Below are 116,687 nucleotides of genomic sequence, written 5' to 3'. Positions count from 1 at the left end.
TGTATGGATGTGAGAGTTGGACTATAAAGGAAACTGAGTACCAAAGAATTGATGCTTTTAAACTGGTGTTGGAGAAGCCTCTTGAGAGCCCCTTGGACTGCAAGGAGATCCAACCAGTCCATCCTAAAGGAAATCAGTCCTGAATACTCATCAGAAGGACTAATGCTGAAGTTGAAGCTCCAATATTTTGGCCACCTGGTGGGAAGAGCTGACTCAGTGTAAAAGTCTCTGATGCTGGGAAAGATTGAAGGCAAGAGGAGGAGTGGGTGGCTGAGGATGAGATGGTTGGATGGCATCACCGACTCAATACACATGCATTTGAACAAACTCCAGGGTTTGGTGAGAGACAGGGAAGCCTGCTGTGTTGCTGTCCTTGGATCGCTACTGAACTGAAGAAACTGGGGAACAGTTTCCTACAACCAGAAAGCTCCATAGGGCCTACAACCAGCCCATCTTTCTCTGCTCTGAGTCACCTTGTAGAACAAGCCACAGTCAGTGAATCCAAGGAGGGCACAGGACAAAGCTGACTGCAGGATACTTTGACCGCCTGATATCCCCTCACCTTTTCATCTGGGCCCTACATCGTCTCTACTTGTGACACCTATTATTCTCTGAAAACCAAGAAGTTCGTCCCTTGTGAAGACACTTCGCTTTCCCTCACCCCAGCACACCCGCGGGACAATCTGATTTGAGTCAGAGAACAAAAGGGAACGAATTCAACTCTAGACCGCGGTTTCCAGCCAAGGACACAATGGTGAAGAGGGTCAGGCTCTGCGGATTGAGCTGATCCAGGAGGAAAAGCAGCCGGTCCTCGAGCCGCTATCAGGGGAGGTCCCGAGTCAGGTCAAGATCAGGGAGTAGATGGACCCGCCCATCACCAGCTGAGAACCAAGTGGCCCCTGCTTCGCAAGTTAACAGGTTCAGAAAGAGAGCTTGACCTCTCACCACACCTGGATTCCAGGTCTTCCCTCACGACCTGCGGAGCCTACCTTGTCCAGTTCTTGGATGACGCTGAACCTCTGATCCAGGGGTTGGGCGGGCGTCGTTGCGCTTTGTCACACCTTCGGGGGCAGGGGATGGATTCGTCCCCTCGGCGCGCTCCACTCGCCGGCTCCGAAGCCCTGTGCCTACCATTTCTGCTGCAGGGAGCCGTGTGTCTGTGGTCCCTCGGGCGTCCGCTGTGCGTCCACCCGGACGGGGAGAGGACCACCTCACCCTCATCCCGTCCACGTGGGACATCAGCATGCCGGACGCGACAGCAAACGATGAATCCGCTCCTCTGTCTGGACGTGGGAGGTGAAAACTAGGACCTGCAGGGGTGGAAAGCAAGGCGAAATCTCGAGAAACGCCCTGATCTAAAGCCCTTTTCAAGTCCGCCTCTTTGGGAACTCAGGCCTCTAGCGCGCCCGAGGTGCTGTCGCGCTCACACTCTCGACCGCACTCGGAGTCCACGCGGAACCAGGAGGAGCCCTGCGGCCTGGGGGCCGGTGCGCATGCGGCCCGCGCCTGCCTCGGGGTCTGAGCCCCGGAACCTCAGACGCGAAGGCAACGCCGCACTGAGAAAAGGAGGAAAGCCGCTGCTGGAGGAAAAGGCACATGCATTCCCCAAACTGAGAAGCTCTACTGCTGAAGGAAACCAGAGACAGACAGACACACAGACAACCTTGCATTAAAACCTTTCAGCGAAAAGAAACTCTGCCTGCTGTGAACAGCGAAAAGAAAATCTGCCTGCTGTGAGGTAAATACGAAGACCCTTGAAGACACCGGCTTTCTGAAAAACAAAACAAAACAAAACAAAACGCCTTTACCTCTCTTAAATTCGCGCTCCACGACCTGTTGAACAGCAAAATTATAAAAGGAAAACAAGAGGCGTTTCACACATTGTAAAATGTAAAACTAAGCGGTCCTTCAAAAAGAATCTCAAGTTTGGAATGAAGACGGTCAGATCTGCGTGGACCGCGCCTGGCTCCTCTGTGGCTTTATGCTGGGCCTGGGAGGCAAAGGAATTCAACCAATGACCCGAGCCTCAGTCTTTGCGGCGGTTCCTGCTAAACGTGAAAGCGTGATGCAAGTCTGGACTGAAACTAGAGGACTAGCATCAGCCAGAGACAGGAATCTGAGGAACCCCCGGTGCTAGGCGGCGCCAGAGAAGCGCTGCTGTGAAAGGCCTGCGAGAGAGGAGCGCACGGGTCAGGCCGGGCAGAGGGGAGGGCGGGTCCTTTGTTTCCCGAGTGGGATTGGAAGCATCGAGCCAGGTCCCCGCTGGTGCCATGAAAGGGACTCCAAGGCACTGGATCTGCCTCTGGAAGGGCTGTGTCCACCTTGACGGACGTGGGGCCACCTGGGGCTCAGACGCATCTTACTCCCCCCGCTCCTGAGGCTTCTGAGAACTGGGGAGTCAGGGGAGGCGACCTCTGCTCTTGGGCGCAAAGCTGGCACACAGGGACCTCGCCCCGGGAGAGGCAAGGAACCCTAAATCAGGCCCTTTCAGGAACTGCAGATCCTTGCCTGACGGATTGCCTGTGTTTTCAGAGTCCTCTTCCTTTGAAAATTTGAAGGTCAGGTGTGTTCAAACATGCAGTTCTTGAATATGCCACTAGATACACATGGTCGTGTGGTTTCCGTAGTGTAGTGGTTATCACGGTCGCCTAACACGCGAAAGGTCCCCGGTTCGAAACCGGGCGGAAACAACGTCACTATCCTCCAAAGTTTTAGATTCATATTTTAAATACAAAATAGAGGTCTGCCGCGTGGAATGAGGCTTGCAGCTTCAGCTTCAGCATCAGTCCTCCCAAAGAATATTCAGGGTTGATTTCCTTTAGGACTGACTGGTTTCATCTCTCCTTGACCTGCATACAGGTTTTTCTGGAGGCAGGTAAGATGGTCTGCTATTCCCACCTCTTGAAGAATTTTCCATATTTTGTTGTGCTCCACACAGTCAAAGGCTTTAGTGGAGTCAATGAAGCAGAAATAGATGTCTTTCTGGAATTCTCTTGCTTTTTCTATGATGCAATGGAGGAAAAATGCAGGGTAAAAAGGAGGAAATGGATAGAACCAAATTAATTGGAGAAATATATGGAAAAAGTTAAATAGAGAGTGATACAAACAATGGAGGAAATTTCCTTGGTAAAAGGCATTTACAGGGTGATGATGATGAGCCTACTCTTTCATGCATTCTAGGATTCCCAGTCAACCTGCTTTCCTCCAGAGATCCTCTCTGAGGATCAGAGACTACCTGGAATTAAGTCCTTGTCTGTCTGTGTGTGTGTGTGTGTGTACACAAGACACGGAGGAGTAGGGTAGTAGTGGAGCATGGGAGAGGATGCATAGGCCAGAAACAATCATACATCATTTACATTCTAAAAGAGTGAGACACGTCCCTGGGTGGGCTCAAGCCACGAACTTTTCGGTTAACAGACGAATGAGCTAACCCATTGCTCCCCAAAGTCAGTTGGGAGGAGAGTTTAACCCTCACTCGCACAGAAAGCAAGCACACTTACGGAACTGGGCGGAGCCGCCTGTGTTTCGCAGAATGGCTTTTCCACTTCCGAGCCTCGGACAACCTGAGAGATGGAGTCCACTCAGCCTGTTCGTTCCCGTCGGGAAGCCAGGTGGTTCCGAGGGCAGAAGGTCTCCTGAGCGTCCTCGCCGCCGCAGATGTCAGCGCCCAAGAGAAGCCGCGAGCTTGAGCCGAGGGGCCCCAGAAAGAAGCTGATGGCTCCCGGTTTGATCCGCCTTCGTCCGACCATTTGCGCTTCTGGACATCGGTTTAGTAGATGGGGTGCGTGTGGCTGCAGCTGGAAAGAGATCAGTTTGTTGTGATCCACACAATGTAAGGCTTTAGCTGTCTTTTGAGGACGGGAAATGAAAGATGTGAAGAGGGCGAATAGATCCGAGGAAGGCCAAGGGCAGGAGAGAACAGAGAATGAGCCAGAGGGAGAAAGGGACTTCACGAGAGAGGAGCGGGCTGCTATCGCGGCGGGGCCGTCGCTGGGTTGGGGAGATCACAGCGCCTGACTCTGGCGCAGCTCCCACGCTTTCCTGAGGTGTCCGGGAATCCCCTTCACCCCAAATCGCAAAGCTGCTGGCCTTGCATTTGTTCTGGCAGTTTCCTTTGCTGGTTGTAAAATTCTGGGTCTTGTATCATGTATAGGAATGTTTTCCACCGTAAAACCTTTTTTTTTTAATTGCGGGATTTTTAAAGCAAGGAATTGGACTACCGTTCCCCTTTTGATGAGCTGATCAGATGAACTAGTAAACTGGCAGATCCCACTAGCCCAGGAGGTTACTGTTGGTCAGACAGGATTCCTTCACTCTCTCTTGAAAGTTCCACTGCCACTGAAAGATATCAGTAACTTAAACCCACACCCAGACTTCATGCAGTGCAGTGCCAAAATGTAAGAGCTTACACTCAATGGTGACATGCAAAGTGCCATGTGCTGAGGCACCGTCTACAAGTTTTACATGGATGTACTCACTTTATCCTTTCAACATGCTTCTAGCATATCATCATCCTCATTTCACATATGAGAAATCTGAGACATGGAAGGTTAAATAACTTGTCTAGTCACTCAGTCAGTGAGTGGGATCTGAAAGCAGCAATTTGAACTGGAAGCCTGCCTGGCTCCACAGGTTATGGTGCTAGTCAAAGGGGAACAGAAATGGTAAAAATGTTTGGCAAGAGATTGAAGCCTGCATGTTTCTTTGACAAAACACCAAGGAGGAGTCATGTAACACAAATAAAACTGCAGTATCCTCATGACCCACTTGCCTGGCAAACACCTTTCTTATTGCAAGAGCTGCTCCCCTTGAATCCCCAACTTATACACACCTTCTGCAAGAACTAGATTTTTCCTCCCCTTTATCCTTTCCTCTCACCTTTCCAATACCTCTTTCACAGCTCTTCTGTTCTTTCACTTCCAGGTCATTCATTTTTTTTTTTTTAATTTAAAAACCTTAAATATATCTAAAGAAGTAAATAAGCAGTCATCCGTAGTTCCACCTCCTAGAATGGCCTGCTGTTAACATCTTTGCACATTTTCCTTCAAATCTATTTTTACATTATTCTAAGTAGCAAAAGCGCATGGGTTCATGCTAAATCGTTTCAGTCCTGTCTGACTCTTTGGGACCCAATGACTGTAGCCTGCCAGGCTCCTCTGACCATGAGAGGATTCCAGGTAAGAATATGGAGTGGATGGCCATACCCTCCTCCAGGGAATCTTCCTGAACCAGGGATAGATCCCATATCTCTTGTGTCTCTTGCATTGGCAGGTGGGTTCTTTACCATTAGTATCACTTGGGAAGCCCCTAAACTCTATGTGTTATTTTACAAAATTCAAATGATGCAGAAAATACAAATATGTAAAATTCTGAAACATCTTAAATTCAAAAGTAACTTCTGTTAATGTAAGTAAATGAAATGGCAACCCACTGCAGTATTCTTGCCTGGAAAATCCCATAAAGAGAGGAGCCTGGTGGGCTACAGTCCATGGTGTCCCACAGAGTTGGATATGACTGAGCATGCATGACTGAACACAGACTGTGGGATCTTAGTTCTACAAACCCTGGCCCACAGCTGTGAAAGCACCAAGTTCTAACCACTAGACTGCCAGGGATTTCTTATCACATCCTAAGATGTCAGTTACCTGGGTGTAAACTTCATCGAAGCACTTCATTGCATGTATACTTGAAAACAGCAAGAGACTAGATCATAAATGTTCTCATCACAAAAAAGAAATGAGAATTATGTGATGGGATGGAGGTGCTAGTAAACGCTCTGGTGGGAATCATTTTGCCATATATAACTATCCAATCAACGTGCTCAACTCACACAGTGTTATGTCAATTATGTCTCAAAAAAGTTGGAGAAAACAATTTTTGAAAACAAGAAAGAAACCTGTGTTACTTCTTCGGAATCCATCAAAAGCCAAGGGGGACACGCTCCAGTGCCGCAAGTTCAAGTGCAATACAGCTGGGGAGGAGGAAGGACTGCTTACTCACTGGTCACCTGCCCAAGGTTGTCTGCTTTGGCTCCAGCAGCTGGTGGGAACTAGACTGGCCTTCACCAGCGCCAGGAGGACTGGGTCCCTGCAGGCTCCCACTTCATCCTCATGAGGTGTTTCGATGAGGAAATCACCAAGGATTTCTTCTTTTCCCCTAATCTATTACCACTTCTCACTGTGTCTCTTCAAGACCATTGTTGGGTGCTGACTGGACAGGGCTTGAAGGAGATGCTGCCCTTCCCCTACTGGTCTCTTCTGGCCCGGAGGTTACTGCCCGCGGGATCAGAGCCAGGGGGCCGGGAGGGCACCGGCTCTCTCAGAACAAAAGTCGCCGCGTGCACCCAGGTGCGCCGCTCACCTGCGCCTCGCCGGCTCGCGGCGTGCTGAATCCACGCTATCGGCTGCAGCGTCTCCCGCGGTGCCACGCCTGCATGAGGGCTCTGGACCCCGCGGCAGGGGCCATGCTGAGGTGGCCCGGCCCTGCCCCCGACCCTGGAGGACAGGCAAGGAGAGGCCAATCTTGACCGACTTGGCCAAGAGAGTTCTCAACCTCGGCCCAGCCCCGCGTACTCGACGTTAAAAGACTCAAACCCTAAAGTTTCAAAGGAGGGAAACTCTCAAGTTGAATCCATCTCCCGACCTTTATGAGGAAAGTTGAAGGAGGAAATCAGACCAAGAAAAAGATTATGTGCATCAAAATGCATAACTAACCAAAGAAAAATAGGATTTTCTGACAAGTTGGAAGTGTGATGTGAAAGACTGGTGTCAAAGAGAAGTGTGTTTGGTCTGAGCCAACAGAGCATCAGGTAAGGTGGGAAGACACCCTTGCCACAGGGGTGGAAGGGGAAAGACCCAGAGTTTCTTTTGGAACCCTGGGATCTTCCCAGAAAGCATAATCCATTGATGCTGTCCCATTTCCCACCTCTGTGGTCCTTAGAGATATTTGGGATCCCAGGTCTCACCTGGGGGTCTCCATTCCAACTCCTTTTTTTGGAAGACAAATGCCAGTGGTTTGCATCACTCTGATGCTTGCTTTTCAACTATCAAGGTCCTGAAAGCATCTGGACCTCGCTAATGGAAGGAGTACCTGACCAGTTGCAGTTCACAGAGGAGCCTGAAATTTTGGCTTGGGGGAAGAGTGGGGGGAGTGGAGAGCAGATTCTGGGGGATCCTGAGGTCTAACTGCCTGGGGGCCCACAGGGACCTCGCTCTGGGAGAGGTGAGGAACTCTCAGTCAGGGCCTTTCAGGAACCCCAGATCCTTACTTGAGGGATCACTTGGGCTTCCTTTGAAAATTTGAAGGCCAGCGGGTGTCCAAACATGCATTCCTTGAGCATATCACTAGGCACTGGCTGCCATGTGGTTTCCGTAGTGTAGTGGTTATCACGTTCGCCTAACACGCGAAAGGTCCCCGGTTCGAAACCGGGCGGAAACAACGTCACTTTACTGCAAACTTTTAGATTCATATTTTAAACAAAAATGGGGGCCTGCCGCAGGGAGTGAGACTTGGTGCTTCAGCTTCACCATCAGTTCTCCCAAGGAATATTCAGGGTTGATTTCCTTCAGGACTGACTGGTTTCATCTCTCCTTGACCTGCATACAGGTTTTTCAGGAAGCAGGGAAGGAGGTCTGGTATTCCCATCTCTTGAAGAATTTTCCACAGTTTGTTGTGATCCACACAGTCAAAGGCTTTAGAGTAGTTCATGAATCAGAAACAGATGGCTTTCAGGAATTCTCTGGCTTCTTCTATGATCCAGTGGATGGAAAACGGAGGAAAAGAATAGAGCCAAATTAATTGGAAAAGTATATGGAAACGGTTAAATAGAGGCTACTACAAACAGTGGAAGAAACTTCATTAGTAAAATGAGTTTACAGGGGAGATGGTGACCTGCTTTCCCCCGAGATTCCGGACGTAGGTCCTCCTGTGTGTGTGTGTACTGGAGCTCAGGAGAGGATGCACAGGATTAGAAACAATCGTGTATCATTTACATTTTAAGAGTGAGACCTCTCCCTGAGTGGGCTCGAGCCAGGAACTTTTCGGTTAACAGCCGAACTCCGTAACAGATTGCGCCACAGAGACACGAGGAGAGCTTACTTCTCACTCCGACAGAAAGCAAGCATGCTTTCGGAGCTAGCCGGAGCCACCTGTGTCTCTCAGAGTAGCGTTTTCCCCTCCGAGCCTCGGACAACCTGAGAGATGGAGTCCACTCAGGGTGCTCACTCCCGCGGGGAAGCCGTGCGATTCCGAGGGCAGAAGGCCCCCGAAGTGTCCCCGCCGCAGATGCCAGCGGCCAGGAGACGTCCCCAGCTTGATCCAAGGGGCGCCCGAAGGAAGCTGATGGCTCCTGGTTTGCTCCGCCTTCATCCGACCGTTTGCGCTTCTGGACATCGGTTTAGTAGATGAGGTGCGTGTGGCTGCAGCTGGAGAGATCACGTCCAACGAGAGGAAACGTGAAAAGGAGCGAGAGCAGGCAAAAGCATGGATGAGACAATGAGACCTCCCCTGGGAAGCCTGTGAAGAGGCTCAGACAGATCGTGAGGGATAAAAGATAATTTTATTAAGTAGCAGAAAAATGTGTTGTGCTGTTCAGTCTCTCAGTCCTCTCGGACGTTTTGCGACCCCATGGACTGCAGCACGGAAGGCTTCCCTGTCCATCACCAACTCCCGGAGCTAGCTCAAACTCATGCCCATTGAGTCGGTGATGCCATCCAACCATCTCATCCTCTGTCACCTTCTTCTCCTCCTGCCTTCAATCTTTCTCACCAGCAAAGGTCTTTTCCAATGAGTCAGCTCTTCTCATCAGGTGGCCAAAGTACTGGAGCTTCAGCTTCAGCATCAGTCCTTCCAGTGAATATTCAGGACTGATTTCCTTGAGGATTGACTGGTTTGATCTCCTTGAAGTCCAAGGGACTCTCAAGAGTCTTCTCCAACACCACAGTTCAAACGCATCCATTCTTCCATGCTCAACCTTCTTTGTGGTTCAGCTCTCACATCCACACATGACTACTGGAAAAACCGTAGCGTTGACTATATGGACCTTTGTTGGCAAAGTAATGTCTCTGCTTTTTAATATGCTGTCTAGGTTGGTCATAGCTTTTCTTCCAGGGAGCAAGTGTCTTTTAATTTCATGGCTGCAGTCACCATCTGCAGTGATTTTGGAGCCCTGGAAATAAAGTCTGTCACTGTTTCCATTGCTTCCCCATCTATTTGCCATGAAGTGAGGGGACCGGATGTCACGCTCTTAGTTTTTTGAATGCTGAGTGTTAAGCCAGCTTTTTCATTCTCCTCTTTCACCTTCATCAAGAGGCTCTTTAGTTCCTCTTTGCTTTTTGCCAAAGGGTGGTGTCATCTGCACATCTGAGGTTCTTGATATTTCTCCCTGCAGTCTTGATTCCAGCTTGTGCTTCATCCAGCCTGGCATTTCGCACGATGTATTCTGCATACAAGTTAAATAAGCAGGGTGACAATATACAGCCTTGACGTACTCCTTTCCGATTTCGAACCAGTCCATTGATCCCTGTCTGGTTCTAACTGTTGCTTCTTGAGCTCCATACAGGTTTCTCTGGAGACAGTTAAGGAGGTCTGGTATTCCCATCTCTTGAAGAATTTTCCACGGTTTGTTGTGATCCACACAGTCAAAGCCTTTAGTGTTAGTCAATGAAGCAGAAATAGATGTTTTTCTGGAATTGTCTTGGTTTTTCTATGATCCAAAAGATGTTGGCAATTTGCAGTCTGGTTCCTCTGCCTTTTCTAAATCCAGCTTGAACATCTGGAAGTTCTCGGTTCACATACTGTTGAAGCCTGGCTTGGAGAATTTTGAGCATTACACTGCTAGCATGAGAAATTAGTGCAACTGTGCAGTGGTTTGAACGTTCTTTGGCACTGCCTTTCTTTGGGACTGGAATGAAAACTGACCTTTTCCAGTCCTGTGGCCACTGCTGAGTTTTCCAAATTTGCTGGCAAACGAGGGCAGCAATTCAACAGCATCATCTTTTAGGATTTGAAATAGCTCAGCTGGAATTCTACCACCGCCACTAGCTTTGTTTGCAGTGATGCTTCGCAAGTCCCTGTGTTGACTTCGCACTCTAAGATTCTGGCTCTAGCTGAGTGATCACCCCATCCTGGTGATCTGTGTCATGAAGATCTTTTTTGGATAGTTCTTCTGTGTATTCTTGCCACTTCTTCTTAATATCTCTTGCTTCTGTTTCTGTCCTTTATTGTGCCCATCTTTGCATGAAATGTTCCCTTGGTATCTCTGATGTTTTTGAAGAGATCTCTAGTCTTTCCCATTTTAATTGTTTTGCTCTATTTCTTTGCACTGTTCACTTGGGAAGGCTTTCTTATCTCTCCTTGCTATTCTCTGGAACTCTGCATTCATTTGGGTATATCTTTCCTTTTCTCTGCCTTTTGCTTCTCTTCTTTTCTCAGCTATTTATAAGGCCTCTTCAGACAACCATTATGAGCATTTTTCTTTTCTTTTTCTTGGGGATGGTTTTGATCAAGGCCTCCTGTACAATGTTGCAAACCTCCATCCATAGTTCTCCAGGCACTCTGTCTATCAGATCTAATCCCTTGAATCTGTCACTTCCACTGTATAATCAGTCGTAAGGGATTTGATTTAGCTCATACCTGAATGGCCTAGTGGTTTTCCCTACTTTCTTCAACTTAAGTCTGACTTTGGCAATAGAACTTCTCCATCTTTGGGCTGCAAAGAATAGAACCAGCGTGATTTTGGTATTGACCATCTAGTGATGTCCATGTATAGAATCGTCTCTTGTGTTGTTTGAAGAGAGTGTTTATGACCGGCGCATTCTCTTGGCAAAACTCGGAGGGAGAATCAGAGACGAGCATGAAAGAGAGAAAAGCTCAAACTTCTGTTGGTGTCCACAAATAAAACAGCAAAAACCGTGTGAGTATATTTATGTGGGACAGTTAGCTTATGCCACGTTGTGTATTGGAACTGTAGAGTGTAAGTGCTGCATTGTAGCAGCAGCAACCTTGGTTCAGAATCCAGGCTAAGGCAAGGTAGTGTCTATAGCCTGTCTTGCCATTTGCCTTTTTCCTTTTATTTAGTTTGACGTATAGTTCATTTTCAATGTTGTGTTTGTTTCAGGTGTATGACAAAGTGATTCAGTTATACACACATATACATCTAGTTTTGGTTCAGATTATCTTTCCTTTCAGATTATTACAAAATGTTGAGTATAGGTCCCTGGCTATACCCTAGGTGCTGGTTGGTTATCTGCTTTCTGCACAGTAGTAGTGTGTATATGTTAATCCCACACTTCTGATTTATCCCTCCCCCTTTCCCCTTTAGTAACCATAATGTTGTTTTCTATGTCGGTGGGTTTATTTCTGTTTTGTACATATGTTCATTTGTATCAGTTTTAGTTTTGTGTTTTAGATTTCTCATATAAGCGATGTCGTATGAGGTTTGTCTTTCTCTGCCTGGCTTACTTCACTAGGATGACAATCTCTTGGTCCATTCATGTTGCTGTAATTGGCATCACTTCATTCTTTTTTATTTATTTATTTTTTTGGTTGAGTAATATTTTATCCATTTACTTTTAATTCCAGCACCAGCTATGCCCCCTAGCAGTGGTGGGAGAGCAGAATTTGCCACTGGCCCAGGAGCAAAATGCAGCAAGAAGAGGAGCAAATCCCACAGCGCACAAACCTGCCAGTCAAAGCAAAACCTAGAACAAGTGCTTGTCTCACTGTTGAGCAGGACACATCCCCAAAGTTTAAATAGTTTACACTAACAAAGTAACAGGGTCATTGTTGTTGTTGTTTTCTGGTTAAGATATTTCTAATATCAGTGAGGTTTTTCTTACACTAAAGGAGAAGACATATTTAAGAGGTTTACAATAAAATGCAAACTAGTCATCATGGTCTAGACCAGCTCCTTTCCATCCACCATCCACTGATTTTTACAGAAACAGTAAGTCATTGAACTACAGGCACAGTTTGTTGAACTTTTGCACACATAATCGGCACCCAGCTCAAGGTGTAGAAAATTTCCCCCACCCTTGAAATGTCACTTGAGCCACTTTCTAGGCAATTCCTACGCTAGATCGCTTATTTCATTGCCATTCTGAGGTCCACCGCAATAGTGTACTGCTGCCTGCTCTTGAAATTCAAATGAAGGAAGCTACATTTTTGGAACTGACTTTGCTTTCATGCAACATTTTGTTCATTAAACAAACACATTCATAGTGTTATGCCTATTTCATTACTTTTGGTATTATTGGAGTAATTTTGTTAGGGTGTTTTTTGTGTTAACTGGTGTTCTTGGTGAATATTCCATACCAATTGTTTGTATAGTGTGCATTCATAGAAGTACTACAATTGCTGGGTCATGACGTAGGTACAAGATTAACTTTATTAGAAACTGCCAACAGTCTTCTAGAATGATTCTGAACTGACTACTACAGGTGCAATTGCTCCACATTTGTCGGCATTTAGTGTATGAATTTTTTCAAAAGCAGTCATGCTGGAGGCTGTGTAATGATATCTCCTTATAAGTATGACATTTATTTCCCGAATGAGTAAATATGTCAAGAGTATTTTCTTACAGCCTTTGGTCATTAAAATATTACCTTTGTGATCCCTGGCTTAGGCTTCACAGGAAAAGGGAACCAGGTGCTGTGGTCCGTCGCTGAGGTGTAGATGGATTTTCCTAAGTGTCTCTCAGAGACAGAGACCCAGGCTCAGGGTATTCCCAGTGTCGACAGGTTTAGATCCGATGACTGGCCCAGCAATAGTGGATATGCCCAGCCTCCCAGGCTTTTACTGTCTCCACCCACTTTCAGTTGAGCAAGTACAGAACATGTTTTAAAATATTCTCTTTCAACCTATTCATTCACATTCGTTTCCCTGAGTACTCTGAAGGCCAATTCATCTCACTACCGTAAAGGGAAAACTGTTACCAGCAGCATAAGCAGATGGTTCATGTAAAAATCAGCTTCAGAATATCAATAGGATGGTGGTCCAGGGAAATGCCCTGACTCTCCAGCTGCTGCTGATTGGAATCCCCGTTTGCCTCTACCAGGTAGTGGGCGGGCACCCATTTCCCTTGGAAGCTCGCTCAGAAGACCTGTTAGGACAAATGTTATGTCCACTGTAGGGCAAGAGGTGAGCAAGGGAGCGGGGCTGGTGGATGGGGGCCAAGGGTGTGGACGAAGCCTGCAGAGGCGGCGGTAGCTGAGGCAGCAACAGTGGCTGTGCGTGTATGTGGTTCCGGAAGAGCTGATGAAAGGCGGTGAGTCCGGTGGGTGAGAGTGTGTGCTCTGCCTGTGTGGGGAGGAGCGGGAGGATTGGGAGATCTTTGCTAGAATTACTTGGCAGGGAGTGATTTGGTAAGGGTGGGAGAGGGGAGGAGGGGGACCCTGAGTGAAAGATGGTGGCCCGAGGGGTCCATGCTTATAGTTAGCTGGCAGCAGAGATACGGTGATCTTGAAGGTGCTTTCTCCAATGGAACGCCTTGTCCGTTGTCTTCCCGGCGTTCTGACCTCTGTGATTTCCCTGCTAGGGTGAAACTGACTTCAGAATTTCTGCTTGATAATCCCTATATAGTAAAATGTCTATACTCATTCAGGTGAACTGAGCAAAGGACAAACTCAAGAGTTCAAAGTAGCAGGGGATGGATAGGCATTACCTGGAAAACGTGTCAAAGGGCTTCATCCATGTATCAAAGTGTATCTTCCATACCTGGCTGATAAAATATTTTGTACGTCTTAAAAAAATGTTTTTGGTACGTCTTGATCTTGGTGATTATTTCACATCAAATAGCTGTTCATTAATGATCTGGGCATCTTATCCTGTGAATACACCTTAATAATTTTCTTCCTGGATAGAATGGGCGGTCACATGTTGGAGAACCCAGCGTAGACTATTACCGTGTTGAAGAAAAAGAAGTCAGACGCCACGTGTAACACGGAGGTCATGCCGTGACTCGGATTCGAACCGAGGTTGCTGCGGCCACAACGCAGAGTACTAACCACTATACGATCACGGCGCGCCACACACCAAGCGATGAGAACGGTCTTTAATATCTGTCCTTTGACGTAAAATGATTCCGATCGTTGCGCTGCTTTGTTTTTGGAAACTGCAGGTATTCGTTTTCTCTCTTTCATGCTCGATCATCGGTTTCCCCGCTCTTTCTCTCTATTCTGATACATTATGACAAAAGGAAACAAAATCAAACAAGACACCAATTCTCATCTCCCCGGATGCGGCACGTTCCTTCTGGGAAGTCTGGCTGTCCTCGTCCCTACCTCGCCGGCTTCTTTTCCAGCTCTTCGCGCTCGTCCCTTTGGATCCACCTTCCCCATTAGCTGGTTCCGGCTCCCGCCCCACCGACCGCGGCCGAGCCGAGGGAGGGCAAAACCAGCGGTGCAGACGGTCGGGTGAAGGCGGAGCAAAGAACCGAAAGAACCAGTACGGAGCCCACCCGGTGTCCAACTTCCCCTCTGGCCCCCTCGGCTCCGGCCCGGGGCGTCTCTGGCGCGTTTCTGCCCTCGGAAATGTGTGTGGCTCCACCGGTCGTGGAAGCGGATAATTACCCATCGATGGGGATGAGAAGTATCTTACTCGAGCGTGTCTCTGTGGCGCTATCTATTAGTGCCTTTGGCTGTTCACGGAAAGGTTGGTTGTTCTAAACACACCTTAGGAAAGCCTTCCTTGAAACACTGAAAAGCTGTGTGGCTCTTTCTACGCTGCGCAACCTTTCCGGGAAAGGCGAAAGGGCTCCTCTACTGCTACCCTCCTGTCCGGCGTCTTTGATGCACAGGAGGTTGGCTAGGTCACTGGGAGTCCAGAATTTCCTGAAGCAGTGAAACCAGTAACCATATTTCTTTACGCTTCTCCTTTACTGAGCATGTAACAAATCCACTGTTCTGTTTTTTAATCAGTTACATATTTCTATAGAGATTTATATTAAAAATCTTTTACTTTCCCCATACGGATACCATCTCTCTTTTCCTTCCTCCCTGTGCGTACATCCAGATTTCCACGTGGTGCTGCTCTTCCTGGAGGATTCCTTTAGCATTCCTTGTATAGGGGGTCTGCTGATGATGAAGTCTTTCAGCATTTGTATGTCTGTAATGGTCATTATTCACCTTCATATTGAAGGACTTTAAAGGTGGGTAGTGAATAGAATTCCACCTTGACTTTTTTGGCTTCTGTCCTTTGAAGAGGCTGCTCCACTGTCTTATAACTTCCATGCTTCTCTCGCCTCCTCTCTGTCTTTTTAGTCTTTATTAAATTTGTTACAATATGAATTCTGTTTCTTGTTTTTATTTTTTTTATCATTATTTTTTGCCATGAGGCCTATTGGGTCTTAGCTCTGCAACCAGGGATCCAGCTCACACCAAGAAGGCCAAGTCTTAACCACTGGACCACATGGGAAATCCTCATCTCTATGCTTCTGATGAAATCTGACGTGTGTACTTTTGTTTCTGTATGTATCTGGTCTTTTTCCTCTGGTCCCTCGGGGACTGTATGCTTTGTCAATGGCTTTGAGCACTTTAATTACGATGCGACCAGATGTGTTTTTTCTGTGCTGTTGTGCTCATTCATTTTGTTCATTTGGCTCCTTGGATCAGTGGGTTTATGATCTTTACCATGATTGGAATTATCTGACATTATTCCTCCAAAGACTGTTTCTCGTGCCTGGGTATTTTGGGGAGCATCAGTCACCCATGTATCAGGTCTTTCAATGATGTGCTACCATTCAATGGGCAGTGCTAAAGAACGTTCAAAGTACTGGACATTTGTGCTCACTTCCCATGCTAGTAAGGTTATGCTCAAAATCCTTCAAGCTAGGCTTCAGCATTCAACTTGAATTGGGAAATTCCAGATGTACAAGCTGGGTTTAGAAAAGGCAGAGGAAGCAGAGATCGAATTGCAAACAGTTGCTGGATCATAGACAAAGCAAGGGAATTCCAGAAAAAAACATCTACTTCTGTTTCTTTCACTTCACTAAAGCCTTTGACTGTGTGGATCATAACAAACTGTGGAACACTCTAAAAGAGATGAGAATACCAGACCATCTTACCTGTCTCCTGAGAAACCTGTATGCAGGTCAACAAGCAACAGTTAGAACCTTATACGGATCAATTGACTGGCTCAAAATTGAGAAAGGAGTACAACTAGGCTGTTTACTGTCTCCCTGTTTATTTAACTTGTATGCAGAGCACATCAGGGGAAATGCCAGGCTGGATGAGTTACAGGCTGGATGAGTTACAAGCTGGAATCAAGGTTGCTGGGAGAAATACCAGCAACCTCAGGTATGCAGATGACACCGCTCTAGTGGCTGAAAGCAAAGAGGAACTCAAGAGCCTCTTGATGAGAGTGAGAGAGGAGAGTGAAAAAGCCAGCTTAAAACTCAATATTAAAAAAACTAAGATCATGGCCCCCAGCCCCATCACTTCATGGCAAATAGAAGGGGGAAATGTGGGAGCAGTGACAAATTTTCTGTGCTTGGGCTCTAAAATCACTGTGGATGGTGACTGCAGTCACAAAATTAGACGACACTTGCTTCTTGGAAGGAAAGCTATGACAAACCTAGACAGTGTATCAAAAAGCAAAGACATCACTTTGCCCACAAAGGTCCATAGAGTCAAAGCTGTGATCTTTCTTGTAGTCATGTACCAATGCGAGAGTCGGACGATAAACAAGGCAGAATGCTGAAGGACTGATGCTTTTGACCTGCGGTGCTAGAGAAGACTCTTGAACGTCCCTTGGATGCTGAGGAGATCAGACCAGTCAATCCTAAAGGAAATCAACCCTGAAAACTCATTGGAAGGATGATGCTGAAACTCCAATATTTTGGCCACCCGATGAGAAGGGTAGACTCCTTGGAGAAGTCCCTGATGCTGGGAAAGTTTGAAGGCAGAAGGAGAAAAGGGAAACAGAGGATGAGATGGTTGGATGGCATCACCGATTCAATGAACACAAACTTGGGCAAACCCTGAGAGATACTGAGGGACTGGGAGGCCTGGAGTGCTGCAGTCAATGGAGTCACAAAGAGTCAAACACAGGTTAGCAACTGAAAAACAACGACTATTCAATGACACTATGTTCATTAAAAGCATTTTATTTTGACAGTGAGTTTCCATTTGGATATTGTGAGCAGTTTTTCATCGCTTTGTGTTCCATAATCTTGTTTTTGTTGTTTTCTGCCATGTCTAATCTGCTCTTCAATCTGGTGAATTTATTGCATTGGATGTTATAGTTTTCAGCTCTAAAGCTGGATTTTTTTTTTTTTTGCCATTTTTGTATGTTCTATGTTTCTAATTAGCATGTTGGACATATGTATGCCATCATGATAACTGTTAAAGTCTTCTCTGTGGATTTTCACATTGTGTCCCTTCTGGTTCAATTTCATTGACTCATTCATTCATTCGTCTCCTCCTTACCTGTCGTTTTCCTGCCTCTTTGCATGACTGGCATCCTTTGATTGGAGGCCAGGCATTGTCAGCGTTTCCCATTTGGGGCACTGGCTATTTTGGTATTCCTACGAATCTTCTTGAGTTTTATCTGGGGTACATTTGAGTGACTTGTAAATGGTTTGATCCCTTTGGATCTTCCTTTCATGAGTTTTTAGGTAGGTCAGTCTAGAGCTGCTTATTCCCAATAGTGTAACAAGAGTTTTCTGAATGTTCTTCCCAATGGCCCATGAGTGAGGAGTAGTCCAGTCTGTCTGAGGGGATGGAATACAATTGCTTGTCCCATGTGAGCACCAGGCATTGCACCAGGATCTTTTTAAAAGGTTCTTTCCTTGGCCTCAGGCACTTTCTTCATAAGGATATCCCGATCATTACTCTGCTGAGTACTTGAGGGAGACCCTTTCATATCCCAGCATTCTCTCTCTCTCCCACTCTCTCTCATCACTGGACCTTTCTTCATGTTTCTTTCTTTTATTATTAACTTTTATTGAAGTATAGCTATTTTTACGATGTTGTGATAATAGCAAAGTGAATCAGCTGTACATATATCCCCTCTTTTTTTTGGATTTCCTTCTCATTTAGGTAACCACAGAGCGCCCAGTATTTCCCTATACCATAGAGTAGGTTCCCATTTGTTATTTACTGTATACATAGCATCAATAGCGTATATAGGCAAATCCTTAACTTTCCAGTTCCCCCCTTGATATCCATACCTTTTTTTTCTACATCTGTGTCTCTACTTCTGCTTTGCAAATAAGAATCACTGGATCTTTGTCCTGTGAACTCCAGCTGCCTTGCTTTCCACCAACACTCAGCTTCTTGAGTCCAGTGGATTGACCTCAAATCCTCCTCTTTGGTGCCCAGCCTGGGAACTCACTGAAAGCAGGAAGCTGGGCCCATGGCAAGACTCATCTTGTTTGTTTGTCACCTCTCAGGGCTTGCTGTCTTTTGCTGCCTGATTTCCAGTGTCTTAGAAGCTAGTATTTCATGGTTTGTTTTGTTTGTTTGTTTGTTTTTTGGCTTTTTGTTCCTTTGAGAGTGGGACAAAGGGGGAGAGTGAGATTTAGGAAGGAGGGTTAATCTGATTTCTGTCACTGCACCTTTCCTAGAAACTGAAGGCATCTCTTTATGTTCTTAGTTTTCCCTAAAGAGATGTGCTAATTTATATTCCAATGTATTTTGCCAACTCAAGGAAAGAGTCTTTTTCTTCACGGTCTTGCCATCACAAGAAATTGTCAACACACCTGTCTGTTACTCTAACAAAGGGATTTGTGCCCTACTGACTCAACTTAGTGGCAGGTACAATGAAAAGACAATGTGTACATTTCCCAGAGACTGCACATATTCAGCAGCTAAGCTTCCAAGCTGATTGGAAAGTATTCTAATAATTGTAACTGTTTTCAGTGGTGACCAAGTCATTGAGTCTAGACAAGACCAGCCAGAATGACTCTGGAGAGCCTCTTGCAGAGCAGCTTATGGATTACAGGAGTTAAAAAAAAAAAAAAAAAAGCCCACTGGTCCCAGATATTTACCCTCTTCCCTTCCCTTTATGATTTGCATTTTGGCTTTGGTTGGATGCACACAATCTAATGTGGGGTCTCCCTCCAACATACGGGTACATTTGCAAGCCCGAGACCCTCTCTGTATGATATCTCGGCAGGACATGGCTACATCCAGAAACATTATCTCATTTGAGAAAAATTGTTGCAAGCTACAGAATTCTGCACCGGTAATACATCTTGTACAAACCTGGATCCTTAGAGTTCTTGGTTCCCCTTCCACCGATTCCTCAGTTGAAGCTCAGGAGGAAACAAGAGCTCTTTGGATTTTCCATACTCAGTCGAGGATGTCGCTGGGTTCTAGGACATTTCTCTCTGCCCCTCTCTCACCCTCTTGGAGTGTGTGCCCTTCTGTCTCTCTCTGTCCCTTATACTCTAGGCTGCTGTGGATCTTACCCACTTTCTATCCTCCTCATCAGTTTTCCGCAAATGTGCATTAGGAGTCCTTCAGTCAGCAAGCACTTACTAGGTGCTCACCAGATACCAGGCCCTTCTCCAGGAAAACTGCTGTATCAGGAGCAAAGTCAAGGTCCCACTCCTTGGTGCATTCACACCAGGAGGCATCAAAAATAAGAATCTCACTCACACATACACACACAGATACAAATAAAAATCACAGCAGGAGAACAACCTGTCATGTTCTCAGGTTCATCTGCCTGCCAGTGCCTAAGGACCCCAGCAGTGAGTAAAAAAAGAATTACATAGCACATGGAAAAATGGTGACTTGAGATCTAGAAGGCAGGTAACTAAGAACCAGGAATTTTTAAAAAATAAATGAGTACTTCATGTAAACAACAGGTCCTTACTTCTCAGCTTAGAGAGTCCATGTGTTGGATGGACTCAAGTGACATTGTGGCTACATTCAGGAATATCTCCTAAAGGTACCCACACGTTCTCTTAAGCTGTTAACCTATAGCCCCTCAATATATAATTTATAAAAAATATGTGCAGCATTATATTTAAACAGTGTTTTGTTATTTCTACCTTAAATAAATAGAAATTCTCCAGGAAAAGATTATACATTAATTCAACCGATTTAATATCAGTCAAAGAACTTAACGATAGATCTTAAAATTGTAAATTGAGCTGAATCGTGGCAGATAAATGCTACTTAGAAGCACATATTAGATGATAGCTAAAAACATTGACCCCAAATTGAAAGGGGAATAATTAAGTCACTATGATTTCGAGACTCAAAAGACTTACTCCTGATTTAAAAGATATTATATGGTATATTTAATTTACTAGGACACATAATTTTAAACTTTACGAATAATAATAAATCTGAAAGTCACCATGAAGGAGTTTTTAGACTAAAATTATTAAAGCAGTGTGGTGCATACAAGGAGTCATCTCTGGGAGCATGACAGGACAAACATTTTCTATGTACTTATACATCAAGTATTAGAATTCTCTAGCGTGTTAAAAGTATTCGAGAGTCATCCTTATTATCAACTTGAATTTTATTCTTGTTTGTAGCATGGAGAGCACTAATTTCTCTAAAGCTAACCCTTTTTTTTATTCCTGAGTTACATTTCAGCAAAACAAAGTGAAAGGAAAAAAAAAAAACAAAACACCCACGTGGTTGCTATTCACTGAGATAGAAAAGGTGGTTCAGAACTCCCCTTTGGAGAGAGGCTGAATGACATACATGTGGGAAAGCAGGGTGCCTCTGTGCTTGAATTCAGAATGGACCTGGGACTGGGTCAAGGCCAGAACACAAGACTAAGCATTCTTGTCCTAGGGGAGCCACCCAACCGACAGCACCCACACAGCAGTTCTGGGAAGCTTTTGAGAATATTCCCCTCTCTTTGTAGCATTTCCCATCTGGTTCTCCATCCTCCAACCACACGGAAGGATTCTTCCCCTCTGTGTCCTGACAGTACACGTTATGCTCCCTGCAGGGCACGGGGAGCCAGGCAGGAGCCAAGGGGACAGCTGCACTGCCTCGATGGGTTTCTAGCAAAGGAGCGTGGAAATCCCATGGACAGAGGAGCCTGGTGGGCTAGAGTCCGAGGGGTCGCAAAGAGTTGGACGAGACTGAGCCGGTGAGCACGAGCACCAGGCGGTTCCACCACTCCGACGGATCCAAAGCACACCTGAGTGCCCGCCAGAGCAACCCGCAGGAGGCCAGAGGGCAGAGGGCAGCCGGCGCCGCGGAGGGCGGAGGATGAAAGCCTAGACCGTCCTACAAGCACAGGGCCTGACTGGCATGCACTTGAGAAAGACCTGAATAAACCTGCCTCTAGGATACCCTTGCAAACGTCTTCCCTACAGTGGCATTGGTGGTTCAGTGGTAGAATTCTCGCCTCCCACGCGGGAGACCCGGGTTCGATTCCCGGCCAATGCATTGTGGTTGTGTTTTTTCGGTCCTCCCTGGTTCCATACAGGAGACCTGGGCTGGGAGATTCCCCTGGAGAAGGAAATGGCAACCTACTCCAGTATTCTTGCCTGGAGTAATCGGCCCAAGGGATGGCAAAAAGTCCAAAAGGACTGAGCGACTAACACACATATCCCTTCTATACATCCTACAGAGAGCGGATTCCAGCTGCCTGAAGGGCCAAGAGGGCCCTCTTCCGGACGGTAAAGCTGTTCGCTGGCCTTGGAAGACAGGTCCCACAGAAGTTAGCTTTGAGAGGGACGCCAAAGGAAAGGAACAATCCCGAGATATCCGCACGTTACTATCAAGTGATGTCATAACTCTTATCGAAAGAAAGAATGTGGTGTTAACTGGGCACTTAGGTACAGAATATAGGATGTTTCTATTCCTACAAACTTTTGGTATCTTACAAAAGCTTTTGGTTTGGGATTTTAATGAATTTTTGGAACGGAAGCCTCACGTTCTCTTTGAATGGAAATTCTGTTAAGTAAGAGTCTGGGTTTACCATGCCAGGAGAAAAGAGTGGAGGCCAGAGCTGGCCAGCCCAGGCTGTCCATGGCATCTCAGCTCCAACAGCCAGCCTGAGGTCCAGGACCCCGAGGCCTGCACTCAGCGGCATTTAGAAACTCTGTGCAGAAATGTTCCGCACTGGACCTTTAAGCAAAATACAGTCCGGATCTGGGCAGGAAGAGAGAGACTCGTGTGCGTGCAGACGCTGGAAGAAAGAAAGTTTTCCCTGACCGGGAATCGAACCCGGGCCGCGGCGGTGAAAGCGCCGAATCCTAGCCACTAGACCACCAGGGAGCTGTAGGCAAATAGGCTTGTTTAGCCTCTGCAGGTGGAAGGTGAGTGGAAGATGACCCTTCGGAAAGTCAGCGAGCTGGAAAGGCAACGTCGCAGCGGCCCAGGGCTGTGTGCAGCTGTGCAAGGCTCCCAGCCCTGCCCTCGCGGCTCATCGCCCTTCACCTCTCCTTTCCTGGGCGTCGCTTTTGCTCTGGGGCAAGGACACAAAGTAGCGGACTGGGTCCCTCCTGGTCTAGCGGTAGCGCTGCGTGCTGCCGAGCCCAGGTCTTGCTCTCTTTGTGAACCTCGGTTTTCTCTGTCTTCAGGCTCGGTGATGAGTGGCGGGTGATGAGCGGATCCGTCCACCTCCAGATCTCCTAGCGCTGAATTAAGAGACTTGCAGGTGGTCACCAACTCTTCCTCCAGCTGCGTCCCCTGCCGCACCCCGTGCCTTTCGCGCCTGGTGGTTTTGCCAATGAGAAGGCACATCTCCGGGGGAGAAAAAGAAAGAGGAAGCCTGTTTCCGCCCGGTTTCGAACCGGGGACCTTTCGCGTGTGAGGCGAACGTGATAACCACTACACTACGGAAACGAGACAACCCCTATTCCTGAACACCGTATCCCTGAAATCCCGAGGTCCCGCCACCGCGAACCACACCACCAACTCTTATGACTCAAAGAGGAACCTTGGAGCCCCAGGCTCTCTCAGGCACGGAGACGGCGGCTCCCGAGGGCCCTGCTTTAGGGTTCCCCCTCTGCCCTGAAGTGAGGCCCCTCGGGCCCCCACAGGTGGCCTTCGGGGCCCCGCACCCAACGCAGAATCCTCAGATCCTCAGCTGCGCACCCTGAGTTCAGGGGTCGCCCCCGCCGACTCCCCGGCTCCCGGCAGCCGCAGGAGGCGGGGACGGTGGGTGCGCCCGAGGCCCAGGTGACCCCGAAACCCAGCGGTGTGGAAGCCGCCCCTCCCGCGCTGCGGACCCGCGCCTCGGTGGTCCTCTTCTCGGCGCCGGCGATCAGCGCTCCGTGCTCTCAGGAATGACCGACGCTTCCAATCCACCCGGGACGCGCCCTCGCTGCTGTTCCTTTGCACCTGACTCCTGTGCTCTTTCTCTGAAAGTCCGTTGGGCGCATCACTTCTCCGGTGTCCTCCTGGCAAAAGGGAGTCTCTTTGGTGTTGCCTAAAATGGCACCCCCCACCGTCCCTGGGTGGGCTCGAACCACCAACCTTTCGGTTAACAGCCGAACGCGCTAACCGATTGCGCCACAGAGACAGCGGTACAGGATTCTTTTGGACTGTCTCTGGAGAAGACCTACTTAACGCATTCCCAGGGTGAGTGTTCTGTCCCCCAGAGAAACGGTGCCATTTTCCTGCCCCCTACCCGCCACGGATGCCAGCGCCCCGGGAGAAACCGCCATGCAGGCCTCGAACCTTCCGGGCTTGAACCGAAATAGATCCAAGGACAGCTGAACACCCGGTGGGCTCCCATGATGGCTCTTCCCGTTTCCTCGCCTACACCCAACAAATGAGTTTGCCCACCCTGGCAAAGGCCTCCGGGGCCGAGGTTGGGCTTCGGCTTCCTGCGTCCACCAGGCGGTTTCCACCAGAGTGGGCTTCCCCGGGGGCTCAGACCGTAAGAATCCGCCTGCAATGCAGGACACCCGGGGTCAATCCGTGGTTTGGGAAGATCCCCTGGAGGAGGGCATGCGACCCACTCCAGTATTCTTGCCTGGAGAATCCCCATGGGCCGAGAAACCTGGCGGGCTAAGTCCATGGGGTCGCAAAGAGTCGGACAGGACTTCGCGACTAAGCACATTGGTCGCGGGGATGGTCGCCCTGTGTCAGCACGCCCAGGACAGAGCCTGGCACTCGCTGGGACGCTCCAGGACTTGGATGAATACATTGCCGTCTTTAGCCCTTCCTCCCATGAAGACCCCGAGAATGGAAATACGGAATAGTTTTCGAAGTGAACAGTCCTGTTTTATTTTATTTTTTAATTTTTTAAATGTAAATTTATGTATTTTAATTGGAGGTTAATTGCTTTACAATATTGTATTGGTTTTGCCACACATCAACATGAATCTGCCACAGGTATACACGTGTTCCCCATCTTGAACCCCCCTCCCACCTCCCTCCCCATACCATCCCTCTGGGTCCTCTCAGCGGGCCAGCCCCAAGCATCCAGTATCATGCATTGAACCTGGACTGGCGATTCGTTTCATATATGATATTATACATGTTTCAATGCCATTCTCCCAAATCATCCCACCCTCTCCCTCTCCCACAGAGTCCAAAGGACTGTTCTATGCATCTGTGTCTCTTTTGCTATCTCGCATACAGGGTGATCGTTACCATCTTTCTAAATTCCATATATATGTGTTAGTATACTGTATTGGTGTTTTTCTTTCTGGCTTACTTCACTCTGTATAATCAGCTCCAGTTTCATCCACCACTTTAGAACTGATTCAAATGTATTCTTTTTAATGGCTGAGTAATACTCCATTGTGTATATATACCACGGCTTTCTTATCCATTCATCTGCTGATGGACATCTAGGTTGCTGCCATGTCCTGGCTATTATAAACAGTGCTGCGATGAACACTGGGGTACACGTGTCTCTTTCACTCCTGGTTTCCTCGGTGTGTATGCCCAGCAGTGGCATTGCTGGGTCATAAGGCAGTTCTATTTCCAGTTTTTAAAGGAATCTCCACACTGTTCTCCATAGCGCCTGTACTAGTTTGCATCCCCACCAACAGTGTAAGAGGGTTTCCTTTTCTCCACACCCTCTCCAGCATTTATTGCTTGTAGACTTTTGGATCGCAGCCATTCTGACTGGCCTGAAATGGTACCTCATTGTGGTTTTGATTTGCATTTCTCTGATAATGAGTGATGGTGAGCATCTTTTCACGTGTATGTCTTCTTGGGAGAAATGTCTGTTTAGTTCTTTGGCCCATTTTTTTTGATTGGGTCGTTTATTTTTCTGGAATTGAGCTGCAGGAGTTGCTTGTATATTTTTGAGATTAGTTGTTTGTCAGTTGCTTCATTTGCTATTATTTTCTCCCATTCTGAAGGCTGTCTTTTCACCTTGCTTAGAGTTTCCTTTGTTGTGCAGAAGCTTTTAAGTTTAATTAGGTCCCATTTGTTTATTTTTGCTTTCATTTCCAATATTCTGGGAGGTGGGTCATAGAGGATCCTGCTGTGATTTATGTCGGAGAGTGTTTTGCCTATGTTCTCCTCTAGGAGTTTTATAGTTTCTGGTCTTACGTTTAGATCTTTAATCCATTTTGAGTTTACTTTTGTGTATGGTGTTGGAAAGTGTTCTAGTTTCATTCTTTTGCAAGTGGGTTGACAGTTTTCCCAGCACCACTTGTTAAAGAGATTGTCTTTAATCCGTTGTATATTCTTGCCTCCTTTGTCAAAGAGAAGGTGTCCATAGGTGCATGGATTTATCTCTGGGCTTTCTATTTTGTTCCATTGATCTATATTTCTGTCTTTGTGCCAGTACCATACTGTCTTGATGACTGTGGCTTTGTAGTGGAGCCTGAAGTCAGGCAGGTTGATTCCTCCAGTTCCGTTCTTCTTTCCCAAGATTGCTTTGGCTAGTCGAGGTTTTTTTTGTATTTCCATACAAACTGTGAAATTATTTGTTCTAGCTCTGTGGAAAAGTACCATTGGTAGCTTGATAGGGATTGCATTGAATCTATAAATTGCTTTGGGTAGTATACTCGTTTTCACTATATTGATTCTTCCAATCCATGAACATGGTATATTTCTCCATCTATTAGTGTCCTCTTTGATTTCTTTCACCAGTGTTTTACAGTTTCCTATATATAGGTCTTTAGTTTCTTTAGGTAGATATATTCCGAAGTATCTTATTCTTTTCATTGCAAAGGTGAATGGAATTGTTTCCTTAATTTCTCTTTCTATTTTCTCATTATTAGTGCATAGGAATGAAAGGGATTTCTGTGTGTTGATTTTATATCCTGCAACATTACTATATCCATTGATTAGCTCTAGTAATTTTCTGGTGGAGTCTTTAGGGTTTTCTGTGGAGAGGATCATGTCATCTGCAAACAGTGAGAGTTTTGCTTCTTCGTTTCCAATTTGGATTCCCTTTATTTCTTTTCCTGCTCTGATTGCTGTGGCCAAAACTTCCAAAACTGTGTTGAATAGTAATGGTGAAAGTGGGCACCCTTGTCTCGTTCCTGACTTTAGGGGAAATGCTTTCAGTTTTTCACCATTGAGGATAAGGTTTGGCATGGGTTTGTCAAAAATGGGCTTGTCATATGTAGCTTGTATTATGTTGAGGTACGTTCCTTCTATTCCTGCTTTCTGGAGAGTTTTTATCATAAATGGATGTTGAATTTTGTCAAAGGCTTTCTCTGCATCTATTGAGATAATCATACAGCTTTTATTTTTCAATTTGTTAATGTGGTGTATTACATTGATTGGTTTGCGGATATTGAAGAATCCTCGCATCCCTGGGATAAAGCCCACTTGGTTGTGGTGTATGATCTTTCTAATGTGTTGTTGGATTCTGATTGCTAGAATCTTGTTAAGGATTTTTGTATCTATGTTCATCAGTGATATTGGCCTGCAGTTTTCTTTTTTTGTGGTATCTTTGTCAGGTTTTGGTATTAGGGTGATGGTGGCCTCATAGAATGAGTTTGGAAGTTTACCTTCCTCTGCAATTTTCTGGAAGAGTTTGAGTAGGTTTTAAATGCCTTTATCCCGGTTTTTGGATTTCGCAGCACCCCATTGGGTGGGCAACGGAAAGGTCTCCAGAGCACTGCCTGCCGGGTGGAGCGCCCAGCTGGGTAGGCTGCGTTCTGTGGGGTCCACCTGGGAGCGGGAAAGGGTGAAAACCAAGCGGGGAAGGCGGGTTTGTGGGGAGGTCATTGAGACCTCCCAGGAGACTTGGGCCAGGATCCCTAGAGGTGAACATTGCTTCAGTCCGGTAGTAGAGTGGGGAAGGAGGGAGAGGGCTGGCAGACCCAAGAATGAAGGAGGCAAAAGGAGAGGGGAGGAAGGAGAGAATAAAAGAATTTGTGCTTCTACCCTTCCCTCCTCCCTCTCTTGCCTTCTCGCCTCTTCTTGGTCTTCTTCCCATCCCTACAGCTGAGAAATCTTGACACACCCACTTTTGAGAAGAAAGACCCAACTAAGCTGTGCTCAGGTGCACAAATTCTGGGTTGTAAAAATAGATCTGTCCTTATGTGCGCTTAGGGGCTTCCCTGCTGGTTTGGACGGTAGAGCATCCGTCTGCAATGCGGGAGACCCAGGTTTGATCCCTGCGTCGGGAAGATCTCCTGGAGAAGGAAATGGCAACCCACTCCAGTATTCTTGCCTGGAAAATTCCATGGATGGAGGAGCCTGGTGGGCTACGGTCCATGGGGTCCCAGAGAGTCACACAGGGCTGAGCGACTTCACTTTATGTGGCCTTAGACAAATTAGAGAAAACTTCTTGTGCTTCCCTTCTTGCTGCTGTAAAAATGGGAGCAAGGAGAGCATTTTACTTCAGTCTGTTGTTGTCAGGTGTGCCTGTGTTTAGAAACCACTGGATCTAATGTCAAAAGCAGAGAAATCATAAATATTGTCATTATCCTCAGAATCTTTTGACAAACCCTTACCCTTATTTATTTCACCTTGAATTAGCTTGCTGCTTCTAGATTTTGTGTAAACAGAATCAAGACAAAGTTTCCCATGATTGCTCTTGCAGTTTGCTCTGCTGTAGCTCGGCCGCCCTTCATCGCCAGGTCTCTGCTTGCAGGTCAGGGACCGATGTGCAGGCTGGAGGAAATGGGAAGAAAACGCATCTCCACCCATCCCAGTTCTAACCTCACCTGATTCTGTCCTTGCCCCTTGTGAGAGCCCGGTTCTCCGGGTTTCCTGGCCATTCTGTGATCTCTCAACATACTTTCCAGGGATTTCTTTTTTTTCTTTTCTTTTCTTTCTTTTCTTTTTTTTTTTTTTTTGAGTCACACCAATGACTTTTACTTAGTGGAAGAAGGGTTGGTGAAGATGTGTGGGTGGCTCTTTAAATCTCCCTCTTTACATTTTGAAGAATAACTTTATTCTATTAAAATACCTTTTATTCTTTCTATTCCCCTAAAAGGGCAACAGAGCAGAGGAGCAGAGCACCTCTGAAAAGCAGATGGGGTATGATGCAAGCTGTCTTGGGGAGCAGCTGAATCAACCACCCACCTGAGTCACTCAGCATCTGCAGACTCTCTTACAGGTACCGTTCCTGGGTCTGTTGAATTGGGGCTCAAAAAACAGCAGCGTCGGTAGTCGTGGTGTGGAAGCAAAGGGTTATTTGAGCGCTTTTTCAGACAGGGTGGGCAGGTACGCTTCTCCACGCTCTTCCTTCCTAGAGCTCCTTTTTTCCTCCACTTTCTTGCAAGACCTCACTTCCAGAAACTGGCGTTCTCTCTCATTTCTCTCCTTTCTGCTCTCAGGTCCCAAAGAGATGGAACGTTTGGTTCTAAAGCACAGTTGCTGTTCAAAGGAGTCTGAAAATGACTGAATTTTGGAATGGGATCTTCCTTTTGATTCCAATGGCTCCTTGAATGACCCATCCCCTGAGCACTGTCTGTGATTCTGAACATCGAAATCCCTGGTCCTCATAAGAATACCTTCTAGGATGGCTGGCAGATGACATCATTCTGGGAAGCACAGGAAGTGGGCAGGGCAGGGAGCTTTTCCTGTAACTGGCGTCTTGTGATCCACGGTGGGCCCGGAGTCCTCGCTCGTCCTCCTCTATCCATCCGTGACGCCAGAAGCTGCTCATCCATTTGGCAAAAGACACATCATCATCATCATCATCATCATCTTTGTGCTCCATGTAAAGGTGCTTCAGAATATCCAAGGCCTGTCCCTAAATAGGTCTTGGAGGAAGTACCTGGCATGCCTTGAGGGGTCCCATGGGTAGGTCAAGGCAGAGTGCAGATGGAGAGGAGCAGGGCAGGAAAGATGGGAACTCTGGGTCTTCTCATTTCTACCCACTCATTTCGATGTCATTGCTCTCGTAATTGGTGCAGAAGGTGAGTCGCAGGGACCCGGTTCAAGCTGTTTCAACTGGAGCCAACCTAGATTTCCACCGAGTCTGGTTTCTGCCATCTGCCGTTGCCCTCAATAACCTCAAATTCTTCCAAACTAAAATCTGGCGATGGTAGAGCTAAGAAGACTGGTGATATCGGGCTGTCTTCAGCTTTTGGCTCTTTCCTCCCACATTTTGAAAAGTCCCTCCAACCCGATGGTTCCCCAGGACACACGCACAGACAGCCGAGCTAATGGCCGCAGGGCTCTAAGCAGCGCCAACGTGGTGGTAACGAGAAAACCCAGGGATTTCTTTTCTTCCTGTATCAGTCAGAGTCCATTTCAGGTCCTTGTACCCATAAACCTTGACCCTTCTTCAAGTTCTCCTGGTGAAGCCCTTTGTGCTGTTCTTTACCACTCAACATCTTGAGTTTCCAAGAAGTTTCATCCTCTCACCCTGGAGCTGTGAACTTCCTCCTCATAACAAGAGCCTCCCACCTCCCCTTTGCCTCCTTCCTCCTTGAGTCAATCTCTGTCCAGTCTCTGGGGACAAAATACATCTCCAGGCAACACTGGGCTTCTTTCTGACTCTTTTTTGGCCGGCTAAAAACAGGTGCTATCTTTTTCTGTTCTGTGTATCGGATTAGGGAAGAAACAGTTTTAGGATACTATGCAGAAGTAAAGATGATTACTCTGAGCCATGATAGGATTTATATCTATTCTACATGTAAATATTTAGTCTGGTGGTATTTTGTGTTTGTAAATACTGTCTATACTTAAGACAACTCGGATGTGCATCCTCTATGATTCAGCAATCAGTGCTCTTGGGTGCCTTGATATTTGTACGCCTTTTTTTAAACTGCAATTTCTGGGTTTGATATGTTAAGAAATGGGGGAGAAACTGACTTGACCGACCTGACCAAAGAGTCTGTGACTGCCTAAGTGTCAGAGCCCTGTCTCGTGTCCTCCACCACATGCGGTTGATCTTCAGTCACCCCAGGTGAGTATGGGGCTTTCCTGGTGGGCCAGCAGGTAAAAAGAATCTGCCTGCAACACAGCAGACCCGGGTTAAATCTCTGATTTCGGAAGATCCCCTGGAGAAGGGAATGGCCACCCACTCCAGTATTCTTGCCCGGAGAATCTCTTGGACAGTGGAGCCTGGCGGGCTACAGTCTGTGGGGTCGCAAAGAGTTGGACACGACTGAGCGACATTGACTTCACTTTTAGGTGAGTATAGCTGGTTTGTCTGACTGTTCTATGTAAATAGTTATTCTTACTTACATGGTAACTCTAACAAATAGACACTTGTTGTGAGAACAACTTACCCCTCTCCAAATCAGAAATATATGAAGAAGAAGAGTCCTCCTGCCTCCATTCCCACTCCGCCGGTGACACACTTTGTATGTTACACGTAACAGGTGGTGGCCGCTTAGGAGTGTAATCAGCGCTGTGAGAAAACTAAGGGCCCAGGAAACCCCGCCTCCTGCCCTGACAACCATCTGCCCCCTCTGGGCTATGGGAAAAGGGTGAAGGCAAAGAAAAGGAAAATAACACTCTTATTTGCAGAAATTTTACCTCAGGGTGGGACACTCTGGTTAACCTAGGCAGACTCTGCGGTTGGTGATGGAGAGCTAAGGGGGTCCTCCCTGGAACAAAACCCAAAGTGGATTTCACCTCATTTTCTGAGGTGAGAGTGAGCTGAGTCGATCAAAGGAGAGGAGCAGAGAGAAAGCGAGAGGGATGAGCACCCACGGGAGTCAACCGTATTGGAGTCTCCTCAGGGCCTTAGAAGAACTGCCCTGAGCTTAGGGGTGGGACGTATGGAGGCTAAAGAAGCGTATCCCGTTCTCTGGCGATGGAAGCCAGGTGGCTCCTGAGGGGGTTCCATGGTGTAATGGTGAGCACTCTGGACTCTGAATCCAGCGATCCGAGTTCAAATCTCGGTGGGACCTTTCTGCCTAGTTAGAAGAAGGACACTTTTTACGCCCCTAATAGGACCCGCCGGAGGTCTCCCGCGACCCTCAGCGGCGTGGTTCACACGGACACGGCGGACAGGTGTGGGACCGACCTGGGGCGTCCGCGCTGGACCCGGGCGGCTCTGCCCATCTCTGCCCTTCAAGCCCCGGCCAGGGGCGCAGCGGCCCAGCCAGTGCCGCCCCCTCGTCGGGTCCCCTGGGCCTCTGGAGTGAAAGGCAGAGGCTGAGCCCTCGGAGTCCTGCCCCGCGAGGGGGCTTCGCACCGCACGCCTTGTCCCTGTGAGTAAATGGTGCCGGGGAGGGCCTGCGATGTCGCTGACCAGCCAGGATGGCAGCTTTCCGGTCCAGGGTTCCAGACCTGAATGGGCAGAAGCGTGTTTTAGTCAGGTTCTCTATTATTCTGAATTGTTATTGACCCTATCCCAGTTTATTTTGATTTTATTCAGAGTTTCTCGCTCCTAAGTCCCCGCTGGGCACGCAAAGCCGCTGTTCCGCCAAGATTTGAACCTTGACTCCTGGAAATCTCCTCCTTTGGTCCCAAGCTCAGCCCGAAAGAGGAGCGCGCGTCGCGGATTCCGGCGTCCGAGGAGACCCCAGGTCCCTGACCCACGGCCGCCCGGCCAGGCTGCTCGGGGGCCGAAGGGGAGACGAGCCGCTCGGAGTCCGCACCCCCGGCCGGGCCCGCTTCGTCCTGCCGGGACTCTCCTCCACCGAGAAGACACCCCGCTTGTGTCCTCTACTGCTCGGGAGAAAAACACGGATGAGGCCCGTGATGGCCCTGAATAGCTAGTTTAGGTGCTCCCTTCGCCGTTCTAAGGAGCGTCTCTCCGACGCTTGTAATTTGGGACTTTCAGCGGTTACAAAGGACTCAATGACGCAGCTGTCTTTGGAGGATGGAAAAAGAAAGGGGTGCGCGCGTGCTCTGTGCTCAGTCGTGTCCGACTCTTTGCAACCCCATGGACTGTAGCCCGCCAGGCTCCCCTGTCCATGGGATTCTCCAGGCAAGAATACTGGAGTGGGTTGCCATTTCCTCCTCCAAAGAAAGGTGTGAGGCCGGCGAAAAGATCGCCGGAAGGTCAAGAGCAGGAGAGAACAGAGGATGAACCCGAAGGGAGACAGGGACTGGCAGGGAGAGAAGCGAGCGGGTACCCTGGCGGGGCGGTCCCTGGGTTGGGGCGACTCACAGCGCCTGACGCTGGAGCAGCTGCCACCCTTTCCTGAAGTGTCCGGGAACCCAGTTCACCCCAGATCGCAAAGCTGCTGGCCTGGCAATTGTTCTGGCAAAGTTCCGTTTGCGGTTCCGTGCGGAGTCGTGAGGTGGGCTGTGTGGGCCTGCAAGTGAGTGGAAGTCCTGGCGGCTGCCTTGGAGATGACTGGCAGGCAGGGAACCACACACACCCCACTTTCCCCTTTTCAGGCCGGTCTGCAGCATCTGGGGTGGGAACCTGGAAAATCGGAGCATCAATATTTATTTAGAGATAAGGAGATAAACAGCCAGTCGGTTTCCTGATCTTAAAGCGTTTGTTCTTTGAAGAAAAGAAATGTGGGATGGGATCAGGGTCTGCTTTTTCCCATAACAAATTTGGGGCATATGTACCTGTATATAATATATAAGTACACATTATATGAGTAAAGCTCACTGCTTGTGTTTCCAAATTAAATGTTTGTATAATTATATGTACCACTCATAAAATTCTGGGTCTTGTGTCATGTGTAGGAATGTTTTCCACTGTAAAACCATAAATTTGGGGGCGGCGGGCATTCTCGAAGCAAGCAATCGGCCCATTATTCCCCCTTTGATGGGCTGATCACATGAGCTAGTAGACGGGCAGACGCTCTCAGTCCAGGAGGTCACGGCTTTCGTCTCTCTAGGAAGGTTCATAGTCACTGAGAAGTGTCAGTAACAAATAAAATCACACCCAATCTTTATGCAGTGTTGCTCCCAAAATGCAAGAGCTTACACCCAGTGAAGACATGCAAAGTGCCCAGGCATGGTCTACAAGTTTTAAATGGGTTTACTCACTTAATCCTTTCAAAAGGCTTGCATCATGTCATCATCCTCATTTCACATATGAGGAACCTGAGACATAGAAAGGTTAAGTAACTTGTCAAGTCAGTCAGTGAGTGGGATTTGAAAGCAAGAATTTGAACTGAAGCCTTCCTGGCTCCACAGGATATCCTACCAGTCAAAGAGGAACACAAACCGTAAAAACGCTTGACAAGAAATTAAAGTCCGTATATTTCTTTTGAAAAAACACGCAAGAGGAGTCACGTAACAGGCATTCAGTTCAGTCGCTCAGTCGTGTCCAACTCTTTGCGACCCCATGGGCTGCAGCACCCCAGGCTTCCCTGTCCATCACCAACTCCTGGAGCCTGCTCAAACTCAAGTCCATCCCGTCGGTGATCCAACCATCCAACCATCTCCTCCTCTGCCGTCCTCTTCTCCTCCCGCCTTCAATCTTTCCCAGCGTCAGGGGCTTTTCCAGCGAGTCAGTTCTTCGCATCGGGTGGCCAAAGTATTGGAGCTTCAGCTTCAGCACCAGTCCTTCCAAAGAATATTTGGGGCTGATCTCCTTTACGATTGACTGGTTGGGTCTCCTTGCAGTCCAAGGGACTCTCAAGAGTCTTCTCCAACACCACAGTTCAAAAGCTTCAATTCTTTGGCGCTCTGCTTTCTTGATGGTCCAACTCTCACACCCATAAACGACTACTGGAAAAACCATAGCTTTGACTAGACAAAGCTATTTGTTGGCCACTGCTGAGTGTTCCAAATTTGCCGGCAGGATGAGTGTAGCACTTTCACAGCATCATCTTTTAGGATTTGAAATAGCTCAGCTGGAATTCCATCACCTCCACTAGCTTAGTTCGTAGTGATGCTTCCTAAGGCCCACTTGACTTCAGTGATCACACTGAAGGCTCTAGGTCAGTGATCACACCATCGTGGTTATCTGGGTCATGAAGAACTCTTTTGTATAGTTCTTCTGTGTATTCTTGCCAGAATACAGGACCGTTTCTGTCCTTTATTGTGTCCGTCCTCGCATGAAAGGTTCCCTTGGTACCTCTAATTGTCTTGAAGAGATCTCTAGTCTTTCCTATTCTATTGTTTCTTTCCCTCTATTTGTTTGCATTGTTCACTGAGGAAGGCTTTCTTATCTCTCCTTGCTATTCTTTGGAACTCTGCATTCAGATGGGTATATCTTTCCTTTTCTCCTTTGCCTTTCGCTTCCTTTCTTTTCTCAGCTGTTTGTAAGGCCTCCTCAGACAACCATTTTGCCTTTCTGCATTTCTTTTTCTTGGCGATGGTTTTGATCACTGCCTCCTACGAACCTCCGCCCACACTTCTTCAGGCACTCTGTCTAAATATATGTATGTCAGAAAATAAGCTGTCACCCGTAGTCCCAACCCCCGGAATTAACTACTGTTCTTCTAAGTTTTCGCAAAACATATATATGCTTAGTTTATAAAATTCAAATGCTGCAGAAAATACAAATATGTAAAATTTTGAGACATCTTAAATTCAAAAATAACTTCTGTTAAGGTAGTTACATATTGACAGAGTCATTTCGGTATATCAACAGAGAGGGAAAAAATACATCGTAGCTCAGTTGGTAAAGAATCTGCCTGCAATGCAGGACACCCGGGTTTGATTCCTGGGTCGGGAAGATCCCCTGGAGAAGGAAATGGCAACCCTCTCCAGTATTCTTGCTTGGAGAATCCCATGGACAGAGGAGCCTGGCAGGCTACAGTCCATGGGGTCACAAGAATCGGACACGACTTAGTGACTAAACCACCACCATACTTTTACAAAATAGAGCTCTTATAGATTCTATTTTTATTTTTAAGCATTCAACTTGATAGTGCATAAATTTAATGGAAGAAAAATAAAGAAATTGTTGAACTTTCAATTAAATTGTTTACACGAGAGATGCTTTTCTGAAAGGATTCCCTAAGGCTTATAATAATAATTTAATTAAGACATTAAATTTGGGAATGATTCTTCTCATTACTTTTAAAAATCAAATGTCTTAAGGTATAATTTGAAAATAATACAACGCATCCATTTCAAGTTTGATGGCTTTTGGCAAACGAACGTAGCCATGGAACCACTATCCTGTTCAAGGAAAAAGAATATCTCCGGAACTCCAGACGGTCCTCTGTGCCCCTTTGCAGTCAGTCCCCCTACCGCCGCTCCCTGATGCAGGTCATCAGTGATATCGGGCCTGTCTCTGTGGATCGATTTTTCAGTTCTCGAAATTCACATAAATGGAACCCCAGAGCATGTACTTTTTCCCTCACTCAGCATGATGCGTTTGAGAGTTACCCATACCGTTGCCATGTATCAGGTATTTGTACCACTTTAGCGAGGAGTACTATTCCTTTGAATGAATATGTCACAATCCTATATATCTATTCACCTCATGATGGACATTTGAAATGTTTTCAATTTGGGGACTATTACGAACAAAGCTGCTACAAGCAAGTCCCTTTTGTGGGCTTATGCTTTACAAATTCCATTTACATTTTTTAAATTCTTTAATACGAATTTACTTTGAATGGATGTTACATTCACAAAGACAATTTATTGAAGAGTTACAAGCTCACCTTTGATTGTTTCCTATCAGGACATACGTAATATAAGCCACAGGTGTATTTCTGATTATCCCATTTAATCTACACAACAACTTTATGAAGTACTTTATGACTATTATTTTCACATGACACTTGCAAATTGGCCTAGCAAACGGGGGAGTCGGCCCAAGGTCAAACCGGAAGGCCAGTGGTGGCAACAGGACTGAAAAGGAGGCCCCACCCCGCACCCCCCAGAAGCTGCGTTCCTAACTGCAGACCCACTCCCAGTGTCTTCCTAATAACCTCGGTGTGTCTGCTGACAGGCCTGGAAACCAATATCCAAGCCGGTCTTCCTCACGGTGTTATTTACTGATCAGCTTCTTTGGGTCAGAAACTCCTCCATCAGGGGTCCAGAGCCTTACAGCGTGCACAACCTTGAGGGTGAGGAAATCTGTTAAAAAATCCTAAAACCGGTTTTCTCATCAGTAAGCCACTAAAAATTAACCTTGGTCTTGGTGCAGATAGTTCCTATTTGAGCAAAGCAATCTCCCGCTGTTGGGGAGACAGAGTAGGATGTTCTACTTTCACTTTCAATGACCTAGATCCTCCATCTGCATCCTGTGTGCTTTCCGGTTAGTTTTCTTTGGACCTACCCTTAAGCATCACCCCACTCCCAGGCCCACTGCCAGCACCTCCTCCGATCTCAGAGGCTTCTTGGGGCTGAGCGGATCTACGAGTGCCATCCCCGAGGCAGCCACGAGGGGGAGGACAGCCCTTCCCGCCATGGGCCTGCCTTTTCTGTTTGGCCCAGTGGTTTCTATTTGCCAGGAGGACTTTGTGAATCAGAAGTGAGCACAACACATCCTGAGAAAGGGGTTGTCGAATAGCCCACAAAACGGCCCACAACTCGGCCTGGGGTTTTCTTCTAATCTGTAGCTCAATGTTTTCACACAGGAAGAAAAGGAAAACTACTTTTGACCGAAAGAAAAGAAAAAACAAAACAAAACAAAACAAAACACGTTAGGTACGATTTCTACTGCCATTTAAGGAGAAGGGATGTTAAGGAGGTTTCCTAGTTTGCCAACTACTGAAGCATTGTCAGGTGCACAATCGAGGCTGAAACAGAGGTACTGCTTTCTGACTGGGAAGGTAACAGGAGAAGGCCTAGAGAGAAAAGGCGGTTTATGCCAGCAAATTTGGAAAACTCAGCAGTGGCCACAGGACTGGAAAAGGTCAGTTTTCATTCCAATCCCAAAGAAAGGCAATGCCAAAGAATGCTCAAACTACCGCACAATTGCACTCATCTCACACGCTAGTAAAGTAATGCTCAAAATTCTCCAAGCTAGGCTTCAGTAATACGTGAACCGTGAACTTCCTGATGTTCAAGCTGGTTTTAGAAAAGGCAGAGGAACCAGAGATCAAATTGCCAACATCCGCTGGATCATCGAAAAAGCAAGAGAGTTCCAGAAAAACATCTACTTCTGCTTTATGGACTATGCCAAAGCTTTTGACTGTGTGGATCACAATAAACTGTGGAAAATTCTGAAAGAGATGGGAATACCAGACCACCTAACCTGCCTCTTGAGAAATCTGTATGCAGGCCAGGAAGCAACAGTTAGAACTGGACATGGAACAACAGACTGGTTCCAAATAGGAAAAGGAGTACGTCAAGGCTGTATATTGTCACCCTGCTTGTTGAACTTCTATGCAGAGTACATCATGAGAAACGCCGGACTGGAAGAAACACAAGCTGGAATCAAGATTGCCGGGAGAAATATCAATAACCTCAGATATGCAGATGACACCACCCTTATGGCAGAAAGTGAAGAGGAGCTAAAAAGCCTCTTGATGAAAGTAAAAGAGGAGAGTGAAAAAGCTGGCTTAAAGTTCAACATTCAGAAAACGAAGATCATGACATCCGGTCCCCATCACTCCGTGGGAAATAGATGGAGAAACAGTGGAAACAGTGTCAGACTTTATTTGGGGGGGCTCCAAAATCACTGCAGATGGTGATTGCAGCCATGAAATTAAAAGACGCTTACTCCTTGGAAGAAAAGTTATGACCAACCTAGATAGCATATTCAAAAGCAGAGACATTACTTTGCCCACTAAGGTCCGTCTAGTCAAGGCTACCGTTTTTCCAGTGGTCATGTATGGATGTGAGAGTTGGACTGTGAACAAGGCTGAGCGCTGAAGAATTGATGCTTTTGAACTGCGGTGTTGGAGAAGACTCTTGAGAGTCCCTCGGACTGCAAGGAGATCCAACCGGTCCATTCTGAAGGAGATCAACCCTGGGATTTCTTTGGAAGGAATGATGCTAAAGCTGAAGCTCCAGTACTTTGGCCACCTCATGCGAAGAGCTGACTCATTGGAAAAGACTCTGATGCTGGGAGGGATTGGGGGCAGGAGGAGAAGGGGACGACCGAGGATGAGATGGCTGGATGGCATCACGGACTCGATGGACGCGAGTCTGAGTGAACTCCGGGAGTTGGTGATGGACAGGGAGGCCTGGCAGCTGCGATTCATGGGGTCGCAAAGAGTCGGACACGACTGAGCGACTGAGCTGACTGAAGAGAGAACTGGATCCAGAAATGCGAAGAGGCCTGCCTGGGGTGGGAAGGGGTGAGTGGGAGGATAGTATCTAAGCAGTATCTCCAGCGATGACTAAGGCGTGTAATAAGCAAGGCAGCTGACCGCGCAAGAAATGAAGCCTCTGACAGCAAGACACTGGTAGGAAAATGGCTAGTGGCAACCTCTGACAAGACAGGCCGACGACGACGAGAAGTCCGTCACGGGGCGCCTTCTGCCTTCTCAGCCGACTTGGTGTGTCTGGCCCAGGAAAGGGCCTCTCTGGTTGAACCGGATCCTGCGCCCCAGGCAAGGCCTTCTCTCTCGCACAAAGTTTCCACGAAGAGCTCGAGACAGCGTTCATGAGCGAGTCTGCCACGAAATCGGTAAGGAAACGTTCCGTGACTTTCCTAGAGAGACAACAGCACCCCCAGAACCAATGGCTGCAGTTTACTGGAAGTCGAGCCCACCAACAGACCCACGGCATTTCCCTCCACGCTGTTTCGGGTGGTCACGTACAGCAACACTCCCGCAGCTTATACCACCGCCGACTTTTCTGCCTTTCTACAGAGAAACCAGGGGAAAGCGCGAACGCAGTCCCCCACTACCACAAATTATGCAGTCGAGTTTCCCACATTTGGGGAAATCGCAGGGGTCAGCACATCCGGAGTGCAATGGATAAGCCTCGCCCTGGGAAAACCACCTTCGTGATCATGGTATCTCCCCTGCCAGGTAAGTATGAGTTCCTTGCCTGCCGCCCCACCACAACCTCATACGCCCTGCACTGTACACACACGCTCACTTTCCTCCCCGCATCCCCGAGCCTTCTTGGACCTTCCACACAAAGGATCCACGCACTTTCAAGCAAAAACTCCTCAGTTCTCTCCCACGCCACGGGAGACCATGTCGTGTTTAAGTGCCAGATGACGGACCAGCAGCCCCTGCGCTCGGATATCTACATACGACACGCCCCGTCCGTGACGTCACGGGAACCCGCGCTGCCCTCCAGCCCACGCCCCGCCCTAGTCCCCGCCTCCCTCCTCCCACGCCGTCCGGCCCAGCCAACCCGGCGGAGGGCGCCCTCTGGGGGACGTGACGTCCGCCTCCCGCTCCTGGGCGCGCGCGGCTGCCTGCCTCTTTTGTCCTGCCCAGTCCCGGTCTGGCGATCGGCTGAAGCCTGTGCACCTTTTTTCAAATAACAGCGTTCAATGGGGAGAACGGAACATTTAGCAGTCCAGGGGAAACCGGTTCCTTTCAAATCCAGTTGTCTTTGTGATGTAGTATTGTGTGTATGTCTAGTAAAACGCACTAAGCGTCGCGACTGGCCGTGAACTTCTGTTCTTCAGAATTCAATGTCACTGACTGAGAATTTCACTTATGTTTGGTTCAAACATTTTTTATTAGTATTCCTAAATGCCTTAGTTTATTCAGTAATCGATGTCTCAGTATCTTATTTTCTTTTTTGAAACTACCTAATTAACTTCCATCAGTTAAGTCTCAGCACAACTCTAGGACTTTACCAAATATCTGGAAAGATCATTTGAAGCAGACATCTCTAAACCATAATTTTTTTTAAGAGCTTACCCAAAGCTCTTATCTCTTTTACATTTACTTTAAGCTTTCATCATATCAAGTTATTTTCCTCGCAAAAGATATAACAGGGTCTTATTTATTAAACCTAGGTACAATAAAGTTCAAAATTGGGAAAGGAGTATGTCAAGGCTGTAAAATATTGCCTCCCTGCGTATTTAACTTATATGCAGAGTACATCATGCAAAGTGCCAGGCTGGATGCCTCCCAAGATGGAGTCAAGATTGCCCAGAGAAACATCAACAACCTCAGATATGCAGATGATACCACTCTGATGGCAGAAAGCAAAGAGGAACTAAAGAGCCTCTTGATGAAAGGGAAAGAGGAGAGCGAAAAAGTTGGCTTAAAGCTCAACATTCCCAAAACTAAGATCGTGGCATCTGGTCCCATCACTTCATGGCAAATAGATGGGGAAAAAGTGGAAACCATGGCAGATTTTATTTTCCTGTGCTCCGAAATCACTGCGGACGGTGACTGAGAGCCAGAAGAATCGACGGTTTCGATTTGTGGGTGCTGGGTAAGACTCTTGAGAGTCCTTGGGACAGCAAGGAAATCCAACCAGTCAATCCTAAAGGAAATCAACTCTGAGATTAACCAAACTATGCAGATGACAACACCCTTATGGCAGAAAGCGAAGAAGCGCTGAAGAGCCGCTTGATGAAAGTGAAAGAGGAGGGTGAAAAAGTTGGCTTAAAACTCAACATTCAGAAAACTAAGATCATGGCATCTGGCCCCATCCCGTCATGGGAAATAGATGGGGAAACAGTGACAGACTATTTTTTTTTGGGGGGGGGGGGGTCCAAAATCCCTGCAGATGGTGACTGCAGCCATGACTTTAAAAGATGCTTAGTCCTTGGAAGGAAAGTTATGACCAACCTAGATAGCATATTGAAAAGCAGAGATATTACTTTGCCAACAAAGGTCTGACTAGTCAAGGCTATGGTTTTTCCAGTGGTCATGTATGGATGTGAGAGTTGGACCATCAAGAAAGCTGAGCGCCAAAGAAACGATGCTTTTGAACTGTGGTGTTGGAGGAGACTCTTGAGAGTCCCTTGGACTGCAAGGAGATCCAACCAGTCCATCCTGAAGGAGACCAGCCCTGGGTGTTCTTTGGAAGGACTGACGCTGAGGCTGAAACTCCAATACGTTGGCCACCTCGTGTGAAGTGTTGACTCACTGGAAAAGACCCTGATGCTGGGAGGGATTAGGGGCAGGAGGAGAAGAGGACGACAGAGGATGAGATGGCTGGATGGCATCTCTGACTCAATGCACGTGAACTCTGGGAGTTGGTGATGGACAGGGAGGCCTGGTGTGCTAAAGTCCATTGGCCTGCAAAGAGTCGGACACCACTGAGTGACTGAACCAACAAAGATATACACACTCAAGTAGAACGAACTTTAATGCTGACATTAACAAAAATATAGGCTCAATTATAATGGCTTCTTTGCAGGGGCAACCTCTGCTCCCCTGTCAGGTCAACAGTTAAGGAAGCCCTTCCAAAGTTAACCTGGTTCCTTCCATATCTAGGCCCTTTAACGGCTATTGTTGTTCTCCTTTTTAGTCCTTGTTTAACACTGTTGTGGAATCCGGAGTCGCAAAACACACCTCAGGGGACACTCAAGACATTGTAGTACAGTTTACTACGCCAGTGGGTCCAAGGGCAATTGGTTCCCAGCAAGGACCCTGATGTTTCTGAGAAGCCCAGTTTTATACCCCCCACTACATGACTGGTTACATGTTAGCCACCTCTTTGTTGTGTATGATTGAGTTTTACAACAAGTAGGTGTTAGAAGAACAAACAAGGTTAAACGGGGGGAACAATGGTTATACATCGAGGGGGGTGGATATCTCCATGGTTAATCGAACAGGGGCAGCCTGACCTCAACTACAGTCTCCGTTTGTCATCTGTAGGGAGGGAAGTCTCCAGGAGACCTGGTTTTCACTAGCAACGGTTTCCTCACTCTTTCGGGCAGGGTTCAGGCACAGTTCACATCCAGTCTTTAAGATGGATAACAGGCTTCAAGATGAAGTAAGTCTCTCCTGCTTTCCTCACACTGGCCCAAACATTCCTCCCTTTTGATGCTCATCTTATCTTTAATGGTGGGCATCAATCATGGGTAAGTATTGCACACGGGGACTATGTGACTTCGGCAGGACTGTCAGTCTGGAGGTTACACATCGAATTATACACTGGAGAATACAAGACCCCCAAATTAATAATACAATGATTAACAAAATAATTACAAAAAGATTCTCCACCAATCAACTTTGATTCAAGAAATTACCGATGTCTAAAAAGAAAGATTATCATTAGATGTAGCTTTTACCTGGTTTTTCATGTCGTCTAGAATGGCTGATATATTGTCAGATAAATCAGGGATATATGGAACAACATTCAGTTTTAATTATAGCACGTGTCCCTCCTTGGGCGGCTGTAAGTACGTCTAAAGCCATCCGATTTTGAATCACTGCCTTTCTCATTTGTATTCGTTCTTCATGTAAAGCTTGGATTGCCTTTGCTTTGTCCAGAAGGGCCTGTTTCGTGAAGTTAGTTAGAGCTTTTATTTTAATCTCACAGACCTTGCGCATCCTGCATGTAAATAAGGGAAATTTACTGGGGCTTGTTGTAAGGATGGCTTAATATTTCCATGACCAAAGGCAAACTCCAATAGCTTTGTGTGCAGATGCAAGCTACCAATGTGCCAAGAATAACCCGTCTCCCAAGGAGTCCCGCGCCTCCCAGAATACAATTATAGGGGACCCTATAATTAAAGGGTTTAATTTAAACATCTAGAAGTAGACTTCACTGAGGTAAATCCATGCTGAGGATGCAGATATTTGCTGATGATGGTATGTACTTTTACGGGATGGGTAGAAGCTTACTCCACCAAGACTGAAAAAGCAAACGAAGTGGCCTGATTCTTACTGAGAGGCATTATTTCTAGGTTTGGATTTCCTCTGAGTATAGAATCAGATAATGAGCCTGCATTTGTGGCTGAATTACTCCAACTGGTCTGCAAAGCAGTAAATATTAAATGGAAACTATATACAGCATAAAGGCTACAAAGCTCAAGAATGGTTGAGAGAATGAACTGGACCATCAAGGTGACTTTGGCAAAATGGGTGCAAGAAACTGGCACCCCCCTGGATGGACTTGTTGCCATTAATGTTAAAGAGCATCAGCATGACACCCGCCCCCACCCCTGCCGCCCCGGTTGCACAGGTATTCCCCTTATGAGATAATGTTCGGGAGGGCCCCCCCCCCACTTATTCGAGAAGCAAAGGGAAATTCATTACAAAGAGGAGGGATGGAGGTGTTACGGTGTTGAGGTCCTTTAATGGACCAGAACCTAATGGTCCGAAGTCAACCGATAAGAAAGTAAAGGTGAGAGAAAGAGGCTGATATTCCTTGGTTTACGCAGAAAGCCAATAAAGTCCCTGGCACGGAGCTTGCTCTGTTCACGGAGGCCTCAGGTGCCCTCTCGATTGGGTGAAGGTGCAGAGTGCCTTCTCGAGAGGGTCTTAGAAGCAGGAAAGTGAACTCAGAGAGCCTCTGCGCTCCAGGGGATCAGCCTGAAAAAAAGAGCGAGGGAGAGAGAGAGAAAGAAAGACACGGGGACCAGAGCTCTGATGGAGCAAAGTTGTTTTATTCAACATTGTGTAGGTATTTATACTGTCTTACAGGATTGCTATTTTCAGCAGAGATAAAATCAAAATTTACACGTTATCAAGAAAAGATGAGGTTATCCAAATGAAAGAGAGAGGGTTGTAAATAATCACTTTTACCATATGGTTCATAGGAAGGAAGAGGGTACTTATCACCCTATAGAAAAACTAATGAAGGAAATGCCTGGATTCCTCAGATCTGGGAGAGGCTTGCCTCTCCTCTTAATTCCTGAATATTCAGGAACTAATAAGGAACAGAGAATTCCTGACAGATCCAAAACGGCACACAGGAAGCCTCCTGTTAAATGCTTCCTGACATTGGGGCAACTGGAACAGTTGGGGAAGGTAATCCATGACATCACCCCTTATGTTCAAAAAGAAAGAATTCCTTTTTCCTTAGGTACTACTGTACATCCATACTCACCAGGAGACTTAGTATGGGTAAAGGATGGGAAACGGCAGACATTATCCCCCACCTGGAAAGGGCCATACACTATTGTGCTATGCAATAGCAGTTCAGGTTGCGGGTATTACTCCCTAGATTCACCACACCCGGCTCAAGACAGCAGCAGAGGAAAAGGGACCCTCCTTCCTGACCCGAAGGAACCACTGAAGACCCGTTTCGTTTTCCATGAGCAACCACAGAGTCAGGGTGGAGCTGCTGTGAATAATTCTGCTGTTCCTGATTGGCATGATGACCTTACCTGGACTGCAAAATCAGGATAATGTGTTCCTGTCCCGGGCCCACTTATATACAAACTTCCATAATACTTCTACTTAGGTTTCTGGGGCCATGCCTTTATCAGTAATGGACGGACTTCCTTGGTGGGTGTCTCCCCTAGGCAGAAGGGACTTTAGCTCCCTTTGCTCATTTTTGACACAGCAAAAAGAGTCGTTTGCTTCCTTGGTAACACACAACCTGTTGCTTCTTACTTGGTGTAGCCTGGATTTTAACCAAATTGATCAAGGGCATGGGATAACATCTGAGGTAAATGCAAGCCTTACAAAAGTAACCAAAGCCTATACCTTTTAGATAAAAAAATAAAAAGAATGAGAACTCAATGGCCAGTAAGAAGGGCCAACCCATCAGGTAATTTGAACAATTTTACCACATATGGGATGAATATGTTGGATGACACCAGAAAAAGTTCAACCTATCGTCCCTGCCCCATCTGTTGGGAACAAAAGGAACAATAAGTTGGGTTTGGTGACCGTCCCATGGATCCAAAAGAATTAAAATATGTGGAATACTTGTCCTCTGAGCAATGTGAACAAATATTCAGTTCAGTTCAGTTCAGTTCAGTCGTTCAGTCGTGTCCGACTCTCTTCCACCCCATGAATCACAGCATGCCAGGCCTCCCTGTCCATCACCAACTCCCAGAGTTCACGTGCATTGAGTCAGAGATGCCATCCAGCCATCTCATCCTCTGTCGTCCTCTTCTCCTCCTGCCCCTAATCCCTCCCAGCATCAGGGTCTTTTCCAGTGAGTCAACACTTCACACGAGGTGGCCAACGTATTGGAGTTTCAGCCTCAGCGTCAGTCCTTCCAAAGAACACCCAGGGCTGGTCTCCTTCAGGATGGACTGGTTGGATCTCCTTGCAGTCCAAGGGACTCTCAAGAGTCTCCTCCAACACCACAGTTCAAAAGCATCGTTTCTTTGGCGCTCAGCTTTCTTGATGGTCCAACTCTCACATCCATACATGACCACTGGAAAAACCATAGCCTTGACTAGTCAGACCTTTGTTGGCAAAGTAATATCTCTGCTTTTCAATATGCTATCTAGGTTGGTCATAACTTTCCTTCCAAGGACTAAGCATCTTTTAAAGTCATGGCTGCAGTCACCATCTGCAGGGATTTTGGACCCCCCCCCCCCAAAAAAAAATAGTCTGTCACTGTTTCCCCATCTATTTCCCATGACGGGATGGGGCCAGATGCCATGATCTTAGTTTTCTGAATGTTGAGTTTTAAGCCAACTTTTTCACCCTCCTCTTTCACTTTCATCAAGCGGCTCTTCAGCGCTTCTTCGCTTTCTGCCATAAGGGTGTTGTCATCTGCATAGTTTGGTTAATCTCAGAGTTGATTTCCTTTAGGATTGACTGGTTGGATTTCCTTGCTGTCCCAAGGACTCTCAAGAGTCTTACCCAGCACCCACAAATCGAAACCGTCGATTCTTCTGGCTCTCAGTCACCGTCCGCAGTGATTTCGGAGCACAGGAAAATAAAATCTGCCATGGTTTCCACTTTTTCCCCATCTATTTGCCATGAAGTGATGGGACCAGATGCCACGATCTTAGTTTTGGGAATGTTGAGCTTTAAGCCAACTTTTTCGCTCTCCTCTTTCCCTTTCATCAAGAGGCTCTTTAGTTCCTCTTTGCTTTCTGCCATCAGAGTGGTATCATCTGCATATCTGAGGTTGTTGATGTTTCTCTGGGCAATCTTGACTCCATCTTGGGAGGCATCCAGCCTGGCACTTTGCATGATGTACTCTGCATATAAGTTAAATACGCAGGGAGGCAATATTTTACAGCCTTGACATACTCCTTTCCCAATTTTGAACTTTATTGTACCTAGGTTTAATAAATAAGACCCTGTTATATCTTTTGCGAGGAAAATAACTTGATATGATGAAAGCTTAAAGTAAATGTAAAAGAGATAAGAGCTTTGGGTAAGCTCTTAAAAAAAATTATGGTTTAGAGATGTCTGCTTCAAATGATCTTTCCAGATATTTGGTAAAGTCCTAGAGTTGTGCTGAGACTTAACTGATGGAAGTTAATTAGGTAGTTTCAAAAAAGAAAATAAGATACTGAGACATCGATTACTGAATAAACTAAGGCATTTAGGAATACTAATAAAAAATGTTTGAACCAAACATAAGTGAAATTCTCAGTCAGTGACATTGAATTCTGAAGAACAGAAGTTCACGGCCAGTCGCGACGCTTAGTGCGTTTTACTAGACATACACACAATACTACATCACAAAGACAACTGGATTTGAAAGGAACCGGTTTCCCCTGGACTGCTAAATGTTCCGTTCTCCCCATTGAACGCTGTTATTTGAAAAAAGGTGCACAGGCTTCAGCCGATCGCCAGACCGGGACTGGGCAGGACAAAAGAGGCAGGCAGCCGCGCGCGCCCAGGAGCGGGAGGCGGACGTCACGTCCCCCAGAGGGCGCCCTCCGCCGGGTTGGCTGGGCCGGACGGCGTGGGAGGAGGGAGGCGGGGACTAGGGCGGGGCGTGGGCTGGAGGGCAGCGCGGGTTCCCGTGACGTCACGGACGGGGCGTGTCGTATGTAGATATCCGAGCGCAGGGGCTGCTGGTCCGTCATCTGGCACTTAAACACGACATGGTCTCCCGTGGCGTGGGAGAGAACTGAGGAGTTTTTGCTTGAAAGTGCGTGGATCCTTTGTGTGGAAGGTCCAAGAAGGCTCGGGGATGCGGGGAGGAAAGTGAGCGTGTGTGTACAGTGCAGGGCGTATGAGGTTGTGGTGGGGCGGCAGGCAAGGAACTCATACTTACCTGGCAGGGGAGATACCATGATCACGAAGGTGGTTTTCCCAGGGCGAGGCTTATCCATTGCACTCCGGATGTGCTGACCCCTGCGATTTCCCCAAATGTGGGAAACTCGACTGCATAATTTGTGGTAGTGGGGGACTGCGTTCGCGCTTTCCCCTGGTTTCTCTGTAGAAAGGCAGAAAAGTCGGCGGTGGTATAAGCTGCGGGAGTGTTGCTGTACGTGACCACCCGAAACAGCGTGGAGGGAAATGCCGTGGGTCTGTTGGTGGGCTCGACTTCCAGTAAACTGCAGCCATTGGTTCTGGGGGTGCTGTTGTCTCTCTAGGAAAGTCACGGAACGTTTCCTTACCGATTTCGTGGCAGACTCGCTCATGAACGCTGTCTCGAGCTCTTCGTGGAAACTTTGTGCGAGAGAGAAGGCCTTGCCTGGGGCGCAGGATCCGGTTCAACCAGAGAGGCCCTTTCCTGGGCCAGACACACCAAGTCGGCTGAGAAGGCAGAAGGCGCCCCGTGACGGACTTCTCGTCGTCGTCGGCCTGTCTTGTCAGAGGTTGCCACTAGCCATTTTCCTACCAGTGTCTTGCTGTCAGAGGCTTCATTTCTTGCGCGGTCAGCTGCCTTGCTTATTACACGCCTTAGTCATCGCTGGAGATACTGCTTAGATACTATCCTCCCACTCACCCCTTCCCACCCCAGGCAGGCCTCTTCGCATTTCTGGATCCAGTTCTCTCTTCAGTCAGCTCAGTCGCTCAGTCGTGTCCGACTCTTTGCGACCCCATGAATCGCAGCTGCCAGGCCTCCCTGTCCATCACCAACTCCCGGAGTTCACTCAGACTCGCGTCCATCGAGTCCGTGATGCCATCCAGCCATCTCATCCTCGGTCGTCCCCTTCTCCTCCTGCCCCCAATCCCTCCCAGCATCAGAGTCTTTTCCAATGAGTCAGCTCTTCGCATGAGGTGGCCAAAGTACTGGAGCTTCAGCTTTAGCATCATTCCTTCCAAAGAAATCCCAGGGTTGATCTCCTTCAGAATGGACCGGTTGGATCTCCTTGCAGTCCGAGGGACTCTCAAGAGTCTTCTCCAACACCGCAGTTCAAAAGCATCAATTCTTCAGCGCTCAGCCTTGTTCACAGTCCAACTCTCACATCCATACATGACCACTGGAAAAACGGTAGCCTTGACTAGACGGACCTTAGTGGGCAAAGTAATGTCTCTGCTTTTGAATATGCTATCTAGGTTGGTCATAACTTTTCTTCCAAGGAGTAAGCGTCTTTTAATTTCATGGCTGCAATCACCATCTGCAGTGATTTTGGAGCCCCCCCAAATAAAGTCTGACACTGTTTCCACTGTTTCTCCATCTATTTCCCACGGAGTGATGGGGACCGGATGTCATGATCTTCGTTTTCTGAATGTTGAACTTTAAGCCAGCTTTTTCACTCTCCTCTTTTACTTTCATCAAGAGGCTTTTTAGCTCCTCTTCACTTTCTGCCATAAGGGTGGTGTCATCTGCATATCTGAGGTTATTGATATTTCTCCCGGCAATCTTGATTCCAGCTTGTGTTTCTTCCAGTCCGGCGTTTCTCATGATGTACTCTGCATAGAAGTTCAACAAGCAGGGTGACAATATACAGCCTTGACGTACTCCTTTTCCTATTTGGAACCAGTCTGTTGTTCCATGTCCAGTTCTAACTGTTGCTTCCTGGCCTGCATACAGATTTCTCAAGAGGCAGGTTAGGTGGTCTGGTATTCCCATCTCTTTCAGAATTTTCCACAGTTTATTGTGATCCACACAGTCAAAAGCTTTGGCATAGTCCATAAAGCAGAAGTAGATGTTTTTCTGGAACTCTCTTGCTTTTTCGATGATCCAGCGGATGTTGGCAATTTGATCTCTGGTTCCTCTGCCTTTTCTAAAACCAGCTTGAACATCAGGAAGTTCACGGTTCACGTATTACTGAAGCCTAGCTTGGAGAATTTTGAGCATTACTTTACTAGCGTGTGAGATGAGTGCAATTGTGCGGTAGTTTGAGCATTCTTTGGCATTGCCTTTCTTTGGGATTGGAATGAAAACTGACCTTTTCCAGTCCTGTGGCCACTGCTGAGTTTTCCAAATTTGCTGGCATAAACCGCCTTTTCTCTCTAGGCCTTCTCCTGTTACCTTCCCAGTCAGAAAGCAGTACCTCTGTTTCAGCCTCGATTGTGCACCTGACAATGCTTCAGTAGTTGGCAAACTAGGAAACCTCCTTAACATCCCTTCTCCTTAAATGGCAGTAGAAATCGTACCTAACGTGTTTTGTTTTGTTTTGTTTTGTTTTTTCTTTTCTTTCGGTCAAAAGTAGTTTTCCTTTTCTTCCTGTGTGAAAACATTGAGCTACAGATTAGAAGAAAACCCCAGGCCGAGTTGTGGGCCGTTTTGTGGGCTATTCGACAACCCCTTTCTCAGGATGTGTTGTGCTCACTTCTGATTCACAAAGTCCTCCTGGCAAATAGAAACCACTGGGCCAAACAGAAAAGGCAGGCCCATGGCGGGAAGGGCTGTCCTCCCCCTCGTGGCTGCCTCGGGGATGGCACTCGTAGATCCGCTCAGCCCCAAGAAGCCTCTGAGATCGGAGGAGGTGCTGGCAGTGGGCCTGGGAGTGGGGTGATGCTTAAGGGTAGGTCCAAAGAAAACTAACCGGAAAGCACACAGGATGCAGATGGAGGATCTAGGTCATTGAAAGTGAAAGTAGAACATCCTACTCTGTCTCCCCAACAGCGGGAGATTGCTTTGCTCAAATAGGAACTATCTGCACCAAGACCAAGGTTAATTTTTAGTGGCTTACTGATGAGAAAACCGGTTTTAGGATTTTTTAACAGATTTCCTCACCCTCAAGGTTGTGCACGCTGTAAGGCTCTGGACCCCTGATGGAGGAGTTTCTGACCCAAAGAAGCTGATCAGTAAATAACACCGTGAGGAAGACCGGCTTGGATATTGGTTTCCAGGCCTGTCAGCAGACACACCGAGGTTATTAGGAAGACACTGGGAGTGGGTCTGCAGTTAGGAACGCAGCTTCTGGGGGGTGCGGGGTGGGGCCTCCTTTTCAGTCCTGTTGCCACCACTGGCCTTCCGGTTTGACCTTGGGCCGACTCCCCCGTTTGCTAGGCCAATTTGCAAGTGTCATGTGAAAATAATAGTCATAAAGTACTTCATAAAGTTGTTGTGTAGATTAAATGGGATAATCAGAAATACACCTGTGGCTTATATTACGTATGTCCTGATAGGAAACAATCAAAGGTGAGCTTGTAACTCTTCAATAAATTGTCTTTGTGAATGTAACATCCATTCAAAGTAAATTCGTATTAAAGAATTTAAAAAATGTAAATGGAATTTGTAAAGCATAAGCCCACAAAAGGGACTTGCTTGTAGCAGCTTTGTTCGTAATAGTCCCCAAATTGAAAACATTTCAAATGTCCATCATGAGGTGAATAGATATATAGGATTGTGACATATTCATTCAAAGGAATAGTACTCCTCGCTAAAGTGGTACAAATACCTGATACATGGCAACGGTATGGGTAACTCTCAAACGCATCATGCTGAGTGAGGGAAAAAGTACATGCTCTGGGGTTCCATTTATGTGAATTTCGAGAACTGAAAAATCGATCCACAGAGACAGGCCCGATATCACTGATGACCTGCATCAGGGAGCGGCGGTAGGGGGACTGACTGCAAAGGGGCACAGAGGACCGTCTGGAGTTCCGGAGATATTCTTTTTCCTTGAACAGGATAGTGGTTCCATGGCTACGTTCGTTTGCCAAAAGCCATCAAACTTGAAATGGATGCGTTGTATTATTTTCAAATTATACCTTAAGACATTTGATTTTTAAAAGTAATGAGAAGAATCATTCCCAAATTTAATGTCTTAATTAAATTATTATTATAAGCCTTAGGGAATCCTTTCAGAAAAGCATCTCTCGTGTAAACAATTTAATTGAAAGTTCAACAATTTCTTTATTTTTCTTCCATTAAATTTATGCACTATCAAGTTGAATGCTTAAAAATAAAAATAGAATCTATAAGAGCTCTATTTTGTAAAAGTATGGTGGTGGTTTAGTCACTAAGTCGTGTCCGATTCTTGTGACCCCATGGACTGTAGCCTGCCAGGCTCCTCTGTCCATGGGATTCTCCAAGCAAGAATACTGGAGAGGGTTGCCATTTCCTTCTCCAGGGGATCTTCCCGACCCAGGAATCAAACCCGGGTGTCCTGCATTGCAGGCAGATTCTTTACCAACTGAGCTACGATGTATTTTTTCCCTCTCTGTTGATATACCGAAATGACTCTGTCAATATGTAACTACCTTAACAGAAGTTATTTTTGAATTTAAGATGTCTCAAAATTTTACATATTTGTATTTTCTGCAGCATTTGAATTTTATAAACTAAGCATATATATGTTTTGCGAAAACTTAGAAGAACAGTAGTTAATTCCGGGGGTTGGGACTACGGGTGACAGCTTATTTTCTGACATACATATATTTAGACAGAGTGCCTGAAGAAGTGTGGGCGGAGGTTCGTAGGAGGCAGTGATCAAAACCATCGCCAAGAAAAAGAAATGCAGAAAGGCAAAATGGTTGTCTGAGGAGGCCTTACAAACAGCTGAGAAAAGAAAGGAAGCGAAAGGCAAAGGAGAAAAGGAAAGATATACCCATCTGAATGCAGAGTTCCAAAGAATAGCAAGGAGAGATAAGAAAGCCTTCCTCAGTGAACAATGCAAACAAATAGAGGGAAAGAAACAATAGAATAGGAAAGACTAGAGATCTCTTCAAGACAATTAGAGGTACCAAGGGAACCTTTCATGCGAGGACGGACACAATAAAGGACAGAAACGGTCCTGTATTCTGGCAAGAATACACAGAAGAACTATACAAAAGAGTTCTTCATGACCCAGATAACCACGATGGTGTGATCACTGACCTAGAGCCTTCAGTGTGATCACTGAAGTCAAGTGGGCCTTAGGAAGCATCACTACGAACTAAGCTAGTGGAGGTGATGGAATTCCAGCTGAGCTATTTCAAATCCTAAAAGATGATGCTGTGAAAGTGCTACACTCATCCTGCCGGCAAATTTGGAACACTCAGCAGTGGCCAACAAATAGCTTTGTCTAGTCAAAGCTATGGTTTTTCCAGTAGTCGTTTATGGGTGTGAGAGTTGGACCATCAAGAAAGCAGAGCGCCAAAGAATTGAAGCTTTTGAACTGTGGTGTTGGAGAAGACTCTTGAGAGTCCCTTGGACTGCAAGGAGACCCAACCAGTCAATCGTAAAGGAGATCAGCCCCAAATATTCTTTGGAAGGACTGGTGCTGAAGCTGAAGCTCCAATACTTTGGCCACCCGATGCGAAGAACTGACTCGCTGGAAAAGCCCCTGACGCTGGGAAAGATTGAAGGCGGGAGGAGAAGAGGACGGCAGAGGAGGAGATGGTTGGATGGTTGGATCACCGACGGGATGGACTTGAGTTTGAGCAGGCTCCAGGAGTTGGTGATGGACAGGGAAGCCTGGGGTGCTGCAGCCCATGGGGTCGCAAAGAGTTGGACACGACTGAGCGACTGAACTGAATGCCTGTTACGTGACTCCTCTTGCGTGTTTTTTCAAAAGAAATATACGGACTTTAATTTCTTGTCAAGCGTTTTTACGGTTTGTGTTCCTCTTTGACTGGTAGGATATCCTGTGGAGCCAGGAAGGCTTCAGTTCAAATTCTTGCTTTCAAATCCCACTCACTGACTGACTTGACAAGTTACTTAACCTTTCTATGTCTCAGGTTCCTCATATGTGAAATGAGGATGATGACATGATGCAAGCCTTTTGAAAGGATTAAGTGAGTAAACCCATTTAAAACTTGTAGACCATGCCTGGGCACTTTGCATGTCTTCACTGGGTGTAAGCTCTTGCATTTTGGGAGCAACACTGCATAAAGATTGGGTGTGATTTTATTTGTTACTGACACTTCTCAGTGACTATGAACCTTCCTAGAGAGACGAAAGCCGTGACCTCCTGGACTGAGAGCGTCTGCCCGTCTACTAGCTCATGTGATCAGCCCATCAAAGGGGGAATAATGGGCCGATTGCTTGCTTCGAGAATGCCCGCCGCCCCCAAATTTATGGTTTTACAGTGGAAAACATTCCTACACATGACACAAGACCCAGAATTTTATGAGTGGTACATATAATTATACAAACATTTAATTTGGAAACACAAGCAGTGAGCTTTACTCATATAATGTGTACTTATATATTATATACAGGTACATATGCCCCAAATTTGTTATGGGAAAAAGCAGACCCTGATCCCATCCCACATTTCTTTTCTTCAAAGAACAAACGCTTTAAGATCAGGAAACCGACTGGCTGTTTATCTCCTTATCTCTAAATAAATATTGATGCTCCGATTTTCCAGGTTCCCACCCCAGATGCTGCAGACCGGCCTGAAAAGGGGAAAGTGGGGTGTGTGTGGTTCCCTGCCTGCCAGTCATCTCCAAGGCAGCCGCCAGGACTTCCACTCACTTGCAGGCCCACACAGCCCACCTCACGACTCCGCACGGAACCGCAAACGGAACTTTGCCAGAACAATTGCCAGGCCAGCAGCTTTGCGATCTGGGGTGAACTGGGTTCCCGGACACTTCAGGAAAGGGTGGCAGCTGCTCCAGCGTCAGGCGCTGTGAGTCGCCCCAACCCAGGGACCGCCCCGCCAGGGTACCCGCTCGCTTCTCTCCCTGCCAGTCCCTGTCTCCCTTCGGGTTCATCCTCTGTTCTCTCCTGCTCTTGACCTTCCGGCGATCTTTTCGCCGGCCTCACACCTTTCTTTGGAGGAGGAAATGGCAACCCACTCCAGTATTCTTGCCTGGAGAATCCCATGGACAGGGGAGCCTGGCGGGCTACAGTCCATGGGGTTGCAAAGAGTCGGACACGACTGAGCACAGAGCACGCGCGCACCCCTTTCTTTTTCCATCCTCCAAAGACAGCTGCGTCATTGAGTCCTTTGTAACCGCTGAAAGTCCCAAATTACAAGCGTCGGAGAGACGCTCCTTAGAACGGCGAAGGGAGCACCTAAACTAGCTATTCAGGGCCATCACGGGCCTCATCCGTGTTTTTCTCCCGAGCAGTAGAGGACACAAGCGGGGTGTCTTCTCGGTGGAGGAGAGTCCCGGCAGGACGAAGCGGGCCCGGCCGGGGGTGCGGACTCCGAGCGGCTCGTCTCCCCTTCGGCCCCCGAGCAGCCTGGCCGGGCGGCCGTGGGTCAGGGACCTGGGGTCTCCTCGGACGCCGGAATCCGCGACGCGCGCTCCTCTTTCGGGCTGAGCTTGGGACCAAAGGAGGAGATTTCCAGGAGTCAAGGTTCAAATCTTGGCGGAACAGCGGCTTTGCGTGCCCAGCGGGGACTTAGGAGCGAGAAACTCTGAATAAAATCAAAATAAACTGGGATAGGGTCAATAACAATTCAGAATAATAGAGAACCTGACTAAAACACGCTTCTGCCCATTCAGGTCTGGAACCCTGGACCGGAAAGCTGCCATCCTGGCTGGTCAGCGACATCGCAGGCCCTCCCCGGCACCATTTACTCACAGGGACAAGGCGTGCGGTGCGAAGCCCCCTCGCGGGGCAGGACTCCGAGGGCTCAGCCTCTGCCTTTCACTCCAGAGGCCCAGGGGACCCGACGAGGGGGCGGCACTGGCTGGGCCGCTGCGCCCCTGGCCGGGGCTTGAAGGGCAGAGATGGGCAGAGCCGCCCGGGTCCAGCGCGGACGCCCCAGGTCGGTCCCACACCTGTCCGCCGTGTCCGTGTGAACCACGCCGCTGAGGGTCGCGGGAGACCTCCGGCGGGTCCTATTAGGGGCGTAAAAAGTGTCCTTCTTCTAACTAGGCAGAAAGGTCCCACCGAGATTTGAACTCGGATCGCTGGATTCAGAGTCCAGAGTGCTCACCATTACACCATGGAACCCCCTCAGGAGCCACCTGGCTTCCATCGCCAGAGAACGGGATACGCTTCTTTAGCCTCCATACGTCCCACCCCTAAGCTCAGGGCAGTTCTTCTAAGGCCCTGAGGAGACTCCAATACGGTTGACTCCCGTGGGTGCTCATCCCTCTCGCTTTCTCTCTGCTCCTCTCCTTTGATCGACTCAGCTCACTCTCACCTCAGAAAATGAGGTGAAATCCACTTTGGGTTTTGTTCCAGGGAGGACCCCCTTAGCTCTCCATCACCAACCGCAGAGTCTGCCTAGGTTAACCAGAGTGTCCCACCCTGAGGTAAAATTTCTGCAAATAAGAGTGTTATTTTCCTTTTCTTTGCCTTCACCCTTTTCCCATAGCCCAGAGGGGGCAGATGGTTGTCAGGGCAGGAGGCGGGGTTTCCTGGGCCCTTAGTTTTCTCACAGCGCTGATTACACTCCTAAGCGGCCACCACCTGTTACGTGTAACATACAAAGTGTGTCACCGGCGGAGTGGGAATGGAGGCAGGAGGACTCTTCTTCTTCATATATTTCTGATTTGGAGAGGGGTAAGTTGTTCTCACAACAAGTGTCTATTTGTTAGAGTTACCATGTAAGTAAGAATAACTATTTACATAGAACAGTCAGACAAACCAGCTATACTCACCTAAAAGTGAAGTCAATGTCGCTCAGTCGTGTCCAACTCTTTGCGACCCCACAGACTGTAGCCCGCCAGGCTCCACTGTCCAAGAGATTCTCCGGGCAAGAATACTGGAGTGGGTGGCCATTCCCTTCTCCAGGGGATCTTCCGAAATCAGAGATTTAACCCGGGTCTGCTGTGTTGCAGGCAGATTCTTTTTACCTGCTGGCCCACCAGGAAAGCCCCATACTCACCTGGGGTGACTGAAGATCAACCGCATGTGGTGGAGGACACGAGACAGGGCTCTGACACTTAGGCAGTCACAGACTCTTTGGTCAGGTCGGTCAAGTCAGTTTCTCCCCCATTTCTTAACATATCAAACCCAGAAATTGCAGTTTAAAAAAAGGCGTACAAATATCAAGGCACCCAAGAGCACTGATTGCTGAATCATAGAGGATGCACATCCGAGTTGTCTTAAGTATAGACAGTATTTACAAACACAAAATACCACCAGACTAAATATTTACATGTAGAATAGATATAAATCCTATCATGGCTCAGAGTAATCATCTTTACTTCTGCATAGTATCCTAAAACTGTTTCTTCCCTAATCCGATACACAGAACAGAAAAAGATAGCACCTGTTTTTAGCCGGCCAAAAAAGAGTCAGAAAGAAGCCCAGTGTTGCCTGGAGATGTATTTTGTCCCCAGAGACTGGACAGAGATTGACTCAAGGAGGAAGGAGGCAAAGGGGAGGTGGGAGGCTCTTGTTATGAGGAGGAAGTTCACAGCTCCAGGGTGAGAGGATGAAACTTCTTGGAAACTCAAGATGTTGAGTGGTAAAGAACAGCACAAAGGGCTTCACCAGGAGAACTTGAAGAAGGGTCAAGGTTTATGGGTACAAGGACCTGAAATGGACTCTGACTGATACAGGAAGAAAAGAAATCCCTGGGTTTTCTCGTTACCACCACGTTGGCGCTGCTTAGAGCCCTGCGGCCATTAGCTCGGCTGTCTGTGCGTGTGTCCTGGGGAACCATCGGGTTGGAGGGACTTTTCAAAATGTGGGAGGAAAGAGCCAAAAGCTGAAGACAGCCCGATATCACCAGTCTTCTTAGCTCTACCATCGCCAGATTTTAGTTTGGAAGAATTTGAGGTTATTGAGGGCAACGGCAGATGGCAGAAACCAGACTCGGTGGAAATCTAGGTTGGCTCCAGTTGAAACAGCTTGAACCGGGTCCCTGCGACTCACCTTCTGCACCAATTACGAGAGCAATGACATCGAAATGAGTGGGTAGAAATGAGAAGACCCAGAGTTCCCATCTTTCCTGCCCTGCTCCTCTCCATCTGCACTCTGCCTTGACCTACCCATGGGACCCCTCAAGGCATGCCAGGTACTTCCTCCAAGACCTATTTAGGGACAGGCCTTGGATATTCTGAAGCACCTTTACATGGAGCACAAAGATGATGATGATGATGATGATGATGATGATGATGATGATGATGATGATGATGTGTCTTTTGCCAAATGGATGAGCAGCTTCTGGCGTCACGGATGGATAGAGGAGGACGAGCGAGGACTCCGGGCCCACCGTGGATCACAAGACGCCAGTTACAGGAAAAGCTCCCTGCCCTGCCCACTTCCTGTGCTTCCCAGAATGATGTCATCTGCCAGCCATCCTAGAAGGTATTCTTATGAGGACCAGGGATTTCGATGTTCAGAATCACAGACAGTGCTCAGGGGATGGGTCATTCAAGGAGCCATTGGAATCAAAAGGAAGATCCCATTCCAAAATTCAGTCATTTTCAGACTCCTTTGAACAGCAACTGTGCTTTAGAACCAAACGTTCCATCTCTTTGGGACCTGAGAGCAGAAAGGAGAGAAATGAGAGAGAACGCCAGTTTCTGGAAGTGAGGTCTTGCAAGAAAGTGGAGGAAAAAAGGAGCTCTAGGAAGGAAGAGCGTGGAGAAGCGTACCTGCCCACCCTGTCTGAAAAAGCGCTCAAATAACCCTTTGCTTCCACACCACGACTACCGACGCTGCTGTTTTTTGAGCCCCAATTCAACAGACCCAGGAACGGTACCTGTAAGAGAGTCTGCAGATGCTGAGTGACTCAGGTGGGTGGTTGATTCAGCTGCTCCCCAAGACAGCTTGCATCATACCCCACCTGCTTTTCAGAGGTGCTCTGCTCCTCTGCTCTGTTGCCCTTTTAGGGGAATAGAAAGAATAAAAGGTATTTTAATAGAATAAAGTTATTCTTCAAAATGTAAAGAGGGAGATTTAAAGAGCCACCCACACATCTTCACCAACCCTTCTTCCACTAAGTAAAAGTCATTGGTGTGACTCAAAAAAAAAAAAAAAAGAAAAGAAAGAAAAGAAAAGAAAAAAAAGAAATCCCTGGAAAGTATGTTGAGAGATCACAGAATGGCCAGGAAACCCGGAGAACCGGGCTCTCACAAGGGGCAAGGACAGAATCAGGTGAGGTTAGAACTGGGATGGGTGGAGATGCGTTTTCTTCCCATTTCCTCCAGCCTGCACATCGGTCCCTGACCTGCAAGCAGAGACCTGGCGATGAAGGGCGGCCGAGCTACAGCAGAGCAAACTGCAAGAGCAATCATGGGAAACTTTGTCTTGATTCTGTTTACACAAAATCTAGAAGCAGCAAGCTAATTCAAGGTGAAATAAATAAGGGTAAGGGTTTGTCAAAAGATTCTGAGGATAATGACAATATTTATGATTTCTCTGCTTTTGACATTAGATCCAGTGGTTTCTAAACACAGGCACACCTGACAACAACAGACTGAAGTAAAATGCTCTCCTTGCTCCCATTTTTACAGCAGCAAGAAGGGAAGCACAAGAAGTTTTCTCTAATTTGTCTAAGGCCACATAAAGTGAAGTCGCTCAGCCCTGTGTGACTCTCTGGGACCCCATGGACCGTAGCCCACCAGGCTCCTCCATCCATGGAATTTTCCAGGCAAGAATACTGGAGTGGGTTGCCATTTCCTTCTCCAGGAGATCTTCCCGACGCAGGGATCAAACCTGGGTCTCCCGCATTGCAGACGGATGCTCTACCGTCCAAACCAGCAGGGAAGCCCCTAAGCGCACATAAGGACAGATCTATTTTTACAACCCAGAATTTGTGCACCTGAGCACAGCTTAGTTGGGTCTTTCTTCTCAAAAGTGGGTGTGTCAAGATTTCTCAGCTGTAGGGATGGGAAGAAGACCAAGAAGAGGCGAGAAGGCAAGAGAGGGAGGAGGGAAGGGTAGAAGCACAAATTCTTTTATTCTCTCCTTCCTCCCCTCTCCTTTTGCCTCCTTCATTCTTGGGTCTGCCAGCCCTCTCCCTCCTTCCCCACTCTACTACCGGACTGAAGCAATGTTCACCTCTAGGGATCCTGGCCCAAGTCTCCTGGGAGGTCTCAATGACCTCCCCACAAACCCGCCTTCCCCGCTTGGTTTTCACCCTTTCCCGCTCCCAGGTGGACCCCACAGAACGCAGCCTACCCAGCTGGGCGCTCCACCCGGCAGGCAGTGCTCTGGAGACCTTTCCGTTGCCCACCCAATGGGGTGCTGCGAAATCCAAAAACCGGGATAAAGGCATTTAAAACCTACTCAAACTCTTCCAGAAAATTGCAGAGGAAGGTAAACTTCCAAACTCATTCTATGAGGCCACCATCACCCTAATACCAAAACCTGACAAAGATACCACAAAAAAAGAAAACTGCAGGCCAATATCACTGATGAACATAGATACAAAAATCCTTAACAAGATTCTAGCAATCAGAATCCAACAACACATTAGAAAGATCATACACCACAACCAAGTGGGCTTTATCCCAGGGATGCGAGGATTCTTCAATATCCGCAAACCAATCAATGTAATACACCACATTAACAAATTGAAAAATAAAAGCTGTATGATTATCTCAATAGATGCAGAGAAAGCCTTTGACAAAATTCAACATCCATTTATGATAAAAACTCTCCAGAAAGCAGGAATAGAAGGAACGTACCTCAACATAATACAAGCTACATATGACAAGCCCATTTTTGACAAACCCATGCCAAACCTTATCCTCAATGGTGAAAAACTGAAAGCATTTCCCCTAAAGTCAGGAACGAGACAAGGGTGCCCACTTTCACCATTACTATTCAACACAGTTTTGGAAGTTTTGGCCACAGCAATCAGAGCAGGAAAAGAAATAAAGGGAATCCAAATTGGAAACGAAGAAGCAAAACTCTCACTGTTTGCAGATGACATGATCCTCTCCACAGAAAACCCTAAAGACTCCACCAGAAAATTACTAGAGCTAATCAATGGATATAGTAATGTTGCAGGATATAAAATCAACACACAGAAATCCCTTTCATTCCTATGCACTAATAATGAGAAAATAGAAAGAGAAATTAAGGAAACAATTCCATTCACCTTTGCAATGAAAAGAATAAGATACTTCGGAATATATCTACCTAAAGAAACTAAAGACCTATATATAGGAAACTGTAAAACACTGGTGAAAGAAATCAAAGAGGACACTAATAGATGGAGAAATATACCATGTTCATGGATTGGAAGAATCAATATAGTGAAAACGAGTATACTACCCAAAGCAATTTATAGATTCAATGCAATCCCTATCAAGCTACCAATGGTACTTTTCCACAGAGCTAGAACAAATAATTTCACAGTTTGTATGGAAATACAAAAAAAACCTCGACTAGCCAAAGCAATCTTGGGAAAGAAGAACGGAACTGGAGGAATCAACCTGCCTGACTTCAGGCTCCACTACAAAGCCACAGTCATCAAGACAGTATGGTACTGGCACAAAGACAGAAATATAGATCAATGGAACAAAATAGAAAGCCCAGAGATAAATCCATGCACCTATGGACACCTTCTCTTTGACAAAGGAGGCAAGAATATACAACGGATTAAAGACAATCTCTTTAACAAGTGGTGCTGGGAAAACTGTCAACCCACTTGCAAAAGAATGAAACTAGAACACTTTCCAACACCATACACAAAAGTAAACTCAAAATGGATTAAAGATCTAAACGTAAGACCAGAAACTATAAAACTCCTAGAGGAGAACATAGGCAAAACACTCTCCGACATAAATCACAGCAGGATCCTCTATGACCCACCTCCCAGAATATTGGAAATGAAAGCAAAAATAAACAAATGGGACCTAATTAAACTTAAAAGCTTCTGCACAACAAAGGAAACTCTAAGCAAGGTGAAAAGACAGCCTTCAGAATGGGAGAAAATAATAGCAAATGAAGCAACTGACAAACAACTAATCTCAAAAATATACAAGCAACTCCTGCAGCTCAATTCCAGAAAAATAAACGACCCAATCAAAAAAAATGGGCCAAAGAACTAAACAGACATTTCTCCCAAGAAGACATACACGTGAAAAGATGCTCACCATCACTCATTATCAGAGAAATGCAAATCAAAACCACAATGAGGTACCATTTCAGGCCAGTCAGAATGGCTGCGATCCAAAAGTCTACAAGCAATAAATGCTGGAGAGGGTGTGGAGAAAAGGAAACCCTCTTACACTGTTGGTGGGGATGCAAACTAGTACAGGCGCTATGGAGAACAGTGTGGAGATTCCTTTAAAAACTGGAAATAGAACTGCCTTATGACCCAGCAATGCCACTGCTGGGCATACACACCGAGGAAACCAGGAGTGAAAGAGACACGTGTACCCCAGTGTTCATCGCAGCACTGTTTATAATAGCCAGGACATGGCAGCAACCTAGATGTCCATCAGCAGATGAATGGATAAGAAAGCCGTGGTATATATACACAATGGAGTATTACTCAGCCATTAAAAAGAATACATTTGAATCAGTTCTAAAGTGGTGGATGAAACTGGAGCTGATTATACAGAGTGAAGTAAGCCAGAAAGAAAAACACCAATACAGTATACTAACACATATATATGGAATTTAGAAAGATGGTAACGATCACCCTGTATGCGAGATAGCAAAAGAGACACAGATGCATAGAACAGTCCTTTGGACTCTGTGGGAGAGGGAGAGGGTGGGATGATTTGGGAGAATGGCATTGAAACATGTATAATATCATATATGAAACGAATCGCCAGTCCAGGTTCAATGCATGATACTGGATGCTTGGGGCTGGCCCGCTGAGAGGACCCAGAGGGATGGTATGGGGAGGGAGGTGGGAGGGGGGTTCAAGATGGGGAACACGTGTATACCTGTGGCAGATTCATGTTGATGTGTGGCAAAACCAATACAATATTGTAAAGCAATTAACCTCCAATTAAAATACATAAATTTACATTTAAAAAATTAAAAAATAAAATAAAACAGGACTGTTCACTTCGAAAACTATTCCGTATTTCCATTCTCGGGGTCTTCATGGGAGGAAGGGCTAAAGACGGCAATGTATTCATCCAAGTCCTGGAGCGTCCCAGCGAGTGCCAGGCTCTGTCCTGGGCGTGCTGACACAGGGCGACCATCCCCGCGACCAATGTGCTTAGTCGCGAAGTCCTGTCCGACTCTTTGCGACCCCATGGACTTAGCCCGCCAGGTTTCTCGGCCCATGGGGATTCTCCAGGCAAGAATACTGGAGTGGGTCGCATGCCCTCCTCCAGGGGATCTTCCCAAACCACGGATTGACCCCGGGTGTCCTGCATTGCAGGCGGATTCTTACGGTCTGAGCCCCCGGGGAAGCCCACTCTGGTGGAAACCGCCTGGTGGACGCAGGAAGCCGAAGCCCAACCTCGGCCCCGGAGGCCTTTGCCAGGGTGGGCAAACTCATTTGTTGGGTGTAGGCGAGGAAACGGGAAGAGCCATCATGGGAGCCCACCGGGTGTTCAGCTGTCCTTGGATCTATTTCGGTTCAAGCCCGGAAGGTTCGAGGCCTGCATGGCGGTTTCTCCCGGGGCGCTGGCATCCGTGGCGGGTAGGGGGCAGGAAAATGGCACCGTTTCTCTGGGGGACAGAGCACTCACCCTGGGAATGCGTTAAGTAGGTCTTCTCCAGAGACAGTCCAAAAGAATCCTGTACCGCTGTCTCTGTGGCGCAATCGGTTAGCGCGTTCGGCTGTTAACCGAAAGGTTGGTGGTTCGAGCCCACCCAGGGACGGTGGGGGGTGCCATTTTAGGCAACACCAAAGAGACTCCCTTTTGCCAGGAGGACACCGGAGAAGTGATGCGCCCAACGGACTTTCAGAGAAAGAGCACAGGAGTCAGGTGCAAAGGAACAGCAGCGAGGGCGCGTCCCGGGTGGATTGGAAGCGTCGGTCATTCCTGAGAGCACGGAGCGCTGATCGCCGGCGCCGAGAAGAGGACCACCGAGGCGCGGGTCCGCAGCGCGGGAGGGGCGGCTTCCACACCGCTGGGTTTCGGGGTCACCTGGGCCTCGGGCGCACCCACCGTCCCCGCCTCCTGCGGCTGCCGGGAGCCGGGGAGTCGGCGGGGGCGACCCCTGAACTCAGGGTGCGCAGCTGAGGATCTGAGGATTCTGCGTTGGGTGCGGGGCCCCGAAGGCCACCTGTGGGGGCCCGAGGGGCCTCACTTCAGGGCAGAGGGGGAACCCTAAAGCAGGGCCCTCGGGAGCCGCCGTCTCCGTGCCTGAGAGAGCCTGGGGCTCCAAGGTTCCTCTTTGAGTCATAAGAGTTGGTGGTGTGGTTCGCGGTGGCGGGACCTCGGGATTTCAGGGATACGGTGTTCAGGAATAGGGGTTGTCTCGTTTCCGTAGTGTAGTGGTTATCACGTTCGCCTCACACGCGAAAGGTCCCCGGTTCGAAACCGGGCGGAAACAGGCTTCCTCTTTCTTTTTCTCCCCCGGAGATGTGCCTTCTCATTGGCAAAACCACCAGGCGCGAAAGGCACGGGGTGCGGCAGGGGACGCAGCTGGAGGAAGAGTTGGTGACCACCTGCAAGTCTCTTAATTCAGCGCTAGGAGATCTGGAGGTGGACGGATCCGCTCATCACCCGCCACTCATCACCGAGCCTGAAGACAGAGAAAACCGAGGTTCACAAAGAGAGCAAGACCTGGGCTCGGCAGCACGCAGCGCTACCGCTAGACCAGGAGGGACCCAGTCCGCTACTTTGTGTCCTTGCCCCAGAGCAAAAGCGACGCCCAGGAAAGGAGAGGTGAAGGGCGATGAGCCGCGAGGGCAGGGCTGGGAGCCTTGCACAGCTGCACACAGCCCTGGGCCGCTGCGACGTTGCCTTTCCAGCTCGCTGACTTTCCGAAGGGTCATCTTCCACTCACCTTCCACCTGCAGAGGCTAAACAAGCCTATTTGCCTACAGCTCCCTGGTGGTCTAGTGGCTAGGATTCGGCGCTTTCACCGCCGCGGCCCGGGTTCGATTCCCGGTCAGGGAAAACTTTCTTTCTTCCAGCGTCTGCACGCACACGAGTCTCTCTCTTCCTGCCCAGATCCGGACTGTATTTTGCTTAAAGGTCCAGTGCGGAACATTTCTGCACAGAGTTTCTAAATGCCGCTGAGTGCAGGCCTCGGGGTCCTGGACCTCAGGCTGGCTGTTGGAGCTGAGATGCCATGGACAGCCTGGGCTGGCCAGCTCTGGCCTCCACTCTTTTCTCCTGGCATGGTAAACCCAGACTCTTACTTAACAGAATTTCCATTCAAAGAGAACGTGAGGCTTCCGTTCCAAAAATTCATTAAAATCCCAAACCAAAAGCTTTTGTAAGATACCAAAAGTTTGTAGGAATAGAAACATCCTATATTCTGTACCTAAGTGCCCAGTTAACACCACATTCTTTCTTTCGATAAGAGTTATGACATCACTTGATAGTAACGTGCGGATATCTCGGGATTGTTCCTTTCCTTTGGCGTCCCTCTCAAAGCTAACTTCTGTGGGACCTGTCTTCCAAGGCCAGCGAACAGCTTTACCGTCCGGAAGAGGGCCCTCTTGGCCCTTCAGGCAGCTGGAATCCGCTCTCTGTAGGATGTATAGAAGGGATATGTGTGTTAGTCGCTCAGTCCTTTTGGACTTTTTGCCATCCCTTGGGCCGATTACTCCAGGCAAGAATACTGGAGTAGGTTGCCATTTCCTTCTCCAGGGGAATCTCCCAGCCCAGGTCTCCTGTATGGAACCAGGGAGGACCGAAAAAACACAACCACAATGCATTGGCCGGGAATCGAACCCGGGTCTCCCGCGTGGGAGGCGAGAATTCTACCACTGAACCACCAATGCCACTGTAGGGAAGACGTTTGCAAGGGTATCCTAGAGGCAGGTTTATTCAGGTCTTTCTCAAGTGCATGCCAGTCAGGCCCTGTGCTTATAGGACGGTCTAGGCTTTCATCCTCCGCCCTCCGCGGCGCCGGCTGCCCTCTGCCCTCTGGCCTCCTGCGGGTTGCTCTGGCGGGCACTCAGGTGTGCTTTGGATCCGTCGGAGTGGTGGAACCGCCTGGTGCTCGTGCTCACCGGCTCAGTCTCGTCCAACTCTTTGCGACCCCTCGGACTCTAGCCCACCAGGCTCCTCTGTCCATGGGATTTCCACGCTCCTTTGCTAGAAACCCATCGAGGCAGTGCAGCTGTCCCCTTGGCTCCTGCCTGGCTCCCCGTGCCCTGCAGGGAGCATAACGTGTACTGTCAGGACACAGAGGGGAAGAATCCTTCCGTGTGGTTGGAGGATGGAGAACCAGATGGGAAATGCTACAAAGAGAGGGGAATATTCTCAAAAGCTTCCCAGAACTGCTGTGTGGGTGCTGTCGGTTGGGTGGCTCCCCTAGGACAAGAATGCTTAGTCTTGTGTTCTGGCCTTGACCCAGTCCCAGGTCCATTCTGAATTCAAGCACAGAGGCACCCTGCTTTCCCACATGTATGTCATTCAGCCTCTCTCCAAAGGGGAGTTCTGAACCACCTTTTCTATCTCAGTGAATAGCAACCACGTGGGTGTTTTGTTTTTTTTTTTTCCTTTCACTTTGTTTTGCTGAAATGTAACTCAGGAATAAAAAAAAGGGTTAGCTTTAGAGAAATTAGTGCTCTCCATGCTACAAACAAGAATAAAATTCAAGTTGATAATAAGGATGACTCTCGAATACTTTTAACACGCTAGAGAATTCTAATACTTGATGTATAAGTACATAGAAAATGTTTGTCCTGTCATGCTCCCAGAGATGACTCCTTGTATGCACCACACTGCTTTAATAATTTTAGTCTAAAAACTCCTTCATGGTGACTTTCAGATTTATTATTATTCGTAAAGTTTAAAATTATGTGTCCTAGTAAATTAAATATACCATATAATATCTTTTAAATCAGGAGTAAGTCTTTTGAGTCTCGAAATCATAGTGACTTAATTATTCCCCTTTCAATTTGGGGTCAATGTTTTTAGCTATCATCTAATATGTGCTTCTAAGTAGCATTTATCTGCCACGATTCAGCTCAATTTACAATTTTAAGATCTATCGTTAAGTTCTTTGACTGATATTAAATCGGTTGAATTAATGTATAATCTTTTCCTGGAGAATTTCTATTTATTTAAGGTAGAAATAACAAAACACTGTTTAAATATAATGCTGCACATATTTTTTATAAATTATATATTGAGGGGCTATAGGTTAACAGCTTAAGAGAACGTGTGGGTACCTTTAGGAGATATTCCTGAATGTAGCCACAATGTCACTTGAGTCCATCCAACACATGGACTCTCTAAGCTGAGAAGTAAGGACCTGTTGTTTACATGAAGTACTCATTTATTTTTTAAAAATTCCTGGTTCTTAGTTACCTGCCTTCTAGATCTCAAGTCACCATTTTTCCATGTGCTATGTAATTCTTTTTTTACTCACTGCTGGGGTCCTTAGGCACTGGCAGGCAGATGAACCTGAGAACATGACAGGTTGTTCTCCTGCTGTGATTTTTATTTGTATCTGTGTGTGTATGTGTGAGTGAGATTCTTATTTTTGATGCCTCCTGGTGTGAATGCACCAAGGAGTGGGACCTTGACTTTGCTCCTGATACAGCAGTTTTCCTGGAGAAGGGCCTGGTATCTGGTGAGCACCTAGTAAGTGCTTGCTGACTGAAGGACTCCTAATGCACATTTGCGGAAAACTGATGAGGAGGATAGAAAGTGGGTAAGATCCACAGCAGCCTAGAGTATAAGGGACAGAGAGAGACAGAAGGGCACACACTCCAAGAGGGTGAGAGAGGGGCAGAGAGAAATGTCCTAGAACCCAGCGACATCCTCGACTGAGTATGGAAAATCCAAAGAGCTCTTGTTTCCTCCTGAGCTTCAACTGAGGAATCGGTGGAAGGGGAACCAAGAACTCTAAGGATCCAGGTTTGTACAAGATGTATTACCGGTGCAGAATTCTGTAGCTTGCAACAATTTTTCTCAAATGAGATAATGTTTCTGGATGTAGCCATGTCCTGCCGAGATATCATACAGAGAGGGTCTCGGGCTTGCAAATGTACCCGTATGTTGGAGGGAGACCCCACATTAGATTGTGTGCATCCAACCAAAGCCAAAATGCAAATCATAAAGGGAAGGGAAGAGGGTAAATATCTGGGACCAGTGGGCTTTTTTTTTTTTTTTTTTAACTCCTGTAATCCATAAGCTGCTCTGCAAGAGGCTCTCCAGAGTCATTCTGGCTGGTCTTGTCTAGACTCAATGACTTGGTCACCACTGAAAACAGTTACAATTATTAGAATACTTTCCAATCAGCTTGGAAGCTTAGCTGCTGAATATGTGCAGTCTCTGGGAAATGTACACATTGTCTTTTCATTGTACCTGCCACTAAGTTGAGTCAGTAGGGCACAAATCCCTTTGTTAGAGTAACAGACAGGTGTGTTGACAATTTCTTGTGATGGCAAGACCGTGAAGAAAAAGACTCTTTCCTTGAGTTGGCAAAATACATTGGAATATAAATTAGCACATCTCTTTAGGGAAAACTAAGAACATAAAGAGATGCCTTCAGTTTCTAGGAAAGGTGCAGTGACAGAAATCAGATTAACCCTCCTTCCTAAATCTCACTCTCCCCCTTTGTCCCACTCTCAAAGGAACAAAAAGCCAAAAAACAAACAAACAAACAAAACAAACCATGAAATACTAGCTTCTAAGACACTGGAAATCAGGCAGCAAAAGACAGCAAGCCCTGAGAGGTGACAAACAAACAAGATGAGTCTTGCCATGGGCCCAGCTTCCTGCTTTCAGTGAGTTCCCAGGCTGGGCACCAAAGAGGAGGATTTGAGGTCAATCCACTGGACTCAAGAAGCTGAGTGTTGGTGGAAAGCAAGGCAGCTGGAGTTCACAGGACAAAGATCCAGTGATTCTTATTTGCAAAGCAGAAGTAGAGACACAGATGTAGAAAAAAAAGGTATGGATATCAAGGGGGGAACTGGAAAGTTAAGGATTTGCCTATATACGCTATTGATGCTATGTATACAGTAAATAACAAATGGGAACCTACTCTATGGTATAGGGAAATACTGGGCGCTCTGTGGTTACCTAAATGAGAAGGAAATCCAAAAAAAAGAGGGGATATATGTACAGCTGATTCACTTTGCTATTATCACAACATCGTAAAAATAGCTATACTTCAATAAAAGTTAATAATAAAAGAAAGAAACATGAAGAAAGGTCCAGTGATGAGAGAGAGTGGGAGAGAGAGAGAATGCTGGGATATGAAAGGGTCTCCCTCAAGTACTCAGCAGAGTAATGATCGGGATATCCTTATGAAGAAAGTGCCTGAGGCCAAGGAAAGAACCTTTTAAAAAGATCCTGGTGCAATGCCTGGTGCTCACATGGGACAAGCAATTGTATTCCATCCCCTCAGACAGACTGGACTACTCCTCACTCATGGGCCATTGGGAAGAACATTCAGAAAACTCTTGTTACACTATTGGGAATAAGCAGCTCTAGACTGACCTACCTAAAAACTCATGAAAGGAAGATCCAAAGGGATCAAACCATTTACAAGTCACTCAAATGTACCCCAGATAAAACTCAAGAAGATTCGTAGGAATACCAAAATAGCCAGTGCCCCAAATGGGAAACGCTGACAATGCCTGGCCTCCAATCAAAGGATGCCAGTCATGCAAAGAGGCAGGAAAACGACAGGTAAGGAGGAGACGAATGAATGAATGAGTCAATGAAATTGAACCAGAAGGGACACAATGTGAAAATCCACAGAGAAGACTTTAACAGTTATCATGATGGCATACATATGTCCAACATGCTAATTAGAAACATAGAACATACAAAAATGGCAAAAAAAAAAAAAATCCAGCTTTAGAGCTGAAAACTATAACATCCAATGCAATAAATTCACCAGATTGAAGAGCAGATTAGACATGGCAGAAAACAACAAAAACAAGATTATGGAACACAAAGCGATGAAAAACTGCTCACAATATCCAAATGGAAACTCACTGTCAAAATAAAATGCTTTTAATGAACATAGTGTCATTGAATAGTCGTTGTTTTTCAGTTGCTAACCTGTGTTTGACTCTTTGTGACTCCATTGACTGCAGCACTCCAGGCCTCCCAGTCCCTCAGTATCTCTCAGGGTTTGCCCAAGTTTGTGTTCATTGAATCGGTGATGCCATCCAACCATCTCATCCTCTGTTTCCCTTTTCTCCTTCTGCCTTCAAACTTTCCCAGCATCAGGGACTTCTCCAAGGAGTCTACCCTTCTCATCGGGTGGCCAAAATATTGGAGTTTCAGCATCATCCTTCCAATGAGTTTTCAGGGTTGATTTCCTTTAGGATTGACTGGTCTGATCTCCTCAGCATCCAAGGGACGTTCAAGAGTCTTCTCTAGCACCGCAGGTCAAAAGCATCAGTCCTTCAGCATTCTGCCTTGTTTATCGTCCGACTCTCGCATTGGTACATGACTACAAGAAAGATCACAGCTTTGACTCTATGGACCTTTGTGGGCAAAGTGATGTCTTTGCTTTTTGATACACTGTCTAGGTTTGTCATAGCTTTCCTTCCAAGAAGCAAGTGTCGTCTAATTTTGTGACTGCAGTCACCATCCACAGTGATTTTAGAGCCCAAGCACAGAAAATTTGTCACTGCTCCCACATTTCCCCCTTCTATTTGCCATGAAGTGATGGGGCTGGGGGCCATGATCTTAGTTTTTTTAATATTGAGTTTTAAGCTGGCTTTTTCACTCTCCTCTCTCACTCTCATCAAGAGGCTCTTGAGTTCCTCTTTGCTTTCAGCCACTAGAGCGGTGTCATCTGCATACCTGAGGTTGCTGGTATTTCTCCCAGCAACCTTGATTCCAGCTTGTAACTCATCCAGCCTGTAACTCATCCAGCCTGGCATTTCCCCTGATGTGCTCTGCATACAAGTTAAATAAACAGGGAGACAGTAAACAGCCTAGTTGTACTCCTTTCTCAATTTTGAGCCAGTCAATTGATCCGTATAAGGTTCTAACTGTTGCTTGTTGACCTGCATACAGGTTTCTCAGGAGACAGGTAAGATGGTCTGGTATTCTCATCTCTTTTAGAGTGTTCCACAGTTTGTTATGATCCACACAGTCAAAGGCTTTAGTGAAGTGAAAGAAACAGAAGTAGATGTTTTTTTCTGGAATTCCCTTGCTTTGTCTATGATCCAGCAACTGTTTGCAATTCGATCTCTGCTTCCTCTGCCTTTTCTAAACCCAGCTTGTACATCTGGAATTTCCCAATTCAAGTTGAATGCTGAAGCCTAGCTTGAAGGATTTTGAGCATAACCTTACTAGCATGGGAAGTGAGCACAAATGTCCAGTACTTTGAACGTTCTTTAGCACTGCCCATTGAATGGTAGCACATCATTGAAAGACCTGATACATGGGTGACTGATGCTCCCCAAAATACCCAGGCACGAGAAACAGTCTTTGGAGGAATAATGTCAGATAATTCCAATCATGGTAAAGATCATAAACCCACTGATCCAAGGAGCCAAATGAACAAAATGAATGAGCACAACAGCACAGAAAAAACACATCTGGTCGCATCGTAATTAAAGTGCTCAAAGCCATTGACAAAGCATACAGTCCCCGAGGGACCAGAGGAAAAAGACCAGATACATACAGAAACAAAAGTACACACGTCAGATTTCATCAGAAGCATAGAGATGAGGATTTCCCATGTGGTCCAGTGGTTAAGACTTGGCCTTCTTGGTGTGAGCTGGATCCCTGGTTGCAGAGCTAAGACCCAATAGGCCTCATGGCAAAAAATAATGATAAAAAAAATAAAAACAAGAAACAGAATTCATATTGTAACAAATTTAATAAAGACTAAAAAGACAGAGAGGAGGCGAGAGAAGCATGGAAGTTATAAGACAGTGGAGCAGCCTCTTCAAAGGACAGAAGCCAAAAAAGTCAAGGTGGAATTCTATTCACTACCCACCTTTAAAGTCCTTCAATATGAAGGTGAATAATGACCATTACAGACATACAAATGCTGAAAGACTTCATCATCAGCAGACCCCCTATACAAGGAATGCTAAAGGAATCCTCCAGGAAGAGCAGCACCACGTGGAAATCTGGATGTACGCACAGGGAGGAAGGAAAAGAGAGATGGTATCCGTATGGGGAAAGTAAAAGATTTTTAATATAAATCTCTATAGAAATATGTAACTGATTAAAAAACAGAACAGTGGATTTGTTACATGCTCAGTAAAGGAGAAGCGTAAAGAAATATGGTTACTGGTTTCACTGCTTCAGGAAATTCTGGACTCCCAGTGACCTAGCCAACCTCCTGTGCATCAAAGACGCCGGACAGGAGGGTAGCAGTAGAGGAGCCCTTTCGCCTTTCCCGGAAAGGTTGCGCAGCGTAGAAAGAGCCACACAGCTTTTCAGTGTTTCAAGGAAGGCTTTCCTAAGGTGTGTTTAGAACAACCAACCTTTCCGTGAACAGCCAAAGGCACTAATAGATAGCGCCACAGAGACACGCTCGAGTAAGATACTTCTCATCCCCATCGATGGGTAATTATCCGCTTCCACGACCGGTGGAGCCACACACATTTCCGAGGGCAGAAACGCGCCAGAGACGCCCCGGGCCGGAGCCGAGGGGGCCAGAGGGGAAGTTGGACACCGGGTGGGCTCCGTACTGGTTCTTTCGGTTCTTTGCTCCGCCTTCACCCGACCGTCTGCACCGCTGGTGTTGCCCTCCCTCGGCTCGGCCGCGGTCGGTGGGGCGGGAGCCGGAACCAGCTAATGGGGAAGGTGGATCCAAAGGGACGAGCGCGAAGAGCTGGAAAAGAAGCCGGCGAGGTAGGGACGAGGACAGCCAGACTTCCCAGAAGGAACGTGCCGCATCCGGGGAGATGAGAATTGGTGTCTTGTTTGATTTTGTTTCCTTTTGTCATAATGTATCAGAATAGAGAGAAAGAGCGGGGAAACCGATGATCGAGCATGAAAGAGAGAAAACGAATACCTGCAGTTTCCAAAAACAAAGCAGCGCAACGATCGGAATCATTTTACGTCAAAGGACAGATATTAAAGACCGTTCTCATCGCTTGGTGTGTGGCGCGCCGTGATCGTATAGTGGTTAGTACTCTGCGTTGTGGCCGCAGCAACCTCGGTTCGAATCCGAGTCACGGCATGACCTCCGTGTTACACGTGGCGTCTGACTTCTTTTTCTTCAACACGGTAATAGTCTACGCTGGGTTCTCCAACATGTGACCGCCCATTCTATCCAGGAAGAAAATTATTAAGGTGTATTCACAGGATAAGATGCCCAGATCATTAATGAACAGCTATTTGATGTGAAATAATCACCAAGATCAAGACGTACCAAAAACATTTTTTTAAGACGTACAAAATATTTTATCAGCCAGGTATGGAAGATACACTTTGATACATGGATGAAGCCCTTTGACACGTTTTCCAGGTAATGCCTATCCATCCCCTGCTACTTTGAACTCTTGAGTTTGTCCTTTGCTCAGTTCACCTGAATGAGTATAGACATTTTACTATATAGGGATTATCAAGCAGAAATTCTGAAGTCAGTTTCACCCTAGCAGGGAAATCACAGAGGTCAGAACGCCGGGAAGACAACGGACAAGGCGTTCCATTGGAGAAAGCACCTTCAAGATCACCGTATCTCTGCTGCCAGCTAACTATAAGCATGGACCCCTCGGGCCACCATCTTTCACTCAGGGTCCCCCTCCTCCCCTCTCCCACCCTTACCAAATCACTCCCTGCCAAGTAATTCTAGCAAAGATCTCCCAATCCTCCCGCTCCTCCCCACACAGGCAGAGCACACACTCTCACCCACCGGACTCACCGCCTTTCATCAGCTCTTCCGGAACCACATACACGCACAGCCACTGTTGCTGCCTCAGCTACCGCCGCCTCTGCAGGCTTCGTCCACACCCTTGGCCCCCATCCACCAGCCCCGCTCCCTTGCTCACCTCTTGCCCTACAGTGGACATAACATTTGTCCTAACAGGTCTTCTGAGCGAGCTTCCAAGGGAAATGGGTGCCCGCCCACTACCTGGTAGAGGCAAACGGGGATTCCAATCAGCAGCAGCTGGAGAGTCAGGGCATTTCCCTGGACCACCATCCTATTGATATTCTGAAGCTGATTTTTACATGAACCATCTGCTTATGCTGCTGGTAACAGTTTTCCCTTTACGGTAGTGAGATGAATTGGCCTTCAGAGTACTCAGGGAAACGAATGTGAATGAATAGGTTGAAAGAGAATATTTTAAAACATGTTCTGTACTTGCTCAACTGAAAGTGGGTGGAGACAGTAAAAGCCTGGGAGGCTGGGCATATCCACTATTGCTGGGCCAGTCATCGGATCTAAACCTGTCGACACTGGGAATACCCTGAGCCTGGGTCTCTGTCTCTGAGAGACACTTAGGAAAATCCATCTACACCTCAGCGACGGACCACAGCACCTGGTTCCCTTTTCCTGTGAAGCCTAAGCCAGGGATCACAAAGGTAATATTTTAATGACCAAAGGCTGTAAGAAAATACTCTTGACATATTTACTCATTCGGGAAATAAATGTCATACTTATAAGGAGATATCATTACACAGCCTCCAGCATGACTGCTTTTGAAAAAATTCATACACTAAATGCCGACAAATGTGGAGCAATTGCACCTGTAGTAGTCAGTTCAGAATCATTCTAGAAGACTGTTGGCAGTTTCTAATAAAGTTAATCTTGTACCTACGTCATGACCCAGCAATTGTAGTACTTCTATGAATGCACACTATACAAACAATTGGTATGGAATATTCACCAAGAACACCAGTTAACACAAAAAACACCCTAACAAAATTACTCCAATAATACCAAAAGTAATGAAATAGGCATAACACTATGAATGTGTTTGTTTAATGAACAAAATGTTGCATGAAAGCAAAGTCAGTTCCAAAAATGTAGCTTCCTTCATTTGAATTTCAAGAGCAGGCAGCAGTACACTATTGCGGTGGACCTCAGAATGGCAATGAAATAAGCGATCTAGCGTAGGAATTGCCTAGAAAGTGGCTCAAGTGACATTTCAAGGGTGGGGGAAATTTTCTACACCTTGAGCTGGGTGCCGATTATGTGTGCAAAAGTTCAACAAACTGTGCCTGTAGTTCAATGACTTACTGTTTCTGTAAAAATCAGTGGATGGTGGATGGAAAGGAGCTGGTCTAGACCATGATGACTAGTTTGCATTTTATTGTAAACCTCTTAAATATGTCTTCTCCTTTAGTGTAAGAAAAACCTCACTGATATTAGAAATATCTTAACCAGAAAACAACAACAACAATGACCCTGTTACTTTGTTAGTGTAAACTATTTAAACTTTGGGGATGTGTCCTGCTCAACAGTGAGACAAGCACTTGTTCTAGGTTTTGCTTTGACTGGCAGGTTTGTGCGCTGTGGGATTTGCTCCTCTTCTTGCTGCATTTTGCTCCTGGGCCAGTGGCAAATTCTGCTCTCCCACCACTGCTAGGGGGCATAGCTGGTGCTGGAATTAAAAGTAAATGGATAAAATATTACTCAACCAAAAAAATAAATAAATAAAAAAGAATGAAGTGATGCCAATTACAGCAACATGAATGGACCAAGAGATTGTCATCCTAGTGAAGTAAGCCAGGCAGAGAAAGACAAACCTCATACGACATCGCTTATATGAGAAATCTAAAACACAAAACTAAAACTGATACAAATGAACATATGTACAAAACAGAAATAAACCCACCGACATAGAAAACAACATTATGGTTACTAAAGGGGAAAGGGGGAGGGATAAATCAGAAGTGTGGGATTAACATATACACACTACTACTGTGCAGAAAGCAGATAACCAACCAGCACCTAGGGTATAGCCAGGGACCTATACTCAACATTTTGTAATAATCTGAAAGGAAAGATAATCTGAACCAAAACTAGATGTATATGTGTGTATAACTGAATCACTTTGTCATACACCTGAAACAAACACAACATTGAAAATGAACTATACGTCAAACTAAATAAAAGGAAAAAGGCAAATGGCAAGACAGGCTATAGACACTACCTTGCCTTAGCCTGGATTCTGAACCAAGGTTGCTGCTGCTACAATGCAGCACTTACACTCTACAGTTCCAATACACAACGTGGCATAAGCTAACTGTCCCACATAAATATACTCACACGGTTTTTGCTGTTTTATTTGTGGACACCAACAGAAGTTTGAGCTTTTCTCTCTTTCATGCTCGTCTCTGATTCTCCCTCCGAGTTTTGCCAAGAGAATGCGCCGGTCATAAACACTCTCTTCAAACAACACAAGAGACGATTCTATACATGGACATCACTAGATGGTCAATACCAAAATCACGCTGGTTCTATTCTTTGCAGCCCAAAGATGGAGAAGTTCTATTGCCAAAGTCAGACTTAAGTTGAAGAAAGTAGGGAAAACCACTAGGCCATTCAGGTATGAGCTAAATCAAATCCCTTACGACTGATTATACAGTGGAAGTGACAGATTCAAGGGATTAGATCTGATAGACAGAGTGCCTGGAGAACTATGGATGGAGGTTTGCAACATTGTACAGGAGGCCTTGATCAAAACCATCCCCAAGAAAAAGAAAAGAAAAATGCTCATAATGGTTGTCTGAAGAGGCCTTATAAATAGCTGAGAAAAGAAGAGAAGCAAAAGGCAGAGAAAAGGAAAGATATACCCAAATGAATGCAGAGTTCCAGAGAATAGCAAGGAGAGATAAGAAAGCCTTCCCAAGTGAACAGTGCAAAGAAATAGAGCAAAACAATTAAAATGGGAAAGACTAGAGATCTCTTCAAAAACATCAGAGATACCAAGGGAACATTTCATGCAAAGATGGGCACAATAAAGGACAGAAACAGAAGCAAGAGATATTAAGAAGAAGTGGCAAGAATACACAGAAGAACTATCCAAAAAAGATCTTCATGACACAGATCACCAGGATGGGGTGATCACTCAGCTAGAGCCAGAATCTTAGAGTGCGAAGTCAACACAGGGACTTGCGAAGCATCACTGCAAACAAAGCTAGTGGCGGTGGTAGAATTCCAGCTGAGCTATTTCAAATCCTAAAAGATGATGCTGTTGAATTGCTGCCCTCGTTTGCCAGCAAATTTGGAAAACTCAGCAGTGGCCACAGGACTGGAAAAGGTCAGTTTTCATTCCAGTCCCAAAGAAAGGCAGTGCCAAAGAACGTTCAAACCACTGCACAGTTGCACTAATTTCTCATGCTAGCAGTGTAATGCTCAAAATTCTCCAAGCCAGGCTTCAACAGTATGTGAACCGAGAACTTCCAGATGTTCAAGCTGGATTTAGAAAAGGCAGAGGAACCAGACTGCAAATTGCCAACATCTTTTGGATCATAGAAAAACCAAGACAATTCCAGAAAAACATCTATTTCTGCTTCATTGACTAACACTAAAGGCTTTGACTGTGTGGATCACAACAAACCGTGGAAAATTCTTCAAGAGATGGGAATACCAGACCTCCTTAACTGTCTCCAGAGAAACCTGTATGGAGCTCAAGAAGCAACAGTTAGAACCAGACAGGGATCAATGGACTGGTTCGAAATCGGAAAGGAGTACGTCAAGGCTGTATATTGTCACCCTGCTTATTTAACTTGTATGCAGAATACATCGTGCGAAATGCCAGGCTGGATGAAGCACAAGCTGGAATCAAGACTGCAGGGAGAAATATCAAGAACCTCAGATGTGCAGATGACACCACCCTTTGGCAAAAAGCAAAGAGGAACTAAAGAGCCTCTTGATGAAGGTGAAAGAGGAGAATGAAAAAGCTGGCTTAACACTCAGCATTCAAAAAACTAAGAGCGTGACATCCGGTCCCCTCACTTCATGGCAAATAGATGGGGAAGCAATGGAAACAGTGACAGACTTTATTTCCAGGGCTCCAAAATCACTGCAGATGGTGACTGCAGCCATGAAATTAAAAGACACTTGCTCCCTGGAAGAAAAGCTATGACCAACCTAGACAGCATATTAAAAAGCAGAGACATTACTTTGCCAACAAAGGTCCATATAGTCAACGCTACGGTTTTTCCAGTAGTCATGTGTGGATGTGAGAGCTGAACCACAAAGAAGGTTGAGCATGGAAGAATGGATGCGTTTGAACTGTGGTGTTGGAGAAGACTCTTGAGAGTCCCTTGGACTTCAAGGAGATCAAACCAGTCAATCCTCAAGGAAATCAGTCCTGAATATTCACTGGAAGGACTGATGCTGAAGCTGAAGCTCCAGTACTTTGGCCACCTGATGAGAAGAGCTGACTCATTGGAAAAGACCTTTGCTGGTGAGAAAGATTGAAGGCAGGAGGAGAAGAAGGTGACAGAGGATGAGATGGTTGGATGGCATCACCGACTCAATGGGCATGAGTTTGAGCTAGCTCCGGGAGTTGGTGATGGACAGGGAAGCCTTCCGTGCTGCAGTCCATGGGGTCGCAAAACGTCCGAGAGGACTGAGAGACTGAACAGCACAACACATTTTTCTGCTACTTAATAAAATTATCTTTTATCCCTCACGATCTGTCTGAGCCTCTTCACAGGCTTCCCAGGGGAGGTCTCATTGTCTCATCCATGCTTTTGCCTGCTCTCGCTCCTTTTCACGTTTCCTCTCGTTGGACGTGATCTCTCCAGCTGCAGCCACACGCACCTCATCTACTAAACCGATGTCCAGAAGCGCAAACGGTCGGATGAAGGCGGAGCAAACCAGGAGCCATCAGCTTCCTTCGGGCGCCCCTTGGATCAAGCTGGGGACGTCTCCTGGCCGCTGGCATCTGCGGCGGGGACACTTCGGGGGCCTTCTGCCCTCGGAATCGCACGGCTTCCCCGCGGGAGTGAGCACCCTGAGTGGACTCCATCTCTCAGGTTGTCCGAGGCTCGGAGGGGAAAACGCTACTCTGAGAGACACAGGTGGCTCCGGCTAGCTCCGAAAGCATGCTTGCTTTCTGTCGGAGTGAGAAGTAAGCTCTCCTCGTGTCTCTGTGGCGCAATCTGTTACGGAGTTCGGCTGTTAACCGAAAAGTTCCTGGCTCGAGCCCACTCAGGGAGAGGTCTCACTCTTAAAATGTAAATGATACACGATTGTTTCTAATCCTGTGCATCCTCTCCTGAGCTCCAGTACACACACACACAGGAGGACCTACGTCCGGAATCTCGGGGGAAAGCAGGTCACCATCTCCCCTGTAAACTCATTTTACTAATGAAGTTTCTTCCACTGTTTGTAGTAGCCTCTATTTAACCGTTTCCATATACTTTTCCAATTAATTTGGCTCTATTCTTTTCCTCCGTTTTCCATCCACTGGATCATAGAAGAAGCCAGAGAATTCCTGAAAGCCATCTGTTTCTGATTCATGAACTACTCTAAAGCCTTTGACTGTGTGGATCACAACAAACTGTGGAAAATTCTTCAAGAGATGGGAATACCAGACCTCCTTCCCTGCTTCCTGAAAAACCTGTATGCAGGTCAAGGAGAGATGAAACCAGTCAGTCCTGAAGGAAATCAACCCTGAATATTCCTTGGGAGAACTGATGGTGAAGCTGAAGCACCAAGTCTCACTCCCTGCGGCAGGCCCCCATTTTTGTTTAAAATATGAATCTAAAAGTTTGCAGTAAAGTGACGTTGTTTCCGCCCGGTTTCGAACCGGGGACCTTTCGCGTGTTAGGCGAACGTGATAACCACTACACTACGGAAACCACATGGCAGCCAGTGCCTAGTGATATGCTCAAGGAATGCATGTTTGGACACCCGCTGGCCTTCAAATTTTCAAAGGAAGCCCAAGTGATCCCTCAAGTAAGGATCTGGGGTTCCTGAAAGGCCCTGACTGAGAGTTCCTCACCTCTCCCAGAGCGAGGTCCCTGTGGGCCCCCAGGCAGTTAGACCTCAGGATCCCCCAGAATCTGCTCTCCACTCCCCCCACTCTTCCCCCAAGCCAAAATTTCAGGCTCCTCTGTGAACTGCAACTGGTCAGGTACTCCTTCCATTAGCGAGGTCCAGATGCTTTCAGGACCTTGATAGTTGAAAAGCAAGCATCAGAGTGATGCAAACCACTGGCATTTGTCTTCCAAAAAAAGGAGTTGGAATGGAGACCCCCAGGTGAGACCTGGGATCCCAAATATCTCTAAGGACCACAGAGGTGGGAAATGGGACAGCATCAATGGATTATGCTTTCTGGGAAGATCCCAGGGTTCCAAAAGAAACTCTGGGTCTTTCCCCTTCCACCCCTGTGGCAAGGGTGTCTTCCCACCTTACCTGATGCTCTGTTGGCTCAGACCAAACACACTTCTCTTTGACACCAGTCTTTCACATCACACTTCCAACTTGTCAGAAAATCCTATTTTTCTTTGGTTAGTTATGCATTTTGATGCACATAATCTTTTTCTTGGTCTGATTTCCTCCTTCAACTTTCCTCATAAAGGTCGGGAGATGGATTCAACTTGAGAGTTTCCCTCCTTTGAAACTTTAGGGTTTGAGTCTTTTAACGTCGAGTACGCGGGGCTGGGCCGAGGTTGAGAACTCTCTTGGCCAAGTCGGTCAAGATTGGCCTCTCCTTGCCTGTCCTCCAGGGTCGGGGGCAGGGCCGGGCCACCTCAGCATGGCCCCTGCCGCGGGGTCCAGAGCCCTCATGCAGGCGTGGCACCGCGGGAGACGCTGCAGCCGATAGCGTGGATTCAGCACGCCGCGAGCCGGCGAGGCGCAGGTGAGCGGCGCACCTGGGTGCACGCGGCGACTTTTGTTCTGAGAGAGCCGGTGCCCTCCCGGCCCCCTGGCTCTGATCCCGCGGGCAGTAACCTCCGGGCCAGAAGAGACCAGTAGGGGAAGGGCAGCATCTCCTTCAAGCCCTGTCCAGTCAGCACCCAACAATGGTCTTGAAGAGACACAGTGAGAAGTGGTAATAGATTAGGGGAAAAGAAGAAATCCTTGGTGATTTCCTCATCGAAACACCTCATGAGGATGAAGTGGGAGCCTGCAGGGACCCAGTCCTCCTGGCGCTGGTGAAGGCCAGTCTAGTTCCCACCAGCTGCTGGAGCCAAAGCAGACAACCTTGGGCAGGTGACCAGTGAGTAAGCAGTCCTTCCTCCTCCCCAGCTGTATTGCACTTGAACTTGCGGCACTGGAGCGTGTCCCCCTTGGCTTTTGATGGATTCCGAAGAAGTAACACAGGTTTCTTTCTTGTTTTCAAAAATTGTTTTCTCCAACTTTTTTGAGACATAATTGACATAACACTGTGTGAGTTGAGCACGTTGATTGGATAGTTATATATGGCAAAATGATTCCCACCAGAGCGTTTACTAGCACCTCCATCCCATCACATAATTCTCATTTCTTTTTTGTGATGAGAACATTTATGATCTAGTCTCTTGCTGTTTTCAAGTATACATGCAATGAAGTGCTTCGATGAAGTTTACACCCAGGTAACTGACATCTTAGGATGTGATAAGAAATCCCTGGCAGTCTAGTGGTTAGAACTTGGTGCTTTCACAGCTGTGGGCCAGGGTTTGTAGAACTAAGATCCCACAGTCTGTGTTCAGTCATGCATGCTCAGTCATATCCAACTCTGTGGGACACCATGGACTGTAGCCCACCAGGCTCCTCTCTTTATGGGATTTTCCAGGCAAGAATACTGCAGTGGGTTGCCATTTCATTTACTTACATTAACAGAAGTTACTTTTGAATTTAAGATGTTTCAGAATTTTACATATTTGTATTTTCTGCATCATTTGAATTTTGTAAAATAACACATAGAGTTTAGGGGCTTCCCAAGTGATACTAATGGTAAAGAACCCACCTGCCAATGCAAGAGACACAAGAGATATGGGATCTATCCCTGGTTCAGGAAGATTCCCTGGAGGAGGGTATGGCCATCCACTCCATATTCTTACCTGGAATCCTCTCATGGTCAGAGGAGCCTGGCAGGCTACAGTCATTGGGTCCCAAAGAGTCAGACAGGACTGAAACGATTTAGCATGAACCCATGCGCTTTTGCTACTTAGAATAATGTAAAAATAGATTTGAAGGAAAATGTGCAAAGATGTTAACAGCAGGCCATTCTAGGAGGTGGAACTACGGATGACTGCTTATTTACTTCTTTAGATATATTTAAGGTTTTTAAATTAAAAAAAAAAATGAATGACCTGGAAGTGAAAGAACAGAAGAGCTGTGAAAGAGGTATTGGAAAGGTGAGAGGAAAGGATAAAGGGGAGGAAAAATCTAGTTCTTGCAGAAGGTGTGTATAAGTTGGGGATTCAAGGGGAGCAGCTCTTGCAATAAGAAAGGTGTTTGCCAGGCAAGTGGGTCACGAGGATACTGCAGTTTTATTTGTGTTACATGACTCCTCCTTGGTGTTTTGTCAAAGAAACATGCAGGCTTCAATCTCTTGCCAAACATTTTTACCATTTCTGTTCCCCTTTGACTAGCACCATAACCTGTGGAGCCAGGCAGGCTTCCAGTTCAAATTGCTGCTTTCAGATCCCACTCACTGACTGAGTGACTAGACAAGTTATTTAACCTTCCATGTCTCAGATTTCTCATATGTGAAATGAGGATGATGATATGCTAGAAGCATGTTGAAAGGATAAAGTGAGTACATCCATGTAAAACTTGTAGACGGTGCCTCAGCACATGGCACTTTGCATGTCACCATTGAGTGTAAGCTCTTACATTTTGGCACTGCACTGCATGAAGTCTGGGTGTGGGTTTAAGTTACTGATATCTTTCAGTGGCAGTGGAACTTTCAAGAGAGAGTGAAGGAATCCTGTCTGACCAACAGTAACCTCCTGGGCTAGTGGGATCTGCCAGTTTACTAGTTCATCTGATCAGCTCATCAAAAGGGGAACGGTAGTCCAATTCCTTGCTTTAAAAATCCCGCAATTAAAAAAAAAAGGTTTTACGGTGGAAAACATTCCTATACATGATACAAGACCCAGAATTTTACAACCAGCAAAGGAAACTGCCAGAACAAATGCAAGGCCAGCAGCTTTGCGATTTGGGGTGAAGGGGATTCCCGGACACCTCAGGAAAGCGTGGGAGCTGCGCCAGAGTCAGGCGCTGTGATCTCCCCAACCCAGCGACGGCCCCGCCGCGATAGCAGCCCGCTCCTCTCTCGTGAAGTCCCTTTCTCCCTCTGGCTCATTCTCTGTTCTCTCCTGCCCTTGGCCTTCCTCGGATCTATTCGCCCTCTTCACATCTTTCATTTCCCGTCCTCAAAAGACAGCTAAAGCCTTACATTGTGTGGATCACAACAAACTGATCTCTTTCCAGCTGCAGCCACACGCACCCCATCTACTAAACCGATGTCCAGAAGCGCAAATGGTCGGACGAAGGCGGATCAAACCGGGAGCCATCAGCTTCTTTCTGGGGCCCCTCGGCTCAAGCTCGCGGCTTCTCTTGGGCGCTGACATCTGCGGCGGCGAGGACGCTCAGGAGACCTTCTGCCCTCGGAACCACCTGGCTTCCCGACGGGAACGAACAGGCTGAGTGGACTCCATCTCTCAGGTTGTCCGAGGCTCGGAAGTGGAAAAGCCATTCTGCGAAACACAGGCGGCTCCGCCCAGTTCCGTAAGTGTGCTTGCTTTCTGTGCGAGTGAGGGTTAAACTCTCCTCCCAACTGACTTTGGGGAGCAATGGGTTAGCTCATTCGTCTGTTAACTGAAAAGTTCGTGGCTTGAGCCTACCCAGGGACGTGTCTCACTCTTTTAGAATGTAAATGATGTATGATTGTTTCTGGCCTATGCATCCTCTCCCATGCTCCACTACTACCCTACTTCTCTGTGTCTTGTGTACACACACACACACACACACACACAGACAAGGACTTAATTCCAGGTAGTCTCTGATCCTCAGAGAGGATCTCTGGAGGAAAGCAGGTTGACTGGGAATCCTAGAATGCATGAAAGAGTAGGCTCATCATCATCACCCTGTAAATGCCTTTTACCAAGGAAATTTCCTCCTTTGTTTGTAACACTCTCTATTTAACCTTTTCCATATATTTCTCCAATTAATTTGGTTCTATCCATTTCCTCCTTTTTACCCTGCATTTTTCCTCCATTGCATCATAGAAAAAGCAAGAGAATTCCAGAAAGACATCTATTTCTGCTTCATTGACTCCACTAAAGCCTTTGACTGTGTGGAGCACAACAAAATATGGAAAATTCTTCAAGAGGTGGGAATAGCAGACCATCTTACCTGCCTCCAGAAAAACCTGTATGCAGGTCAAGGAGAGATGAAACCAGTCAGTCCTAAAGGAAATCAACCCTGAATATTCTTTGGGAGGACTGATGCTGAAGCTGAAGCCTCAAGCCTCATTCCACGCGGCAGACCTCTATTTTGTATTTAAAATATGAATCTAAAACTTTGGAGGAAAGTGATGTTGTTTCCGCCCGGGTTCGAACTGGGGACCTTTTGCGTGTTAGGCAAACGTGATAACCACTACACTACAGAAACCACACGACCATGTGTATCTAGTGGCATATTCAAGAACTGCATGTTTGAACACACCTGACCTTCAAATTTTCAAAGGAAGAGGACTCTGAAAACACAGGCAATCCGTCAGGCAAGGATCTGCAGTTCCTGAAAGGGCCTGATTTAGGGTTCCTTGCCTCTCCCGGGGCGAGGTCCCTGTGTGCCAGCTTTGCGCCCAAGAGCAGAGGTCGCCTCCCCTGACTCCCCAGTTCTCAGAAGCCTCAGGAGCGGGGGAGTAAGGTGCGTCTGAGCCCCAGGTGGCCCCACGTCCGTCAAGGTGGACACAGCCCTTCCAGAGGCAGATCCAGTGCCTTGGAGTCCCTTTCATGGCGCCAGCGGGGACCTGGCTCAATGCTTCCAATCCCACTCGGGAAACAGAGGACCCGCCCTCCCCTCTGCCCCGCCTGACCCGTGCGCTCCTCTCTCGCAGGCCTTTCACAGCAGCGCTTCTCTGGCGCCGCCTAGCACCGGGGGTTCCTCAGATTCCTGCCTCTGTGGCTGATGCTAGTCCTCTAGTTTCAGTCCAGACTTGCATCACGCTTTCACGTTTAGCAGGAACCGCCGCAAAGACTGAGGCTCGGGTCATTGGTTGAATTGCTTTGCCTCCCAGGCCCAGCAGAAAGCCGCAGAGGAGCCAGGCGCGGTCCACGCAGATCTGACCGTCTTCATTCCAAACTTGAGATTCTTCTTGAAGGACCGCTTTGTTTCACATTTGGCAATGTCTGAAACGCCTCTTGTTTTCCTTTTATAATTTTGCTGTTCAACAGGTCGTGGAGCGCGAATTTAAGAGAGGTAAAGGCGTTTTGTTTTGTTTTGTTTTGTTTTGTTTTTCAGAAAGCCGGTGTCTTCAAGGGTCTTCGTATTTACCTCACCGCTGGCAGAGTTTCTTTTCGCTGAAAGGTTTTAATGCAAGGTTGTCTGTGTGTCTGTCTGTCTCTGGTTTCCTTTAGCAGTAGAGCTTCTCAATTTGGGGAATGCATGTGTCCTTTCCTCCAGCAGTGGCATTCCTCCTTTTCTCAGTGCGGCGTTGCCTTCGCGTCTGAGGTTCACGGGCTCAGACCGCGAGGCAGGCGCGGGCCGCATGCGCACCGGCCCCCAGGCCGCAGGGCTCCTCCTGGTTCCAAGTGGACTCCGAGTGCGGTCCAGAGTGTGAGCGCGACAGCATCTCAAGCGCGCTAGAGGCCTGAGTTCCCAAACAGGCAAACATGAAAAGGGCTTTAGATCAGGGCGTTTCTCGAGATTTCGCCTTGCTTTCCACCCCTGCAGGTCCTAGTTTTCACCTCCCACGTCCAGACAGAGGAGAGGATTCATCGTTTGCTGTCGCGTCCGGCATGCTGACGTCCCACGTGGACGGGACGAGGGTGAGGTGGTCCTGCCCCCGTCAGGGCTGACGCACAGGGGACGCCCGAGGGACTACAGACAGAGGGCTCCCTGCAGCAGAAATGGTAGGCACAGGGCTTCGGAGCCGGCGAGTGGAGCGCGCCGAGGGGACGGATCCATCCCCTGCCCCCGAAGGTGTGACAAAGAGCAACGACGCCCGCCCAACCCCTGGATCAGAGGTTCAGCCTCATTCAAGAACTGGACAAGGTAGGCTCCGCAGGTCGTGAGGGAAGACCTGGAATCCAGGTGTGGTGAGAGGTCAAGCTCTCTTCCTGAACCTGTTAACTTGCGAAGCAGGGGCCACTTGGTTCTCAGCTGGTGGTGGGCGGGTCCATCTACTCCCTGATCTTGACCTGACTCGGGGCCTCCCCTGATAGCGGCTCGAGGACCGGCTGCTTTTCCTCCTGGATCAGCTCAATCCGCAGAGCCTGACCCTCTTCACCATTGTGTCTTTGGCTGGAAACCGCGGTCTAGAGTTGAATTCGTTCCCTTTTGTTCTCTGACTCAAATCAGATTGTCCCGCGGGTGTGCTGGGGTGAGGGAAAGCGAAGTGTCTTCACAAGGGACGAACTTCTTGGTTTTCAGAGAATAATAGGTGTCACAGGTAGAGACGATGTAGGGCCCAGATGAAAAGGTGAGGGGATATCAGGCGGTCAAAGTGTCCTGCAGTCAGCTTTGTCCTGTGCCCTCCTTGGATTCACTGACTGTGGCTTGTTCTACAAGGTGACTCAGAGCAGAGAAAGATGGGCTGGTTGTAGGCCCTATGGAGCTTTCCGGTTGTAGGGAACTGTTCCCCAGTTTCTTCAGTTCAGTAGTGATCCAAGGACAGCAACACATCAGGCTTCCCTGTCTCTCACCAAACCCTGGAGTTTGTTCAAATGCATGTGTATTGAGTCGGTGATGCCATCCAACCATCTCATCCTCAGCCACCCACTCCTCCTCTTGCCTTCAATCTTTCCCAGCATCAGAGACTTTTACACTGAGTCAGCTCTTCCCACCAGGTGGCCAAAATATTGGAGCTTCAACTTCAGCATTAGTCCCTCCGATGAGTATTCAGGACTGATTTCCTTTAGGATGGACTGGTTGGATCTCCTTGCAGTCCAAGGGGCTCTCAAGAGGCTTCTCCAACACCAGTTTAAAAGCATCAATTCTTTGGTACTCAGTTTCCTTTAGTCCAACTCTCACATCCATACACGACTACTGGAAGAACCATAGCTTTGATTAGACTGACCTGTGTTGCAAAGGAATATCTCTGCTTTTTAATATGCTGTCGAGGTTGGTCATAGCTTTTCTTCCAAGGAGCAAGGGTCTTTTAGTTTCATGGCAGTGGTCCCCGTGTACAGTGATTTTGGAGCCCAAGAAAATAAAGTCTCTCACTGTTTCCATTGTTTCCCCATCTATTTGCCATGAAGTGATGGGATCAGATGCCATGATCTTAGTTTTTTGGATGTTGAATATTAAGCCAGCTTTTTCACTCCCCTCTTTCACTTTCATCAGAGGCTCTTTACTTCCTCTTCGCTTTCTGCCATAAACCTGGTGTCGTCTGCATATATAAGGGTATTGATATTTCTTGCAGATGTAGATTCCAGCTTGTGCTTCATCCAGGCAGGCATTTCACAAGATGCACTTTGCATAGAAGTTAAATAAGCAGGGTGACAGCACACAGTCTTGACATACTCCTTTCCCAATTTGGAACCAGTCCGTTCTTTCATGTCTGATTCTTGACCTGCATACAGATTTCTCAGGAGGCAGGTAAGGTGGTCTGGTATTCCCATCTCTTGAAGAATTTTCCACAGTTTGTTGTGATCCACACAGTCAAAGTCTTTGGCGTACTCAAGAAAGCAGAAGTAGATATTTTTCTGGAACCCTCTTGCTCTTACTATGAACCAACGGATGTCGGCAATTTGATCTCTGGTTCCTCTGCCTTTTCTGAATCCAGCTTGCACATATGGACGTTCTCAGTTTACATACTGTGAAAGCCTCACAGTGAGAATTTTGACCATTACTTTGCTAACATGTGAGATGAGCGCAATTGTGTAGTAGTTGGAACATTCTTTGGCACTGCCTTTGTTTGGGACTGGAATGAAAACTGACCTTTTCCAGTCCTGTGGCCGCTGCTGAGCTGAGTTTTCCAAATTTACGGGCATACTGAGTGCAGCATTTTAACAGCCAAGCCTCCCTGTCCATCACAAGAGTTTTTTGAATGTTCTTCCCAATGGCCCAAGAGTTATAAGTAGTCCAGTCTGTGTGGGGAGATCACTTACATACAATTGCTTGTCCTGTGTGGTGAGCACCAGGCGTTGTTCCAGGATCTTTTAAAAATGTTCTTTCCTTGGCCTCAGGCACTTTCTTCATAAGGATACCCGGATCATTACTCTGCTGAGTACTTGAGGGAGACCCTTTCATATCCCAGCATTCTCTCTCTCCCACTGTCTCATCACTGGACCTTTCTTCATGTTTCTTTTTTTATTATTAAGTTTTATTTGAGTATAGCTGCTTTACGATGTGTTAATTCCGATGTTGTGTTAATAGCACAGTGAATCGGCTATACATACACATATATCCCCTCTTTTTAGGATTTCCTTCTCATTTAGGTAACCACAGAGCATCCAGTAATTCCCTATGCCATACAATAGGTTCTCATTGGCTATTTATTGTACCAGTTCAGCTCAGTTCAGTCGCTCAGTCATGTTTGACTCTTTGCGACCCCATGAACCGTAACATGCCAGGCCTCCCTGTCTATCACCAACTCCGGGAGTCCACCCAAACCTATGTCCACTGAGTCGGTGATGCCATCCAACCATCTCATCCTCTGTCATCCCCTTCTTCTCCTGCCCTCAATCTTTCCCAGCATCAGAGTCTTTTCAAATGAGTCAGCTCTTCACATGAAGTGGCCAAAGTATTGGAGATTCAGTTTCAACATCAGTCCTTCCCATGAACACCCAGGACTGATCTCCTTTAGGATGGGCTGGTTGGATCTCCTTGCCATCGAGGGGACTCTCAAGAGTCTTCTCCAACACCACAGTTCAAAAGCATCAATTCTTCTGTGCTCAACTTTCTTTATATCCAACTCTCACATCCATACACGACCACTGGAAAAACCAGAGCCTTGACTAGATGGACCTTTGTTGGCAAAGTAATATGTCTGCTTTTTAATATGCTGTCTAGGTTGGTAATAACTTTCCTTCCAAGGAGTAAGCATCTTTTAATATCATGGTTGCAGTCACCATATGCAGTGATTTTGGAGCTCAGAAAAAGGAAGTCTGCCATGGTTTCTACTGTTTCCCCATCTATTTGCCATGAAGTAATGGGACTGGATGCCCTGATCTTAGATTTCTGAATGTTGAGCTTTAAAACATTTTCACTCTCCTCTTTCACTTTCATCAAGAGGCTCTTTAGTTCTTCCTCACTTTCTGCCATAAGGGTGCTGTCATACATAGCATCAATAGTATATATAGGTAAATCCTAATTTCCCAATTCCCCGAACTCCCCTTTCAGCTTTGATATCCATACCTTTGCTCTTTACATCTGCTTTGCAAATAAGAATCACTGGATCTTTGTCCTGTGAGCTCTAGCTGCCTTACTCTCCACCAATATTCAGCTTCATCTCCAGAGTCAAATGAAAAATTGACCTGAAATCCTCCTCTTGGTGCCCAGCGTGGGAACTCACTGAAAGCAGGATGATGCATCCATGAAAAGACTCATCTTGTTGTTTGTCACCTCTCAAGGCTAGCTATCCTTTGCTGCCTGATTTCCAGTGTCTTAGAAATCAGTATTTCAGGTTTTTTTCTCTTTTTTATTCCTTTGGGAGTGGGACAAAGGTGGAGAGTGAGATTTGGAAGGAGGGTTAATCTGATTTCTGTCACTGCACCTTTGCTAGAAACTGAAGGCATCTCTTTATGTTCTTAGTTTTTCCTAAAGAGATGTGCTAATTTATATTCCAATGTATTTTGCCGGCTCAAGGAAAGAGTCTTTTTCTTCACGGTCTTGCCATCACAAGAAATTGTCAATACACCTGTCTGTTACTCTAACAAAGGGATTTGTGCCCTACTGACTCAACTTAGCGGCAGGTACAATGAAAAGACAATGTGTACATTTCCCAGAGACTGCACATATTCAGCAGCTAAGCTTCCAAGCTGATTGGAAAGTATTCTAATAATTGTAACTGTTTTCAGTGGTGACCAAGTCATTGAGTCCAGACAAGACCAGCCAGAATGACTCTGGAGAGCCTCTTGCAGAGCAGCTTATGGATTACAGGAGTTAAAAAAAAAAAAAAAAAGCCCACTGGTCCCAGACATTTACCCTCTTCCCTTCATGAGTTGTATTTTGGCTTTGGTTGGATGCACACAATCTAATGAGGGGTCTCCCTCCAGTATATGGGCGCATTTGCAAGCCCAAGACTCTCTCTGTATGATATCTCAACAGTACGGGGCTACATCTGCAAAAATTATCTCATTTGAGACAAATTGTTGCAAGCTACAGAAACCTGGATCCTTAGAGTTCTTGGTTCCCCTTACACTGATTCCTCAGTTGAAGTTGGTGATGAAAGAAGAGCTCTTCAGAATATCCGTACTCAGTTGAGATGTCTCTAGGTTCTAGGACATTTCTCTCTGCCCTTTTCTCTCCCTTTTGGAGTTTCTGCCTTTCTGTCCCTTATACTCTAGACCTCTGTGGATCTTACCCACATTCTGTCCTCCTCATCAGTTTTCTGGAACTGTGCCTTAGGAGTCCTTCAGTCAGCAAGCACTTACTAGGTGCTCACCAGGTACCAGGCCCTTCTCCTGGAAAACTGCTGTATCAGGAGTAAAGTCAAGGTCCCACTCCTTGGTCCATTCACACCAGGAGGCATCAAAAATAAGATACGCGCACACACACACACACACAAATAAGAATCACAGCAGGAGAACAACCTGTCATGTTCTTCTCAGGTTCATCTGCCAGCAAGCACCTAAGGACCCAGCAGTGACTAAAAAAAGAATTACATACCACATGGGAAAATGGGTGACTTGAGATCTAGAAGGCAGGTAACTAAGAATCAGGGCTTTTTTTTTTTTTTTTAATAAAGGAGTACTTCAGGTAAGCAATAGGTCTTCACTTAGAGAGTCCATGTGTTGTACTCTTCTTCAAGTGATGTATGGCTACATTCAGGAATATCTCCTAAAGGTACTGACACATTCTCTTTAGCTGGTAATCGAGAGCTCTCCTATTATAACGTATAAAATTTTGGTCATTATTATTTCTACTTAATTAGAAATTCTCCAGGCAGAGATTATAGGTTAATTGAACTAATTTAATATCAAAGAACTTATAGTTAATGATATATCTTCAAATCGAGATTGGAGCTGAGTCTTGTCTGATAAATGCTGCTTAGAATCACACATTAGATGATACCTAAAAACCTTGACCCCAAATTGAAAGGGGAATAACTAAGTCACTATGATTTCAAGACTCAAAAAACTTAATCCTGATTTAAAAGATATTATATGGTATATTTAATTTACTGGCACACATAATTTTAAATTTTATAAAAAATAAATCTGAAAGTAACCATGAGGTAGTTTTTAGACCAAAACTATTAAAGTAGTGTGGTGCATACCAAGAGTCATCTCTGGGAGCATGACAGGACAAACATTTTCTATGTAATTATACATCAACTATTAGAATTCTCTAGCGTGTTAAAAGTATTCGAGAGTCATCCTTATTATCAACTTGAATTTTATTCTTGTTTGTAGCATGGAGAGCACTAATTTCTCTAAAGCTAACCCTTTTTTATATTCCTGAGTTACATTTCAGCAAAACAAAGTGAAAGGAAAAAAAAAAAAAGACCCACGTGGTTGCTATTCACTGAGATAGAAAATGTGGATCAGAACTCCCCTTTGGAGAGAGGCTGAATGACATACATGTGGGAAAGCAGGGTACCTCTGTGCTTGAATTCAGACTGGACCTGGGACTGGGTCAAGGCCAGAACACAAGACTAAGCATTCTTGTCCTAGGGCAGCCACCCAATCGACAGCACCCACACAGCAGTTCTGGGAAGCTTTTGAGAATATTCCCCTCTCTTTGTAGCATTTCCCATCTGGTTCTCCATCCTCCAACCACACAGAAGGATTCTTCCCTTCTGTGTCCTGACAGAACACGTTATGCTCCCTGCAGGGCACGGGGAGCCAGGCAGAGCCAAGGGGACAGCTGCACTGCCTCGATGGGTTTCTAGCAAAGGAGCGTGGAAATCCCATGGACAGAGGAGCCTGGTGGGCTAGAGTCCGAGGGGTCGCAAAGAGTTGGACAAGACTGAGCCGGTGAGCACGAGCACCAGGCGGTTCCACCACTCCGACGGATCCAAAGCACACCTGAGTGCCCGCCAGAGCAACCCGCAGGAGGCCAGAGGGCAGAGGGCAGCCGGCGCCGCGGAGGGCGGAGGATGAAAGCCTAGACCGTCCTACAAGCACAGGGCCTGACTGGCCTGCACTTGAGAAAGACCTGAATAAACCTCCATCTAGGTTACCCTTGCAAACACTGTCTCTTCAGCGGCTTTGGTGGTTCAGTGGTAGAATTCTCGCCTCCCGCGCGGGAGACCCGGGTTCGATTCCCGGCCAATGCATTGTGGTTGTGTTTCTCTTGGTCCTCGCTGGTTCCATACAGGAGACCTGGGCTGGGAGATTCCCCTGGAGAAGGCAATGGCAACCTACTCCAGTATTCTTGCCTGGAGTAACCGGCCCAAGGGATGGCAAAAAGTCCAAAAGGACTGAGCGACTAACACACATATAGCTTCTCTACATCCTACAGAGAGCGGATTCCAGGTGCCTGAAGGGCCAAGAGGGCCCTCTTCCGGACGGTAAAGCTGTTCCCTGGCCTTGGAAGACAGGACCCACTGAAGTTAGCTTTGAGAGGGACGCCAAAAGAAAGGAGCAATCCCCAGATATCCGCATGTTACTATCAAGTGATGTCATAACTCTTATCGAAAGAAAGAATGTGGTGTTAACTGGGCACTTAGGTACAGAATATAGGATGTTCGAATTCTTGCAAACTTTTGGTATCCTACGAAAGCTTCTGCTTTGGGATTTTAATGAATTTTTGAAACGGAAGCCTCACATTCTCTTTGAATGGAAATTCTGTTAAATAAGAGTCTGGGTTTACCATGCCAGGAGAAAAGAGTGGAGGCCAGAGCTGGCCAGCCCAGGCTGTTCATGGCATCTCAGCTCCAACAGCCAGCCTGAGGTCCAGGACCCTGAGGCCCGCACTTAGCGGCATTTAGAAACTCTGTGCAGAAATGTTCTGCACTGGACCTTTAAGCAAACTACAGTCCCTATCTGGGTGGGCAGAGAGAGACTCGTGTGCGTGCAGACGCTGGAAAAAAGAAAGTTTTCCCTGACCGGGAATCGAACCCGGGCCGCGGCGGTGAAAGCGCCGAATCCTAGCCACTAGACCACCAGGGAGCTGTAGGCAAATAGGCTTGTTTGCCTTCTGCAGGTGAAATGCGAGTGGAAGATGACCCTTCGGAAAGTCAGCGAGCAGGAAAGGCAACGTCGCAGCGGCCCAGGGCTGTGTGCAGCTGTGCAAGGCTCCCAGCCCTGCCCTCGCGGCTCATCGCCCTTCACTTCTCCTTTCCTGGGCGTCGCTTTTGCTCTGGGGCAAGGACACAAAGTAGCGGACTGGGTCCCTCCTGGTCTAGCGTTAGCGCTGCGTGCTGCCGAGCCCAGGTCTTGCTCTCTTTGTGAACCTCGGTTTTCTCTGTCGTCAGGCTCGGTGATGAGTGGCGGGTGATGAGCGGATCCGTCCACCTCCAGATCTCCTAGCGCTGAAGTAAGAGACTTGCAGGTGGTCACCAAGTCTTCCTCCAGCTGCGTCCCCTGCCGCACCCCGTGCCTTTCGCGCCTGGTGGTTTTGCCAATGAGAAGGCACATCTCCGGGGGAGAAAAAGAAAGAGGAAGCCTGTTTCCGCCCGGTTTCGAACCGGGGACCTTTCGCGTGTGAGGCGAACGTGATAACCACTACACTACGGAAACGGGACGACCCCTATTCCTGAACACTGTATCCATGAAATCCCGAGGTCCCGCCACCACGAACCACACTGCCAACTCTTATGACTCAAAGAGGTACCTTGGAGCCCCAGGCTCTCTCAGGCACGGAGAAGGCGGCTCCCGAGGGCCCTGCTTTAGGGTTCCCCCTCTGCCCTGAAGTGAGGCCCCTCGGGCCCCCACAGGTGGCCTTCGGGGCCCCGCACCCAACGCAGAATCCTCAGATCCTCAGCTGCGCACCCTGAGTTCAGGGGTCGCCCCCGCCGACTCCCCGGCTCCCGGCAGCCGCAGGAGGCGGGGACGGTGGGTGCGCCCGAGGCCCAGGTGACCCCGAAACCCAGCGGTGTGGAAGCCGCCCCTCCCGGGCTGCGGACCCGCGCCTCGGTGGTCCTCTTCTCGGCGCCGGCGATCAGCGCTCCGTGCTCTCAGGAATGACCGACGCTTCCAATCCACCCGGGACGCGCCCTCGCCGCTGTTCCTTTGCACCTGACTCCTGTGCTCTTTCTCTGAAAGTCCGTTGGGCGCATCACTTCTCCGGTGTCCTCCTGGCAAAAGGGAGGTTGCCTAAAGGGCACCCCCACCGTCCCTGGGTGGGCTCGAACCACCAACCTTTCGGTTAACAGCCGAACGCGCTAACCAATTGCGCCACAGAGACAGCATTACAGAGTTTATTGGGACTCTCTATGGAGTAGACACTCATTCCCTGGGTGATCGCTCTGTCCGCCATAAAAACGGTGCCACTTCCCTGCCCCTACGCGCCACAGATGCCAGCGCCCCCAGAAAAACCGCCGTCTAGGCCTCGAACCTTCCAGGCCTGAGCCGAAATAGATCCAAGGACAGCTGAACACCGGCTTGCTCCCATGATGGCTCTTCCCGTTTCCTCTCCTACACCCAACGAATGAGTTTGCCCACCCTGGCAAAGGCCTCCGGGGCCGAGGTTGGGCTTCGGTTTCCTGCGTCCACCAGGCGATTTCCACCAGAGTGTGCTTCCCTTGGGGTTCAGATGGTAAGAATCCGTCTATTTGCAGGACACCCTGGTTCAATTCTTACCTGGAGAATTTGGACAGTGGAGCCTGGCAGCCTACAGTCCCTAGGGACACAATGAGTTGAACACAACTGAGAGACATTGACTTCTCTTTAAGTGAGTATAGCTCGTTTGTCTGAGTGTTTTCTTTAAATGGTTATTTTTACTCACGTTGTACATTTAACAAATATACACTTGTTGTGAGAATAACTTCAGTTCAGTTCAGTTCAGTTCAGTCGCTCAGTCGTGTCCGGCTCTTTGTGACCCAATGAATCACAGCAGGCCAGGCCTCCCTGTCCATCACCGTCTCCGGGAGTTCACTGAGACTCATGTCCATCGAGTCCATGATGCCATCCAGCCATCTCATCCTCTGTCGTCCCCTTCTCCTCCTGCCCCCAATCCCTCCCAGCATCAGAGTCAACTCTTCACATGAGGGGTCCAAAGTACTGGAGCTTCAGCTTTAGCATCATTGCTTCCAAAGAAATCCCAGGGCTGATCTACTTCAGAATGGACTGGTTGGATCTCCTTGCAGTCCAAGGGACTCTCAACAGTCTTCTCCAACACCACAGTTCAAAAGCATCAATTCTTCGGTGCTCAGCCTTCTTCACAGTCCAACTCTCACATTCATACATGACCACAGGGGAAACCATAGCCTTGACTAGACGGACCTTAGTTGGCAAAGTAATGTCTCTGCTTTAGAATATACTATCTAGGTTGGTCATAACTTTTCTTCCAAGGAGTAAGTGTCTTTTAAGTTCATGGCTGCAGTCTCCATCTGCAGTGATTTTGGAGCCCCCCCCCCCAAATATCTGACAGTTTCCACCATTTCCCCATCTATTTCCGATGAAGTGATGGGACAAGATGCCATGATCTTCATTTTCTGAATGTTGAGCTTTAAGCCAACTTTTTTTCTCTTCTTTCACTTTCATCTAGAGGCTTTTTAGCTCCTCTTCACGTTCTGCCATAAGGGTTGTGTCATCTGCATATCTGAAGTTACTGATATTTCTCCCGGCAATCTTGATTCCACCTTGTGTTTCTTCCAGTGCAGCGTTTTTCATGATGTACTCTGCATAGAAGTTAAATAAGCAGGGTGACAATATACAGCCTTGACGTACTCCTTTTCCTATTTGGAACCAGTGTGTTGTTCCATGTCCAGTTCTAACTGTTGCTTCCTGACCTGCATACAGATTTCTCAAGAGGCAGGTTAGGTGGTCTGATACTCCCATCTCTTTCAGAATTTTCCACAGTTTATTGTGATCCATACAGTCAAAGGCTTTGGCATAGTCAATAAAGCAGAAATAGATGTTTTCCTGGAACTCTCTTGCTTTTTCCATGGTCCAGCGGATGTTGACAATTTGATCTCTGGTTCCTTACCCATCTCCAAATCAGAAATATATGAAGAATAAAAGAAGAGTTCACCTGACTCCATTCCCACTCCACCACTGACAAACTTTATATGTTACAGGTAAGAGATGGTGGCAGCTTAGGAGTGTGATCAGCGCTGTGAGAAAACTAAGGGACCCAGGAAACCCCACCTCCCACCCTGACAACCGTCTGCCCCCTCTGGGCTACGGCAAAAGGGTGAAGGCAAAGAAAAAGAAAATAACACTCTTATTTGCAGAAATTTTACCTCCAGATGGGACACTCTGGTTAACCTAAACAGGATATGCGGTTGGTGGTAGGGACCTAGGGGGTCCTTCCTGGCACAAAACCTAAAGTGTATTTCACTTCATTTTCTGAGGTGAGAGTGAGCTGAGTCGATCAAAGGAGAGGAGCAGAGAGAAAGCGAGAGGGATGAGCACCCACAGGAGTCAACCATATTGGAGTCTCCTCAGGGCCTTAGAAGAACTGTCCTGTGGTTATAGATGTGACGTATGGAGGTAAGGAAGCATATCCTGTTCTCTGGCGAAGGAGGCCACATGGCTCCTGAGGGGTTCCATGGTGTAATGGTGAGCACTCTGGACTCTGAATCCAGCGATCCGAGTTCAAATCTCGGTGGGACCTTTCTGCCTAGTTAGAAGAAGAACACTTTTTACCCCGCGACCCTCAGCAGCGTGGTTCACACGGACACGGTGGACAGGTATGGGACAGACCTGGGGCGTCCTCGCTGGACCCGGGTGGCTCTGCCCATCTCTGCCCTCCAAGCCCCGGCCAGGGGCGCAACGGCCCAGCCAGTGCCGCCCCCTTCTTGGGTCCCCTGGGTCTCTGGAGTAAAAGGCTGAGGCTGAGTCCACGGAGTCCTTCCCCGAGAGGGGGCTTCCCACTTCACGTCTTGTAACTGCACGGTTGTCCTTGAGAGTAAACGGTTGCCGGGATGAGCTGCCATGTCAGATATTCACATATTAGATGATATCGAAAAACATTTACCCCCATGTTGAAAGGGGAATATAAGTAACTATGATTTCTATAACTAAAAGATGTAATCTTCGTCGGAAAAGTATATCGTATATTTAAATTTCTGTGGCACATAATTTTGAATTTTATAAATGGAAATATTTTTTGGAATTAGAGTTTGCTTATGGGAAACAAAGCAATACAGGACATTTAGGCAGTTCTTTCATTAGGATTTTGAATAGAAAATAAATGCAAGACTTTACAATCTAGAATAGTATGGCACCAATATTTTCCACATTTTTAGAAAATCTGAAAGTCAACATGAAGTAGTTTTTAGACCAAAATTATTAAAGCTGGGTAAGGCATACCAGGAGTCATCTCTGAGAATATGACAGGACAAATATTTTCTATACAATTATACAAGTATTAGAATTATCTAGAGTGTTAAAAGTATTCAAGATTCATCCTTACTATCAATTTGAAATTTTTTCTTGTAGGTAGCCTGGAGAGCACTCATTTATCTAAAGCTAAACATTTTTTATATTCCTGAGTTACATTTCAGGAAAACACTGGCAAGCCCAAGGCAGAGTCTCCTCTTAGCCAAGGACCCCGACCAGCATTTGTGAAAATCTTTTATACCCCATGTGTACGTGTCTGAACCCACCACTCCAAATTCCTTGAGACTTACATAAACCAAGGAAAATACAATCCGAATAACCCCATCATTCACGTGCTATGTGCTCATGTGCTCAAACAGTCAAACAATTAGCCAATAATCAATAAACCCGAGGTTACACTCTGATTGATACGGAAAAATTTATGGCCTGTCTGGAGGAAGGGGTGATTAGTGTATGTTTTCTCTTAGGCGGTGAGTAACCTAGATCCGATCTTCAAGGTTCCCCTGTCTGGAGGGGGTCTTATCCCTCTGTTGTTGTTTTCATAGGCACTAAACACAGAGTTCAGAGTCCATTGGAAAGGTGGCCGAGCATGATCAGCATGAACAGGCCTAAGAGGGAGTCCAGGCCCTATGAATTCCTTCTTCAAGAGCACCCACACAACAGTCCTAGAAAGCTCTTGAGGATACTCCCTCTCCCTTGGACACGTTCCCATCTGGTTCTCTATTCCACCAGCCACAGGGAAGGACTTTTCACCTCTGTGTCCTTGCAGAACATTTTATGATCCCTGCAGGACACAGGGAGCCAGGCAAGAGTGGAGGGGGCAGCTGCACTGACCCGATGGGTTTCCAGCAAAGTAGCAGGAAAATCCCATAGAAAGAGGAGCCTGACTGGCTACAGTTCATGGGGTTGAAAAGAGTCAGACATGACTGAGCCAGTGGGGGTGAGGACGAGGTGGTTCCACCAATCCGATGATCAAAACACCACTGACTGCCCACCAAAGCAACCTGCAAGACGCCAGAGGGCAGCCAGTGCTGCGGAGGGCAGAGGATGAAAGCCTAGACCACCCTCCAAGCACAGGGCATGACAGGCCTGCCTGCACTTGGAAATCAGCTGAATAAAACACCATCTAGGATATTCTTTTAAAAAGTCTCTCAGTAGGGGCGTTGGTGGTTCGGTGGTAGAATTCTCGCCTATTACGTGGGAGACCCAGTTTGATTCCTGGTCAGTGCATTGTGGTCGTATTTGTTTTGGGCTTCCTTGGTGGCTCAGATGGTAAAGAATCTGCCTGCAATACAGGAGACCTGGGTTGGGAAGATCCCCTGGAGAAAGAAATGACAACCCACTCCAGTAGTCTTGCCTGGAGAATCCTATGGACAGAGGAGCATGGTGAGCTACAGTCCAAAGGGATCTCAAAATGTCAGACATGACTGAGCAACTAACACACATACCCTTTCTACCTCCAAAAGAGACCAAATTCCAGGTTCCTGAAGGGCCAAGAGGGCCCTCTTCTGGACGGCCAAGTTGTTCCCGTCCTTGGAAGACAGGTCCCACAGAAGATAGCTTTGAGAGGGACACCAAAGAAAAGGAACGATCCTGAGATGTCGGCATGTTATTATCAAGTGATATCATAACTCTTACGTATGGAAAGAATATGATGTTAACTGGTTTGGTCCCTTCTCTTTGAATGGAAACTCTGTTAAGTAAAATTCTGGGTTTACCATGCCAGGAGGAAAAAGTGGAGGCCAGAGCTGGCCAGCTCAGGCTGTTCACGGCATCTCAGCTCCAACAGCCAGCCTGAGGTCAAGGAACCTGAGGCCTGGACTCAGCGGCATTTAGAAACTCTGTGCAGAAATGTTCTGCACTGGACCTTTCAGCAAAATACAGTTCCGATCTGGGCGGGAAGAGAGTGACTCGTGTGCGTGCAGACGCTAGAAGAAAGTTTTCCCTGACCGGGAATTGAACTCTGGCCGCGGCGGTGAGAGTGCCGAATCCTTGCCATTCACTAGACCACCAAGGAACTGTAGAGAAGAGGTTATTTCGCTTCTTCAGGAGAAAGATGAGTGTAAGAATCATCAGAAAGCAGTGTAATCGTCAGAATACCTCAGCGGCCTACTGCTGAGCCTGCTGCCTAACCCCGTGCCTTTCGCCTTTGCCGATGCAAATGCAAATCTCCGCGGTTGGGTGGTGAGGGTAGGGGAGAGCAAACTGTTTCTGTCCGGTTTCGGACCAGGGACCTTTCGCGTGTGAGGCAAACGTGATAACCACTAGGAAACGGGTCAACGTCCGTTACTTAACACTGTATCCATGAAATCCCGGATGCTGCCACCAGCATCCAGACCACCAAATTGTAACACTCAAACAGGAACCTTGAAGCCCTGCTTTAGGGTTCCTCATCTCCCCTCAAGAGAGGACCCTCGAGCCCCCATAGGCTGCATTCGGGGTCCCGTACCCAACGTAGAGGCCTCAACCCCTTAACTCCGCACCCGAGCCCAGGGGTCGCCCCAGCCGATTGCCGAGCTCCCGGAAGCCGCAGGAGGCGGGGACGGTGGGTGCGTCCTAGGCCAGGAGACTCCGCTGCCCAGCGGTGTGGAGGCCGCCCCTCCCGCGCCGCGGGCCCGCGCCTCGGTGGCCCTTGTCATGGCGCAGGCGGTTGGCATTCTGGGGTCTCAGGAACGGTCGATGCTTCCAATCCCCCGGGACCCGCCCTCTCCGCTGCTCCTTTGTCCCTGACTCCTGTGCTCTTTCTCTGCCTGCCGGCTCTCCGCTGCACTTTCTGGTGTTCTCCTGGCGAAAAGGAGTCTCTTTGGTGGTCTCTAAAATGTCACCCCACTGTGCCTGGGTGGGCTCAAGCCACCAACCCTTACGGTTAACAGCCGGACGCGCTAACCGATTGCGCTACGGAGACAGCAGTACTGGCTATTCCTGGAGTCTTTGGAGTGGACACTTCTTCCTAGGATAAGACCCCTGCCCCTAGGGAAACGGTGCCATTTCCGTGCCTTCTACCGAGCACAGATGCCAGAGCCCCAGAGATACCAGGGGCCAGGGCTCCAATCCTGCAGGCTTGAACCGAAATAGATCCACAGACAGCTGAACACAGGTGGGCTCCCGCGATGGCTCTTCCCACTTCCTCGCCTACACCCAATGAGTGAGAGTTTGCCCACCCTGCCATAGGCCTCCGGGGCTCTGCTTACGTCTCCCGTGTCCACCAGGGGATTTCCACCAGAGTGGGCTTCCCTGGGGCTCAGACGGTAAGAATTCGCCTGCAGTGCAGCACACCCACGTTCAATCCTTGGTTTGGGACTATCCCCTGGAGGAGGGCGTGCAACCCACGCCAGTATTTTTGGCTGAAGAATCCCCATGGACGAGGAGCCTGGCGGGCTAAGTCCATGGGGTGGCAAAGAGTCGGACAGGACTGAGCGACTAAGCACTGAGGTCGCCGGGATGGTCGTTCTGTGTCAGCCGGCGACAGAGTCAGGCACTCACTTGGGATGCTCTAGGACTTGGATGAATACATTGTTGTATTTAGCCCTCGTCCCATGAAGACCGTTGAGAATGGAAATACAGAAAAGTTTTCGAAGTGAAGGGTTTTTTTTTAAAAGCCTTCATCCCAGTTTTTGGAATCCACAGCATCCAGTGGGGTGAGCAATGGAAAGGCCCCCGGAGCAGCCCCAGCTGAGTGGAGCTCCCGCATTCCAGCCTGGGTAGCCTGCGTTCTGTGAGGTCCACCTGGCAGCGGGAAAGGGTGAAAACCAAGCTGGGAAGGCTGGTTTGGGAGGAAGGCATTGAGACCTCCCAGGAGGCTTGGGCAGGAATCCTTAGAGCTGAACATTGCTTCAGTCTGGTAGCAGAGTGGGAAAGGAGGGAAAGGGCTGGTGCAGGCAAGAATCAAGGAGGCCTAAGGAGAGGGGAGGAAGGAGAGAATAAAAGAATTTGTGCTTCTACTCTTTCCCCCTCCCTCTCTTGCCTTCTCTCTTCTTGGTCTTCTTCCCATCCCTACAACTGAGAAATCTTGATACACCCACTTCTGAGAAGAGAGACCCAACTATCTGTGCTCGGGTGCACAAATTCTGGGTTGTAAAAATAGTTCTGTCCTTATGTGGCCTTAGACAAATAAAGAAAATTTCTTGCGCCTCCCTTCTTTCTGTTTTAAAATGGGAGGAATGAAAGCATTTGTTGTCAGATGTGTCTGGGTTTAGAAACTACTGGATGAATCATGTTATCAGCTGTGAAATCATAAATATTGTTGTCACTATTCTCAGAATCTTTTGACAAACTCTATGCTTATTTATTTCACCTTGAATTAACTTGATACTTCTAGAAATTTCTGTAAACGGAATCAAGACAAAGGCTCCCATGATTGCTCTTGCAGTTTGCTCCGTGAGTGTTCTTGAAGTTTGCTCAGATGTAGCTGGACCACCCTTCATTGCCAGTTCTCTGCTTGCAGATCAGGACTTATGTACAGGCTGGATGAAATGGGAAGAACAAACATCTTTACCCATCCCAGTTCTAACCTCACCTGATTCTGTCCTTGGCCCTTGTGAGAACCTGTTTCTCCAGGTTTCCTGGCCATTGTGTGATCGCTCAACATCCTTTCTATGGATGTATTTTCTTCCTATATGAGTCAGGTCCATTTCAGGTACTTGTGCCCATAAACCTTGAGCTTTCTTCAATTTTCCTGGAGGAGTACTTTGTCTTATTACCACTCAACATCTTGATTTTCAAAAAGAAGTTTCATCTTTTCACTCTGGAGCTGTGAACTTCCTCCTCATAATAAGAGCTTCCCCTTTGCCTCCTTCCTCCTTGAGTCAATCTCTCTGTGCAGTCTTGGAACAAAATACATCTCCAGGCAATACTAGCCATCTTTCTGTTTTTTGGCCAGCCAAAAACTAGTGCTACTTTTTTCTGTTCTGCGTATTGGACTAGGGAGGAAACAGTTTTAGGATACAATGAAGAAGTAAAGATTATTCTGAGCCCTGATAGGATTTATACCTATTATACATGCAAATACTTAATGTGGTGGTATTTTGGGTACATAAATACTGTCTATACTGTAAGACAACTTGGATGTGCATCCTCTATGATTCAGCAATCAGTGCTCTTGGGTACCTTGATATTTGTACGCCTTTTTTTAAACTGCAATTTCTGGGTTTGATATGTTAAGAAATGGGAGAGAAACTGACTTCACTGACCTGACCAAAATGTCTCTGAGTGCCTAAGTGTTTGTTAGAGCCGTGCCTCATGTCCTCCACGACATGCGGTTGATCTTCAGTCACCCCAGGTGAATTTGGGTCTTCCCTAGTGGCTCAGCAGGTAAAGAATCTGCCTGCAATGCAAGAGACCCAGGTTAAATCCCTGGGTTGGGAAGATCCCCTGGAGAAGGTAATGGCCACCCCCTCCAGCATTCTTGCCTGGAGAATCTCTTGGACAGAGGAAACTGGCATGCTCCAGTCCATGGGGTCACAAAGTAAGACAAGACTGAGCGAGGTTCATTTCACTTCTAGGTGAGTATAGCTGGTTTCTCTGAGTGTTTGATGTAAATGGTTATTTTTACTTATATTGCAAATCTAACAAATATACACTTGATGTGAGAAAACCTTACCCCTCCCAAATCAGAAATGTATGAAGAAAAGGAGAGTTCTCTTGCCTCCATTCCCACTTCACTGCTGACACAATTTACATGTTACAGATAAGAGGTGGTGGCGGCAGCTTTGGAGTGTAATCTGTACTATGGGAAAACTAAGGGACCCAGAAAATCCCACCTCCTGCCCTGAAAACCATCTGCCCTCTTGGAGCAAGGAGAAAAGGGTGAAGGCAAGGAAAAGGCAAATAACACTCTTATTTGCAGAAATTTTACCTCAAGATGGGACACTCTGCTTAACCAGGGCAGAATATGTGGTTCATGATGGAGAGCTAGGGGGCTCTTCCCTGGCACAAAACCGGAAGTGGATTTTACCTCATTTTCTGAGGTGAGAGTGAACTGAGCATATCAAAGGAGAGGAGCAGAGAGAAAGCAAAAGGGATGTGCACCTACGCGGGTCAACTGTGTTCAAGTCTTGGGGGTAGGAAGGGGACAAACAGAGGCTAAAGAAGCAGATACCCTTTCCCTGGCAGTGGAGAGAAGGTAGCTGCCAAAGAGGTTCCATGGTGTAATGGAACCTCTGGATCCTACGATCCGAGTTCAGATCTCGTGGGACTTTTCTGTTTAATTAGAAAGGTTGTCCCTGTGAGTAAATGGTGACACGGAGGGGCTGCGATGTCGCTAACCAGCCGGGAATCCCGACAGCTTTCGGGTCGAGGCTTCCAGACCTGAATGGGAAGAACTGTCTTATTCAAGTTCTCTATTCTTTCGAATTTTTATCGGCCCTGTCCCAGTTTATTATGATTTTATTCAGAGTTTCTCACTCTTAAGTCTCCGTTGGACACGCAAAGCCACTGTTCAGTCAAGATTCGAACCTTCACTCATTGAAATCCCGTCCTTTGGTCCCAAGCTCAGCCCGAAAGGGGAGCGCGGGTCGCGGATTCCCGCGTCTGAGGAGACCCTAGGTCCCTGACCCACCGCCGCCCGGCCAGGCTGCTCCGGGCCGAAGGGGAGACGAGCCGCTGGGACTCCGGAGCGGGGGCTGGGTTCCTTTTGTCCTGCCGCGACTCTGCTCCACCGAGATGTCTCACGACATGAGCGGATGGAAACACTTGTGTCCTCTACTGCTCAGGAGAAAAACACGGATGAGGCCCGTGGTGGGCTGGACTAACTAGTTAAAATTTTCCCTTCGCGGTGCTAAGAAGCATCACTCTCATAATTTGGAACTTTCAGCGGTTACAAAGGACTCAATGACGCAGCTGTCTTTGTAGGACAGGAAAAGAAAGGTGTGAGGCTGGTGAAAAGATCCGAGGAAGGGCAAAGATCAGGAGGGAACACAGGATGAGCCAGAAGGGAGAAAGGGATTGGAAGGGAGAGGAGTGGGCGGTCGCTAGGTTGGGGCGACCACAGCGCCTCACTCTGGAGTAGCTCCCACCCTTTACTGAAGTGTCCCAGGACCCGATTCACCCGAAATCCCAAAGCTGCTGGCATTGCACTTGTTCTGGCAAAGTTCCCTTTGCGGTATCGTGTGGAGCGGTGAGGTGAGCTGTGTGGGTCTGCAGGTGAGTGGAAGTCCTGGCTTTTGCCTTGGAGATGACTGGCAGGCAGGGAAACACACACATTCCACTTTCCCCTTTGTAGGCCGGTCTGCAGCGTCTGGGGTGGGAAACTGGAAAATCAGAAGGTCAATATTTATTTAGAGATAAGGAGATATATAGCCAAACAGTCAGTGAAAGGGGTTATCCCTGGATAAAAGGAAAATGAGAAGGGAAGGAGACTACTGTTTTGGGGCATGTGTAACTTTGTATTCAGTTCAGTTCAGTCGCTCAGTCGTGTTCAGTTCAGTCCCTCAGTCGTGTCCAACTACTTGCAACCCCATGAATCGCAGCACCCCAGGCCTCCCTGTCCATCACCATCTCCCACAGTTCACTAGACTCACGTCCATCCAGCCATCTCATCCTCGGGCGTCCCCTTCTCCTCCTGCCCCCAATCCCTCCCAGCATCAGAGTCTTTTCCAATGAGTCAACTGTTCGCATGAGGTGGCCAACGTACTGGAGCTTCAGCTTTAGCATCATTCCTTCCAAAGAAATCCCAGGGCTGATCTCCTTCAGAATGGACTGGTTGGATCTCCTTGCAATCCAAGGGACTCGCAAGAGTCTTCTCCAACACCACAGTTCAAAAGCATCAATTCTTTGACGCTCAGCCTTCTTCACAGTCCAATTCTCACATCCATACATGACCACAGAAAAACCATAGCCTTGACTAGACAGACCTTAGTCGGCAAAGTAATGTCTCTGCTTTTGAATATACTATCTAAGCTGGTCATACCTTTTCTTCCAAGGAGTAAGCGTCTTTTAATTTCATGGCTACAGTCACCATCTGCAGTGATTCTGGAGACCCCAAAAATAAAGTCTGACACTGTTTCCACTGTTTCCCATCTATTTCCCATGAAGTGATGGGACCAGATGCCATGATCTTCGTTTTCTGAATGTTGACCTTTAAGCCAACTGTTTCGCTCTCCTCTTTCACTTTCATCAGGAGGATTTTTAGCTCCTCTTCACATTCTGTCATATGAAAACTTGACCTGAAATCCTCCTCTTGGTGCCCAGCGTGGGAACTCACTGAAAGCAGGAAGGTGGGCCCATGACAAGACTCATCTTGTTTGTTTGTCACCTCTCAAGGCGTGCTATCTTTTGCTGCCTGATTTCCAGTGTCTTAGAAATCAGTATTTCACGTATTTTTGTCTTTTTATTCCTTTGGGAGTGGGACAAAGGTGGAGAGTGAGATCTGGAAGGAGGGTTAATCTGATTTCTGTCACTGCACCTTTCCTAGAAACTGAAGGCATCTCTTTATGTTCTTAGTTTTCCCTAAAGAGATGTGCTAATTTATATTCCAATGTATTTTGCCGACTCAAGGAAAGAGTCTTTTTCTTCACGGTCTTGCCATCACAAGAAATTGTCAATACACCTGTCTGTTACTCTAACAAAGGGATTTGTGCCCTACTGACTCAACTTAGCGGCAGGTACAATGAAAAGACAATATTTACATTTCCCAGAGATTGCACATATTCAGCAGCTAAGCTTCCAAGCTGATTGGAAAGTATTCTAATAATTGTAACTGTTTTCAGTGGTGACCAAGTCATTGAGTCCAGACAAGACCAGCCAGAATGACTCTGGAGAGCCTCTTGCAGAGCAGCTTATGGATTACAGGAGTTAAAAACAAAACAAAACTAAACAAAATGACCCCACTGGTCCCAGACACTTACCCTCTTCCCTTCATGAGTGGTATTTTGGCTTTGGATGGATGCACACAATCTAATGAGGGGTCTCCCTCCGGTATATGGGCGCACTTGCAAGCCCGAGACTCTCTCTGTATGATATCTCAACAGTACGGGGCTACATCTGCAAAAATTGTCTCATTTGAGACAAATTGTTGCAAGCTACAGAAACCTGGATCCTTAGAGTTCTTGGTTCCCCTTCCACTGATTCCTCAGCTGAAGTTGGTGACGAAAGAAGAGCTCTTCAGAATATCCGTACTCAGTCGAGATGTCTCTAGGTTCTAGGACATTTCTCTCTGCCCTTTTCTCTCCCTTTTGGAGTTTGTGCCTTTCTGTCCCTTATACTCTAGACCTCTGTGGATCTTACCCACATTCTGTCCTCTTCATCAGTTTTCTGGAACTGTGCCTTAGGAGTCCTTCAGTCAGCAAGCACTTACTAGGTGCTCACCAGGTACCAGGCCCTTCTCCTGGAAAACTGCTGTATCAGGAGTAAAGTCAAGGTCCCACTCTTTGGTCCATTCACACCAGGAGGCATCAAAAATAAGACACACACACACACACACACACACAAATAAGAATCACAGCAGGAGAACAACCTGCCATGTTCTTCTCAGGTTCATCTCCCTGCCAGCCCCTAAGGACCCAGCAGTGACTAAAAAAAGAATTACATACCACATGGGAAAATGGGTGACTTGAGATCTAGAAGGCAGGTAACTAAGAATCAGGGATTTTTTTTTTTTTTTAAATAAAGGAGTACTTTAGGCAAGCAATAGGCCTTAACTTAGAGAGTCCATGTGTTGTACTCTTCTTCAAGTGATGTATGGCTACATTCAGGATTATCTCCTAAAGGTACCGACACATTCTCTTAAGCTGGTAATCGAGAGCTCTCCTATTATAACCTATAAAAATACGGGCATTATTATTTCTACTTAATTAGAAATTCTCCAGGCAAAGATTATACGTTAATTGAACCAATTAGTATCAAAGAACTTAAAGTTAATGATATATCTTCAAATCGAGATTGGAGCTGAGTCTTGTCTGATAAATGCTGCTTAGAATCACACATTAGATGATACCTAAAAACGTTGACCCCAAATTGAAAGGGGAATAACTAAGTAACTATGATTTCTTAAATCAAAAGACTTAATCCTGATTTAAAAAATATTATATGGTATATTTAATTTACTGGGACACATAATTTTAAATTTTATAAAAAATAAATCTGAAAGGAACCATGAGGTAGTTTTTAGACCAAAACTATTAAAGTAGTGTGGTGTATACCAAGAGTCATCTCTGGGAGCATGAGAGGACAAACATTTTCTATGTCATTATACATCAAGTATTAGAATTCTCTAGCGTGTTAAAAGTATTCGAGAGTCATCCTTATTATCAACTTGAATTTTATTCTTGTTTGTAGCATGGAGAGCACTAATTTCTCTAAAGCTAAACCTTTTTTATATTCCTGAGTTACATTTCAGCAAAACAAAGTGAAAGGAAGAAAAAAAAAAAACACCCAGGGGGTTGCTATTCAGTGAGATAGAAAAGGTGGTTCAGAACTCCCCTTTGGAGAGAGGCTGAATGACATACATGTGGGAAAGCAGGGTGCCTCTGTGCTTGAATTCAAAATGGACCTGGGACTGGGTCAAGGCCAGAACACAAGACTAAGCATTCTTGTCCTAGGGCAGCCACCCAACCAACAGCACCCACACAGCAGTTCTGGGAAGCTTTTGAGAATATTCCCCTCTCTTTGTAGCATTTCCCATCTGGTTCTCCATCCTCCAACCACACGGAAGGATTCTTCCCTTCTGTGTCCTGACAGAACACGTTATGCTCCCTGCAAGGCATGGGGAGCCAGGCAGGAGCCAAGGGGACAACTGCACTGCCTCGATGGGTTTCTAGCAAAGGAGCGTGGAAATCCCATGGACAGAGGAGCCTGGTGGGCTAGAGTCCGAGGGGTCGCAAAGAGTTGGACAAGACTCAGCCAGTGAGCACGAGCACCAGGCGGTTCCACCACTCCGACGGACCAAAGCACACCTGAGTGCCCGCCAGAGCAACCCGCAGGAGGCCAGAGGGCAGAGGGCAGCCAGCTGATGCCAGCCCTCTAGATTCAGTCCAGACTTGCATCACGCTTTCACGTTTAGCAGGAACCGCCACAAAGACTGAGGCTCGGGTCATTGGTTGAATTCCTTTGCCTCCCAGGCCCAGCAGAAAGCCACAGAGGAGCCAGGCGCGGTCCACGCAGATCTGACTGTCTTCATTCTAAACTTGAGATTCTTCTTGAAGGACCGCTTTGTTTCACATTTGACAATGTCTGAAACGCCTCTTGTTTTCCTTTTATAATTTTGCTGTTCAACAGGTCGTGGAGCGCGAATTTAAGAGAGGTAAAGGCGTTTTGTTTTGTTTTGTTTTGTTTTTCAGAAAGCCGGTGTCTTCAAGGGTCTTCGTATTTACCTCACAGCAGGCAGATTTTCTTTTCGCTGTTCACAGCAGGCAGAGTTTCTTTTCGCTGAAAGGTTTTAATGCAAGGTTGTCTGTGTTTCTGTCTGTCCCTGGTTTCCTTCAGCAGTAGAGCTTCTCAATTTGGCGAATGCATGTGCCCTTTCCTCCAGCAGTGGCTTTCCTCCTTTTCTCAGTGCGGCGTTGCCTTCTCGTCTTAGGTTCCGGGGCTCAGACCCCGAGGCAGGCGCGGGCCGCATGCGCACCGGCCCCCAGGCCGCAGGGCTCCTCCTGGTTCCGCGTGGACTCCGAGTGCGGTCGAGAGTGTGAGCGCGACAGCACCTCAAGCGCGCTAGAGGCCTGAGTTCCCAAACAGGCGGACTTGAAAATAGCTTTAGATCAGGACGTTTCATGAGATTTCCTCCCCTCAGGTCCTAGTTTTCACCTCCCACGTCCAGACAGAGGAGAGGATTCATCGTTTTCTGTCGCGTCCGGCATGCTAACGTCCCACGTGGACGGGACGAGGGTGAGGTGGTCCTCTCCCCGTCCGGGTGGACGCACAGCGGACGCCCGAGGGACCACAGACACACGGCTCCCTGCAGCAGAAATGGTAGGCACAGGGCTTCGGAGCCGGCGAGTGGAGCGCGGAGGGGACGGATCCATCCCCTGCCCCCGAAGGTGTGACAAAGAGCAACGACGCCCGCCCAACCCCTGGATCAGAGGTTCAGCGTCATCCAAGAACTGGACAAGGTAGGCTCCGCAGGTCGTGAGGGAAGACCTGGAATCCAGGTGTGGTGAGAGGTCAAGCTCTCTTTCTGAACCTGTTAACTTGCGAAGCAGGGGCCACTTGGTTCTCAGCTGGTGATGGGCGGGTCCATCTACTCCCTGATCTTGACCTGACTCGGGGCCTCCCCTGATAGCGGCTCGAGGACCGGCTGCTTTTCCTCCTGGATCAGCTCAATCCGCAGAGCCTGACCCTCTTCACCATTGTGTCCTTGGCTGGAAACCGCGGTCTAGAGTTGAATTCGTTCCCTTTTGTTCTCTGACTCAAATCAGATTGTCCCGCGGGTGTGCTGGGGTGAGGGAAAGCGAAGTGTCTTCACAAGGGACGAACTTCTTGGTTTTCAGAGAATAATAGGTGTCACAGGTAGAGACGATGTAGGGCCCAGATGAAAAGGTGAGGGGATATCAGGCGGTCAAAGTATCCTGCAGTCAGCTTTGTCCTGTGCCCTCCTTGGATTCACTGACTGTGGCTTGTTCTACAAGGTGACTCAGAGCAGAGAAAGATGGGCTGGTTGTAGGCCCTATGGAGCTTTCCGGTTGTAGGGAACTGTTCCCCAGTTTCTTCAGTTCAGTAGTGATCCAAGGACAGCAACACATCAGGCTTCCCTGTCTCTCACCAAACCCTGGAGTTTGTTCAAATGCATGTGTATTGAGTCGGTGATGCCATCCAACCATCTCATCCTCAGCCACCCACTCCTCCTCTTGCCTTCAATCTTTCCCAGCATCAGAGACTTTTACACTGAGTCAGCTCTTCCCACCAGGTGGCCAAAATATTGGAGCTCCAACTTCAGCATTAGTCCCTCTGATGAGTATTCAGGACTGATTTCCTTTAGGATGGACTGGTTGGATCTCCTTGCAGTCCAAGGGGCTCTCAAGAGGCTTCTCCAACACCAGTTTAAAAGTATCAAGTCTTTGGTACTCAGTTTCCTTTATAGTCCAACTCTCACATCCATACATGACTACTGGAAGAACCATAGCTTTGATTAGACTGACCTGTGTTGCAAAGGAATATCTCTGCTTTTTAATATGCTGTCGAGGTTGGTCATAGCTTTTCTTCCAAGGAGCAAGTGTCTTCTAATTTCATGGCGGTGGTCCCCTTGTACAGTGATTTTGGAGCCCAAGAAAATAAAGTCTCTCACTGTTTCCATTGTTTCCCCATCTATTTGCCATGAAGTGATGGGATCAGATGCCATGATCTTAGTGTTTTGGATGTTGAATATTAAGCCAGCTTTTTCACTCTCCTCTTTCACTTTCATCAAGAGGCTCTTTACTTCCTCTTTGCTTTCTGCCATAAACCTGGTGTCGTCTGCATATATAAGGGTATTGATATTTCTTGCAGAAATGTAGATTCCAGATGTGCTTCATCCAGCCAGGCATTTCACATGATGTACTTTGCATAGAAGTTAAATAAGCAGGGTGACAGCACACAGTCTTGACATACTCCTTTCCCAATTTGGAACCAGTCCGTTCTTTCACGTCTGATTCTAACTGTTGCATCTTGACCTGCATACAGATTTCTCAGGAGGCAGGTAAGGTGGTCTGGTATTCCCATCTCTTGAAGAATTTTCCAGTTTGTTGTGATCCACACAAAGTCTTTGGCGTACTCAAGAAAGTAGAAGTAGATATTTTTCTGGAACCCTCTTACTTTTACTATCAATCAACGGATGTCGGCAATTTGATCTCTGGTTCCTCTGCCTTTTCTGAATCCAGCTTGCACATATGGACGTTCTCAGTTTACATACTGTGAAAGCCTCACAGTGAGAATTTTGACCATTACTTTGCTAACATGTGAGATGAGCGCAATTGTGTAGTAGTTGGAACATTCTTTGGCACTGCCTTTGTTTGGGACTGGAATGAAAACCGACCTTTTCCAGTCCTGTGGCCGCTGCTGAGCTGAGTTTTCCAAATTTACGGGCATACTGAGTGCAGCATTTTAACAGCCAAGCCTCCCTGTCCATCACAAGAGTTTTTTGAATGTTCTTCCCAATGGCCCATGAGTTATAAGTAGTCCAGTCTGTGTGGGGAGATCACTTACATACAATTGCTTGTCCTGTGTGGTGAGCACCAGGCGTTGTTCCAGGATCTTTTAAAAATGTTCTTTCCTTGGCCTCAGGCACTTTCTTCATAAGGATACCCGGATCATTACTCTGCTGAGTACTTGAGGGAGACCCTTTCATATCCCAGCATTCTCTCTCTCCCACTGTCTTATCACTGGACCTTTCTTCATGTTTCTTTTTTTATTATTAACTTTTATTTGAGTATAGCTGCTTTACGATGTGTTAATTCCGATGTTGTGTTAATAGCGCAGTGAATCGGCTATACATACACATATATCCCCTCTTTTTAGGATTTCCTTCTCATTTAGGTAACCACAGAGCATCCAGTAATTCCCTATGCCATACAATAGGTTCTCATTGGCTATTTATTGTACCAGTTCAGCTCAGTTCAGTCGCTCAGTCATGTTTGACTCTTTGCGACCCCATGAACCATAACACGCCAGGCCTCCCTGTCTATCACCAACTCCGGGAGTCCACCCAAACCTATGTCCACTGAGTCGGTGATGCCATCCAACCATCTCATCCTCTGTCATCCCCTTCTTCTCCTGCCCTCAATCTTTCCCAGCATCAGGATCTTTTCAAATGAGTCAGCTCTTCTCATGAGGTGGCCAAAGTATTGGAGATTCAGTTTCAACATCAGTCCTTCCCATGAACACCCAGGACTGATCTCCTTTAGGATGGGCTGGTTGGATCTCCTTGCCGTTGAGGGGACTCTCAAGAGTCTTCTCCAACACCACAGTTCAAAAGCATCAATTCTTCTGTGCTCAACTTTCTTTATATCCAACTCTCACATCCATACACAACCACTGGAGAAAACCAGAGCCTTGACTAGACGGACCTTTGTTGGCAAAGTAATATGTCTGCTTTTTAATATACTGTCTAGGTTGGTGATAACTTTCCTTCCAAGGAGTAAGCATCTTTTAATATCATGGCTGCAGTCACCATCTGCAGTGATTTTGGAGCTCAGAAAAAGGAAGTCTGCCATGGTTTCTACTGTTTCCCCATCTATTTGCCATGAAGTAATGGGACTGGATGCCCTGATCTTAGATTTCTGAATGTTGAGCTTTAAAACAACATTTTCACTCTCCTCTTTCACTTTCATCAGGAGGCTCTTTAGTTCTTCCTCACTTTCTGCCATAAGGGTGCTGTCATACATAGCATCAATAGTGTATATAGGTAAATCCTAATTTCTCAATTCCCTGTGTTATGCACGGAGCCCGTATCTCCGAACCGACCAAGAGAGCATGTCCACCACAGTGATGCAAAGGCAAGAAGGGAGTTTGTTTCTAGTGCGCTAGGGCCCAAGTCTCTTACAGCACAGTGCAATCCGACAAGAGCCTGGAACAAAGGAGTATGGGGCTTATATACAGGCAGTTCTTTGTCTCAGTTACAGGAGTAGCTGGTGTTACATGATTGGCCAGGCAGGATGAGCACATATCCTGTCTCTTTCCGGTAAACATGACTCAGGTCCTAGAGCCCGTCGTTTGGTCCCTAACATTCCCCCCTGTCCTTAGATCATATAGAGGAATCTTCCTCTCGGTCCTGAGACAGTTTGATATTGTTGTCGAAGCACAAACAGCTGTACTGTATTTATGCGTTCCTTTACAAAGGCTACAAGTCTATTGATAATATATGGGCCAAAGGTAAGCATCAGTAGAAGTATTAGCAGGGGTCCCAGCAAGGTGGAGATTAGGGTGGTCAACCAAGGTGATTGTTGAAACCAAGACTCAAACCATCCTTGTTGAGCCTCACGTTCTCGTTTACGTTGGGCTAGTCCTTCTCTTACTTTGGCCATAGATTCTCTAACTATTTTTGTGTGATCAGCATAAAAACAACACTCTTCTCCTAGGGCAGCATAGAGTCCCCCCTGTTTCAGAAAGAGCAGATCTAATCCTCTTCTGTTTTGCAGAACTACTTCAGATAGGGAAGTTAAAGATGATTCTAAATGACTAATAGATTGCTCTATATGGGTGATGTCCTCATCTATGGCCACTCTCAGGGAGTTAAATCCTTGGCTTTGCAGGGACAAAGCTGTTATTCCTGTTCCGGCCCCGGCTATTCCAAGACAGAACATAGTTGCTATGGTTATGGCAGTAAGAGGTTCCCTCTTGACTTTGTAAGTTCTTTCTTGAGGATTTAGGGTCAATTTTTGGGCCCAGTAATCATATATTGTTTCCTCTGGTCAGTACAGAATTTTTGGCATGACTGCTACCATAACACAGAATTCTTTGGGATCAAAGATTGAGCTGTGTAAGCATGGAGTCAGCCCCGTGTGTGAACAGACCCACCACCCTCCCATCCGTGGTATTAGCCACCTGGCTATGGGCAAGTCCGTAGGCTCAACGACATGCGCACCCAGTGGAGACCTCTCTGATAATACCTTGCCCATACATAACCCTTTTCCCCATACCTCTCTCATTGTAAGGCCTACTTTTCAGTCTCCCCATTGACACTGAGGAGGATCGGTGCCATTGGCCAGGTCGTAAGAGGCGTTGAGGCCTCTTAAGGGGGAATTAAGTTGTAACATAACCAACAGGATTTAGTTGCCTCAGGATGAGTTTGATTTAAGGTAGCATAAGCTGCCTTTACTGATTTCCATAGTGGATCTGTTTGTCCGAGTTTAGCAAGGGGGCCCACTTCTGGGTCTTTTGTTGGTCCCTGGGATGTAGGTAGGAAGGTTGTCGGGTAGAGAGTTGCATGGACCTGTTCAACGGGGTTTGGACCGACACTATATATTTGTACCGGTTCTAAAACTTGACTCACAACAATGATCCCATTATAATACTCCCGGTATGGGAACCTGTCAGTTCTGGTCTGAAGCCCCCATGATATCCCGTTGACCCAGGCCTTTTCTTTTTTTGCTTTGTCAATGTTAAACCTTATTTTTACCTGGGCAAAGTTATGATCCTTTTCCCAATCGGAATACGGAGGTACGGGTCCTACAAAGGAGAAGTTAAGCAGTCCCGATTTCCTACATCCCACCGTCTATAGCCTGGAGTCTCTGACCCATCATTGGAAGTTACACAGTCCCAAGATTTACAATAAGAGTCCTGTATGCCCCCACAGATCTTCCAGTTATGCCTGGGCGCACCTGGACATGCCCAGAATGCATGATTCCGGAGCTTGCCCCTCTTTCAGGGTACATTTACCACCGGCTTAAGGTCAAAGTATAAGTCTGGCCACCAAGTATTTGGTGGATGTATTGCGGTGGTGGAGTCAAGCATCTCACGTGTTAGTCCATTTTGCAGTTTCCAGGTGATTCTGACGGGTTGGTGCGGGTTCACGCTGGCAGCTTCGGAGCAGAGTAACATGGTCATCCATAAGACGGTCCAGACGAGTTGTCTTGGTCTTGTCGACGATGCCGGAGCTTCAGCCTCAGGGGGTTGGACGGGTGCAGAGACGCTTCCCATTCTTTTTTAGCATCTTCCTGCTCTGCTGAAGTAGCTGGGCGTACGTGGTTGCAATGCACCCAAGGCCCGATACCGTCGACCTTTAGGGCAGTTGGGGTGGTAAGAAGAACAACATAAGGACCCTTCCATTTGGGTTCTAGTGCCTTGGTTTGGTGCCTTTTGACCCATACCCAGTCTCCTGGGCCAATTTCATGTGAGGGAATAGTTCCCTTATTTTGACCCTCATGTATTTCCCGGAGCAGTTTCCAGACACAAGAGTGCACCTTGCTTAAGGCCATCAAGGCCTCTTGGAATTGTCCCAACGTGGGAGGCGGTAGGTTTCTTCCCTTCAGATATTGGACATACAGGGGGAAGTCTCCCATACAGAATTTCAAATGGGGTCAGATTAAGTTGATAAGGAGTATTACGCGCATGGAAGAGGGCGAAGGGAAGGAGGGTCACCCAGTCCCCGCTAGTCTTTATAGCCAATTTAGTTAAAGTTTCTTTTAGGGTCCAATTCATTCTTTTTACTTGCCCTGAGCTCTGTGGACTGTATTCACAATGTAACTTCCATTTAGTCCCCAGGGCTAGGGCAAGGCTCTGAACTATTTGACTCACAAAAGCAGGTCCATTATCAGAGCCAATGGTCACTGGCAGGCCAAACCTGGGAACTATTTCTTCTAAAATCTTTTTTGCCACTATCATCGCGGTTTTTCCCTTTGTAGGAAAAGCCTCCACCCACCCTGAGAAGGTATCCACCAACACTAACAAGTACCGGTAACCATACTTGCCTGGCCTTACCTCAGTGAAATCTATTTCCCAGTATTGCCCTGGTCCTTCTCCCCGATACCTCAGTCCTGCATGTTGTCCTTTTCCTGGCCTCATCTGTTGACATGCCTTATAAGCATGCACTATGTTCTTTACAGTTGTCTGGTGCCGGGGAAATCGCAGGCGCACAGTTTGACAGAGCATCAGAGTCTTTTTTTCTCCCAGATGAGTAGACAAGTGTAAATGCTCACATAGTTGCCGTCCCAACTGAGCAGGGAGTATCAAGTAGCCGTCTGAGTCTCGGTACCATCCATCTTCACCTTTTTGAAGGTCGGTGTGTTCTTGGATCCAAGCAAGGTCTGTGGATGAATACTCAGGGGTTGGGGGCAGAGTTCCCATACCTGGAGGTGGAAGTCCGATCGCCAACACAGGGGTGATGAAACCTTCATCAGCTACTTTTCGAGCTGCCAGGTCTGCGGCACGATTCCCTCGTGCCGTGGGGCTGTCACCCTTCTGATGTCCAGGTACGTGTACTATTGACACAGGCCGAGGCATCTGTACAGCCTCTAAAAGTCTATGGATTTCAGGCAAATTTTTAATTTCTTTTCCTTCAGCTGTCAAAAACCCCCGTTCCCTATATATCTGGCCCTGGATGTGTACCGTGCCAAAAGCATAGCGACTGTCAGTGAAAATAGTTATTCTTTTTCCTTTGGCTCTCTCTAATGCTTGAATCAGGGCAATTAACTCTGCCTTTTGTGCTGAGGTATCCGGGGGAAGGGCCTCTGCCCATATCGTCTGTCCAGAGTCATCTACTACTGCGGCTCCCGCCCATCTCTGTCCATCTTTCACATAACTGCTGCCATCTTTGAACCATTTTAGCTCACTGTTATCCAGTGGAGTATCAGTTAAGTCCTTTCGTATTGCTGTTACCCCAGCCAGTATCTCATCACAATCATGGAGGGGGCTATTTTCCTCCGGATTGGGCAAAAGAGTGGCCGGATTTAGAGTGCAGGGCGTTTGGAAATGAATCCGTGGGGTATCAAGTAGCAAGGCCTGGTAGTGCGTCAAGCAGGCATTAGAAATCCATTTACCTGGGGGTTGCTTTAAAACTCTCTCTGTGGCATGAGGAGTGTAGACCAAGAGTCTCTGTCCATAAGTCAGTTTATCAGCATCCGTGGACTAAAAGTGGGGTGGCTGCGATGATACGGAGGCAAGGTGGCCATCCGGCTGCCACTGGGTCCAGTCTCTTGGAAAGGTAAGAGGTCGCTTCCATGGTCCCCATCTCTGTGTTAGTACCCCTTTTCCTATCCCCCGCTTTTCATCTACAAATAATTGGAAAGGCTTAGATGGATCAGGGAGGGCAAGGGCAGGAGCTTCTAGCAAGGCTCGCCTGAGCTCTGGGAAGGCCTCTTTCATTGGCTCAGTCCATTTCCAGTCCTTGTTTTCTTTGGTCCCTTCATATAGGGGCCTGGCCTTTTCTGCAAACCCCAAGATCCATAACCGGCAATATCCCACAGTTCCCAGGAATTCTCTCACTTGTCTAGGGTTAGCCAGGTCAGGGATCTGGAGGATGGTTTCTTTCATAGCCTGTGTTAGCCACCTCTGGCCCTGCTTTATCTTATAACCGAGATACGTAAACTCTTGCTTGGCAATCTGGGCCTTTTTGGCA

At 47.2% G+C, this 116,687-nt stretch overlaps 2 long non-coding RNA genes, 23 other non-coding genes and 2 pseudogenes across 25 annotated transcripts; 13 read left to right on the top strand and 14 right to left on the bottom strand.

The window, feature by feature from the left end:
- Positions 1-2,617: 2,617 nt before the first annotated feature.
- TRNAV-AAC (transfer RNA valine (anticodon AAC)) lies at positions 2,618-2,690 on the top strand. Its single transcript has one exon. It is a non-coding gene; the product is annotated as a tRNA-Val (tRNA).
- Positions 2,691-7,364: 4,674 nt separating this feature from the next.
- Positions 7,365-7,437, top strand: TRNAV-AAC (transfer RNA valine (anticodon AAC)). The gene has a single exon. It is a non-coding gene; the product is annotated as a tRNA-Val (tRNA).
- Positions 7,438-13,948: 6,511 nt separating this feature from the next.
- On the bottom strand, positions 13,949-14,020 carry TRNAH-GUG (transfer RNA histidin (anticodon GUG)). Its single transcript has one exon. It is a non-coding gene; the product is annotated as a tRNA-His (tRNA).
- Positions 14,021-21,291: 7,271 nt separating this feature from the next.
- Positions 21,292-21,362, top strand: TRNAG-CCC (transfer RNA glycine (anticodon CCC)). The gene has a single exon. It is a non-coding gene; the product is annotated as a tRNA-Gly (tRNA).
- Positions 21,363-22,124: 762 nt separating this feature from the next.
- TRNAE-UUC (transfer RNA glutamic acid (anticodon UUC)) lies at positions 22,125-22,196 on the bottom strand. Its single transcript has one exon. It is a non-coding gene; the product is annotated as a tRNA-Glu (tRNA).
- Positions 22,197-22,693: 497 nt separating this feature from the next.
- TRNAV-CAC (transfer RNA valine (anticodon CAC)) lies at positions 22,694-22,766 on the bottom strand. The gene has a single exon. It is a non-coding gene; the product is annotated as a tRNA-Val (tRNA).
- Positions 22,767-23,371: 605 nt separating this feature from the next.
- TRNAN-GUU (transfer RNA asparagine (anticodon GUU)) lies at positions 23,372-23,445 on the bottom strand. The gene has a single exon. It is a non-coding gene; the product is annotated as a tRNA-Asn (tRNA).
- A 5,039-nt stretch (positions 23,446-28,484) lies between these two features.
- Positions 28,485-29,054, bottom strand: LOC138429579 (leukemia NUP98 fusion partner 1-like; annotated as a pseudogene).
- A 2,036-nt stretch (positions 29,055-31,090) lies between these two features.
- On the top strand, positions 31,091-31,162 carry TRNAQ-CUG (transfer RNA glutamine (anticodon CUG)). Its single transcript has one exon. It is a non-coding gene; the product is annotated as a tRNA-Gln (tRNA).
- A 6,555-nt stretch (positions 31,163-37,717) lies between these two features.
- On the bottom strand, positions 37,718-39,272 carry LOC138432517 (uncharacterized). The gene is made up of 2 exons (XR_011253882.1): positions 39,182-39,272; positions 37,718-38,733 (listed from the first exon to the last, which is right to left on the bottom strand). It is a non-coding gene; the product is annotated as an uncharacterized lncRNA (long non-coding RNA).
- On the bottom strand, positions 38,900-39,063 carry LOC138431713 (U1 spliceosomal RNA). The gene has a single exon (XR_011253857.1). It is a non-coding gene; the product is annotated as a U1 spliceosomal RNA (small nuclear RNA).
- A 7,645-nt stretch (positions 39,273-46,917) lies between the features above and the next one.
- LOC138429573 (uncharacterized) lies at positions 46,918-47,576 on the top strand. Its single transcript, XR_011252842.1, has 2 exons — positions 46,918-46,970; positions 47,419-47,576. It is a non-coding gene; the product is annotated as an uncharacterized lncRNA (long non-coding RNA).
- On the top strand, positions 47,089-47,252 carry LOC138431712 (U1 spliceosomal RNA). Its single transcript, XR_011253856.1, has one exon. It is a non-coding gene; the product is annotated as a U1 spliceosomal RNA (small nuclear RNA).
- A 7,413-nt stretch (positions 47,577-54,989) lies between the features above and the next one.
- TRNAQ-CUG (transfer RNA glutamine (anticodon CUG)) lies at positions 54,990-55,061 on the bottom strand. Its single transcript has one exon. It is a non-coding gene; the product is annotated as a tRNA-Gln (tRNA).
- Positions 55,062-57,135: 2,074 nt separating this feature from the next.
- Positions 57,136-57,694, top strand: LOC138436551 (leukemia NUP98 fusion partner 1-like; annotated as a pseudogene).
- A 5,039-nt stretch (positions 57,695-62,733) lies between these two features.
- On the top strand, positions 62,734-62,807 carry TRNAN-GUU (transfer RNA asparagine (anticodon GUU)). The gene has a single exon. It is a non-coding gene; the product is annotated as a tRNA-Asn (tRNA).
- Positions 62,808-63,412: 605 nt separating this feature from the next.
- On the top strand, positions 63,413-63,485 carry TRNAV-CAC (transfer RNA valine (anticodon CAC)). The gene has a single exon. It is a non-coding gene; the product is annotated as a tRNA-Val (tRNA).
- Positions 63,486-63,982: 497 nt separating this feature from the next.
- On the top strand, positions 63,983-64,054 carry TRNAE-UUC (transfer RNA glutamic acid (anticodon UUC)). The gene has a single exon. It is a non-coding gene; the product is annotated as a tRNA-Glu (tRNA).
- Positions 64,055-64,816: 762 nt separating this feature from the next.
- Positions 64,817-64,887, bottom strand: TRNAG-CCC (transfer RNA glycine (anticodon CCC)). Its single transcript has one exon. It is a non-coding gene; the product is annotated as a tRNA-Gly (tRNA).
- Positions 64,888-72,158: 7,271 nt separating this feature from the next.
- TRNAH-GUG (transfer RNA histidin (anticodon GUG)) lies at positions 72,159-72,230 on the top strand. The gene has a single exon. It is a non-coding gene; the product is annotated as a tRNA-His (tRNA).
- A 6,511-nt stretch (positions 72,231-78,741) lies between these two features.
- Positions 78,742-78,814, bottom strand: TRNAV-AAC (transfer RNA valine (anticodon AAC)). The gene has a single exon. It is a non-coding gene; the product is annotated as a tRNA-Val (tRNA).
- Positions 78,815-83,488: 4,674 nt separating this feature from the next.
- Positions 83,489-83,561, bottom strand: TRNAV-AAC (transfer RNA valine (anticodon AAC)). The gene has a single exon. It is a non-coding gene; the product is annotated as a tRNA-Val (tRNA).
- A 7,925-nt stretch (positions 83,562-91,486) lies between these two features.
- On the top strand, positions 91,487-91,557 carry TRNAG-CCC (transfer RNA glycine (anticodon CCC)). Its single transcript has one exon. It is a non-coding gene; the product is annotated as a tRNA-Gly (tRNA).
- A 763-nt stretch (positions 91,558-92,320) lies between these two features.
- Positions 92,321-92,392, bottom strand: TRNAE-UUC (transfer RNA glutamic acid (anticodon UUC)). The gene has a single exon. It is a non-coding gene; the product is annotated as a tRNA-Glu (tRNA).
- Positions 92,393-92,889: 497 nt separating this feature from the next.
- TRNAV-CAC (transfer RNA valine (anticodon CAC)) lies at positions 92,890-92,962 on the bottom strand. Its single transcript has one exon. It is a non-coding gene; the product is annotated as a tRNA-Val (tRNA).
- Positions 92,963-93,555: 593 nt separating this feature from the next.
- On the bottom strand, positions 93,556-93,629 carry TRNAN-GUU (transfer RNA asparagine (anticodon GUU)). The gene has a single exon. It is a non-coding gene; the product is annotated as a tRNA-Asn (tRNA).
- Positions 93,630-95,930: 2,301 nt separating this feature from the next.
- On the top strand, positions 95,931-96,002 carry TRNAQ-CUG (transfer RNA glutamine (anticodon CUG)). Its single transcript has one exon. It is a non-coding gene; the product is annotated as a tRNA-Gln (tRNA).
- The last annotated feature ends 20,685 nt before the right edge of the window (positions 96,003-116,687 follow it).

This window comes from Ovis canadensis, chromosome 1, assembly GCF_042477335.2.
Source record: "Ovis canadensis isolate MfBH-ARS-UI-01 breed Bighorn chromosome 1, ARS-UI_OviCan_v2, whole genome shotgun sequence".
Lineage (NCBI taxonomy): Eukaryota > Metazoa > Chordata > Mammalia > Artiodactyla > Bovidae > Ovis > Ovis canadensis.
Note: the sequence above shows the minus strand (reverse complement) of the source record. Positions and strands in the feature narration are given on the sequence as shown.